General features: G+C 42.9%; 7 protein-coding genes across 7 annotated transcripts; 1 reads left to right on the top strand and 6 right to left on the bottom strand.

The window, feature by feature from the left end:
• Window positions 1-14846: 14846 nt before the first annotated feature.
• Window positions 14847-21476, bottom strand: LOC143149531 (uncharacterized). Its single transcript, XM_076316992.1, has 4 exons — window positions 21333-21476; window positions 20213-20385; window positions 16530-16646; window positions 14847-14979 (listed from the first exon to the last, which is right to left on the bottom strand). The coding sequence occupies exons 1-4, from the start codon at window positions 21474-21476 to the stop codon at window positions 14847-14849; spliced, it is 567 nt and encodes a 188-aa protein (XP_076173107.1).
• Window positions 21477-26235: 4759 nt separating this feature from the next.
• On the bottom strand, window positions 26236-36154 carry LOC143149568 (uncharacterized). Its single transcript, XM_076317083.1, has 4 exons — window positions 36044-36154; window positions 28144-28298; window positions 26409-26516; window positions 26236-26344 (listed from the first exon to the last, which is right to left on the bottom strand). The coding sequence occupies exons 1-4, from the start codon at window positions 36152-36154 to the stop codon at window positions 26236-26238; spliced, it is 483 nt and encodes a 160-aa protein (XP_076173198.1).
• A 3255-nt stretch (window positions 36155-39409) lies between these two features.
• LOC143149493 (uncharacterized) lies at window positions 39410-50688 on the bottom strand. Its single transcript, XM_076316907.1, has 5 exons — window positions 50566-50688; window positions 50334-50508; window positions 40746-40951; window positions 40155-40262; window positions 39410-39554 (listed from the first exon to the last, which is right to left on the bottom strand). The coding sequence occupies exons 2-5, from the start codon at window positions 50484-50486 to the stop codon at window positions 39410-39412; spliced, it is 612 nt and encodes a 203-aa protein (XP_076173022.1). The 5' UTR covers window positions 50487-50508; window positions 50566-50688.
• Window positions 50689-56127: 5439 nt separating this feature from the next.
• LOC143149676 (uncharacterized) lies at window positions 56128-70023 on the bottom strand. Its single transcript, XM_076317246.1, has 4 exons — window positions 69925-70023; window positions 64843-64928; window positions 60705-60824; window positions 56128-56331 (listed from the first exon to the last, which is right to left on the bottom strand). Exons 1-4 carry the CDS (start codon window positions 70021-70023, stop codon window positions 56166-56168), a joined length of 471 nt encoding a protein of 156 aa, XP_076173361.1. The 3' UTR covers window positions 56128-56165.
• Window positions 70024-89260: 19237 nt separating this feature from the next.
• Window positions 89261-97953, bottom strand: LOC143149675 (uncharacterized). Its single transcript, XM_076317245.1, has 5 exons — window positions 97929-97953; window positions 97810-97880; window positions 96269-96685; window positions 90750-91045; window positions 89261-89417 (listed from the first exon to the last, which is right to left on the bottom strand). Exons 1-5 carry the CDS (start codon window positions 97951-97953, stop codon window positions 89261-89263), a joined length of 966 nt encoding a protein of 321 aa, XP_076173360.1.
• Window positions 97954-103820: 5867 nt separating this feature from the next.
• Window positions 103821-108462, bottom strand: LOC143149674 (uncharacterized). The gene is made up of 4 exons (XM_076317244.1): window positions 108340-108462; window positions 107072-107258; window positions 104850-105018; window positions 103821-103974 (listed from the first exon to the last, which is right to left on the bottom strand). The coding sequence occupies exons 1-4, from the start codon at window positions 108460-108462 to the stop codon at window positions 103821-103823; spliced, it is 633 nt and encodes a 210-aa protein (XP_076173359.1).
• A 14919-nt stretch (window positions 108463-123381) lies between these two features.
• On the top strand, window positions 123382-133390 carry LOC143149673 (uncharacterized). Its single transcript, XM_076317243.1, has 5 exons — window positions 123382-123474; window positions 123684-123833; window positions 125066-125259; window positions 125629-125736; window positions 133255-133390. Exons 1-5 carry the CDS (start codon window positions 123382-123384, stop codon window positions 133388-133390), a joined length of 681 nt encoding a protein of 226 aa, XP_076173358.1.
• Window positions 133391-144179: the final 10789 nt, after the last annotated feature.

Below are 144179 nucleotides of genomic sequence, written 5' to 3'. Positions count from 1 at the left end.
GATGATTTGTGGCCCGAATCGACGAAGAGGGAATAAGACTCCCGCGAGACTTGACGGAAGAGTCGCGATCATCGTTTAAGCGGACAACGTTCCCACTCCGGTAAATCATCTTTCCTTTTATTAATCGACCTTCGATTAATCACCTTTTCCCACTTTAATTTTCTAACTCGGTGTCTCTCGTTCCCCGAACAATCTACCGGTTGGTTATTGTTTAGTCATTCGACGTTCCGTTCGTTTTTTTTCCTCTTGGACGAATTAACGGTTCGATTAATCAGTGTTCCCATTCGGAACATCGTTTCCTCGCGATTCAATTTTCCATTAATCCCTTTGCCGGTCACCGGTTGATTAATCCACTGGGAGAAGCGATTTCAGACAGCAATTATCACACACGAATATACTGTAAATGTTCTCGCGATGTAAAGTCTCTTTGCAATTCAATCGAAAACCAACAAGAAGATTGTACATTAATAAACAATCCGCGATCAGTTTCACCGCTGTTATTGAAATCGATCGAAGAATAATTTTCAATAAAACCCTTTAAATATCGTTAATAACTCGTATTTCGATGCGATACAATTTACATTTACCCGAGTGACGTCGCGATTTTATTTTTAAAGCTGTTCGAATAAAAGTTTCCAAAATTCAACCCATACCTCTTAAATTGAAAACCCCAGCGTGTTACTAACAAAACTCCAATCTCTCCCATCTTTAACAAATTAATAACAGCGATTCTCATCAGATCCATTCCTCAAGAATACCTACAAGTACTCGAACAATTACATACGTCCCACAGATTCCACGACACAGTACACAAAATAATCACCACACCAATTAAAGGTTAAAGTATCTCTTCCAATTGTGACTTTACAAAGCGCAAGTTCCTTCAGGCTCAGGAGTCAGGTCTCCTTAATTTATGCAATACTCACGTGAACACGACGTGCAGAATCTCCTCGAAGAAGCTGGCCCTGCCAATCTCCATTCGACTTCTCGCGGCAGCCCTGCAGATTGCCTTGAGAACGCAGGCCCTTCCGTCCTTGCCTTGACTTCGCAAGAGAATACGTTAGTTAGAGGGGGCGCGGGAGCATCTCGAGATCGTTTATCACTATCATCCTCGTTATCGTCGTCAGGCTATTCGTGAGTCGGCGGTCTATTCATTAAGTTCGCGATAATACCGTCGAGCGTTGATACCGGCGAGTGGTTCGGTGTAAACCGGCGAAGGTTTACAAGGACCCACTCCGCCCTTTCCAGCGAGCCCCGCCCAGACCCTGCCTGGATACCCGGCGAGCAAACACTGGCAATTATAGAGTACGATGCTCTGCTATTAGGATTGGAATAATGCAGTTGCCGTGTTTCATCGCGGAACATGAAATACCCCGTGCAATCATCAACGACGAGTTCAAAGGAAACTTCTTTTTTCGTCGTTTAGGGCAGGCAACCATCTTTCGGGGAGAATCGTCGCGATCTACGCGATGAAATGTGATCTTTTGTTACGGAGAGCTAAATAATCAATTTGTAAGCATTTGGTACGCATTTTGGATCAGCAGTGAAGACAAATTTTTGAGTAGAGAAAGGTGAAAATTGTACGTTAAGTTTCGTTAGCGAAAAGTCTTCGTGGGAAGTGTGTATTATTGCAGAAGATAGTTTCTTTGAGTTTTATAAGATTTTGACAGAGTTCTGTTGTTTGTATAACTTGTACGCATTTTGAATCAACAGTGAAGACAAATTTGAGTAGAGAAACTTACTTCTTTGATTCACTTGTGAGTTTTACGAATTTGTCGGCTTATCTCGCGTCCTTTACATTTTAATATGGAAATTGTGTGTATTACGAATTTGGAGGAAAAAGGTACAATTTTTTTGCATTTGTCAGGTATTATCTTCAGGTTTTTTTTTTTTTTGATAGTCTAGTCTTACTGATTTAAGACACTGAGATAAAGTGTAATTAATTAGGGATACGCAAAAATTGATACATCGTATTCTCTTGGTATTATCGAGGATTAAATCGAAACGATCAATGTAAACGTTAGATTATAATTGGAACAACGTTTAAACGCAATTTTCAGCACAGCTCGAGGACGAGATCCACCGCGAGCTTCGTGACGTCTAAATGCGATCTGATGCGTGTTTCGTGATGTCTAAATGTGATCCAATCTGTCCGGTATGGAATTGTGTTTCTCGTTAATTTTGACGTTCCCTACTGCGTTGTCATAATGGAAACGGTCCTCGATTTAGTCTCTTGAATACAAGACCACGGTCGAATACCACTGGAAGAACCCTACAAGTCCACGAATCACATTTTGGAGATACTTGGAAAAAAATTTCTTGTACTTTATATTAAACTCGAGAAACTACTTAAAACACAGGTACTCAGTACTCTCATCCACTTTTCGATCCCGAAAAGATACTTCTATTTCGCAAATAGTTTCCAAAATATTGAAGAGCCTGATGTCGAAACGGTAACACTTTTCGATCGATAAATTCCATTCGAAAAATCCCCAAGCGCGATTTTCTTTAATTCGAAGATCAGCAATGGTAAAGATTCGATTTTTCCGCAAATTCTTCCACGCTGTAATCTTCGTCCAGGTTCCTACGACACTGCGCCATCCGCGACAGTTGCACGGAGCGAAATGCGATCCATAATCTCCAGCAGAAATATCGAGGTCTCCGGTGTGTTGCGTAACCATTACCCCTGTATACTGCGAAGTCTCTCCGGCATTAGGAGTCTGAGCCGTCGATGTTGCTGCTTGCCAGCATTACCTCGCGGATCTTCGACCAAAACTTGGGAGCCACAGGAGGGGTGTACACCCTCTCCCTGCATCCAGTTAAGAAGCCGCAGACAGAACAATGGAGGACGATTAACGCGACGAAATAACTATTCTACTCACGGATACCATCGCGAGGCATCTATGGTGTCCTCGAAGCTTTCAACCCCGTGCAACCCCTTGTGATCTCGAGGAAAGACGTGGACGTTGCCAAAAGTAAATAAATCAATCATCTCTCCCAAAATATGAAGATTAATTTCGATTGCTATTTCGATTAATGTGATCAAGCGAGTATTTCCCTTACGGATATCGTCAAAGCTATCCATGGTGTCCTGTGCAACCCCTGTGATCTCGAGGAAAGACGATAGATCCACGTGGACGTTTCTAAACGTAAATAAATCAAGCACCCTTTTCAATATATGAAGATTAATTCCGATTGCTATTTTAATTAACGCGATCAAGTGAGTATTCCTTTATAGATATCTTCAAAGGCATCTATGGTGTTCTGTACAACCCCTGTGATCTCGAGGAAAGACGATAGATTCACGTGGACGTTTCCAAAAGTAAATAAATCAATCATCTCTCCCAAAATATGAAGATTAATTTCAATTGCTATTTCGATTAATGTGATCAAGTGAGTATTCCCTTACAGATATCTTCAAAGGCATTTATGGTGTCCTGTGCAACCCCTGTGATCTTGAGGAAACATGATAGATCCACGTGGACGTTTCCAAAAATAAATAAATAAACCATCTCTCCCAAAATATGAAGATTAAATTCGATTACTATTTCGATTAATGTGATCAAGTGACTATTCCTTTACAGATATCTTCAAAGGCATCTATGATGTCCTGTGGACGACAGATCCACGTGGACGTTACCAAAAGTAAATAAACCAAGCACCCTTCCCAAAATACAAAAATTAATTTCGATTGCTATTCCCATAAACGCGACCAAGTAACTACTCCCCTCACAGATAATATCGTGAAGCATCTACGGTGTCCTCGAAGCTGTCACCCCGTGGAATCCCCGTGACCTCGAGGAAAGACGACCGATCCACGTGGACGTTACCAAAAGTAAATAAACCGAGCACCCTCCCGAAAATATGAAGATTAATTCCGACTGCCATTTATAGGGCACTCCCCCCGAATCCCGATGCAGCAATCTGACAAATGGTTACCAATATCGGGTAATCGACGATATTTATGCAAGCAGTATGCAATCCCCACCCGCGCACGGGCGTCCAGAATGGCTGTTTTAATCGATCGATAATGCCTCCTTTCGAGTAATGCATTCGAGTAATGCACCCCTTCGGGCATCGAGAGAAATCTCTCTCGTTTGTCAATACTCGAGCGCTCCCGGATGCTTCTTGCACGGTTTAATGTTCCGTATACAGGGTGCTTCAAAACCCGAGGACAGCTTTCCTACCGGTTGTTAACCTACACGATGTCCAGGTCGGCGACGGACAACGATTCGACGATTTACGACGATGGATTTCACGACGATTGCATCCTTTCGCGCGCATTTTTCGTATAATACCGCCGTTTCGTTTAAATATTACCTTAATATCGATACACTGATAAATACACCAGCGAACGAATAAATCGTACGCGAAACTCCGTGTACGGGGTGCTGCGATTTAATCGGTTCGGGATCGTTTCGTTCGGAACGTTCAAGTCTGGTTGATACGGATCTACCGTAGGGTTGTTCCATCGGTGGAGAGTTTATATATGAATATTTGTTCGGAATTGTAATAATTTGAGTCACTGGACAGCAGCGTCGCGTTCAGTTTGAATAATATTCTTTTTAGCGACGTTAAGATTTATTCGAACCTCGTGTAACTTTTCATCCTCTCTTTCGGGGTGTATTGTATATTAAAAAATATTACATTCGACGATAATTCACTTCAGTCTCCATTTCCAGAGTATGGTTCTTTTATTAAGAAATATGTTTGTCGAGGCTGTACGTTACCGCTATTTATTGTTTCACTCCGTACGCTCTACAGGTGTCTATTTTATTAAAAATAATTATTTTCCTCGTTCGAAGAAAGAATACCAAATACTAATTTTCCAAACACAATAATTCGACGCTTCTGTGCAAGTAATTAAACGATAGCACTACACGAAGAGGTTAGAACCGAAGCTACCCGACGTGGCAAATTTTGTTCTCCAAGAAGAGAAGGGGGAACTATAAACCAATGTACGCTATCTCGCTTACCGTTACTTTTACACCGGAAACACACATAAAAGAAGTTGATGCAAAGTAAATTTAGAAACTTTTTTATACCGCACAAATTTCCGATAGGATCGGTACTAGCCGAGATATCGACCCCCCTTTAATACCAGTAACGTTACTCAAATGTACAACGGGTGTCTCGAAGTGTCTCCCATAGAATTTTACGAATCGACTCGGTAAAAGTGACAACGAACGCAAAAGAGAACAAAAGATTCTCCGAAGAAAAAATTCCACGAGATCGTCCGGAAAATCGACGCGCGAAAATGACAAGATTACCCCTCTCTTTCTCGTGCATCGCGCGACGCTCAAGGGGGTACGAGGTTCTCGGTTCTGAAATCGGGTAAGAAACCATTCCCGGAGGCCACGGAACAAAGCGGATGGTTCTCAAGAAGGTTCTCGTCTCTTCGAGGCGCCGAAATCTCGAAGCGACACTCGGAACGAGCGAGGGGGGCAGAAGGGGGGCGCCACTTTATCGTCGGAGTCGATTGAAACCCGTACAATCGGATTGGAAGCCCGTTGAAAAGGCGCTGCCTGTTAATCGTTCGTAGGTTAGGTATCGGTTTACGGGGTCCAAAGAACCGTGAGCACGGAGCGGAGGGGTGGGGTGGGGGGCCTTTTTGTTTCGTTCGGCAGCTTTGGTTTCGCGCGCGAAGAGGAGAAGACCGTAGAAAAGCGAGGCCGAGTGAAAGGGCGGGAAAACGATCTATCGGGCTCGTTCACGCTCATTCCGAACAGAGGTCGACGTTTTTGCGGGGCTCCACGTAGGGCGAAGGGCCACTTGACCCGCCGGGGGGCCCACTCGTTGTCGTTTTCGACGATTATATCCGGCGGCCGCGAATCGGACAAGTGGCCGATGGAGGACGGCTCTATCGGCGATAAAAATTCGAGATGGTTTCCCGGTTGTTTTGCATCGGGGAGAGCCCTCTTCACCCGCGCCCCCCTCCACGCCGAAAATCAAGAGACCCTCGGCCGATGGAACAATGCCGCGAGTCCCCCCCACTCTCCCCCTCCCCATCCATCTACCCGTTTCGAAGTGTACTCGACGCGGACTTTCTTTGCCCGTCGAGACAATACTCCGTGGCCGTGTAAACCGGTCTCGCGGAACCCTCGTCCGGAGAAATTGCTCGTCGAACGACTTTCGTACGGGAAACGAGGTAACCGGAAACGAGGAGAGCCCCCCACCCCCCTCCCTGCGAGAACTTGAACCCGATTCCGCGGTAAATACCGGTTCTTGTCTTTTCCTTTTTTCTACAAGTTTCTTCACGTGGAAGCACGTTTCAGCGTTTCGACGAAACGTCGAGTCTTTCGAGGCTTCTTTTTATACAGGGTGTCTGTTTCGATACGGTGAAGTATTTCAGGGAGCTGGGAAAATTAATTACAGTGTAGGTGGCACCCCCTCCTGGTGTGGAATTAATTTTTTGCGGATGTATTTTTCACTGTTTTGATCTTTGGATGTTTTATCGTGTGGAGATAGGACACCCTGTATGTAGGGTGAATTTTGGTACGAATGTGGATGAATGTAATTCTAAGTACAATTGAAGGGAGGGTTTGTAAGTACTTTTGAAAGTGGAAGGGCGAATACTTATGTGTATTTTAGTTTGCACTGTGGAGCATATACAGAGGGACGAATGAAGACTTATACGGAGGGCGTACAGTAGAAGTGTATGTATATCGATGATACAACCTGCTGGAATTTTTGTTATTCTATCTTTACCGAACTCTTGATTAATTTTTCCAGTGACATATAAATCACAATGTCGATAGATATCATAGGTCGATGTTAGTTAGAATTGTAGGTTAAGGTGACATTGAAGAAGTTTTGCTTTGACCTTCCATGGACTGTAAAACAGATCTTCTAGAAACCGTGCCATGCACGTTAAAAAACATTGGTTTAATTGTTCTCAAGTTGGCTCGAAAAATCTGACGAACGAGTCTCTCGTAAACTCAGCTTACACTTTTAATTCCGAATCCATTCTCCACCATTCTCGTTCCCCGGTTTCCAAACACCGAACGTTCAACCGCGATTTAGCCAGAAATGTAAACCTGCGTGTTCCCTAGAAAGATTACCGAAGAGTTTTATAGCCAGCCAGGGTGGTCCTTTGATCCCTTTAACCCAGTAATCGCGCAGAGGGTGGAAGACGATACGATTCTGTTCGAAAGGGCGCAATGAAACCGAGCGTTAAAGTTAACTGGGATTTTTGATTGCTGGAAAAACGAGCAGAGCGTGGAAAGGGCACGACGAAATGTACGAATTTACTACAGCGTCGTTAACGATTAGACACGTGTTTACGAGATATACGCTCGATCTCAATAATCTTGTTTCGAAACTCACGAATAAGGGCCTACTACTAAGGGCACTGGTGCTTCATAGTAACATTCAACATGGCTGCTATAATTCGTGCAACTTCCTACATTCTAAAACTGTCGTTTAAACGATCCTATTGTGTCTATAGGTTCATTACTATGCCAAGTCGAGTATAACTACTATGCCAAGTTGAGAAGATGACCTTCGGAAGAAACTGAGAATCCTATTGGCTGGAACGTTTCGGTCCCATTGCTCGAGACTGTCCATATTCCATTCACACGTGTCACTGCGTTCCTTTTCGTCCGGGAGTCATCTTTCCAGGTCTCGACTGTACATTGTTCTTTTATCGAGGTGTCGACGATACTCGAGTCTGTATCAGCTAGAACCACTTGGCCACCAGTTCAATACCTCGACACAGTACTCGGGATTTAACACGTATCGGTATTAACGAGTATGTCGTCCGATTGGTCCCTGTCGCCGACTGTCAGTTACTCACGTTCCCAGTAGCAATTCCAGCTTGCGATAGAGTTCCCTTCTGCTTCGACGATGATAAGCATCCGGACGGTCCCGCGACAACATACTCTCGCTGGGCAACTCCCATGCCTGGCCAGCGGTGATCCCAACGGTGAAGAATCCGGATGGTTTCGCGTAGGTGGTCATGGTCAGGCAGTACACCAACTGGAAAATTGAATTACATTAGAAAAAAGAAGAAGAAGAGAGAAACAGAACGGAGAAAGAATTCTTCTCGTCACGGTGACTGTGACACGCTGATGAAAGAGTGTCACGGTCAACGAGTGTAACGATAATTCTGTGGAAGTGACTTACGTTTAATAATTTTTTAAAGAACGAAAAATATTCATCGCTAAGGTAGAAGAGTAACCGTGCGCGCAACTGTGACAAGTTTCCGAACAAATTTACTACTTTCTCGTCGTCTTGATTAAACGTTGCCGGCGATAAAAGAAAATGGCTTCTCGATCGGTATTATTAAAACCGTAGAAGCGCGTTGAAATTGATCGCGCTGTAATTAGGTTCACCACGACAATCTACTGCGAGATTAATTTCGAAAAGTAAATACAACAACGAATACTTGTATCTTCCGTGGGACGAGAATCCATTAACAGGTTTACTTTGCGCGAGCACTATATTACGTCGTGCGAGGCACGGGGCACCGACTAATTACAAAACACCGCTGCGGCAACCGGCTACTTTCGCATTCAAATTTCCCGAACGGTTAATAATTAATTTTACCCAATTACCGACGTTCGTCGCGGTGTTCTCTCGACGTTTAAATTTTACATGGCGGCGTTTTCAATGACAAAGATGACACGTCCCCCGCGCGATACGACGCCGTTGCTTCGGGTCGTGTCGGTTATTAGAAATTATTAAGCCCTCGTTTACAACGCAAGTTTCCCGAACTTGCCACCGCGCGATCGTTCCGAGGATACGACGCGATCTTGTAACGTTGCGAACAAGTTTTTTACGATGTAAGTGGCGAGAGGTGGTCGGGTGTAGAGACAGGGAAAAGTCGAAGTGAACCAAGAGTCTTGTATATCGAGAACCTGACCGAACAAGGATATCTGTGTCGAGGAGGACACCCTGTAGAAGCCAAATGCGTTTCAGGTCTATTTCAAGAGAATTAATTTGATGGTTTCACCAAGGGCACTGTATTCGATTAGAAAATTGTTTTCATAACACGAAGAGAATCACACCGTGTTCTACTGGAAATAAAATATTAAATTCTATTTTTTTTCTAGATATAAACAAAAAATTTTCCACTCGAAAATTTCTTATATTTACACAGAAGTGGAATATTTACATGGAATAGAAAAGGAGATTTCTAACATCGTTGACTGAAAAGTTTCTTTGCTTTGTGTATTTATTTTTAATTCGGTGGTAAGTGGTGGCCGAGGACAAAGGGTAAAAAAATGTAGAGTTCAGAGAAGCTTTGGTGAATTCGATGAGGAAGTTACACTCACTTGAACGTTGCTTCCTTCGGGGAAGATCAGGTACTTGGCCTCGAATTCCCTTTTGGACCGGTCGATGGTTTCGTTGGTCGATTTCGTGGAAGTAATCGCGTTGGATATACAAAAGAATTTGATTATGAGAACGAGGTACAACGAATACGCTGCTGGCATCCCGTTAAACCACGGTGAATGCTTTGGTCAACAGGAGAGGATTTGCCGGAGCAGTTTATCCGACCGGAGACGCTAAGTGACACGAACTGGTGGATGATATAATAACAGGTAACGGTGCTTGAAACGTTTCGGATCGTTTAGCGAAGAGTTTACGGCCGAATCGTTAAACTGTCTTAAATTAGTCGTTAAACCGCGAACAAACGCGAATTGCACAACACAGTTCGTACGAAACAATCTTCGGTGAATTGAATCATTTATCGTGTCGGATTTCGACGAATATCGAGAACAGGTTTCGTTCTTTAATTTGTATCTCGTTAACGGTATCGTGAATCGAAATTACGTTACAACGGGATTGAAATATCGCGCTCGGACTTTTCACGCAACGGGATTAAATTTCTTTTTACCAACGGTGAACGAATTATTCGAAACATCGAAGCGGAGCTCGAACGTTTACAATCGTACGGGAGAATCACGGTATTTATCACGGTTACAACGGCACAGAAACTGGGATCCACTTAATGAAAGATTAATCTTTATCAACCGTTATCGTTCGCAGATCTAATCTCGCAAAAACAAGCAGCTGGTTGAAACTTTCATAAAATCGAGGAACCGGGAACTCCACTTAAAAGCGTGCTCCGAGGCTTCAATGAAACAACACCGTTGGAAGTATCATTAATTTTATCCGACTCGGTATCACAATTACATTCGTGTATCGTTCGTTCCGTGTGTAGTCGTTTAAAAATTTACAACGGAGCTTGTAATTTCTCTCTTCATTGCTGCGCACTTGTCTTACGTTTATTAGGTAGGTTCTTTCTGTGAAAACCTGGAAATAGAATAATTCAGTGCCCGAATAGTCCGTAAGTATTCGAATACTGCGAATACGTTTCGAATATTTGAGAATTCGGATATTACTCTCAAGAAGTATTTAGGTACTGGTACAGGAGCTACTTGTCGAATTTTCCTGTATTCGAATTATACGAATACACTACTTTCTCATTTGAATAATACTACTCGAATAATGGTACTCAAATATTCAACTATTCAAAGCTTATCCCCAGCATTCGAATACCGAAAAGTTCGACAACTAGTCCTACACAAGAGAAAGGACAAGTACACTACTTCCTCATTTGAATAATTCTACTCGAATAAAGGTATTGGAATACTGAACTATTCAAAGTTTACCTCCAGCATTCGAATACCGAAAAGTTCGACAAGTACACTACTTTTTCATTGAATAATTCTACTCGAATGAAGGTATTAGAATACTCAACTATTCAAAGTTTATCCCCAGCATTCGAATACCGAAAAGTTCGACAACTATTCCTACATAAGAGAAAGGACAAGTACACTACTTCCTCATTTGAATAATTCTACTTGAATAAAGGTATTGGACTACTCAACTATTCAAAGCTTATCCCCAGCATTCGAATACCGAAAAGTTCGACAACTAGTTCTACACAAGAGAAAGGACAAGTACACTACTTTCTCATTTGAATAATTCTACTCGAACAAAGGTATTCGAACACTCAACTATTCAAAGTTTACTCGTATCATTCGAATACGAAAAATTCGTCAATGCTGAACCATTCGTCAATGTTCGAACCTTCTCGTTCGAATAATTCGAAATCGATTCGCACTACTCGAGTACAGAAATAATTCGACGAGTAGTCTCAGGCCCGATACAACCCCCCTCCCCTTCCCCCTCTCCCACTCATTCGTTCGAAACGAATGGTCGTTGCTCAGGTGACGGTTCCTTGTGCCGTCGAGTCAAAGGGTCGCGCGACCTATTTTCCAGCTCGCTCCAAATTGGTCGTCGAAAAATTAGCGAGGCCACCGTTTCGCTCTTAAATATTAATCGACGGCCCTCCGTAAAACGCGGCCCGTCTGAATAAATGACCCGGGGTCGCAGTGTCAGCGAGCACCGACTGAATTATCGCGATATCGTCCGACGTGAGATTAATACGATAGAAAGAGGGACGCGGATCATTGTCCTCGGCTCGCCGAGTAATTAGAATGATGGGATCATCGGTCCCGTTCGCCGGGGATCGTGAAATTTTACGGCAGACCTCGTGGACCGTCGGGCGAAAATATAATTGGAACGTTCGCCGTTGTAAAAAACGGAATTGCGGATTTTTTAGCAGAGGCGATAAATTTCCTCTCGCGTTCCGCTCCCCGCCGCCACGTTCCGCCTCCGTTCGGCCGCCTATCTCCCGTCGCGATCGAAATTTAACACAGATCGGGTCGTCTTTAATTTTCCAGTAAAAATCCTAGCCCCGGTTCGCGTCTATTTGTTTTACTTTCTTTTTTTTTTTTCCTCTCCTTTCCCCTTTTTTCCTTTTCATTTCTATTAGTACAATTTCGCGCGTACGATTCCACGGTCCCAGTGAAATAAAAACCGACGTACCGGCAATTGACGATTTAATAAGAAGGGAGATCGAATTTCAGCATTTTTTTCACCCGGTCACGTGTACGGATTTTGTAGTGCGTATTTTTAAAAGTTCGCGGGATACAATTTTCTTCTTTTTTTCTTCTTAATTCTACGAATTAACTACGAATTAATTCTTCGACGGGGAACATCGAAGTGTTTTTCGGGGGAAATATCGAGAAACTTTTTCTCGAATTTTTGGAATCTTCTCTATCGAAATTTTGTATCGTACTTTTTTGTACGAATTTATAATATATAATGAATATCGATGCGCGCGTACTTACGGATCTGATGAATCGACTTTCGAACCTGGAGATACCTGTACGCGATATTCCACTGTCAATAATGTTACCTCTTCTTCTAAAATTTCACACAATAATTCGTCGACAAATAATGATCACACTGGTGTTCTCAGCCAAGTATTCCTCCGAATCTCACCGTCTTCTAACCACCATCTTTATTATCACCCCGCAAGAAAAACACAGCGAAATTGGCCATCGATTCTCTGCCATATTTCGGCAAAATTCGCGCACCGACGACGTTGACATTTTCGACGTCTTTTTTTTTAAATAAAATTTCTCGCGTGCTTCTCGTCGTTTTCGAATTATTTTTCCCTCCACCTCCTACCCTCCACCCTTCTCCCTGTTTCCCGAAAACAACGAGATTACGCTCTGTTCAAACTTCGTTCCGTTCCGGAGTTCACCGGACCGTGCGTTAATGTATTAATAAAACGTTGCGAGTGTGTTTAGCGTAATGCTCGTCGGTTAAATATTGGACATTTAAATAACGACGACGTCGAGGAATTTTTTTTCCCCACCCCTTATGACTCCTGGTTCCCCTACCTCGGTTTTTCCCCCTCTCGTCCCGTTTCACCCTGTTCCCGTTTACAAAAGGGCTCGAGGACCGCACTCGGGCCGCGGCACTCTGCCGAAATGAACTATAAATTCCCCGGCACTCGGTTGACCATTTTGTTAATGCAAAATGAATTACGCGCCGCCGCCGCCGCCGCCGCCACCGCCGCCGTCGCGGCCGTCGCGGTGCTGCGACAGCCAGTGAAATATATTCGTTGAAAAGTCGGTTCGCGGAATCTTTGAAATCGCCCTTTAAAACTGAATTAAAATTACAAGAGCGTCACGAAGATCTGAGAATTCGATTCGATTCGAAGGATAGAAAGTTATCAAAGATTCTGAACCCGATACGATTTTTATTCACGTTCTAATCGAGTCGAAATGAACTCGAAGAGGTCCGTTCTCGCGAGCTCTTCGTCTCGTTGTTCTTGAACCGAGCTCCATTCTTTCAGAAACAGTTTCGTTAGATACTAAACTCTTCTTTATAAAGACTTTTAATCGCAAAGGGTTGTTTTTTTCCTTTCCCCGCGAAAGGTGAACAATGAACACGCTCCGCGACATCGTGCAATTCGATTTTTACAACTGGGTACTGGTAAAAACTTACATAGAATTTTCCTAACCACGGATCACACGAGTTCTTAAACAGTCGTGAAATTACGGTTCGAGACATCGGTACTTTCCCTTGAGAAACGTCAGAACCTACTTCCCACCCCTGAGCTTGATTTACGGCCGCTAAAAGGAAACCTCACGTTCGTCTAGAAATTTTCAGAACCTAGTTTCACTCTCCGAACTTGAATCATCGTCTCCGGGGGAAAAACTAGCCCCTTTCCATTTCCCTTAAAAATCCCCAGAATCTTTCTTTCATTTTCCAAACTGAAATTATCGTCTCTGAAAGAAATTGAAAAACAACCTACTTTCGTTCCCCGTACTCATTGCTTCCAAAAGAAAAGAAACAAAAAATAATAGCTCTAGAAGCTCCTCAACGATACCAGAGTTTCCTTAAACTCGACTTCTCTAGAGGAAGACACGGGATAGGGACAATGGTCTCGAATGGTTCCTTATTAAATAATCGTCAGAACCTTTCTTCCGTTCTCCGGAGTGAAATCAAATCATCGTTTCTGAAAGAAATTGAAAAACAACCTACTTTCGTTCCCCGTACTCATTGCTTTCAAAATAAAAAAAAAATAATAGCTCTAGAAGCTCCCCAAAGATACCAGAGTTTCCTTAAAATCGACTTCTCTAGAGGAAGACACGGGATAGGGACAATGGTCTCGAATGGTTCCTTATTAAATAATCGTCAGAACCTTTCTTCCGTTCTCCGGAGTGAAATCAAATCATCGTCTCTGAAAGAAATTGAAAAACAACCTACTTTCGTTCCCCGTACTCATTGCTTCCAAAAAAAAAAAAACAAAAAATAATAGCTCTATAAGCTCCCCAACGATACCAGAGTTTCCTTAAAATCGACTTCTCTAGAGGAAGACACGGGATAGGGACAATGGTCTCGAATGGTTCCTTATTAAATAATCGTCAGAACCTTTCTTCCGTTCTCCGGAGTGAAATCAAATCATCGTCTCTGAAAGAAATTGAAAAACAACCTACTTTCGTTCCCCGTACTCATTGCTTCCAAAAAAAAAAAAACAAAAAATAATAGCTCTATAAGCTCCCCAACGATACCAGAATTTCCTTAAAATCGACTTCTCTGTAGGAAGACACAGGACACGGGATAGGGACAATGGTCTCGAATGGTTCCTTATTAAAGACTTTTGATACAGTGGGCCAAAGAACCGGTCCCCGAAGATTTATTCCGCAGCGAACAATCGCGAGTAGAACGCGCTACGTCCACGGTGGTTCGGTCTCCCGCTCGTAACAAATGTATCCGCGCGATGATCCCGCGCAACTTGGCAACGGTCGACCGCGCGTTCTCGCTGGACCAGAAGATTTTATGCGGGACGTTGCGGGGCTAGAGGGCAGGGGACCCAGGTTGAAAGATCGCCAGATTCGGGCGAACGGCCAGGGAAACTTCAGCGAGCGTTTCGTCGGGGCGCGGCGGCACGTCCGACGCGGTCGACGCTTGCATACGCATACGAATGCGTTGGATTCCAGGAGCGAGCTGGCGGGGGTTGTTCCTCTTGGCCAGGCTCAGAAGTCTACCTCGTAAATGGAGTGCTGGCAGGTCGGGTAGAGCTGTTCGCAATTTTCGGCGGTACGGTGCCCCCCGCGCTCGTAAGCCCCGTTCCTTGAACGATCAAAGGGCACGCCATCCTCGGGCAATCTGAGAGAGGAAAACAGAATTTTATCAATCGAGCGTGGCTTCATCCTGGCCTCGATTACATCTGTGTAACGATCGGTGGGTTGGGCGGGGAACGCTCGAGAGAATTCTTAATTGTAGGTGCATCGAGTCTCGTCGAGCGATTCGAAGAATCCTCAAGGGGATCGTTTATCGTGGCGGTATCGATCCTTGTACAGGAATTTTTCGTGTCTCGTTGATGTTGGAGTGGTCTGTGATATCACGGTGGTTAACAGGGATATGGTGTCGTTAGTCGATGTAGTTGAATGTACAGTACAAGGGAGAGGAGATTGCATTTGGAGTCGCGGTGGGTGTTGCACGTTCGGGAACCATTTCTCGTATTTAATAAATTATTTATGTGTTTTCGTAGAGTTTGAAGGTTTTGTGATTGTATCTTGGTCGATAATAAAATATAGTACAATAACAATCGATATTGCAGAGAGAAAGAAAGACCAGTTCTCTGGTTCGTGAAACGCAATACTGGGAATAAGTAGAATGTGGACAGTGTGACGTACATGGTCAGACACGAGTCTTACGAGACCGATTGAGATATCGATCCCGTTCTAATTGCAATCGTTCTAAATGAAACTTTCTTTCTCTCTACGGTACACGTTTTCGAATGTATACGTAACCTCGAATATATTTACTTCGAGTCTGTCTGAACGTCTCGGTTTGAACATTGGTCGTGTTTTGCTCGCGATGCTCGATCTTCAGTTGAAATTTACCACCGTGCTCATCGGTGGATTTCACGGTGGTAGATGTCGCGTGGAATCAACTTCGGATGCACCGGCACGTAATTAACGATCACCCTGTACGATACTGGGCGTTGTTCGTTCTACAGGGTGAAACGTTAAACTCCGTTACAGTCTGTTTACGCTTGCTCGGGAATTCCATGGAATTCGAAGACCTTGCACAGGGGAATCTAAGGTGTTGCCAGCATCGTGGCATCCGGCGAGCTTTTCGGGCGAATTCTCCTCGAAACTGGTGCTTCTGTTGCTTTTCACTTCGTTTCTATTGATTTTCCGCAGACGGAGAGGGCGAGAAAGTAATTCGTGGAAAGCTAAACCGAGGAAGGTGGCAGTTAAAGGGTTCCTCGTTTTTTTCTTACCCATTTTTTCTTTTCTTTTTTTCTTCAACGAATTCAGGTCTCGCTTTTTCTCGGGCTCTTTCGATCGTTAACGTTCCACGATGATCGCAACAACAAACGATCGTTCGACACACCGATTGCTCGAACGATTCATTCAAGGCAACTCGATCGGTTAACCAGGTGGCGGTTACACGAGTCTCTCGTTCGTAATTTAATTGTTTCGGTTGATTAATCCCTTTAATCGATTACACGTTGGTGCGCCAGACGTTTTAGTTTCACAGTCATTCTCACCGACTAATTGCTCGAATTAGTTAATGGAGTCTGTTTCATCTGGGGGGATGTATTTACTCGCGGTTCGTACGGAGTATTATGGGGTTGCACGGATAATATACACCGTTCGAGGCCACTCGTCGCGCCTCACGCTTTTTCAAAGTATCGCGATACTCACGTGAAGATCGCGTGCAGCAGCTCCTGAACCAGAGTCCCTTTACCGAGGTCCGAAGGGTCTCGATTAGCCGCCTCGCAGAGTGCTTTCATCACGCAGGCTCTGCCATCGAGGCCGGTGCTGATGGAATTCAATTCAAAATTGTTAATTTCGTACAATTCTTTCGGGTACATACATTAGATATGATTTATGTTTTTCAAATATCTTTCGGTAGATTGAAGCATGTAAACGTTATGTAAGAGTATTAAACCTTGGACTGTGTATCAAGTTACACGATTCTCTAGATATTATATTGATACTATATTGATGCTATATTGATGCTGTATTGATGCTACATTGATGCTGTATTGATGCTATATTGATGCTATATTGATGCTATATTGATGCTATATCGATGCTATATCGATGCTATATCGATGCTATATCGATGCTATATCGATGCTACATTGATGCTATATTGATGCTATATTGATGCTGTATACTAGGTTATTCAATAAGTCTTATCGTTCGATAAAACTTATCGAACAGTATAGTACTAGATAGTACAGTACACTATTAGATACTATATAAATACTATCTCTCTCTCTACAAGTTCACACTCTCGCACCCATTTTCAATCAAGCATAAAAATGTCCCCCACCCCATTTTTCTACACTTTTCACCACATTGATTTTAAACTTCGACACGTATGCTATTAAATAATACACAACTCTACATACAGTATCATACTACCCTCTCACACACATTTTTTCACTAAACCTACAATCTTACCCCCTTAACCAATGCCAATAATTCCTACACAGAAGATGAACAATTACAACAACGTGAAAACCAATAGAATGCATCCCAGAGTCGAACGTTTTCGACTCGAGTTGTTCTCGTACGACGTGGATCGTCTACGAGGAAATTTTTATGTTAATTTATAACAATATTCGGGGATTCTTCGCCCCGTTGAACCACGCCGCGTAGCTCAAACGAGCACTTCCTGTGGCCGAAACAATTACCGGCCGACACGGAGAGCGTTCCCTCGCGCAATCGCGTTTAACTTTAACCGCGGCGTCGGATGATGCGTGGAGCACGTTGTTCTTGGGCTGCTTCCGGGCCGGAAACTTTCGCAAAGGAACGAGAGAGACTTCGTCGGTCCCGGGGGTGACTACGTGACGGACGAGATCGACGCTTCCGGTGCGCGAAATAGAGCGACAAGAGTGTCTTGGGACCTTGAGCAGGCGCGCCTAAGAATGTCAATCGACTCGTCTGGCCGCGCGTGGATTGTTAATTAAATTCCACGCGCTACAGCGATAATGGCCCGCAAAAATTCGGTTCACTTGCTCCTCGAACCGGTGACAGTCTGCCGAAAGAATTTTTTCGGCGGTGGTTTCGTTTTTTCTTTTTTTTTTTTTAAACAACTTCGCTCTTACGAGAACGAAAGCATCCCCTGAAGTTTTACCGAGAAATTTTTAATTCAACGATAGTGTTATTACACACACGTAGGCGATACGAAAAGTGTACGTGTAAGTAAGTTTTAACTGGAATTTTCTACTGCTTTTTTTCTCTCGATAATCTCTTCGGGGTACGAGTAAAAATTTCGTGCCCCTTTTTTTTCAAACTTTTCGTTTCGACAGTGGTATTATTACACGTGTACGGGTCGCGTGAATACAGGTGCGAGTTTTAACTAGAATTTTCTACCGTTCGTTTTTTTTTTCGATAATCTTTCCGAACTACGAGTACAAATTTTGCGTGTCTTTTTTCCGACTTTTCATTCCAACGGTAATATTATTAAACATGTGTACGTCACGTGAAAATTGTACGGGAGTAAATTTTAATCAGAATTCTCGTACCGTTTTCACCCGATAGTTTTTTCTCCCTCGAACTTGGTGTCACTTTGAAAAATTTTCACGAAAATTGTCGACGCCCGCCGAACAATCCGAGAAAGTTATAAATGCGATAAAACGCTTCGGATCCTTTATCTGGTTTAACAGCGGGCGTTAATTCTCCGTACCCTCGTTCCTTTCTACGCGTTGAAATTTCTAAATGGTCCACTTCCTTCGAAATAATTCAACGTATTATCCGCGTCTTTATTTAATATCCTATGCGCCCGGACGTCTAATATATACCACAGATCGTGATGTAAATACAAATCGCGCGGTAGGGTTCTTTGAAAGAAAGGGAACGCGACGTATCGGGTGTCTCGATTAAAAACGGATACTTTCTTATTGGATTTCGTGAGTAATTTTACAGCGAAAATATTCTATGTAGGTTGTCACATGGCTGGAAGATTCGAAGATCAGTTAATTTTTATAGAAACCATTGAATCGTGGATGAGATGGAAGCTTTATCGTTTCTTCTCGTATCACCCTGTACAACACAGCGGAATCGAACGCGACGGTCTTCCTGTTTCGTTATTCTCACACGTTTCGCATGAAAATTCCTACGCCTGCCGTGCATTTGCATGTGCCAGCAGGGGGGTGAAAAAAAAGGGTTCCATTTGCATGTTACACCGCACGTTTCGGAACCGAATGAAAGCGAGCTTTCGCGGGGCGAAAACAAAAACCGGAGGGAACGGAAGTACCGGGAGGGAAAGAAATTGAAATTCTTGCGTCTTCTTTGCGGTTTGACACTCTATTTCCTACGTAATTTGTGCCCGTGAATAAGAGAGAGAGACAGAGAAACAGAGTATTACATTTCGTTCGGTATTTCGTTTGATCGTTTTACAAGAACGCCATTTTGTCGACACTCGTTGACGATTTCGTTGGAAAAAATCGAAACTTGTGAATCGATTCGAGGTCTGGATACGTTTCACGAAGCTTTGCATTCCGTTGGATTATTTTAATAAACGATTCTACCGGTGCAAGTAGCGCACACTTTGAATTCGGCTGAACAAGTAGTGCGAGTCAATGATACACGAGCCCAAGGTGTTGTAATTTATTTATTTCGGTGGTGATTGTACGCAGGATACTTACCAGAAACGAAAGAGAAGGATATAGAATTGAATAGGAACGAAGAATGTCGCGAGGAAGCTCGCAATGTGGGAATTTAGACGAAATCAGTAGTACAGGTCAATTGTAGACCGACGAGTCCCTTTAACCTCTCGCACTGGTAAGTCGTGCTATGCACGTCGCTCGTATGCTTCGTAAAGTACTTTGAAACATCGTAAATCTTACTTTCATTTGTCCAAATGATACTGTGTACATTTTTTATATACGACCTACTTACACACTTTGATAAAAATCGTTAGAAGTAGAAGCTCGCTCTCGACGTGTGAATTTCCAGTGCAAGAGGTTAGAGAAACGCGTAAACGTTGTACTTATAGAAAGATCAGGAGAGAAACGATCGTAGAATATTTTACGTGAAGTAAAATAATCGTGTGAAATGTATGTTTCGCGAATAAGATTTTAGAGGAACTAATCAAACGAGGTGAACAATAACGGAAGATTTTTCAAGATTCGCTTCGATGTAAGGATTAAGTGCCGAAGGAACGATAGGTTCCATGATTTTATAGCGGTTTACGTAACCGTGGTACGGATAAAAAGGAGCTGGAAGCGAACGGTTGAAATACAACCGGAAACACCGCGATCAGATTTTAACCGAACTCGAAACCAAGGGACGAGAAGGTACAATGGAATTGTTTCTGGAATCGGTGGAGGGATAAGATTTCAAGAGAGTTTGCGGGAAGCTGATTCACTTACGACTGCAGGAAAGCTTCTATTTTCGGGAAGACGATGCTCCTGCTCCTGCGATCGAGGAGTTTCGATATTTTGTCGTCGACTTTGCTCGGCAACTCCCATGCCAAAGCGGCCGTCATGCCCATCACCACGTCATTCTCGGCGGCGTACGTTCCAACCGTCAGGCAAAACACCAACTGACAAGGACAGAGAAATCGTTCGATGTTATTCCTTCGTGATCGTTGCTCGTGCCACGACGAAACGTACCAGACGAAAACCACGCTCCGTACACGTCCACGCTCACGTCGTGTAACAATCTGTACGGATTTTTCGTTCCCGACGAACGTACGAGGCGCGATCGTGTATCGTAGATTACTACGACCTTCTCGGTACAGCGTCGAGGTGTTATCGACAACTCGAACAATTTAGACACCGCGTTCCTAGTATTACTGTGCAAACTAACGTGCACTCAAAATAAACAATGATACATACGATTTATGGATTGGTTTTTTCCCCTCTTGACGTTCATGCTTTGTCTACACTCGAGAGTAAACTTTCTTTTCCCTAGAGTACATCGTACTTGTGCTATAGTTGTAGATTACAGAGAACTGTCATGGAGTGGGAAAATTGTAAAATAAAATTCTACTGCTTTAGTATGTATTGTGGAGTCGAAATAATTTTACATGTTTAGAATATTATCTACCAATCCTTCTTTTACTCTTGACGCTAATACATGTCTAAACTCGAGAGGGAACTTTCTTTTCTCTAGAGTACATCGTACTTGTGCTATAGTTGTAAATTACAAACAACTGTCAAGGTATGGAAAAATTATGAAACAAAATTCAACTACATTAGTAAGTATAATAGAGTCAAAATAATCTTACAAATTTACAATATTACCTTCCGCACCGACCAATCCTAAACTGGAAATAAATAACGATCTGTCTACAATATCTTCGCTCGTAGTATCAATATTCTCCACTCACGGAACAAACTTTCCGTCTCTCTAGAAAACATACTACCATCCTCACAGATCACTGTCAATGCCAAAAGCAACGCTTCCATATCGAAACAAAGGAGAAACTGTCAAACGACTCAACGACAATAAGAATCCCCAGCAGAGGAGATCTCTATGAAACGTTACCTGCACGTTGCTGCCCTCAGGGAAGATCAGGTACCTCTTGGGTCTGGAAAGTATTCTCGGAGCGTCGATCGGGCCCTGGGTCGCACAGATCGTCAAGGAAACGAGGCACACGAGTACCCGGCAGAGACATCGGACCCCTGACATCCCTTCGACGCGTACGCGGGAGGTTTTTCCGCGCACATGCGAACGCGTCGAGAGAGAAAGTGTCGTGGCGCCGCGAGACTCGCGGCTTTCTCGGCGGAAACGGAACTGGAGACGCGAATCTTACGGATCGTGAGTTGATTTTCGAACGCTCGGTACAACGCGCCACGACCAATGGGTCCTCTGGCGGGGGAGGGGGCCCCGCGTGGAGCACGGAGGGGGAGGGGGGAAGACAGTGGAATAGTTTACAGGGGCCGAGGTAACGGGAAACGAGAAACAGGCTCGTGTTTTTCCACGGGTCAGCCAGACGACTCCTCGACAATTCCTCTGGCAAACAACATCCAGACGATCTCGTCCCCTACCCCCCTCTTCTTCTTGTGATCACCTTGGACCTAGCATCGTGAACACCCGATCGACGTTTCGTCCCTTCTCTTGTCCCTGTTTGCCCAAACCGAGTCCAATGGAAAATTTACGCCCCCCTTTTTTCGAGAATCTTTGATCTTTGTGTATTTCTTACTCCCCCTAGGGCTACTCGATTACGTTTCTCGCGATGGTTCGGTACGATGGAAATTTTTCTACCGTGGAATTCGATGGTTTTTTGTGTCTTCTGGAAGATTCCTTGGTTCCTTGGGGAATCTTTTGCTTTTCGAGGAGTTTGTCAAGGAAAAGAGTAAGAGAAACGTTCGGTCGGATGGAAGGTGAAAGGAGCGTGGTTCTCGCGACTTCAGGGTACTTAGTTACATGGTGTACAATCTCGTGGCAAGTGTTCGTAGCAGCTTTCGTTCTGCAGCTTTTGAAAAAAAATCTTTCTTCTCACGTGTCGAAGAAACACTAGCGAGAGATACACTTCGCGTTTCGAAAGAACACGATTCAAGGCGATTTCAATTCGAGTGGCTTCGATGAAAAATTTCGGACACCCGAGATGAAATTTCAAGGATCGAGTTTACCGAATTTTAATTTTCGAAACGAATTGAAAAATTTCCAAGCAAGAATTCACCGATGGAAAGATCATCGTACAGAGTCCACGTTACGAATACAAATCTGTACTCACGACACGTAGACGTAATTAATACACAAAGTACGTTCTTTCGTAAACTTTCACGCAACATTGTGTAAGATTTGCATTTACAATCTTCCTCGTATTGTGTTCTTTGGGCTCGGCTCGTTCAAACTTCCCAAATAAGTTTCTCGTTGAAAATTGTTACTTTGTGCACGGTCCAAGTTGTGCAGTTCTTAACACCAGATTTACCAACCGGTTAAAATTACTGGTCTCAACTAGCTTTCATGATAAAATTTACTTTAAATACCACGGTATGTTTTCTAAAGAATTCTTCTATTCTACGCATGTGATCAATTGTATAAATTCTTCTTCTTCCTTTTCGATTGATTTTCTTTTATATATACTGTACCTTAATATTAAGATACTGTACCGTTTTCTTTTTATATAAACTGTACCTTAATATTGCGAAATCTGTCGGTAGTTCCACTGTTAAACCGGTAACAAAATGCACACGGTAACAAGCCTTTTCCTGGAAACGTGTCCTGCCCACAATAGAGTCGAGAAACGAAAATTCGCGAGCACAGAGTTCCTCCGTTATCACCGTATGGATATTATGCGCATGTTCGCCTCTGCGATATCAATGCGCATCTTATTTACTCTGTCGTTTAATTAGGTTCGAGGAGAAGATTTCTCGAGGTTTCGCGTAGACCCTGTTGTTGGAAACTGAGCCTCGATGTCATGAAATCGTTCGAGTTTTCCGTAGAAATGGTCCTAGTTCTATTAGAATTGACCGAGTTGGTTTCCCTTGCGACATGGACGTCCATTTTGGTGATTAGGCAAAAGATCCTCCGTGGAATTATGTGTTTGCACGCGTGGCGTTCTCCAGTAACACTTAACGAGTGTTTTGGAACGTGGTTCTTCGGTTTCGTAGGTACAAGAATAAGTAACGCGATAAAAATAAAAATAAACGCGGAGTTATATTTGTTATATGCGAGTTATATTTGTAATAAGAATTAAGCTTGCAAGCTCAACATATTGGAACGTGGTTCTTCGGTTTCGTAGATACAAGAATAAGTAACGCGATGAAAATAAAAAGAAGCGTGGAGATGACGAGTTGTATTTGTAATGAGAATTAAGCTTGCAAGCTCAACATATTTGAGCGCGGTTCTTCGGTTTCCTAGATACAAAAGAACAGACGAGATCGCCAATTGTCGATCAACTTGGAGAATCGAGGAGCGAAAGTATTGTCCGCGGGTTAAATCGTTCGATAGTTCTCCGTTTCTATCGGCAATTAAGCAACGCTGATTGGTCCGCGCCATTAAACTTCCCCCCGAGTTCGATAAACTTCCAACGGTGCCAAAACTATAAATATCGGAATCATCTTGACGGGAATAGGTGGACCGTGGAATGCAAATACCTCCTGACGATTCTTGGCAAGCCTCGAAATAATCATTAAGTTAATTACACCGAGGGGAATTAGAAAAATCCGCCCTCGAGCTCAATTTTTATCGCACCGTTTTGAACCGTGGTTCCTCGCTCGTTTGTTTACGAGGAACGGTCGTGTGAAATTGTAAAGAACTCCGAGATGACGATTTACGTCTGTAATTAAAATTAAGCTCGCGAGCTCAACGTTTTGGAGCGTGGTTCTTCGGTACTCCGGACGTGGGAATAAGTAACGCGAAAAGAATGAAAAGAAATCGCGGGGATGATAAGTTATATTTGTAGTAAGAATTAAGCTTGCAAGCTCAACATTTTCGAGCGCGGCTCTTCGGTTTTGTAGATACGAGAATAGGTAACGCGATAAAAATAAAAATAAACGCGGAGATGGTAAGTTATATTTGTAATCAAAATGAAGCTTGCAAGCTCAACATTTTAGAACGTGGTTCTTCGGTTCCATAGATACAAGAATAAGTAACGTAAGAAACTAAAAATAATCACGAAGATAAGTTATATTTGTAATAAAAATAAAGCTTTCAAGCTCAACATTTTAAAGCGTGTTTCTATTTGATAGATACAGGAATAAGTAACGCGAAAAGAATAAAAAGAAACGCGGAGACTCTAATTTACATTTCCAGTGAAAATGAAGCTTGCAGAAGAGTGCAGGAAATTTTTGTCTCAAAGTTCATCGGTGCATTATGCAACTCGGTGTTTAATTCACGGATGGGGTTTAATTGATCGTAGCTGGCTGTTGAAAATTTCAGTGGTCTCGAGTGTTCAGTGTCGAAGACCGTGCCACGAGGAAGGAAAAATAATCGATAAGTAGGTGGTGCGAAGTGTGACGCACTCGGAACACTCCTACGTTGCACCTGACTCTGGTGCATTTCGCGACATCGTTCGCTCCTTCGCTCGAAAAATGGAGCCACTCGGGGAAACCGGAGGAAGCTGTGAAGGTACCGAAACTCGATATCGAAACGGACCACACCCACGACGCACACTTTATTCGAGGGAAAGATCATTCGATCCCCGATCGAAATTTCGGACACGCTTTCACGATCACGGAGAATCGTACCGAGGCTGTAGGTCGCGTACAGGATTAAAAACTAAATGAACGCCGGTCGGATGAACCTTTATCGGTGGAACGAAACGCGCAGGACGTTTCGCTCATTGTACTTTTAAATGCTCGCTTATATTAATTCGTACTGTCTTCGTCCCGGTAGAACGTTATTCCGCTGGAAAAAATCTGGCTCGAAGGAAGACAGAATGAGAAGAGGGGGGTTGGAATACGAGGGAGAAAGATAGAGAGAGAGAGAGAGAGAGAGAGAGAGAGAGAACACTTTTTCAACCGTGGCGACACTTATTTCCTCATTTCGCAGCCCATAGCGGCGAAACGAGCGTCTGTTAATTGCATATGGGAGTTGCGCGCGAGCGCTCCCTGTCACCCCCTTGACCCCCCATTACCACCGTTTCCGCACAATGTCTGGGAAGAAAACCGCGGAACATTCTAAATTAATGCTTTTCGTTAACGCGTTGCCACCGTGGATGCAATTATAACCGTTCTGTCGCGGAATGTGACTGGGGTGTCGTCGTCGCTGGAAAATCCCCAGGGATAACTCGCGAGAGCGTCGTGCACTTCCGGCTTGGACGACCGGAAACCAGACGATCCCCTTTGCCGCGAAAAATTCGTCAGTGTGGGTAGTTTTGAATCGCATCGATTTTTATTTCTTTTTTTTCTTCATTCTTCTCAGTCTTGCAAGTATTCCAGACCGATTTTGGCGAAATTTGAAAAATTGTTTAAAATAGCGCAGTATACATTGCATTAGGTACGTGTCGATTGATTTTCAGTCTTGTACAATTAGTGGTTTACAGAGATAAACAATTAGAAAGAATCTGAAATAGTATATTCCCTTCTAGTCGAAGATCCTGAAAAAGGGCTTTCTTTTCGAATTTTTTACTCGAACCCTATCCACAGGAACCTTCTCAAACTTTGCAGGTTTGTTCTCGAGTATTTCAAGGTTAAGTATGTTTTTTTTTACGAGGAAATCTTAATTTGTCGAAGAACTGTGTCGTTCGAAGTGCAACGATAAAAATAAATTCACGGTGTTCTGAGTTTTGAACTTCTATCGTTCGGGATACAAAGGAACGGCATAGTTCCCCCGGTACGAGTATTGCTATGGTCGGGAACCACAAAGAGAAAGGAATATTGAAAATTGTTGAAACGTCTGGAGTTCCCCTGGAACTCCTGGAAGCGGAAGGATTCGTTTCGAGACGGGAGATTTTTGATTTCTTTATGGGGTGTTGTGTATCCGTGTACGTTCTTGGGGTTCATTGCTCTATAAAACTATCAATTTGTGTCAACTCGAGGGGACAATCCCTTGCGTGAACGTCGCAGTAAAGTGGGTCCTCGGACGTGCCGTTGCTGTTTCCGTGCGATCTGAAATTAGTGACAATTAACGAGACGTTCTCGCGCGATTAACGTTAATATTCCAGCTGCTCACCCGACGAGTATCTTCAGTATCTTCGCTATGACTCCGTCCCTCTGACTCGCGTACTCCATCGCCTGACATATGTCCTTCAGTAGACAAGATCGTCCGTTGAATCCGTGGCTGGAATAATTTTCGTGTATGAAGCAACTGTACGTATTTAAATCGGTTAATATTCACTGAGAAATATATGTAACATTTGAAGAGAAATACGCAGAAATTCGATGTAAGAAATATTTTCGATGGATAAACTTCTATAATTGCAGGGGTTGGAAATTCAATGTACCGTGTGCAAGATCGAAGATTCAAGAATAAATATTTAAGACTGAAGATGCAAAATTAAAGGATTCAACGTTCTCCAGACTTCAATGCTCGAGTTTCAATATACTCTGTGTGGGCAAAGTTTTTAATCAATTTCAGACTCCTCGTCAAAAGTTACTCGTTAATAAAAAATTTCTCTTCGAAGATTCTCTGAAAGTTTACAATTGAAAGCTTTCCCTTCGACAAATTTAAGAAACGCTCAAAGTCTATTAAAAGTTTCTCTCTTTAAACAATTCAAGAACAGGTTAAAGTATCTCAGAAGCTTCTCTCTTCAGAAAATTCGAGAGTAACTCAAAGTTGCTCAAAAGCTTCTCCCTCAAAAATTTAAGAACATCTCAAAGTCTCTCAAAAGGTTCTTCTATAAAAAATTCAAGCACATCTCAAAGTCTCTCAAAAGTTCCTCCCTCAAAAATTCAAGAACATCTCAAAATCTCTCAATAGTTCCTCCCTCAAAAATTCAAACACACATCAAAGTTTCTCAAAAGTTCCTCCCTCAAAAATTCAAGAACATCTCAAAATCTCTCAATAGTTCCTCCCTCAAAAATTCAAACACACATCAAAGTTTCTCAAAAGATCCTTCCTCAAAAATTCAAGAACACCTCAAAGTCTCTCAAAAGCTTCTCCCTCAAAAATTCAAGAACACCTCAAAGTCTCTCAAAAGCTTCTCCCTCAAAAATTCAAGAACACCTCAAAGTCTCTCAAAAGCTTCTCCCTCAAAAATTCAAGAACATTTCAAAGTCTCTCAAAAGCTTCCCACTCAAAAAATTCAAGAACACCTCAAAGCCTCTCAAAAGCTCCTCCTCAAAAAATTCAAAAACACCTCAAAGTCTCTCAGAAGCTCTCCCTCAAAAAATTGGAAACCAGTCCAAGAAGAAGTTAAAATCCCTTCGAAGTCTACCGTACAAATCCTCCTGTCTGAAAGGGAACCTTTAAGAGTACTTGGAAGTCCAGGAGAATGCAACTCGGCAACAAGAGATACCCCAAGTCCCATATTCGGTCGCTCAAACCTTTCGAAAGCACGTAAGATCGACAGAAAGAGAGATTTCAGTGGCATCTTGATCGTCTCGCGGCAAGATCAAGGAAACCCCATCGGATGCGCAGCTGGTGAGGGGTGAAAGGTGGCGGAGGGGGTTTGGGGTCGAAATAAAAGAAAAGAAATCACGAGGCAGAGGCCAGCTGCGGAAGCAGTCCGCGCTGCACCATTGGCCGATCCCGTGGCCGACGCCGGAAACCGTCTGCCAGCCGGCCAGAAATCCATCCGCCGGCCCTTTCTCGGCCGAGACCACCTCCTCTGCCCCTCGACTACTTCACCCCCCCTCGTCTACGGGCATTGGTCGGGATCGCTGGCGGTTAACGGCAATTTCCCAGGCACCGCAGCTCGGTGCCCATCCCCTGCATTATTCACGGTGGCTATTAAACTATTTATTACCTTTCGTACACGAGCTCCGCGGCCTCGTGAACGTCAGCGATGGACCTCCGGGCTCGCACAACCCCTGTAGGTAGCTCGTACACCATCTTGAAGCCGGTGGCCTGAGCGAAGATCGTCGTGTACGGAACCAAGGTGACCTTGTAATTCAACCTGTACTGAAAGCGACAACTTCCCGGTTAATAGTTGGGCCTAACTGATCGTACGAGGTGGAGGGACAACTTCGATGGGGATTCGAGGATTCTTGTCGAAGTTACGGTGATAGAATCGGTATAGTTTTTAGGTTAGGTGGCGAGAAGGGAGAGATTACAAGGGAGTTTCACGGGCAAAGTTATATTACAGAAGCTTCTTTTAAAGTGTAATAATTAAGAAAAGATTTTACGGTACCCGAGATTACGAGGTAGGAACAAGGCGAAGTGTGATGTCTTTTTCTTTTCTGGAAACGTTTTCGTGGATTCTTGAGGGTCTCGGGATGAATTGGGTGTTTACGAAAAGGATTTCTTAACCCTTGAGTAGGGTATGTAAGGGTCGGATAAGGGTCTACTTTGTTTAGTTTAATTACCAGTAACTATTGTTTTTGTTATCTTTGTGCTGGCTTCGAAAGTAGTCAATTTGTATCAGGCGTGTACTGTACCCCAGTAGGAGGGTTTATTAGACGTTTGAATTTATCAAAGACCAAAGGAACACAGAACAACAAAATGGAATGTGACAAAACCACATGAATGTTTCGTCGAAACGAATCTCGGATAATCGTCAATGGAAACAACTGTTTTGGAACGAGAGGTTAGGTTTCAAAGCAGCCTTTGTACCCCGTCACGTGCGTATGCTCTATGCGTGGAATAATGACGTATAACAATAATATGAACGCGTTTCGCGAATATTTCGTTTCCAGGAACGACACTCGTCGAACACAGAGAGACACCGTCCGCTTGGAAATTTCCCTCTCCCCCAAAAACCACCCCCGTGGGGTGGCCACGGATCGTTTCCAATATCGAATCGTCGAAGTAAAACAGGAGGTCGAAAACGGGGACGTGTATAGAAATAACCACGCCCTGCAAGCTGCCAGACCTCGGGCACGACCCTAAAATTTCAATTTCGAATCGACGTCCATCGTTTCCGTTGCCTTCTTCCTACGGCCGGAGAAGGAGGTGGCAAAGTGACGAAGCAGGCGTTACTTGCTTCACAGAATTCCACGTTAAACCGTGTATCGCGCAGGTACAGGCTCCAAGCGGCGCAGAAGGCTACGGGTTGGGGCTGGGTGTCACCTGGATCTGGCAAGTCGTTTATCAGACGAGTATCTCCGACTCCACCTTCCTGGCTCGAAATGGGAATGAAAACAACCCTAGCCATTCAGCTTGCCCTTTCTCCAACGACCATTGCATAATTTTTACGATACACCGTCTAGGATGTTTCGGAGAGGAGCTTTGGAAATTTACAACTCGCATGGATGAAACACGAAACATAGGGGGGCCCCCCTATTTTGTTTAGAGGACCAGGAGTTTTTGTAATTCTTGGAATGCAGAGTCCAGGATTTTTCAGAGCAATGTTTTGGAAACTTACGACTTACTTTGGGGGTAATATTGAACTTAGGGGGCCCCCCTATTTTTTTGAGAGGACTAGGAGTTTCCATAATTCTTGGAATTCAGAGTCCAGGATTTTTCAGAGCAGTATTTTGGAAACTTACGACTTACTTTGGGAGTAATATTGAACTTAGGGGGCCCCCCTATTTTTTTGAGAAGACTAGGAGTTTCCATAATTCTTGGAATTCAGAGTCCAGGATTTTTCAGAGCAGTATTTTGGAAACTTACGACTTACTTTGGGGGTAATATGGAACTTAGGGGGCCCCCCTATTTTTTTGAGAGGACTAGGAGTTTCCATAATTCTTGGAATTCAGAGTCCAGGATTTTTCAGAGCAGTATTTTGGAAACTTACGACTTACTTTGGGGGTAATATGGAACTTAGGGGGCCCCCCTATTTTTTTGAGAGGACTAGGAGTTTCCATAATTCTTGGAATTCAGAGTCCAGGATTTTTCAGAGCAGTATTTTGGAAACTTACGACTTACTTTGGGGGTAATATGGAACTTAGGGGGCCCCCCTATTTTTTTGAGAGGACTAGGAGTTTCCATAATTCTTGGAATGCAGAGTTCAGGATTTTTCAGAGCAATGTTTTGGAAACTTACGATTCACTTTGGACGTATTATTGAACTTAGGGGGCTCCCCTATCTTTTTACGACTACGAGGTTCCATAATTCTTGGAATACTGAAACTTTTTCGGTGCAGTGTTTTGGAAACTTGCAACTCACTACGAATACTGACCTTAGGGGGAATACTGAATTTAATGTGGGGCGAGAGGGCCATTTTTCTGCGAGGACTACGTGTCTGCATAATTCTTACAATATAGCGACCAGGACCTTTTGGAGCAGGGGTTCTCCAACTTACGACACACTTGAATGCAACCTGGTACACAGGGGACTCCCCTATTCCGTTCCATAACTCCCTTCTCTCTTTATCAATGTATACAATTTTTTCTCGTTTCCACCATTACTGTACTTCCAATAAAAAATCGACAATTTGCCAGTAAAGTATCAACTCGTTCCCGATCGTCCACCCTGTAATCCAAATACCATTAACGAATAAATCACGAACGATAGACACACCCAAGAACGAAAATCGATATCCATTAGGGTAGGGAATATTTACTCGCGAGAAAAAATCATTTTCGTCTGGTATTTTCCGGCTAATCCCTCGCACCGTCGAAAGAACAGGGCAAAAACTTCACGACGGATTTCCAATTCAGAGGGCCAGGAATAATAAAAATATCGCGCCACGTCTTTCCTTCCGCGTTGCATAACCACCCTACCCTCCACCCCTGTGCGGTGGATGTATGAATGCATTCAGGACTGTCTGAAAAGGAACGATGATAAATTGCAGGGATGTTTCGCCGCGATACACTTCGGTTCAATCTTTGGGGGCCATTCTTAAAGCCAACGAGAGCAGATCTTTCGCCTGTTTCGTATATTACCGCGAGTCGGGCGCAGTTTTCCATTCCATGGTACCACCATGGTTAAGGGGCATGCTTTTTTCTATCCCCTTTAAGAACGAATAATTCATCGTTCCACCGGAAGCACGCATTCGGCGAATCTCGTATCAGCGTGTCGACAAAGGACGACGCGAGGACCTGTTTACCAGTTACACGTGGGGTAAATTGAATAATCCTTCGCGCTCGTGCGCGGACTAATTAAGAGGGTAATTCGAGGATTTCGCAACCACGAGAATGGACTAACCTTTGTACAGGGGACAAGTTAGAGTTTAAAGCAAGGAAAACTCGCGGGAGACTGGCCAATTTTCCAAACGACGTTAGCGCGTTCGTGTGGCCACCTGCGAGGGGGATGTTTGTACTTCTTCGGGGCACGGATTTTTCAGAGCAATGTTTTGGAAGCTTACCACTCATTTTGGGGGTAATACGGAACTTAGGGGGCCCCCCTATTTTTTTTGAGAAGACTAGGAGTTTCCATAATTCTTGGAATTCAGAGTCCAGGATTTTTCAGAGCAGTATTTTGGAAACTTACGACTCACTTTGGAGGTAATATGAAACTTAGGGGGCCCCCTATTTTTTTGAGAGCACTAGGAGTTTCCATAATTCCGTACGATCGTACGGGACCTTGGTAAACTTTAAAGCGAAGCTAGAATCGATTCGATTTGGAAGATTTAGATTTAGAAATCTAGACTTTGGACAAATTTTCTGGGAGAGTGACATTCGAGATGTGTATCCGTGTTTACTCTTGAAATTAATCAGTCGTCTTTTTAGTTGATTATAATTAATTTTGGTACATTTTAAAAGAATTCTTGGACACTAGCTCCGCAGGTCCACCTATCGTTCAATCGGAGTATTAATTCACGAACGTACGAATAATCAAGAGATAATTTCTTCCTCGAGGGATAAAATAAAATTCCGCGAAACGGAGATTCGACGGGCAATAATATCGCGAGTATAATTAATCGACGTACAAATGGTTAATAAATAATTTCCTTCTCGAGAGGTAAAATAAAATTCGCGAAACAGAGATTCGACGGGCAATAACATCGCGCGTATAATTAACTAATCGGCTTACAAATGATCGATACATATTTTTTGTTACTCTCGCGCAAGGGCAAGGTCTCTCGTTTTCTAAAAAGGGGCACCGGGATGATATTCACTCACCCTGTACTATTAGGTTGTTCGTAAAGTCATTTCGTTTTTTTTTTGATGAAAATGAAACACGATTTTTTTAGAGTGTATAAATATTTTTATTAAATTATACATTCTCCGTTTTGGAAAACGAAATGACTTTCCAAACAACCCAATATTTAAAGTAACTAAATTTATTCCCATTTCGTGCTTCCATGTTACTCCGATCAAAGTAAATAAATAAATAAAAGATCGAAGGGATAATTATCCCCTTCGAAAGCAAGGTCTCCGGTTATTTAAAATTGGGGTACCGTTTCCTTCGTTCGTCGTCGGCTAAAACGTAACCTCACGAGCCTGTAGGGCCCCCTTTGGTCCTTCGTTATTCCGTGGCGCATATCGCGGCCAGGCAGGTCGTATCGATTTACCGGGCTGATCTGAAATTCCGTCGCTGTCTCGTACATTAGGATGGGCTGCATAGCGGTGCCGTGCAGGCGGCCGTATCGTCGATACTCGCCGGTGCACTTGCTCGTAAGTGCACTGGATCATCGCGAGTCGCGTAATTCTTCCGGTGCGGGTACGAACCGAGGCCGGAAGTGCAGCCTACTGTCACCGTTGGCCCCAGCTGGCGCGTCCCGTGGCCCCGAAAATCGTAAACAGTTACCAGGGAACGTCAAACTCCGTTTCTACGGTCCTACGAAAAATTTCTCGTAGCCACGAGGAACGTTTAGGTTAGCATTCTCCTCCCCCCTTCTCCTCCGCGGCTTAAGAAGGTTATCCCGACGACGACCAAGCAGGGGGTGTCTTTACGAATTTTTTACGACGATACGACACCGTCCGAGAGAAATGAAGCTTTTATTACAAACGAAGCGTATAACAAGCTGCAAAATGAAATTTTTTATGCGTACATTAGACAAGGGGGAAACAAAATGGCGTCGGTGTCGTTTGTGGCGCGCTCGGGCACGAAACGAGATGAATCGTTTGATAAAATTCCTTGCATTATCCACTTGGATGATGCTCGAATTATTTGGTCGATGTTTGTCATTGAAAGAATATCTTATCGTGTAATATTCGAGGGGGCCCCCCAAAAATAAGACACAACGCATCCAAATATACAGAACTCTACTTACATTATCTATTACTCAGTGGAATAATTTCCAAATTAGTTAATCGACACTTCTTATCGAACTTTGTCATCTAATATTCGAGGGGGGCCCCCCCAGACCTAACCCACAACGCTCGCGCTATACAGAACTCTGCTCGCGTTGCCTATTACTTACTCGAATAATTTCGAAATTATTTAGTCGACACTTGCCATTGAAAGAGCACCCCGTCGTGTAATATTCGAGGGGGCCCCCCCAAAATAAAACACAACGCATCCAAATATACAGAACTCTACTTACATTATCTATTACTCAGTGGAATAATTTCCAAATTAGTTAATCGACACTTCTTATCGAACTCTGTTGCATAATATTCGAGGGGGCCCCCTGGAAAGTAACCCACAGCGCTCGCGAAATACAGAACTCTGCTCTATTACTCGCTCGAATAATTTCGAAATTATTTAGTCGGCACTTGCCATCGAAAGAGCACCCCGTCGTGTAATATTCAAGGCTACCGATCGAGATAACACGGATAACGCGTTCGAGTTCGTAGTACGGGGTACGTCTCGGGTCGATCCGGGAGTTACGACGGGGTGACTCGATCGTGCATTACAGAGTGGCCTCGATCCGCGTTCGCCTCGCGCCGAAGAGGAGCGCCTTTTAAGGCGAAAATACGGGCCAACGATCGGTTTACATTAGTCCCAGCCCCCTGTACCCCACGGTGCATAAATTTCCACGGTGCGCGCACGCGTGACACGCGACCGATAAACAGACCGGATACCGTAAAGGGTGTACACGCCTTCCGACAACGAGCTCCGAGGCTAATTTCGACGCGGATCGAGCGGAAATTTCCAACGTCTTTGAATCGCGAATTCACGAACCGTACAACCAAAAGGCACCGACTCCTTGTTCGAGGTTCCATCGGGCCGAGACAGTTCCACTTTACTTCTGTTCGAAGGAGCAAGAAGAGAGGCTTGCCCTCGTGGAAAATGAATCCTAGAAGGTGGAGAAAGACGCCGAGGGGACAGCGACGATACAAAGAAGCGTGGACGAGTCTTAAACCGATGGGATAAAAACTCTTTCGACCGTTTAAGGACGAGTACTTTAAACGAGGGAAGAGGAGAACGAGTAACACACTTATGGGAATTAAACCGTACTCCGTTCTGTTTTACTTTTTTGTTTACGAGATCGTCGACTCGAGCGACTCCAATCTTGCATCGGGGATTGGAGAACGAGAAAGAGTATATCGAAGTAATAAAATTTCGTAAGAAACACTTCGAGATGGAAGACCTCGTTCAATTATTCGTATCGTGTTTATTGACACGAATAGAAATTAATGTTCGTCCACCTTTCTCACGATCTTAGAATGTTTCTTTGTAACATTGGAATATTATTTCTTAGATCGTACGGTGGTTACCCTGTTAATTGGAATTCTTTCCAAGATGGAGGCGAACCCTGTACACGTGTCGCGGGAAACTGTTCACAATAGAGACCCCGGTGAGTTCATTGCCCCCGAAATGCAATAACATCGCGTATTTCAAATCCCCCGGTGTATTCCTCGAGACCCTGTTCCTATTATTCGCGTTGAAGTGTAAATATTCCAAATAAATCGCATCATCGATCACACGCGCGTCCACTCACGATTCACAACTAAATTTGAGCATTTTCCCGTGATATATCGCGCGCGGTGCGAGTCGCTGGCAGTTGGACGCCGAATTTGCAAGTCCCCCTTCGTAATTCGATCGCGGGGCGTGTTAACACGTTGGCTGCCATGCCAGTTTTCCACGTGCAGAGAGGCCCTCGATATTTCCACGAATTACAACGCGCGACAAATAGAAATATTCGGTACCGCGGTTGGTATTTCATAACGTACGATTACCGAGGTTTCTTCGCTGAAAAAGAAAAATGGAGGGTACAGGCCCCGCGTGGAAACTCGCGGGAATCTTTGTTCCGTTTCGAACGAACAGAAGTCGCTTTAATTAAAAGTATTTCTAATTCGCAACGTCCATCCATCTTCCGACGATATCCTGTTCCATTATTCAGAAATTTAATTATGAATATTCACTCGCAACTTTGGCGGTTGCTTCCATATTGTGTCGTATTATCGAGAAATTTGATAATGAATATTCACTCGCGAATTTAGCCGTTGCTTCTATATCACGATATTTAAAACAAATGTATCGATATCCTTCTAGAGGTTGCTAACCCTTGTTTACAACTCTTGGTTACTTCTATGTTACGATAGTTTAAGTAAATAAATGTCTACATCCTCGAGAAGGTTAATGTCAGCAGACTACGATAGAGTAGATACGTTTTGTATGGTATTATAAAGAAATTTAATAATATTTATTTACAATTTTAGTTACTTCTAGAAAATGAATAAATATATCAATACCCTTTAGTTAAAATTTTTGGTCACTTCTCTGTTACGATAGCTAAAATAACTAAAAGTGTCTACAACCTCGAGAAGGTAAATGTCTTCAGCAGACTACTATATTCGTAATTTTGGTTACTTCTGTGCGGTACATTCGAGAAATTCAACAATATTTACCGACAATTTTAGTCAGTTTCAAAATAACTAAATACGTAAATACCCAGGAAAAGATTAATAGTCCCAGCAGCTTTGCATACTCACGAAAAAGGAGCTTCCTTTTCTGAACGCCAGCGACCTGGTGGCTCTGTTCGCGTCCACGACCTTCGCCGTAATGACGAGCTCGAAGCAGAGCAAGCACCAGAACAGTCGCATAATCAGCGAATACCGAGCCAAGGTGTATCCCTACGATGTCAACAGCGCAAACTGATATCACCCGTGAAACGTCCTCGTTCGACGAGGTCCAAACAGTTTCGAGCTACTGCGTCGTCTTCGAGTATCGATAACGGTGCTTTCGTCCCCACCGTTTCGAGATTCTTTCGCTCCACTTCGAACGAACGTTCGTATCACCTCCCCCCACTCAGCGATTAGTGGTATCACTTAGCGTCGACTCGGTTAACATTTGTTTCGGAGGATTCGATTCGTCGTACGAGACGAAAGTGAGAGACGGTATTAGATCTAACCACGAGTGTAAACTGGGAACATGGGCCAGGAATTTTTAAGCAATTAATATCGCGTAGATAATTCTCACGATCAAACATCCTTACTGTAATCTGGTCCAACGCGTTAGAAAATAGAAGAATTCTATTACGTTAAACGAGAGAGAGAAAGAGAAAATGGATTATCAGGACCGAGATAACATTCAGAACCGAAAGGATTGAAGACATTAGCTCGCGAAGACCCTGCAATTAATATTAATCGTCGAGAAACAGGACACATTGGCAGTCTCTGTCTCGAACGCGAGACACTACGAATTTCCTTCCCCGAAACATCAGGTTTAACAGTACCCCTTTGTTTGAAATATGGAACATGCCAGTACCTCTCGCGCGGAGCCTGAATTTCTCTCGGTAAACTCCTAAACTGCCTGGAACACGAAACGATCTTGTGCTCCACCCCCGCACCGTTTCACCACCGAGAACACCCTGCCCGAAGTGTCGGATGAGTCAGTACATCGCGTACCCTAAGAGTGATTTGTTTATTGATACACGTCGCGGATAGAGACTGACCGAATCCATCAAATATCACGGACAACACTTGTAGCTCTGTCAATGGAAAATAGGGACTGTCGATACGGAAGTTTGTACAAATTGCATCGTTCTGTTCGAAACGAACGAATACAGTGACAGTCACAGTGATCTTGAAGTTCGTACTCAATTGGACAAAAGTTAATTTCTTTTCTAGTCGTGTCTGACAACAAACAGGGTGATTTCTTTTTTTCGTAAAGAAGGTAAAAAAAATTGACTTTCTTCGGATGCTCGAGGTCGCTCGTGTATCTAACCAGAAGCAACTGGAGACCTTTATGAAATTCCAGTTTATAGACTTCTTTACGACGCATCTAGGTAAGACGTCTCGATTTGGTTCTGTCGATAATTTTTTATCTCATAACCAAAGAATTCACTTCTATCCTGTACCCAAGGTCACGTATATCCGCCGAGAAGCAATTGAGATAGATATTCGTTTACGAGAGATCTAGATAAGACTTCTCGATTTAGGTCTAGACATCATTTTCGCTCTCGTAACCAAAGAATATACTTCTTTCTTACACTCAAGGTTATGTATACTCCACGAGAGTTCCAAGTAAGAAGACTACTTCTTCCCTAATTTCAAAGGAATTACTTCTCTCGCGTACTCAAGGTCTTGCATTTGAGACACCCGTGACTCTATTGGGTAAACGGAGTCTTCCAGGTAAGAAGATTTCTTCTTCCCTAATTTCAAAGAAATTACTTCTTTTGCATTTGAGACACCCGTGACTCTATTGGGTAAACGGAGTCTTCCAGGTAAGAAGACTTCTTCTTCCCCAATTTCAAAGAAATTACTTCTTTCGCGTACTCAAAGTCTTGCAACTGAGACACACGTGACTCTGTTGGACGAACAGAATCTTCCAGGTAAAAAGACTACTTCTTCCCTAGTTTCAAAGAAATTATTTCTTTCGCGTACTCAAGATCTTCCAACTGAGACACACGTGACTCTGTTGGACGAACGAAGTCTTCCAGGTAAGAAGACTTCTTCTTCCCCAATTTCAAAAAAATTACTTCTCTCGCGTACTCAAGGTCCTGAGACACCCGTGACTCCGTTGGACGAACCACCGGTCCACAGATTCCCCTAGAAGACTCCCGTGAAGACGTCTGGATGTTCGGCCGTGAACTCGTCCGATCCTAGCGCGTTTGGCACGGTCTTCGATTTTAAAAGATCGTTTCCTGCGTCACAGCCGGCCCGCGTACCGTGTAACTGTGTACTTATCGAACAAGGCAGTTCATTAAACTCGGCGAAACTCACTTAACCCCACTTTGTGCGCAGCGACACGCTCGCGCGGAATTGGTGGCGGAAAATCGACGAAATAACTCCCAAGAGTCGGGACCGACTTGTCACACGGCAATTGGAGCCTTTGCAGTTAACTACCTTCGATTAAAGTGACTTCGCTCAACTATTAAACCGGCATGCGCCACGGACTGTTTTGAACGGTACCGTGCAGCCGGAACGACCGTAAAACTGCCGTTTAATAATCAATTATTTCGCGCTCCCTTCCATCGTCCCACTACCCACCCTCAGAAACGCTATTTACGAACCTAATCTCGAGACTGAATAAAATCACCACGCACCGCTGTGCTTCTTCGTCCACGGTTTCTTCTCTCGTCGAAACATCGCGAAACGGAGACGAACAACCGACGAGGAGTTCAAGAGAACGAGGTATCAAAGAATCGACAATTCCGTTACACCGGGTAGACACCAACGATCGGATCATATTGATTTATTGGAATTACACAACATGGCATACACCTATAGATTCCTGATGGCGCATTAAGTGAATAATATACGTAATTAGAGACCGTTGATGCTTCGAAATTGAATACACGCGAGAGCAACTCGGTCGATTTCGGATCAGTTATTATACATACATACATACATACATGTGCAATGAAATATTCTTCGGTAGTGTTGTCCTTGCACGTGAATTTTCTTTCGAAGGTATCGTTCAACCTCGCTCGCAGTAATTGCACGTTTCTCGTCGCTGTGTACGAAGAAATTGTGTATTTTGGAAAAATAGAAACAAAACGGTCACGTAAGGATATTTAACGGCAACAGTTGCGCGATATTTATTAAGCGACGGTTGCCGAGTCTCTTATTGGTACGGAATTCGAAATCTTTCGCGGGTGTTGTTCCTCTGGCACGAAACTTACGAGAAAGTGTTACGAACAGACTCGTCCTTTTATCGCATCGGCAACGTAAATAGGATTTGACGCGAGCTTAACAGCGTGAAACATAAGGTAGAAAGAGATTTATTCCCGTCTAAAGGAAGAGTGACGTAAGGCGAGGGCGAGGCGTGTAACTGGGTCGGGAAAGAAAATGAAGAGAAAACGCAATAAAGCGTGGGACGAAGGAACCTAATAATAGAACATGGCGCATCCTTAATTAATGAACGCTGGAAATTCGGTCTAAAATCCCTAGGCCTGCCGGACACGCGGAATAAATCAACGAACAATTTCCGTGTCTTCTCCCGATCGCTTCCGCTTCCAAATACTCTTCGTCCATCGTCGTGAAATCCCCCTGATTTGGCCTGGAATCGAGAATAAAAAAAAAAAAGAAATATTGAAAGATTTGTTAATACGTTCTTCGCGGTAGAAATATTTCGTAACCGGAGTGAACAGCAACAAGTAGCTGTAAAATTAACTTCGTACACGGTGTGGTTAATCGGCAGTAATTTGTCGCCATCTGGTTTACAATGTTGAAATTTCTGGTTTAGGTTCAAAGTTCTCTTTTCTCTTTCTTTGTCAAAGGGACCATAGTACTATCGAAACGTTCAAGTATACTGTACAGATGTAAATAAATGTTAGTATATAGTACTATATACTAACTAGTACTATAGTAATTTGTCGCCATCTGGTTTACAATGTTGAAATTTCTGGTTTAGGTTCAAAGTTCTCTTTTTTCTTTCTTTGTCAAAGGGACCATAGTATTATCGAAACGTTCAAGTATACTGTACAGATGTAAATAAATGTTAGTGTATAGTACTATATAGTAACATTTATTACGAAAGATAATTATTAAAGGAAAAAGAATTGGTTTTTCTCTCGAAGCACGATACAAGTTATGGAAACGAGCGTGTGCAATATTGTGCATCGCGAGTAGGGAGGTATACTTATTTCAAGTATCTTACGTCAGCAGTAAATGCAACAATTCTCCGACCAATCCCTCGTCTTTCATCGGGGATACAGCAACCTCGCAAATGTCCTTCTTCAAGCAACTCCTACCGTCGATATTTCGTCTGAAAATGCATCGTTAACAATCCTTCTGGTACCGATCGCGCGAATATTAAACGATACAACACGACACGTTTGCTATAATTAAATTGTAACGTCGCGGGTCGATCGAACGTTAAAATAATTAATTGCAACGATACAGGTACAATTTTCGTTGCACATCCGGGTGAAAAGTTCTCGATTATAAACTGTCCAAGAATATGTAACGATCGACGGCCAATCGTATTTACCAATTATCCGTCGATTGTTTAACGATAAACGACGAGTCTCCCGAATATTCCTACAAATATTCGTTAATTATTCCCGTGTATATTTACAGTCGGTAGATTCGACGCCGAGTACCGATTGATTCGCGATTGCAAATTCCCAGGTGCCGCGGGTGACGTTAATTAATATTATCGATGACCCTAATTTCGCGCGTTAAAAAATTTCTTGGAACAACGATTATTTTCAGGCGATGCCGGATAACTGGAATGGAGATCGTTCACCTGTCGAGTTCTCGTTCGAGGATATCGTAGATGGGCATCCTCTCGTCCCAGCTCGTGCTTCTACGACGTCGTCCAGACGTTGAGTCCTGGAAGAACTTCGTGAAGAAGGTCGCGTTGTCTGGCAACGCGTATTGGAACTGAAAGTTCTGGCCAAAGACCAAAATCTTGCCAGAGAGTTGCACCGGGACCGCGAGGCCTATGATCAGCTTCACAGACGAACGACGCATGAGTATGAACACGGTTCGATGCGAACCAAGATGTCGTAGAGATTGGAGTTTCGTGGAAAACGTAGAATCGTAAATTGGGAGTACCAAAATATTGGGAACGAGATTATAATTTTGTGTACTTTGGGTACTTGGAGAGATTTATCGTCTTTATTCGATGCCAAGATTTGCAACAACCGAGGAAAACAATTGTGTGGATTGTACGTATTTGTATACGATTGTGTATATTGTACGATTGACTACCTTGTAGTGCTCGTTCTAACTTGGATTTTCTTTTTGGGTTACCTGATCCTTTTTGAAACTTGGATTAAAGAAATTGTTCGTATTATACTTGTTATATTTATCTATACCGTATGGTTTATGTATCATTATCAAAGGTTAGTAATAATTGTAGGTCAAGTGTTTTCTTTTTGGAGTAATAGAACACTCTTTGAACAGGTGATTGCAGGGGAGTGCAAAAGACAATCACCAAGGTTGAAATTGTACTTCGTGATGGCTCTGACGGCCCGATAATTGATCTTCTCCAGAGCCCTCTTTAATTAAGCTTCTCTTGAACTACGAATAATTGAGTCTTCCTGGGACCTCCATTAATTAAGCTTCTCTTGAACTTCTGATAATTGAACCTCCATGGGACCCAAGCTAACTCAACCTTTCTCGAACTCCCAATAATCAAGCTTTTCTGGGACGTTCGATGATTGAGCTTTCCTTGAATTGACAATAGTTAAAGCTTCCTAGGAACCCTACCAATTAAACTTCTCTTGAATTCCTAATAATCGAGGCTTCTTGGTATCCCCAATGATCGAGCTTTTCTCGAACTCCAAATAATTAAAGCTCCCTTGAACCTCAACTAATTAAACTTCTCTTGAACTCCTAATAATCGAAGCTCCCTGGTATCCCCAATGATCGAGCTTTCCTCGAACTCCCAATAATTAAAGCTCTCTCGAACCTCGACTAATTAAACTTCTCTTGAACTCCTAATAATCGAAGTTCCTTATAATCCCTAATGATCGAGCTTTTCTCGAACTCCCAATAATTAAGGCCTCCTAAAATCTCAACTAATTAAACTTCTCTTGAACTCCTAATAACAAAGGCTCCCTGGAATCCCCAAAGCTGAGCTTTTCTTGAATTACCAACAATCGATCCTCCCTAGGATCCCCGACGATCGAGCTTTTCTCAAACTCCCGATAATCAATCCTCTCTGGGACCTAGGCTAACTGAACTTCCATCGAACTCATTGTCATCGCGCAATTATCAATCGAGTCTCACCATATCCCACGATGATCGAATTACTTTAAAATCCCTGTAAATTGAGCTTCCCTCGAGCTCCCAACAATCGAGCTTCCCCGTGCCCTTCGATGGTTAAGCTTCTCTGGAAAAGAACTCCCCTAACGATGGATCGTGATGTTCGTGTTTGAATCGCGGAAACTTTTGCTCGATGTTCTCGAACGATCGACGAACGGGGTGAGATCGATACGAAAGAATGAAACAATGTTCTCGAACGATCGATGAAGGGGATGAGATCGATACGAAGGGGTGAAACAATGTTCTCGAACGATCGATGAACGGGGTAAGATATTCTGTTCGATACGAAAGGGTGAAACAATGTTCTCGAACGATCGACGAACGGGGTGAGATCGATACGAAAGAATGAAACAATGTTCTCGAACGATCGACGAACGGGGTGAGATCGATACGAAAGAATGAAACAATGTTCTCGAACGATCGACGAACGGGGTGAGATCGATACGAAAGAATGAAACAATGTTCTCGAACGATCGACGAACGGGGTGAGATCGATACGAAAGAATGAAACAATGTTCTCGAACGATCGACGAACGAGGTGAGATATTCTGTTCGATACGAAAGGGTGAAACAAACCGACCACCAACGGTTTCAGCCACTTTCAGCCCTGTTCATTTTCATACGCGATGGAGCAATTTGTCCGAGACGGGGCTGATCCGGCGTTTGAAAGGGAGGCCGGGCGAAAAAAAAATTCATCACCGAAAGTACGTAAGCGTGTAAAACAGCCGGAGAATAAAAGCAGACGTAATCTCGGTTTCTTTGGAACGGCGGAAGGCGGATCGTCGGGAAGTTTGACGAAGACGTTTCGGTTTTTCTCGGCATCTGCAACCCCCGGGAAGAACGAACAGGCGTCAAAGAAACCCAACGTTGGGTGGAGGGTGGAGGGTGGAGGGGGTGGAGCGGCTCGGGGGACGGGGTGTGGCGAAAAAGAGGAACGCAATAATGCTCATGACTCGTTTCTCGCTTTGTGGACGAAAGAAACGGCCTCGGAATAGAAAACTGGACGCGAATCGAACGATACGAAACGAAGTCGTTGATTGAAACTAACCATCGGACTTTTTTTTGCCATTCGAGTCGAAGAAAATTACGCTCACTGCGGCGACGATCCACCGTTCAAACACAGTAATTACATTCCTGTTCGGAAGTCGCGTTCACGGTGCATTTGTCGAAGTTTTCATCGTGCGTTTTACAGAGGTTTCACAATCTCGCGAAGGATACTTTACGAAATACTCGATGTGAAGTATCTGGCTACTTAAAAAGAAACATCGTGTGTAAACAGAGTGGACGTTTCACTTTTGATACGACATTCTACCTACTCGATGCTTCAACGATGGTGTTAATATTCTGGATAAATTTCTTACCCCTTACACGAGTCACTTATACTTCTTACTTCGGATTTAGCGAGATATTGTTACTCGAATCATCTCGAGAGGGTTTTAAAATTCACCTGGAAACGTTTTTTCGCTAAACTTTCCTCGCTTGGGCTACCTCGGACTTAATTACATCGAGATTCTGGAAAATACCATCGAAACACGATGTACAATCTACGCAGACTATGTTTTTTTCAACGTTTTGACGAATACGTTAAATTATGTGTTTCAAATTATATGTAAACGGTCGATGACTATTCTTTCTTAACGTTCCGACGAATACGTTAAATTATATGTTTTAAATTACATGTAAACGGTCGACGACTATTTTTTCTTAACGTTTCAAAGAATACGTTAAATTACATGTAAACGGTCGACGACTATTTTTTCTTAACGTTCCAAAGAATACGTTAAATTATATGTAAACGGTCGACGACTATTCTTTCCTAATGTTCCGACGAATACGTTAAATTATATGTTTCAATTATATGTAAACGGTCAACGACTATTCTTCCCTAACGTTCCGACGAATACGTTAAATTATACGTTTTAAATTATATGTAAACGGTCAACGACTATTCTTTCCTAACGTTCCGACAAATACGTTAAATTATATGTTTCAAATTATATAAAACGGTATATGGTAACAGAGTTACCATATTTATACTTATTTATAAATATACTCCGTTATATTTAACGAGTGATCGAGGTATCGTCCATATTAAATATAACTGGTTGCTGTCGGCCTCCTCTCGTTGCGAAAGCAATTGCAAGAAGAAGATCCGCGAGGAGAGAGTTCTCTCGGCCGCGACTTCGCGGAATTGTTAACGTGGAACTTCTGCTAGCCGGTGTAAAGAATTCCAGCAACGGGAGAAAACGGGGAAGGTGAAAGTCGTGGAGAAACTGAATCGAGAGTTTACCACGGGATGATTCGCCTCGTCTTTGAACCGTGGCCGTGGAAGGATAAACGCGCCGGACGTAATGAGATGAAAAGTCTGAGGGGAAATGGAATCAAACGAACAGCGAAAATGGCCCTGTTCGCGTTCACCTGGAGAAAGAAATCGTGCTTACACCGTGAACCAGCGCCGTATTTACGTGCCTCGAGGCACGGCGGGGAATAAAAATGTGGCGCGGTTAAACGCGCGAACGGAGTGCCGTTTCAGAACGATTATCGTCGCTCGTTCAATTAAATCGCAGCATCGCGTCCAACGGAGAATCGATAAATAATTATTAGCCGCGATCGTGGAAGAATTCTTTCGCCACGGTGGTGGAACATTGGACGATCGACGAAACGTTACGAAATGTTACGAGTTACGAAAATACGTTCCTTTTGCGATGAAATATTTTAAATGCACGAAAGGGAAGAATTTTTGGTAAAATATTAAACGTGGAACTCTGCGAGAGTTTCTGATAGGGACTTGTTCACTCTTGATCTCTCCGACTGTTCGTTTGCTTGTTTGAAATTCTGGAAGCGTTTGTAGAATTTATTCACACTTTTATATCACAGGGTAGACTATAAACATTTACTCGATACGTACGTCTGGAACGTTTTTCATTATACTCAGTTATATGGATATTTATAGCGTATTTACAGGAATATATCTACGAGAACTGTTCGCAAGTGGAATCGGCCCGCGCTGACCAGACACGACCGAGGGAGTAGTATATGTCGGTATATGGTCAGCCACCTCGTTGATCGACTCTGGAATGCTTGTGATTGTTTCGCGAACGAGATCGGAGCACCACGAGGCTCGGGAACGACTTTTTTTTATCGTGTTTGTATTAAGAAGACCGATTGGATAGTTATTTAACCATTTTGCACTACGTGGGAAAATCAACAAAGTGTGTACGTGTATATAAACTATAGAAATGGGGACAATCAACGTATTTAAATATTGTATCTAGAAACTAAATATTCTATCTTTTCTACTCTGACCAAAGTTCAGATGGAATTAACAGGAAGTGTATACCCACAATTTATTTATTTAGTAGAATAATTGGTGGAGCATGCAACTATGAGAAACTTTGGCACATCTCTCGATATAAGTACCGTTTCCATTATCTGTGCAGAAAAATTGTAAAAAAATAATATACATGTCGATAAAAATCTACTCTAACCTAAGTTCAGATAGAATTAACAGAAAGTGTATACCCACAATTTATTTATTTAGTAGAATAATTGGAGGAGCATGCAACTATGAGAAACTTTGGCACATCTCTCGATCTAAGTACCGTTTCCATTATCTATGCAGAAAAATTGTAAGAAATAATATACATGTCGATAAAAATCTACTCTAACCTAAGTTCAGATAGAATTAACAGAAAGTGTATACTCACAATTTATTTATTTAGTACAATAATTAGAGTAGCATGCAAGTATGAGAAACTTTGGCACATCTCTCGATCTAAGTACCGTTTCCATTATCTATGCAGAAAAATTGTAAGAAATAATATACATGTGGATAAAAATCTACTCTAACCCAAGTTCAAGTAGAATTAACAGAAAGTGTATACACTCAATTTGTTTAGACAATAATCAGAGTAGTGTGCGACTATCCTAGAAAAACTTTGGCACACTTCTCGATCTAAGTATGATTCCCATTCTCTGTGCAGAAAAATTGTGAAGAAATAATATAAATATGGATAAAAAAGATTGTTTATCGACTCAACGATAATTTGCATCGAAACCTGTTTCCAACACCTCGCCACGATATTTAAAACTTCGAAATCGCGATCTGGTCCCCGTCTCGAATTTTTCTCTCCCCTAATTGTAGCTCAATTCCCCCCTGCCTTCATGGTGGTCCGTACGGAGTAATTTTTGAGCAAAGTTCCCGGTCGAAACTCCTCCATCGGAGGTAACTCCCGCGTCCACAATTTATCCGCGTTCAGAGCGGTCCGGCACTTTAAGTTTGGCCAACGTCCATCGCACAAAAGCGACTTGACGCGCGCTCAAACTTTTAATTGTCCTGTACCGAGGAGAACCGTGGAAGGTGTCCGTCCACGGGACACGTGCTCGTTCAAGCGAAGACACGGAAGTAATTGAAAGTCGTCGCACTTCTTTGCAGGTCTCTTCAGCGGGTTTCCTCGCGCGTTCCTTCTCACTTTGAAGCTGCGCTTTTGACGCAGTGCAGCTCCGCGTGTTTAGATACACACTGACCCAGAAACGATGAATTTTATTTCGCCTCGACTTGTCCAATCCTCTCCCCCTGACACCCCTTTCAAACGTTCGAGCATCGAAATATTTGCCATCGTCGTTCTCCCCCTTAACCATCCGCTCCGAAAATCTGATAATCAAACACACCGTCACGGTAGAAACGAACGACGATCAGACGTCGTCGATTTTCTAGCCCTTTTGGCGCACGACAAATTGTAATGACGTGCCGCTGCTCTCCAAGCTTCTGTCTGTGCATCGACCCGAACACGTCCCACAACCTCCTTCACCAAAGTTTTCCTCGCTTCTCTTCGTTCGACTTCACCGCCCCGACCTCGTATGCGCGACTGTTTGGTCTACGTTGCCTCTCTTAAACAACATCTGCGATTTTCTTTCTATTTGCTCGGGCTTTCTTCGTCCTCTTGATAAGTGTCGGGAAGAAACGTCCCCTTGGATCGGTCTTCGGCTCTCACGGCAGTGCTTTCAACCGTTCAACCTCCCAACAATATTATTCTCGATGTTCGAGGGGAACACCGGGTAGATAAACATGTTTTTTCTTTTATTAAAAAATCACCCGAGATTCTCCGTTCCTTTATCCTTCATTCTTCGTTTTTGTTTGCTTTTCGAGCGAGAATTTTCCCTCGTAATTTATTAGTTTTAATCCCGACACCGTGATGCAACGTCTCTCGATATTTCCAAATCGACCACCTACTTCGAATGCAATAAGACGCTCAATAATTCAACAAATGGAAATTAAAAAAAAAATCTTCGTTCCTTTCGCGAATCATTGGATATTGTTCCCTCGTAATTTATTATTTTTAATCCCGACACCGTGAAGCAACGTCTCTAATTGACTACCTACTTCGAATGCAATAAGACGCTCAATAAATTCTTCGAATGGAAATTAAAAAAAATTGTCTAAGCTCTCACGAATTACTGGATATTGTTCCCTCGTAATTTATTATTTGTAATCCCGACACCGTGATGCAACGTCTCTCGATTTTTCCAAATTGACCACCTACTTCGAATGCAATAAGACGCTCAATAATTCAACAAATGGAAATTAAAAAAAAAATCTTCGTTCCTTTCGCGAATCATTGGATATTGTCCCTCGTAATTTATTATTTTTAATCCCGACACCGTGAAGCAACGTCTCTAATTGACTACCTACTTCGAATGCAATAAGACGTTCAATAAATTCTTCGAATGGAAATTAAAAAAAATTGTCTAAGCTCTCACGAATTACTGGATATTGTTCCCTCGTAATTTATTATTTGTAATCCCGACACCGTGATGCAACGTCTCTCGATTTTTCCAAATTGACCACCTACTTCGAATGCAATAAGACGCTCAATAATTCAACAAATGGAAATTAAAAAAAAAATCTTCGTTCCTTTCGCGAATCATTGGATATTGTCCCTCGTAATTTATTATTTTTAATCCCGACACCGTGAAGCAACGTCTCTCGATATTTCCAAATTGACTACCTACTTCGAATGCAATAAAAATTCAAAAAAAAATTTTCTAAGCTTTCACGAATTACTGGATATTGTTCTCTAATCTCGCCTAACCATTATCGAACAATTACCGGATCGTTTCAGGTATAGCTCGATAATCGATGTCGTAAAATTAGCAACGTTTCGAAATTCCCGAAGGAGTGGTCCCCCTCTTGGCAAACCTTCGTTTTCACCTTGAGGGTCGCGCGAAACAGGCCGTGGAGGTGCTCTCTGTATCGATTCGTTGTCCCCCCCTCTCCTCGTTGTTCCCCCTCGGTTACCTTTAAACTCGAAGTTACCGTTCGTTACCGAGGGGGGCCCCCCGAGTAATTGAGAGAGCCCGGGCCAACGGCAGAAGCCAAGGCAAACAGTCCATCAGGACGCTTTACTCGACGGAAGGAAGAGTGAAAACTACAGAAAGAGTTTCGCGATTTAATTAGAAAATTTGAGAGGAGACCGTAGATAAGGCTCCAGTTAATTATCAGCCGCGGACCGAGCCGTTGGAACGAGACTGGGAAGACGTTCATCTCGGTTTAAAGTTCCTGCTACTTTTACCAACGAGGACGAACACGATTCAAGTCTTGTTGCATCACGGAGCAACGTCGAACACCGACCAGGATCCGTGTTCCTTTTCCGGTTGGTGACTTCCGCCCATTCCTCGAATCAAGTTGCATCCGGTATCGCGTTCAACGACCGACTAATTAATTCGCGAAACGCGAACTCGTGACTTTCCTCGCACAATGGAAAATAAGTTTTGTTCTTTCTAGGTTTATGTTCTGTCGAACGATCGGTGTGTAGTATTGGGTGTTTGTAAATTGATCGATTAACAATTGTTTTGCGGTGTAATAGGTTGCTCGATAAGAAATAGAGTTGTTGGGTTAGTTGTTTTATTTTTTGAAAGACGAAGTTAGTGTTTGACGAACGTGTGCGAAGTTTCGCGTAGATCTGTCGATTAGTTTGTGTATTTACGGTTGTTCAAACGTTGAAGTGTTCAATGTTGAAGAAACGAGAAATTTATTGAACAATTTAGTGTTTAGGAGGGGAATTCCTGAATAATTGTGGTCAGACTTTGGGGCACTTTTGAACGAAAATGTAATCGTGTGTTTGAATGAAAATGTGGTTTTGTATTTTAAGGAATATGTGTTTGTTGTATCTTCCTACAAAGCTTTCAGGAAAGTGTACGAATATAGTAATCGTAGAATTTGATAAAAGTGGAAGAAATTAATTCTTAAAAAGAAGAAACATCGTAAAAGAATGTATTTGGAAGAAACTCGAAGAGAGATGAAAATCCAAGTAACGATATTAATCGTACATTCGAAATATTTGTTTTACCGGTGTTGTCCTTTTTGGAGAATTTAATTAATTCTCCCATTTTCGTCCTGTACCGTAGCCATATTGCCGTATTCATATCCAATCGAGAAGCAATTGCTTTTAAAACTATCATACCGCGGTTTGATTACATTGAGTACTTGCTCCACCGAATTGTAATTCGCGATATCGATCGAGATTTATTTTTACACACCGATGTTACCCCGTTCGAGCGTACATTTTTCCCCCCGCCAGAAAAAAAGAAAAGAAGAAAGAAAACCAATTGTTTAATTCGAACGTTAATTAATTCACGGGCGCGCGAGTAATCGAGAAACATTTTTCGTCGTTTTTTTTAAAAACGGGACACAGTCCGCGCAACGAACGAGTTAAAAATAATTTCCCCCGAGGATCGAGTGGACACCGCGTAGTAAAATGTCGCAGAAGTTTCATTTAAACGATGAAGCTAATTTCCTGTCGGCTGGCAAACGGGACAGTGCGAGGGTTCCCAGGTGTATCCCGATCGGTTGTTAAATTAATTTCGATATAAGATATCCTACTTGGCGGTGTTCGGTGAATCCGGAACACCTGTTTACCGGGAACAATTATTATCGCGATGCAAACTAACCGACAAACGTCGAATGCGATTTCCTAACGGTAAAATTAATAATCCTGAGAGCCGTTCGATGCTATCCGGGCGAATCTCTCGTCGATTTCTCCGCTGAGATGTGAATAAATACCTTGAAATTGCCGCCGAAAGGATAAACAAGAGGCGGTGGATACAGATCCCTCTCATCTCGGTGTTGCTCGCTTTCACCGCTCGGAATCAGCCCACTCGCGAGAAGGCACAACAGAGACACCGTCCATTCCACTTTCATCCGAACAAACACCATCTCTTGTTGTTTACGTCTCAATCTGCGATCGATTCATTTACGGAGTACAAACGCAAACCACTCTTTTAACGGTACACACCTTCGAGGAATGGTACTTCAACGAAGCGACTCAACGACCCAGCATTCTTCACCTGAAGAGAGCTCGATGTTTTGGAAAATTTCACTCGTGCAGAGGTTCTGGATACAGAGATTTTGGACGCAGACACTGTAATCTTCATATTAAAATTACCAGATGAGTTAATTTTGTTATTCAAATTTAAGATACGCACCTTTTTATGGAGCTTCGATGACTTAGCAATACTTGTAGATAGTGGTTTGGAAAACTCACTTGGTGTATAGGTTTTGGGTGTTCTCAGCAGACAAGTAGACACTGTAATCTTAACATTAAAATTACGAAACAAAGATTCAATTTTATTATTCCAATTTAAGATACACACCTTTCGATTATGGAGCTTCGATGACTTAGCAATACTTGTAGATAGTGGTTTGAAAAACTCACTTGGTGTATAGATTTTGGATGTTCTCAGCAGACAAGTAGATACTGTAATCTTGATATTAAAATTACGAGACAATAATTCAATTTTATTATTCCAATTTAAGATACACACCTTTCGATTATGGAGCTTCGATGACTTAACAATACTTGTAGATCTTGGTTTGGAAAACTCACTTGGTGTATAGGTTTTGGATGTTCTCAGCAGACAAGTAGACACTGTAATCTTGATATTAAAATTACGAGACAACGATTCAATTTTATTATTCCAATTTAAGATACACACCTTTCGGTTATAAAGCTTCTACGACTTAACAACACCTGGAGACCGGATGTTTCAGAAAACTCAGCTCGTAAGTAAACTTTGAACACTCTGTATTCTCAGCATACACTGAAATTTCAATATTAGAATCACGAGACTATAAAACCATGTAATGTAGCGTACTATTTTTCAAGATACATACCTTTGAGTAAATGATAGTTCAACCAGTTGACTCAATCCATTATTCTTCACCTGGTGATCACTCAAAGTTTCTGGAAACACTGGTAGACCTTTGAGCATTTGATATTCTCAGCAGACACTGCAATATCGTTATTAAAACCATCAGACACTGATCTAATTTTAACATTCTCCATTGGTTAAGTCTTCGACGTTTCTAGACTCCGATGCTGTACCGATCGTTCTAATTTTAACGTTCAGCGCCCCGATCGTTCTAATTTTAACACCACTCTTTCGTTTAATCTTCAACGTTCCTGCACCCGGATGGTTCCAATTTTACCATTCCTCTTTCGTTTAATCTTCAACGTTCCTACACCCGAATCTTTCCAATTTTCCAACATCCTCCCGCTTACCCTGAACGTCTATCTTCCAGACCTAACCCGACCGTTCTAATTTTCCCATCCTTCTATCTGGCATCCGTAGCCTGCGTACCCGGACTCCAAACAATCGAGGTTTGAAATTCCAGCGAGGAGCTTTTCCAAAATTGCTGGTAAAACTCTGGAAACGCGCGTTACCCACCTGAAAGCTAATTTTGTCCTCTCGGTTCGCGCACAAAGGCACGCAGCTAACGCCGAACTCGCAACTCTCGGTGTCTGTCGTCCCCGGGCTGCTTGAACTTCCACTTCCTCGACGAAATTAACGTGTCATTCGTCAACTCGTAGCGTAGTTACACTCGAGGCCTCCGTGGCCGACTGTACCCGACCAAACGAGCTTGAATTTCCACCAGTTGGAAGATTCAACGACGAACACACGCCTACCTGTCGTCGGCTCGTCGATCCCCGTGAACCGTTTCGTCATCGGTCGCTCCGTAACCAGCAAGGAAAACAACGATATTTGTCCAACCGGGCATCGAACCTGTCGGTGGCCTCGAGCGTCCGTTAGACCTGTCCTCATAATCACAGCGACGCGGAAGTTGTCGAGGGAACGTCTAACTCGGGCTCGGGTGACTGGGAACGCGACAACTTCCGAATAAGTAGCGGTGCACGGGACAAGTTTCGGGAACATGGAGATCGCAGCTTGAAACTTGCCGCTTCTGGGATGACAAAGGGACTGAAATGCATATATAAACAAACGGACGGAGCGAACGAGAGAGAGAGAGAGATAGAGAGAGAGAGAGGGAAGGGAGACTACTTTCCAGGATCTAGGATGATAGATGCGCTCCTCGAGTGTACGATTATAGGTTGGAAAGGGTCGGTGAGCTCGATATCTGAGAATTTCAGGATCGCTATTGAAATTTTCGGGATCTGAGATCACAAAGGAAACTCTAATGTAGAGATAAACAAAAGGGTGTGACACAAGAGATAGACGATGTTTACTTTCGAACCGGAGGATCCTGGGATGGAGAGAGTGACGTAACGATCTCAATTGTTCGGAACTTGGGGATTGCCGATTGCCGCGTTTAGGGTTTGGCTTCGCGAAGGGAGCCAAGAATTGAATAGGGTGTCGGAGAGGGGTCAGAAAATGACCCTGATGTGCATTTTAATCTCGTTCGGTGGGGAAAGATACCGATCGTTGGGAAACTCGAGGAGTCGGTGGTTGAGAGTTAAGGGCTTTGGGGTCACCGAGGACCCGGGGCTGCGGAAATTGAACTCGAAGGGAGAGTTTAATCGGAAAGATTGCACCAAGAGCAATGTACCGAACTCACTCGGAGGAAACTTGGGAATTGTCGGACGAAAATTGGAGGATTTGAGGTAACAAAGGGCCTGAGACGTAGACATTGAACTCGAAGGGACAATCCAGGGGTAAACTTGTTTTCAAGATGTGCACTCTGATCGGAAAGATTGCAAGATGCAACGTGCGATGTACCAAGCTCACTTGTTGGGAACTTGAGGATCGTTGGTTGGAGATTTTACGGTTTGAGATCACAAAGGGACCAAGGTGTCTAAGAATTGAATATTGGAGGGACTAATTCGGTAGTAAAATGATCACGATGCGCGTTTCTAAGATTACAATCGTCCAGATGATTGCAGAATGGAGAGAGTGATCTATCAGAGTCAATTGTTAGGAACTTGGGGATAGCTTGAGATATTTGAGATCGAAAAGAGTCTGGACTGTAAGAATTGAATAGAAGCTGGGGTGTGGGTAGCTGGTAACAAAATGGTTACCACGATGTGCATTTATAATCTGGACGTTCGCCGAATAGAGATACATCGATCTCGATTTTTAGAAATTGAAGGCTATTGAAATTCTCGAGATCTGATATCACAAGGGATTCTCCGAAACGTGAAGAACGAACATGAGAGAGGGAGGGCAGATATCCAGCGTTGTTCGATTTCAAATTGAACATTTGGATAGATGGACACAGTCCATCGGGAATATCGATTTCTGGAAATATTAAAACTATCGTTTCGAATTCCTGAGATCGCTCAAAGGATGAATAAGAATCACTGTTTTCCACTGGCCACGATGTGATCTTACTTACACTTTTGTTAACGTAAAAATGAACAAGAGGGGAGCACATATCTGGTGTTATTCGCTCCAATTTGAATAGATGGATAGATGTTTCGATTGTGATAACATCACAAGGGAGCTTCGATTGTTCGAAACATCGCATCTGAGCTTTTATTCTTCGAAACATCACAAGCGAGCTTTATATTGGTCGAATTGTTCCAAACACTACAAGTGAGCTTGAATTGTTCAAAACATCACAAATGAGCTTCGATTGTTCGAAACATCACAAGCGAGCCTCGATTGTTCGAAACATCACAAGTGAGCTTCGAATGTTCGAAACATCACAAGTGAGCTTCGAATGTTCGAAACATCACAAGTGAGCTTCGATTTCCCGAAACATCGCGAGTGAGCTTCAATTATTCGAAACATCACAAGCGAGCTTCAATTGTTCGAAACATCACAAGTGAGCTTCAATTGTTCGAAACATCACAAGTGAGCTTCAAATGTTCGAAACATCACAAGTGAGCTTCGATTTCCCGAAACATAGCGAGTGAGCTTCAATTATTCGAAACATCACAAGCGAGCTTCAATTGTTCGAAACATCACAAGCGAGCTTTTATTCTTCGAAACATCACAAGTGAGCTTCGATTGTTCGAAACATCGAGATTATCGATTCGATCTCTCGAGAAAACCTAAACGACGAAAAGAAATCTCTATTTTCCTCCAAGCACGTATGTACATAATAACCGGTTACACTCGAAAGTTACAGCGTCATTTCCGTTACCTTCATCGCGAAGAAAGTTCCGACCGAAACGTCACGAGGATCGTTCGAGCAATGCACATCGACCAAAAGCGCGAAAAATATCGAAAAGCAAACGGATATCTCTCACGGACGGTTTCAAGTGGAAAACGAAAGCGCAAACACAGGAAACGCGATTGAAAAATCGTGACAAACAGCCGTTCGGAAAAGGGAGCTTCGCGAGCAGCCTTGGAAAAAAGATGTCTTATATCGCGTTTCCGGCCATTTTATGGCGAGTCTCGACAGTGAAATTTACTTAGGACTTCTCCCGTTCCACTTTCCACGGACGAGACACATCGTTGGTTCTTCGATCGGGGCTAAAATCGAACCGACTTATGGCTGCACGGTCCGAAAGCTATCATAAAAGACGTCTGAAGGGGTTGGAGTTGGACTTTCTGCTCTCATCGATCGAATTCACTCGTATTTTATTATCATCAGTTTTTACACCGTAAAGTACTATTTCACGACCAATTTTTAAATTTAACACTCTTCTTATAACGTGCGATCATTTTTCAAATAAAACTGTACCAAACTTGTACCTACTCCGTTCAAAAGATGTCACAAGAGTCAACTAAAGGGATTGACAGGAGTGTTTCTTTTCTAATCCACGAATTTACTTCTATTTAATTATCTTTAATTTTCGCACCTCAATGTATCTCAATCTTCTCGAATTACCGACATATTTCAACTTCTGTTGCTCACCGATAATTTTTATATATAAATACTTGAAACCGACTTACATCCGTAAAATACACCTGAAATCTCTCGCAGAGATGCACTCGGTTAATTTTCAATCGGTGAATCGTCGACGTGTCGATCTCCCGTTCGATCTTTCTCCCGAACACCCCTATTCGATCGTTGTTTCCCACTTCCTTGTTACTCGAAACCGGGGTGATTGTTCCGTAGCAACCGAAACGGGGACGGCTGGGTATCGTCGCGACGACGCGTAAGCAGGATTTACGAGCTCGCGGAAATTCGTTTAAATTGCCGGTGGTACGGGACAGTGATCGATACCCCGTGGAAAATCCTTCTAATACCCGTAGAATTTCCACGGTTAAGTATTTCGTGGCCACGTCTGTGTCCCGTGGTAATATAAAGCACACGGTGGACCAGCACGGCCGTAATTATAAAAAGAAAACTTCCTTTATTCCTTATTATTCGCAAAGAGACAGTGAAAACGGAATACAGAGTCTTGAGGAGGTGTAGCTCGAGCTACAACGAAATTTACTTAGGCACTCCTCTCCGTGGTCGTAGCTACGTTTCGACCTCGGTGTCGAAAACTCTCCGCCGCGTTAAATTCTATTATGATAAAACCGGCGGGGGCGCGCATGAAAATGTAACATCTTCGTCGAAAAATTCCAATGAAAGATTCATCTCGAGAACGGAGGGAGTGGTGTCGATCGTCCCGTTGCACGAACGATACCGGTTGTCCCCACGTGGTGGATGTTCGGCTCCCGGTGAGCCGCTGGCACGGGGTTGTTCAAATCCAACGTTCCCTCAAGGGAACGCGATCTCCGTGAATGATTCCAAGGGCGATTCGATGCAATCGGGATAGGCCAGGATGCAGTCACCGCCAGATCCTCCCAATCGTTCCGCTTCCTGATACAATTCGTCGACGCTCTGGTGAGTGGAATTAGCTGTCCCCGGCAAGTCCTCCGTAGGCCTGAATGGAAAAATTCGAGTACCCATTTCAGCCAGAATTACAGCGTGCAACGGTTCGTTAAATAGACAATAATTGTCTTGTGGTGATATTCCTCGCGCGATTGATCTCCTAATTGAGATGAAGAAGATCGAGGGTTGCGTCTACGAGACGAAAGATCGAGAAAGGTTTACCAGGCTTGGCTTTGTGGAAATATTCGAATTGTGTAGCTTTGTGAATCGAAACGATTAGTTTCTAATTGAAGTATTTTGTTTCTCGATGCAACACACTGGGAGTTTTCCAAGTAATATTTTTAGTGTGGGGTATAGTGTGTTGTCTGGTGGTGATATTCCTCGCGCGATTGATCTCCTAATTGAGATGAAGAAGATCGAGGGTTGCGTCTACGAGACGAAAGATCGAGAAAGTTTTACCAGGCTTGGCTTTGTGGAAACATTCGAAATGTGTAGCTTTGTGAATCGAAACGATTAGTTTCTAATTGAAGTATTTTGTTTTTCGATGCAACACACTGGGAGTATTCCAAGTAATATTTTTAGTGTGGGTTATAGTGTGTTGTCTGGTGGTGATATTCCTCGCGCGATTGATCTCCTAATTGAGATGAAGAAGATCGAGGGTTGTGTCTACGAGACGAAAGATCGAGAAAGTTTTACCAGGCTTGGCTTTGTGGAAATATTCGAATTGTGTAGCTTTGTGAATCGAAACGATTAGTTTCTAATTGAAGTATTTTGTTTCTCGATGCAACACACTGGGAGTATTCGAAGTAATATTTTTAGTGCGGGGTATAGTGTGCTTTGGTTAGAAAAGTGTGAGAAAATGTTTCTTATGGGGAGCTTTTGTGGATGGTTTGTAATGCACATGGTGCTTCAACTGATTTGAAAGAATGTTAGAGGCAAATATGATTTTTCGAGATTCTCTCGGTGTTTGTTTTTTCAATAGAATATATATTTATACATCGTAATGGTTTATGAGACCTTGGGTACAGAAAATGTAGTAACTCGCTAATTTCAGTGATTTCGAAATGTATGGAAGACGATGAGTGCTATTCTAAGCATTTGTTAGCGTAGAAAATTCTTTCTCGTTCACCGATTACAAAGTTATATTTGTCGACCGATGTTAGGTTTGCGTTAGGTTCCATTAGAGTATTAAACGAACCGGTAGTGGGGGCTATTAACACCTTTCTCCCATTGGGACGTGTGCTTACGCAATTATTTGGCGGAGGGGGCCACCAGAAGTTATATCCCTGGAGATTCCAGGTGCCCCTACGATCGTGCACGAGTCTTTGACCTCGTGCTATTCACATAAAAAAGAAGAGAGAAATTCTATCGGAGTAACTCCACCGTTACAAAAATTCCATCTCGTAAAATTTAAATCCCGGTCTGCTAAAATATTGCAATTCCCCGTTACAATTTCACGAACCGAAGGACTATATTCAAAATTGACAAAAGGCAGTTGCAACGCGGAGATAAAATTCCATATCGCGAAATTTCGAATCTGCTAAAATATTGCAACTTGTTGAAATTCCGCTAGCTATTGGAACGAAGGTGTTCAGAATCGAATAAACGATGGTGGCGAAAAAATTCCGAAGTTCAATATTTTTATCACGGAGTTTGCTAAACTGTTACAAGTTGTGAAAATTCCACGCGCTGCTGGAACAGAGTTATTCGAAATCAACGTGGAAAAAAAATTCCATGTTGCAAAATTTGGGTCTCAGAGTCTGCTGAAGTGTATTGTAACTTACGAGAACTCCAGAATCTGTTGGAGCAAGATTGTCCAGAATCGAGTGAATATGAAACAAACTTTCATGTTGCACAATTTTTATCTCAAAGTTCGCGAAAATTCCACGAGTTACTGGAATGGAGGTATTTAAAATCAACATAGAGAAAAAAAATTCCACGTTGCAAAATTTGGGTCCCAGAGTCTGTTGAAGTGTATTGTAACTTATGAGAACTCCAGAATCTATTGGAGCAAGATTGTACAGAATCGAGTGAATATGAAACAAACTTTCATGTTGCACAATTTTTATCTCAAAGTTCGCGAAAATTCCACGAGTTACTGGAATGGAGGTATTTAAAATCAACATAGAGAAAAAAATTCCATGTTGCAAAATTTGGATCCCAAAGTCAACCGAAGGATCGTGACCTACGAGAATTCTAGAATTTACTGGAACGAGGCTGTCCAGAATCGAATGAACGATAATTGCAACGTGAAAAAAAAAATGGTCACGTTGCAAAATTACGATTCCAGAATCGGCTACAGAATTATAACTTACTGGAGTCCCAGAAGCTAGCGGAACAGAGGTGTCCAAAATGGAGCAAGAGGCAGTTGCAGCACGGAGAATGCACGCAACGAATGCATTCGGTATTATCGACATTCGGCGTGAGTTAGACGCCGATTGTTCCCGCGGATGTCGCGGCTGGATTACGTCGATATAAATTCGATGGCGGAGCGTGTGCACGGTGGTACACTACAAAGTGAAAACCTGCGCGAAACACCTTCCATTAGAAGCTTAATGCACGCGCCTAACTTCGTTGCAATTAGAACGCCGCCACTGGCTCGGTTGCAATTTCCTTTCGAGTACACGCGGTCGCATTTCGAATAGCAAATACGTGCTCGGGGTTTGCAACCGACTAGACTCGATCGTCCAACGTATACTTCAACGCTTGTAAAGTATACGCACTGATCGAGCACTAATTAGATCGCTTCTCCTTCGTTCGAGCACCGACGAGACCTTGATTGTCGCTCGATCCCGATCCGACCTACTCCTCGAACGATCGAGGGCGTTCAAATCGAACATTTCGTTGGAGAGATCTTCTATAATTTTATCGGTTCTTGCAGGAAGGTCTTAGTATTGTCATCGTGGCGTGAAAATATTATTCAAGGTTTCTTTCATAAAATAATTCGCGGCTGAAAAGTATATATAGTAAAAAGACAGATCGACTCTATATCAAATTAACCTATATTGAATTAAACTCTATATTCATAACCCGATAAAATTAAATTTTTCGTTCATAAAGTGATAATTCGAGCCTCTAGAAATTAGGCAGAGAAACTATCGTCAATTTCCAAGTCACGTATTCCAACACTACGCAATTCTGTAATTTTTTGTACCAAAAGAATCTTTATTTCCCAAACTCGTTCGGTTCGTCTCGATACTAGCCAACAGACGATAAGAATGAATAGAGTTACGCGTAAGAAAAATTACTCGAAATATAAAAAACTTACACGAAAGAAGAATACAGTAAGTAAAACTATCACCCCAAAGATCCTCCAAAATTCTATCACTACTAACGAATAAAATTTTCCTCCCTCCGTAGATTGCGGAAAAAAATCGAGATGCGTCGATGCGGGTGCATCACCTCGCGCGTTGTTATTATAAACCAGTATTCCCTCGAACGCTCGGCATTCCTGCCCGATATTCGCTGAAATGTAATCCGGAATGGCGTTATTCGAGGACTCGAGTTATTCAATCGTCGAAAGCTGCGTGTATCGTTCCGAAACGATCGCGAACCAAGAGGGAAGAAACTGTACCTCGACCGAGAATACTATATAACAACGTTGTTTCCAGGCAGGTAGATGTACCGTAACCGTACGGTTCTAACGATTGTAGCGGGTAGCCTTGACGAAACGTCTGGCGTGCAAGCAGCTAGCATGGTTTATGGCTCGCGCGTCAACGAAAGCTATTCGCGAGGAAGCATATTTTTTGGAACTTTCACCAGGCATGTTTCACGTAGCTTTCCCGACGCTGTGTCAATAGCTAATTGCAGGAGTCGTAAACCAAGGGCACGTGAGGATCAGGGAGCTGCACACGGTTAGTCACGAGTAGCAGGCCGGAAGGAAGTCACCAAAATTTCTCGCTCCCCACTTGAGCTGGTCTTTCCGAAAAATTGCGAAAAGCAGCGCTAGGAATAGGGTGAGGGAAACCAGGCGCGATATAAAAAGGAGAAACGAATCTCCAAAAGGGCTTTTCGTGACGAGTCTCTATCAAGTACAGTTCAGAAGCTACGTCATCTGTATACAAGTCCGACCGAATAAAACACCGTGATAATAAAACGATACCGAACACGCAGTTATTCGTGGTAACCTATAACAACTACCAGATCCTTCACGATCTTGTTCAACGTTCCTGGACGAGGTCTCCTCGCGCCACGTCGATTTACTAAATTCCGTCAGTCTACTCGTCCGACATCACGCGCGAACGTCGCGACGTCCCAGTTTATCGCGAGCGAGCAGGACAGCCGTTAAGGGCTTCCAACGGAATTCATTAACCGGAAGCTCCTCAAGAAATGAATTTCGTTCGAAGGGGTCGGTGTTGGCGGAGGAAGCACACGTAGGCGTTCCGCGGGTCGAGCGATGGGCGCGATTCGTCGCGAGGAACTTACGTTAAAATTAAGTGGATCACCTCCTGGAGGACGTCCTGGTCCCGTGTCCTGCCAAATGGTGTCTCAGCGAGCTCGCAAATGGTCCTTAAAAGACACTCCCTGCCGTCCCGCCAGCCGTACCTGCGCAACCGAAACACGTTTAATATTAATTTCCACCGGCCAGGGTGGTTCTTCGCACCCTCCTCGTACCCTCGTTCTCGAGTACAGTTCGACTATTTATTTCCTCCTTTTCTACCGTTTCGCTCCGCCTCGTTTCCCGCTTCTCGTGCGTAGTTTCTTTTTTTTTTTACCCCCATTCTTCTTCACCCTTCTTTTTTTTCCTTATTTTTTGTTTCTTCTTCTCAGCTTCCCCCTTGTATCCCCGATCGCGGCGCAGAAGTAATTTTATTAGAAAGTTGCACGGTGGCGAGCTCCTCGGCGAACCGTGCCGCCGCGAGACGATATTGGTTTTATGAAACGGGTAAAAGAGAATCCTTAAACGCGTCCCGTATTTCTTCCCGGCCAGTCCCGGGTCCAGGAATTCATTATCCGGACCGGTCCGTTCGACCGAGAATCCCTCGCGTCGCTCGAATTTTTACGAGTACACAGCCGTTTGTCCCGTGTTTGAGTTTCGCGATTAATACATCCGTACGACGGGAGGAATTTCGAATTTTATACGAACGAGAGAACGATCGTGATTAAATAATACTTCGACTCGTGCACGGCTCGAATCTTCTCTTCTCGCTTGTACATCGGTGGGAAACTCTCGCCTCGGAACAGCTATCCAGTGTACGATGTTTTTAAAATTCAAATTTCGAGATTCGTTTTTGTAACTTTCAGATTCGTGTTTGGAATATTTTGTGGATTTTAATGTCTACGTTGTAATATGAATATTTTAGATACAGTGTATGTTTAATATGTATAGTAATACAGATGTTGCACCAGTTACTTAAATAAATACAAATAAACAGAGTTATCTTCGAATAATCTTCGAGAATAGAAAATAGTACGAATACTTCTAGAAGAGTTCTTTAAGAATTTATGTAAAAACAGATGTAACCTTCGTCCCTGAAAAAATGTAAAAAATAATTAAAAATCCAGTTCGGTCGTTCGTTGGCCCAAGTTCGAAGCAACAGTTCACTCGAATCGTTTCTAGGCTACCATAGTGCAGGTATTGCGTCTGGAGTTAAACGAAACGCACAAATATGTACCTACGGCGTTCAATGTGTCGTGACGCGTAATTTCGTTAAAAAATCGCCACGAATGTCGTCCCAAGGGATTAACTAACTCGTTCCACGCGACACCGCGTCCCCCTCCCCGTTCTCGAATCAGTCCCGACACTTCCTTAACTTTCAAAGCACCTTTCCAAAGCGTACTTGCCCGCTTGTTATGTACGCTTTACGTTCCCTCCACCTCCAACGGCGAAGTAATTGCCTTATGTCCCAATTAATTTATGTTCGAGTTTCCTCCTTTACCTGTGCCCGGCCCCCCAACCCATCGAGCCCTTTGATCTTAGGTGTTCGCGATGCTCGCTTAGTCCCGCGCCAAGATTTCCCTTTGTTACATCCGAGGCAATCGTTCTCGAAAATAATGTCGCGGACCGATGCGACTCGAGACTGTTTTCCTTACGGGTGATCGAACTCGCGCGAACGACGAGGAAAAGATCGCTACAGGACGCCATTTTTGCGAATCTTCGACGCTTTTACACTACGAACGAAGAAATCTTTCGTCAAAGACACTCGTTTTATTTCTGACTTACTGTATTCTTAAATTCTAAGAGATATTTGTCTGGAATAAAAATACTACTGTTTTTAGAGATCTGTAAATTATTATAGTAGAAAATAATTTTGCAAAGAAGCTCTACAATCTTGACAATAATATCCCAAACACTTGCCCAAGAAGTAGCAAGTTCCACTTGATTCGTACCTTGTAAGATTACCCATTTATACCTGTTTTACTTTCAAATTGCAAAAGATGTCAAACTATGCTTGAAATAAAAATATAGTTTCCAGAGATCTGTAAATTATTATAGTAGAAAATAATTTTGCAAAGAAGCTCTACAACCTTGACAACAATGCCCCAAACACTTACCCAAGAAGTAGCAAGTTCCACTTGATTCTTCCCTTGTAAGATTACCCATTTATACCTATTTTACTTTCAAATTGCAAAAGATGTCGAACTAAACTTGAAATAAAAATACTGTTTCCAGGGGTCTGTAAATTATTGTATAAAAGAAGTATTCTTTTAAAAACTCTACAACTATGTTTAATTTTTTCTATGTTTGAAATGAAAGTACTGTTTCCAGGGGTCTGTAAATTATTGTATAAAAAAAGTATTCTTTTAAAAACTCTACAACTATGTTTGATTTTTTCTATGTTCGAAATGAAAATACTGTTTCCAAGGGTCTGTAAATTATTACATAAAGAAAGTACTTTTTAGAAAAACAACCTTGACAAGAGTGCACCCCTTGAGCCACGCGTTCTCAGTAATAGCACTCGCTTCGAAAACTTCCAAAACTGCTTTCCAGGCCGATAGAAGTGTCTCTGGAAATCGAAATGAACGTGTCACCGTTTTCGTTGGACGTATATACCCCGTGTGCGAAAAATCTCCGTTGAAATCCTTGAGCCGCGAAGAGTCGAGTCGAGCCGATAGTGACACCGAGGTCGTTAAAATAACGAGTAATCGTGTCAGAGCTCGGTGCTAATCGTTCGTCAACGATCGAGGGATATTAATACCAACGGTCGGTGTAAATCCTCCGGGCCGAAATCATTCCTCCCCCAATCCCCCCTTGAAATCCCTATCCAGCCCAGAGTACAACATTCGTCCGCGCGCGCGCGCGCGCAATTTCCGCCATTATGGGCATCGGTTTCAAGAACCAGTCGCTTGTCCCACGGTTAATAAAACGTGTTTTCGAGTGCCGGTACCGCGCATGCGATAAACTCCCCCCCACTCCCCCGTTCCCCTCCCCACATGGATACCTCCGTTTGTTTCGCGTAATCAGCGACCCATTGTACGGCCTATCGACGATAAACACGAATTGCGGCGAGCCAGTCTGGATGATACTCTGCTAGAAAATGGAGTTTCATTAAGCGGGGGGAGGGGGAGGGCCCGGTCACGGCCAATTCCGGCCTCGAGTTAATTACGAATTTATTCGTTCGCTTCTGGCGGTGTTTGCGATTTATCGGGCAATTATCCTTCCGATTCGAGATTCGAAATCGAACATTGTCCTCCCCCCCCCCTCCCCCCCCCCCCGAAAGACGAGTTTACTGTGGACGAGATGTACTTTTGTTGACGCGAAAGAAAAAAAAAGAAAAAAAAAATTCGTAGATGGTATGTAATGCGAGGCTCGGTTGCGCCTGACGAGCCTCGCACTACCGAGGTATTTTTGCAAGGCGATATGGACTCTACCAAAGGGTGTTACTTTGTGCCCCAGTTTGAGATACGATTCATCTATAAATCTTTACTAATAAATCATGCTTTCATACTGTATTATTTTTCTACGTTATTATTATAACAAATGCATACTTCTGTATTATAAAATTGAACACCTTGAGCTTATGCAGTCGAATAATAATAGATTGAATAATAACAGAATTATATTTCTAATTTAAGGGGTTGTCCTATTCTCGAGTCAAAAACCCAATGTTTGGCCACTTTCTATATGCTAATTAACACACTTACAAAGACACACTTACAAGATGACACGAGATGTTGCAAGGATGAAACAAGGCACTTTGCAAGACTACGGTACAGAGTATCCACCTCGTAATAGTACCAGTATTAAGTGGGGTATCCTCGTGTTTCAGGTAAACAAATATCCATGTTCCTTTCGCGTACTAATTATCATACTTACTAAGACGCCGCGTAACACGTTGGATAAACCAGATGAGCTTGTTTCAAGAACCACGAGTCACTGTGACAGGTTACAATTCAAACTGGATAGAGGAGAGACACCGTAGTACTTCTCCATCAGCGTCTACCGAGTGTCGCGATTATCGAAAAGGATCTGTGGATCGAATCGACGATCGACGAGAGCCAAAGAAGAGTGGAGAACAACCGAAAGTGGAGAAATTCCAAAAAGGTTTGGACGAACGATAGAGACGAGAGGTGTCCCCTCGGCTCTTACTTCTGTCCTTAACGCGACTCTCGACGAACTCACCGGTCCAATATGTTCTCGATGGTCCCGTAAGTGTCCTGGAGATTCAAATCCCTCATCTGCCTGGCCGGTATTATTGTAGGCTCGAGCTCCGACAGGTTCCACGGAAGTTTATAATTGAATTGGAACGCGGACGAGAACACCACACCGCCCCTTTTGCTCATGGTAACCGGAACCGAGACGCCTAGCGTGAGCTGGAAAATGGAACGAGGAGACGCGGATGAGAAGGAACGATCCGTTTTCGCGAAAACTAGTTTCCGAGCTGCGTGAAAGAATTTTCTTCGAGAGAGGAGGGAGAGAGTTCTTGGGGGAGAGGTGGACTTTGAATGTTGGGACCAAAGTCTTCGCGGAAGTTTGACGCGCGACCATGAGGATCGCGACGAAGCTTTACGAACAACTGTGTTCTTCTCGATGGTACCGTTGTTTATTTTCCGACCGGTTGGAAAAGAAAATATCTGAACAGAGTGGTAATTGGGAACTTGAACCTTGGAACCACCGTGAAGCGTTGCATCGGTGCATCTCGATGCACATTTAGATTGTGCACCGAGTCTACGTTTCTTTCGGAAGTATTATTATCGAGGATTTTAACAAATATTAGGCAGAGTAGTTGGTGATTGGGTCGAAAGAAACGTTTCTTTGTCGATCCATGTTTCTACGATTGTTGTTAAAATTTCAGCTACATCTGAGAATAGTATAAATATAGAGTCAAGTTTCATTTCTTTCGTATTTGGTTCGAATATACTTTTCCATCGTTCGATCTCTTTGGTACGATTTTAACTGTGAGTCGAATGGAAAAAATTTCGTCGAGATACAGATTGTTACGTATGCAAAATTTTCTAAATTTCCACGAGACGACGATTAAATATTTAATCTAGCGAATCTGTACGAGCGAACGATGAAATTGAAGCTACGATCGATAGGAGATTGGAAATCATTTCGAGAATTGTTCTCTAAATTCAATTAAAACTTCTGTCCATATTATTGCACAATGATTCCATTTTCTAACAATAACCAGTTCGATTGTCCAATACTCAATACACGATGGATTCGAGGTAGAAAAGTATTCGGGAGAAGTAACAACCGGTAAACCTCGATGACGAAGCGTATACAGTGTAGCTGACTATAACAAACTACGTCTTGGGTTCGAATTCGAAAGCAGGTGAATTTTTCCCCGATTTTCCAGAGGGGAACGCCACAATGCTGCATCGAGTACGCTTTCCATGGAAATGGCGCGGCCCTGAGGGAAAAGTATCCAGAATCCACAACGAAGTAACGATGACGAAGCGAGCACCTCGAAGTCAAGATCGACTTCGAGCGTTCGAATAGTTTCTTGAAAATGTCGCTCGTCGCTCTTCGGAATTAAAGAAAAACAAAAAAAAAGAAACAAGGAATTCGACGATTTGCAGGCAATAGGAAGTTCGCGTGGAACGTACGCGACTCGAAGATTACAAACGTATCCGAGAGAAACTATCAACGAAAAGTTTTCTCGGGGGAAGGCGGGACGCGTGAAATTGGAAAACGCAGAAACGAAAGAAAGATTAAAGAGCGTGGTACACGATTCACGATTCGCGATTCGCTCGGCTCCGCAATTAACAACGATCGTAAACTACGGAGGGAAAAAAGAACCGCGAGGATAATCCGATTAACAAACCGTAGAAGAGGACCAGCTCGCTGAAAAATAAACGCGAAGGCGGGAATTACGTTATCAAAATAAACGCGTATCGTGTTTGAGACAAGTATGGCGCGTACGGTCCCACCGGGGACTGTTTATTCCATGTGAACTTTTCCATTGTTAATTCGAGTCTTCTGTACGCGAAAGTCGACTAGTATTTAGAAATAATATAAGTGGAATAAATTGTTTGGGTCCTCTTCGATACGCAAAGTTGAGCAGTAGAAATATAAATACAAATATCTTTTCTATCTCTTCGATCGATTACTAATTCACTATTGACTCTTTTTTACATTTCGTTAATCAGTGACACGAATTTTTGCTACAAAATTGACGAGAGAAAGTAATTCTGAAGATACGATATCGAAGTTAATAAATCTCGCTAGAATTCACCAGTTTAGAAATTTTGGAAAAGGAAATTTCATCTCGAATCTTCACACATATTAATTTCACACTTAACGCGATCTTCTCTATTGTTTGTTCACTCAAGACCTGTTCCTTGTCAAATCACTTTTCCAAGTCGAGTTCATGGAAGTATTTTATAAATACCAGACCTCGAACTTTGCATTTTATATACATTTTATATTTTTTTAGTCATTAAACAGGTTATTGGCTATTGTTTCGAACTTCTCTTCGGTATCTTAGAGACTCGATCTGCTTCTTTGATTGTTCCTTTCTTTTGAGCGCTAATAGGAGCTCTTTACAGTTAACAATATTATATTTTCAACACTTACCACCTCTAATTTATCTACCGTTGAAGTGACATTGAGAGGACTCTGGTTCAGATAAATACACTATCTGTTTGTCCCACAATATTTTTTCACAGTGTAATTTCACGTGACCAGCACTACGAATGCACACACACATTAAGAATAAAGTACTCCTATAATTGATTCTTGACACAAGTAACTTGCGTAATTTTGGAAAATCATTCGCGAATTTACAGGACGTAGTACCGCACCGTACGAAAGTTTCACGAAGACTGAAATACAATCAGTTATGCTTGGCAATGTATAGGGATCAACAGGTATATTGCCATTTGGACAAAAGGTCGAGTAAAACCCCAACAGTCGTTTGATTTATTACTCTTGTGTCGAAAATTCTAGGTGAATGGAAGGACGATACAATAGAGACAGAATGTTTTTACTTCGAAGAGATTTCTTATTGCCAAATCGTTAATTTCTAGTAGATTGTTTAATTAATACAAGCCTCGAGAGCTTGAGATTTCGATATTTTTCCAGACCTCGACAAAGCAATGTAACGCGAGAACGATACGGTCGTGGCCGAGCTAGTGGATCGGTTACCTGAAACGAGCATGTAACTATAGTAATCCAGTATCTAGCCTCGGACTAGATTCATTTTATCTCTACTCTTCGGATGCTTTTACCGAGCTGTTACTGAGCTTCTCAAGAAACAATCCATTTATTCTAACCTATTCGTTACCTCGGTGACCTCGATCGATAATATCAGTGTGTTAGTCGACGAGTAAACAAACTATACGATTACACCATAAAACAGAAAAATACTTGCATTGAAAAAATTTATTTTTTAAATATCTCATCCTCTTGATGATCCATCGTAACGAAAGAAAATTTCGATCTGTTCATTGACTGCAAATAAAATCGAGTCGAGTCTGATGGTCCACTCTGATTAACGATCAACTTCCGTGCATCGTAGAGTCAAATTAAGGGTCGAAACGTCCACGTTGAATAAACTATGCCCGTTCGGGTTATGTATATAACATTTGCATCGTCAAACGTTGAACAACAAACAGCATCGTACCAACTGCTAAACTACTTTCGAGGGAACTGTTGAAAAGAGATTTTTCGTCTAACCTTGTGCCAGACTCGTTGGATTCGTTTATTTAAAAGCGGCCGGCGTTCCGCTTCCGCGACCGAGCTGCGAATACGTCTTTAAGCTCCTTCTTCGAGATTGCTTATTCAAACGTTTCGCGAGAGCCCCTTATTAAGAACGAATCGCCTCCACCTACCCACGGTTGGTTCGTTGCAACGAGTCATCGACGAGCTTCTTCTTCGTCGTCGACGTCGTCGTCGTCTTCGGTCGTCTTAGAGGCAGAAAACATTAAGAATTCAATGCAAACAGAGGCGCAATCTAATTAGAGGAAAACTCGCGAAGGAGTACTCGTTATCCCGGCAACTGGCTTAATAAGTTTCGCGGCCTGTCCATGGAGATAAGAGGCCCAATTGCAGCTCGGTTTATCCTGAATCGTCGCCTGGACAAATGTTTGAGAAATCGAGGACGATGGTTTGACGAAGTCCAGGGATGAGTTCCGAGTTCTACTCACGGAAGTAGGTTGATTATCCCGTTTCGTGATAACAATGGAAATAAAAGTGTAAATAATATGGTAATTCTTCGGTGATTCAATTTGCCTATGGTTACTCGCCGTGGAGCTTTAATTAAGAATAAACGAAATTGTAGAAATTAAAGACAAGGATGGTGGTTGGATCGAGCTGGGGTGGTACTCGGTGGGAAAATGAATGGAAAGTGTGGAAGAAAATTCTTCGACGAGAGGCTTCGTTTTCGAGGTAATCGATTTCGAAAAGGATCAGTTGGGTGCAGTGTCTGACCATGACTGGCTGTTTCTACTCGTCGAGGGGGAATTGTGTGCTACGGTATCGACTGGAAGACTGAGACGGTGCGAATGCGTGGAGAATTGTTTGGGAGGCTATTGTGAGTGCGACACGTGAGAGGGTAAAAGTTTATATTCTGTTGAAAACGAAGGATCGAATATTAATTTTTACAGATCGAAGACTATGTATACTGAGTTCTGCACACCAAAGATTATGTAGATTGAGTTCTACAAAGCAAAGACTATGTATACTGAGTTCTACACATCAGAGATTATGTAGATTGAGTTCTACAAACCAGAGACTATGTATAGTGAGTTCTACACAACATAGATTATGTATATTGAGTTCTATACACCAAAGATTATGTATAGTGAGTTCTACATAACACAGACTATGTATATTGAGTTCTGTACACCAAAGATTATATATATTGAGTTCTACGAACCAAAGACTCTGTATACTGATTTCTACAAACCAAAAACTATGTATATAGAGTTCTACGAACCGAAAACTCTAATTTTATGTTCATTAAATTTTACATATACTCTCCCAAATAAATCGCATAAACACCACTACCTACACGTGCATTCGATAAATATTAAACTAGTGTACTATTCGTTATCATTAAAATTACACGAATATCACCATCGATATCCCCAAAAAATAATAACGCAAAGTAGAAACAGTGGGCACAGATCAGACACTTTCCAACTTTCTTTCCTCGCGGAAACTCCCGGCACGAGGAAACTTCGTTCCACTTTCTCGATTAATTTTTCCCCGCGGAATCGGTCGCGCGTGATAATGAAATTTCCACTCCATGGTTACCTGAAACAGCGTCTTCTGCGGGTAGAGGAGGATACCATCACCGCGCCACGATACCAAGAAGAAAATCGCAGCTAACCGGCACACCGTTCGTAGTAACATGCTGTCAACGAGTGCTTCGAGAACCACGATACTTAAACGACACGGTTTACAGGGTCGTTCGAGGCCCCGGTTTTAGATCACTGGTCAACGAACTGGCCGCGAATGGCCGTTGATTCCACGTCGAGTTTACGGCGACGCGATAATCAGCGCTGGAATTTGCGGTCGGGGGACCGGGCTCCAGAGGCGACGTTTGCGCTGGACAAACAGGGTTTTCGGTAACTGGAAACTACGCTACTGTGGAAAAATTCTGATACGGATCATCGAACCATCTACGAGTTTTTCCAAAAATTTTCCACACCGTACCTCGCGTTCCCTGTTTACGATTATACCGAGACTTAACCCAGATCCATAGATCGAACCCAGACCTAACATACACGGGGTTTTCGGTAACTGGAAAACTTCTGATCCGAATCATCGAACCATCTACGAATTTTTCCAAAATTTTCCAGGCCGTACGTCGTGGTAAACTTACATCTAATATCTAACACAAATCGGATTTTTTGGTAATTAGAAATTATAGTACGGTGAAAAATTCTGATCCGGATCATCGAACCATCTACGAGTTTTTCCAAAAATTTTCCACACCTTACCTCGCGTTCTCCGTTTACGATTGTACTTACACTTAACCCAGATCCATGGATCGAACCCAGACCTAACCTACACGGGGTTTTCGGTAGCTGGAAAACTTCTGATCCGGATCATCGAACCATCTACGAATTTTTCAAAAATTTTCCAGGCCGTACGTCGTGGTAAACTTACATCTAATATCTGACACAAATCGGATTTTTTGGTAATTAGAAATTATAGTACGGTGAAAAATTCTGATCCGGATCATCGAACCATCTACGAGTTTTTCCAAAAATTTTCCACACCTTACCTCGCGTTCTCCGTTTACGATTGTACTTACACTTAACCCAGATCCATAGATCGAACCCAGACCTAACCTACACGGGGTTTTCGGTAACTGGAAAACTTCTGATCCGGATCATCGAACCATCTACGAATTTTTCAAAAATTTTCCAGGCCGTACGTCGTGGTAAACTTACATCTAATATCTAACACAAATCGGATTTTTTGGTAATTAGAAATTATAGTACGGTGAAAAATTCTGATCCGGATCATCGAACCATCTACGAGTTTTTCCAAAAATTTTCCACACCTTACCTCGCGTTCTCCGTTTACGATTGTACTTACACTTAACCCAGATCCATGGATCGAACCCAGACCTAACCTACACGGGGTTTTCGGTTACTGGAAAACTTCTGATCCGGATCATCGAACCATCTACGAATTTTTCAAAAATTTTCCAGGCCGTACGTCGTGGTAAACTTACATCTAATATCTAACACAAATCGGATTTTTTGGTAATTAGAAATTATAGTACGGTGAAAAATTCTGATCCGGATCATCGAACCATCTACGAGTTTTTCCAAAAATTTTCCACACCTTACCTCGCGTTCTCCGTTTACGATTGTACTTACACTTAACCCAGATCCATGGATCGAACCCAGACCTAACCTACACGGGGTTTTCGGTAGCTGGAAAACTTCTGATCCGGATCATCGAACCATCTACGAATTTTTCAAAAATTTTCCAGGCCGTACGTCGTGGTAAACTTACATCTAATATCTGACACAAATCGGATTTTTTGGTAATTAGAAATTATAGTACGGTGAAAAATTCTGATCCGGATCATCGAACCATCTACGAGTTTTTCCAAAAATTTTCCACACCTTACCTCGCGTTCTCCGTTTACGATTGTACTTACACTTAACCCAGATCCATAGATCGAACCCAGACCTAACCTACACGGGGTTTTCGGTAGCTGGAAAACTTCTGATCCGGATCATCGAACCATCTACGAATTTTTCAAAAATTTTCCAGGCCGTACGTCGTGGTAAACTTACATCTAATATCTAACACAAATCGGATTTTTTGGTAATTAGAAATTATAGTACGGTAAAAAATTCTGATCCGGATCATCGAACCATCTACGAGTTTTTCCAAAAATTTTCCACACCTTACCTCGCGTTCTCCGTTTACGATTGTACTTACACTTAACCCAGATCCATAGATCGAACCCAGACCTAACCTACACGGGGTTTTCGGTAACTGGAAAACTTCTGATCTGGATCATCGAACCAGCTACGAATTTTCCAAAAATTTTCCAGGTTGTAAGTCACTACCTCAGCTCGCAATTATACTTACAACACACCTCACTCAAACCGAGTTTTTGGTAATTAGAAATTACAGTACGGTGAAAAATTCTGATCTAGATTAAAATTCATCGAACCATCTCGGAATTTTCCAAAAATTTTCCAGGCCGTGCGTCGCGTTCCCCGTTTACGATTATACCTACACTTAACCCAGATCCATGGATCGAACCCAGATCTATCCTACACGGGGTTTTCCGTAACTGGAAAACTTCTGATCCGGATCATCTACTATCTACGAATTTTTCCAAAATTTTCCAGGCTATACGTCGCGGTACACTTACATCTAATACCTAAGACAAATCGGGTTTTTTGGTAATTAGAAATTATAGTACGGTGAAAAATTCTGATCTGGATCATCGAATCATCTACGAATTTTCCAAAAATTTTCCAGGTTGTATGTCACTACCTTAGCTGGCAATTATACTTACAACAGACCTTACTCAAACCAAGTTGTTGGTAATTAGAAATTATAATGCGGTGAAAAATTCTGATCTGGATCATCGAATCATCTACGAATTTTCCAAAAATTTTCCAGGTTGTACGTCGCTATCTCAGCTCGCAATTATACTTACAACACACCTTACTCAAACCGAGTTTTTGGTAATTACAAATTACAGTACAGTGAAAAATTCTGATCTGGATCATCGAACCATCTCCAAATTTTCCAAAAATTTTCCAGGTTGTAAGTCACTATCTCAGCTCACAATTATACTTACAACACACCTAACTCAAACCGAGTTTTTAGTAATTACAAATTACAGTACGGTGAAAAATTCTGATCTACATTAAAATTCCTCGAACCATCTCGGAATTTTCCAAAAATTTTCCAGGCCGTACGTCGCGTTCCCCGCTCACGATTATACCTACACCTAACCTGGATCCGCAGACCTAACCCAGACCTAACCCACCCAAAGTTTCCGGTAACTGGAAATTACGGTACTGTGGAAAAATTCTGATCCGGATGATCGAACGATCTCGGAATTTTTGAAAAATTTTCCAGGCCGTGCGTCGCCGCGTTCCCCGTTTCGCGATTATGCAAATGCGCTCGGAATGTTGCGCGCGTTGTACGAATTTCTAGTATTTCTGGTCGGATAGCTCGTTGGTTCGCGAGCTCGTATCACGCGTAAATAGAACCAGGCGGGCTTGGCGAAGCGATCGACGTTTAAAAGCCGATCGAGAGAATCGTACGCGAAACGCTCAGAGAGAGAGAGAGAGAGAGAGAGAGAGAGAGAGAGAGAGAGAGAGAGAGCTCGTTCCTCGCGAATATCTCGACCGATTCCAGCGACCTGGCTTAGCAATCTACGAAGGAAGTTTGTTTGATACGCCCGGCCCAATTGACCTAATTTCTACCAGGCTACTTGGCCCGTTTCGGAACCTCATTTATGCTAATCGGTGTCCTCCCTTGTTAATAAATTACCAATTTTCCGGCTCGGTTTTACGAGGACCTCCGAAATAGCTAGCCTATTCAGATCCGAGTCCCTTTACCACCGAGTTTCACAACGTTATAATTATTATACCAGCAATTAACCCCGTAGATACAGTTTAACCCTCTCTCGGAGACATCCCGCGATCTTCGAAGACACGTATCTGTTATTTTCGCTAATAAACTTCTTTCTGCTTAGAACAGTGTTAGGCTGGGTTATTTGTATTCTACTTTTGAATTATCGCGGTACGACATTGTGATCGACGAATGAGAAGTATTGACAAGGGAAATCAAAAGCTTCGATATCTTCCTACTCGATGCCTTTCCTCGAGTAAATTTGCTTACAAATTACCAGCAAGTAGAAAACACAAGATAAAATATCTATAGGTATCTTTACTGAGTACCTGTCGATATAATAATTAAAATTGTAAAAATAATCCAACACTGTCGCTTTGAGTATTTCCTTCTTGTAACATCGGTCGTAGTATCGTTCCTTTTTTCCCTACTCGGTAAAAACTGTTCTCGAGCTATAAAGTACAAAAATGCAAACAAAAAAAAGAATTATTTTCGATCGAAATATATACAACGCGTCGAACGAAAATAATATAGATAGAAAATCCTCGGGAGAGAAGTAAAAATTAGACCGAGGGTCGATAACAGAATTAAATCGGAATCGGTCAAAGGTTGAAAACAAATTAAAAAACAAAAAAAGAAAGAAAACGAAACCGAACGACGTTGAATTATTTATTCACCCTGGTATATTTTTTTTCCATAAAGAGAAGTCACCAATTTCTCTGGTTTCTATCGGCGGTAACGAGCCCACTCTGTGTAATGCTGCTTGATTGTTAACAAACGACGCGTCGAACGAAAATAACAAAATCCTCGGGTGAGAAGTAAAAAGTAGACCGAGGCTCGATAACAGAATTAAACCCCGGAATCGGTCAAAGGTTGAAAAGAAATTAAAAAAAAAAAAAAAAAAGAAAAAGAAAGAAAGAAAGAAAACGAAACGGCACGACGTTGAATTATTTATTCAATCCGGTATATATATATTTTTTTCTCTATAAAGAGAAGTCACCCATTTCACCGGTTTGTATCGCCGGTAACGAGCCCACCCTGTGTAATGCTGCTTGATTGTTAACAAACGACGCGTCGATTCGAGCGGAATTTCTGTTTCATCGGACGCTTAAGCGTCGAATCGCGAGGGTCCGACCAATACGAGCGCGTTTTATCAGAGTGTTCAGCGGCTGCTTGGAAAACCGGCGCGCGATTCATCGGCGCATCAGCTTAACCCCCGCCAGCGATAGCGTTGTAAATCCAATAATTGCCCGGGCCAGGCCGTTAAGCAGCTTTAATTAATTCCGTTTCCAGCGTGCCACGATTAACGACCGAAGTTGAATTAAAATCTCATTCGGTGGACGGTCTCGCTGCGAAAGTTTTCGTTACGCCTCGGCCGGAGCCATCGGTCCGTGTTGCATCAACGCGTCTCTTTCTTAACGCGGGACAATTTTGACGCGAACCTGATTTATTTATCGCCCTTACCCAAAGCGATTCGATCGAGGGAACGATTAAATTTATGCGTTAACCGTTTTCTCGAACCGAGGGTGGACGTTAAATCAACGTCGTTCTCGCGCGAGGATCACCTGACGCGAGGAATTGCATCGGTGCATCGGTGCATCTTACTGGGGGGAAAGAGATTTCTTGAATTATTTATTTTAGGCGTTGTTCTCTTCTTCGGGGTTTTCTTCACGCGAGGAAAGTCTTCCAAAGAATACTCTGAGCTTGAGATTAATTCTGTGTGTTAGATGTAATAAATATGTTTTTTTTTTTGTAGACTTTAGTGTACTGCACTTCGACAGAGTGATTTCTGAAGAGTTTCGGAGAGGAATTGCATCGGTGCATCTTACTGGGGGGAATAAGATTTTTTTTTGATTCTCTTGGATTATTTATTTTACGCGTCGTTCTCTTCTTCGGGGTTTTCTTTATTCGAGGGAAGTCTTCCAAAGAATACTCTGAGCTTGAGATTAATTCTGTGTGTTAGATGAAGTAAATATTTTTCTTTTTGGAAAATTTGGTGTATTGCACTTCGACAGAGTGATTTCTGAAGAGTTTCGGAGAGGAATTGCATCGGTGCATCTTACTGGGGGGAATAAGATTTTTTTTTGATCCTCTTGGATTATTTATTTTACGCATCGTTCTCTTCTTCGAGTTATTCTTTACACGAGGGAAGTCTTCCAAAGAATACTCTGATCTTGAGATTAATTCTGTATGTTAGATGAAATAAATATCTTTCTTTTTGTAAACTTTAGTGTATTGCACTTCGACAGAGTGATTTCTGAAGAGTTTCGGAGAGATTGCAAACAATAGTGATTGAGAGAGGATTTGATTGTCGATACAGGGGAATATCGAATAATGTGTAATTTCTAAATCGGATGAAATCCTCATGAAAAATTACTATCGAAATATTTCACGCCTATACACCAGTTTCCAAACTTTCTACCATTTCGGTAGATACACGTCGAGTAGAAATTGTACGGAAACTCACAGCGAAGAGTAGAACTCATACAGAACTTACGACAAACGATACAACTCAACCGGCTAAGAACTCGTTTGCAAACCAGGCTACTGTAATTTGTACCTACTGTAAATATACACGAACACGAGTTACGGTAATATTCCAACCGAAAATTAGATACATTCGCGACGAATTACAAGTCGATAAGAACGCAACGGTTTATCAATTATGTACACGTATCTGTTTCGATAAATCAAACTTAAGCATTCTTTTCAATTAAATCAAGTTTCTTGCACTCGAACATTACAATTAATTGTAACTAATTTTTTTTCTTCTCACGATCAAGCTGGGCGAATATTCGAAGAAACGGAGCCACTATTATTTTATATATATACACATGAATTAAAGTATCAATAAGTAGATCGAATTAACGTCACCTTTTTCACGAATTTCTCAACTTCAACGACAGTGGCGTCGAACGACGACTATTGGCCACGAACAACGAGCATCCAGATGGCTTTGATTCGTTTTATCTCGTCTTCTCGAGCTGCACGGAAATTTACCGGGAAATGCAGCCAGAGAGCCCAGCTCTCGATTCTTGGACATTCGAAAGCGACCTCGCGACCCTTTGCGGAGAATCAATTTCGAGGAAACGAGTTAAGGTATCGAGGTAACGCGCGCACACATACACACGTGTACAACGTTTCCACTCGTTCCCATTCCGATGCAAAGGGCATAAGTAACACAGAAACGAGCGGTCCACGACTTGTGTCCTATGTTACTCTTCCCCTCGATTCAGCTTCTCAGAAATCGCCTCTCTCCGATATAATCCCGATTGTATCCGAAACGAAGCACGATTCAATGTTAACCTCGACCGCATCGTTCATTTAATACTTACAGAATTAAAATTTTTTTTTTATTACCAAGAAGTGTAGATTTCTTTGCTATTCGATATCGATCTATCTTTAATTTCCTGGTCAACGAGGCAATATCATAGGTAAGTTTATCATAGTTTGTTTATTACTACCGTGTTTTGAATCTCCTTGGAGAATAGAGTTTGAATCGAATTATGAACAATGTATGGAAATATACACTTCGATGGATATGTAGAAAAAAGAACTATAAAATAGAACTTTTTGGGTCGGTATTTCCATACGGTTATCTTGATTAAAAATCATAATTCCGTACGAGCAAAAAGAATGATGCATTAACGACGATACACTACGAAGTGTCGTGATTCGAAACTCGCGCAATTCGCGACCAATACCGAATGAATGCAATCGAGGATGCGACTCGTACCGAGAATTTTTCATTCAGAAGTTTCTCTTTCTCGGGAGGTGCGTTCCTTCCGCGAAGAATAATAAAGGCGTTACCAGAAGTTATGTTAGCAAGCTCGTTTCGCGCGATAAAGAAAATTCTGCGAGAGTGGAAACGAGGGTGGCGTGGAACCACGGAAAAACGAGGATGGTAGTCGAACAGAGGGCAGGGTAATAACGCAAGAAAGAAACGAACAGAATTACGTTCGTAAGCTTCGATGCTGTTCGGTTGGATACCTTTTGTCGTGAAAGAAAAAAAAAAGAAAACACAGATTGCCCTTTCGTACATTCGTCGACGGGATTAAATCCGGCCGCGTCGCTCGCAGAATTTCAATTTACCTTTCAAAATTCCGACAGCCGCCGCGAATCGAGTGTGTCCGCCACAACGATGCGTGCGATCGGTGGTGTACAGCGCGATGACGGCTGAAGCAATCGGACATAGGATGATTCATTATGCAAAAATAAATCGAAAACGTGGAACGAAATGTTTTGCTACCGGGCCGCGCGTTTTCCAGCGAAACGATTTTGAAAATTCCACGGGTTAGCGACCGATTGAACGCGATGATTTTTTATCGCGCGTGATCGTTACTTACTTCCGCTGGTGTTTTATAGTAACGAAATTTTGGAACTTTGTGATCGAGATGAAGATTCCTATGACGGAAGCTTTGCAAAGATTTCTAAAATAATGGTTTCTCGACGTGAGAATTATGTACGAGATTTTTAAAATATATTTGAGTATACATAGATGTTGGATCAATTCTTAGAAAAAATTTAACAATTGTAACTGCGAACTATCTTGTAGATTATTTTCAGTACTAGATACAATGAAATGTTTTGCACGCGAAACAGTGATCGCTTTTAAGGCTACTGAGAGACAAATTATTAAACTGCACAGCCAATGCATATTCCAGCGTAAGTGGAATATCCGTACGTGGTCAGACACGCGTTTAAATCTTGTAGATTAATTCCCTCGAAAAACGAGGTCTCGTATGGAAAAAGTTTATCGCACGTTTCGGCTTTATTTTTGCACGAGGAATCGTGTTCTGTGACCGGTTACCGTAGCCCGTGTAAAGAGGAAAGTAAAGAGAGAAATGAAAAGAGCGACGCGGTGGGATGCCAAGAAAAACAATGGTCGGCTGGTAGAAATTGAAAAGGCGGAATTTTTAGGCAAACTTCCTTCCGGAAGGATCGACACGGTCTGTCGTGGTTGACATGTTTCTTGAAAGCACGCATCCGAACGCGGTATGGTTCCACCGGGACGCGACGAGCACACCTAACCCCTACGCCTTATTTTACGTTTACGTGGCTCGTAAAGGCCGTAATGGCGGCGCAATAAAAGCGATACCTATGCCGGAAGTAATAATACGTCGATGTCAGGGAAAAATAGTAGAAACGGTGCCATTTATCTTTATTCCGCGACGACACACTTGTTTGCTCGTTCTTTGCGTTATACCCCCACCCTCCGCTCGGAGGGAAACGACCCTCGAGCAACTGTTGCTCGGTGTCCAAATATTTTTCGAGCAACGGCTAGCACGCGGCTTGGAATACTTGAAACGGGAGAATCGAACATCTGGACATTTTTATATATTTCAACGTATTCGTATGCTTCGAGCAACCTCTTATTTATCATCGAAAACGACATCCTGCTGACCGAACAAAAAGCTAAAGTAGGTCGACTATTGTCTACGCGTTCTTTGCGCGATGAACTCACTCGTGAAGGATATAGGGTGTAAAGGATATTAATATCGTGCGAGAGAAGTTTTTTTTTACAAGTTTCAGCACTGAGAATATTTCTTTCAGAATTTTCAGGGTTAAGAATATTTCTTTTAAAATTTTCAAGGTTGAGAATATTTCTTTTAAAATTTTCAAGGTTGAGAATATTTCTTGTAGAATTTTCAGGGTTAAGAATATTTCTTGTAGAATTTTCAGGGTTAAGAATATTTCTTTCAGAATTTTCAGGGTTGAGAATATTTATTTTAGAATTTTCAGAGTTAAGAATATTTCTTTTAAAATTTTTAGGGTTAAGAATATTTTTTGTAGAATTTTCAGGGTTAAGAATATTTGTTGTAGAATTTTTTAGATTAAGAATATTTCTTGTAGAATTTTCAAGGTTGAGAATATTTCTTGTAGAATTTTCAGGGTTAAGAATATTTCTTTCAGAATTTTCAGGGTTGAGAATATTTCCTGTAGAATTTTCAGGGTTAAGAATATCTCTTTCAGGAATTTTCAGGGTTAAGAATATTTCTTTTACAATTTTCAGAGTTAAGAATATTTCTTTTAAATTTTCAGGGTTAAGAATATTTCTTTTAAAAATTTCAGGGTTGAGAATATTTATTTTAGAATTTTCAGAGTTAAGAATATTTCTTTTAAAATGTTCAGGGTTAAGAATATTTTTTGTAGAATTTTCAGGGTTAAGAATATTTTCTTCAGAAATTTTCAGGGTCAAGAATATTTCTTTCAGAACATTCAGGGCACAGAATAATTCTTTACACTGCGAATCTTTCCCCCTTGTTTCTCGCGGTAGATTACCGATCATCTCGAACGAACGTTGAACTCCAAAATTTCTAAATACACTATCAACCTCTCAAAAATAATAAACACACTGTGGTTCAGTTGCTCCACCTTACAAAATTATAGACTCCCTATCAGAATAAATATTTCGCGACTCGAAAAATATGTCGAACGTCGAAATAACGTTTTGTATTCCGGTGGTCCCTAAATTTTAACGATCTCCTCGATTCCCTTCAATCTTCGTAAGTTGAAGGGAATGTAATGCCCTCGTAACTCGCGGCAACGTGATCCTATCGTGGGCCAAGTTGCGGTTAGAAACGTCTCCGTGTTCAAGACGGAGACAGTATTTCGTCCCAACACTTCCAAGGCAGTTTCGAGATGGTATGCAAAGAGGGTCGACCGAAAAACTGAAAATGTCCCTGGATGGTAATTGGGAGGGAAGAAAAAGACATTCCGAAGGTCTTGAATTTTAGAAGCTCACCACGACGTGATCCGATTACGTTGCACCCGGTAGAAGACAGTTCCTTCAGGGTCTCGTTGTAAATTACGATAGCTTGCTGGCTGGAGGGCCGTTCCACTGGACCGTTGTTCGATCGAAGGGCACAGCTTTCTCGGTGCTCGTACAGTTTCTCGTTGGCGAGCTGCATTTGTTGAATATTTCAGCTCGGATAATAGTTTCCGCGAGATTGCTTGATTCGCTGGTCGAGGTTTGCTCGCTCCGGGCCACGGAAAAGAGATTTCTGAAGGTTGGAACATTCGCAGCCATTGTTTCAATTTATTTGTTTCGTAATTAATAAATTGATAACCGGTACAAATTCAATTATAAACACGTAGGAACGAACGACGACTGCTCGTACTATCGTCGCAATAAATGTTTCTTAGCGAGTGAATCGATTTAATTTAAGCTCGTTTCACGTGGGGAGAATATCTTTGCGAATGACTCGATCGTGTTGCACGATTATCTTCGTACAATCCAAAGTTATTCTATATCGTTCAAGAATTGTAACATCAAGTTTTGGTATTTCTATTTTGATTAAAAGAGTCTCTTTTTATTCGGTCTGTAAAGTAATCGTGTCCATTGTATTTAAAACAAAATAAAAGTATTACCTCGCTGGATTATCTACCCATGATCCAGAATTACTTTGTACCCTTCAAGAACTGTAACATACATATTTAGTATCCCTTTTACTTTCATCGAAAAATATCCACTGCATTAAAAACAATTATATTGAAGTGTGAGAAAAGTTTCTTACATTTTCGCGAGACAATAACAAAAAAAAAAAAAAGAAAAAGAACCCAGGGAGGTTCTCCTGGAGTGGTGTGGAACTCGAATTTTTCACGCGTAAAATCGAACTTACAAAGAGCGCGCGCGAGGACCAGATTTTCGGATCAGAAATTTATGAAGAGATGACCGAAAAAACGGCGCACCGAGCTTGGGGAAATACGTTCATTCTTATGCCGCGTGATCCGTGAACCGGATTTGACTTGAATAAAGAAAAACGGCCGAAAGAAGAACGTATCTTTCCTCGCGGGCGAAAAGATATCTCCCAGTCTGCCGGAGAATCCAAAGCGCCCTTCGCGAAGGGTTGGCCATTTTATCCGACCACCTCCCCCCTCCACCATGGGCTTCATTCTTCGGTCGTTACTTTCCGCCAGCGCTCTTGTAGAACTCGAATGAAAATACAGTAGAAGAAGCACGTCTCGCGGAATCGTTCGCACTATCGCGGCTTCCTAGCAGACCAGAATAGTAATGAAGAAACTAGATCCGTCGGGGACAGACTGATTTTCAGTCGTTCCCATTGCTCACCGACACGACCACCGTGTCGTTTCGTTTATTTATTTACACACGACCGAAAAATTCGAGATGAAAGCGTTACCTCGAGAAACAAATCGTCGAGAATAGAAAGGAATCTTTGGGAATTTTTCACGGTGAAAGTATAAGCTCGAAGTTTCCGGAATTTTTACACACAGGTGTGGTGGATGTTTAACAAGCTTTTGGAATTTTTATAACTGGAAAATTGGAGTACAGTGTCTGCACGAGACAGAATGCTTTTGTACGAGTTACGAACTCTTCGAATCGAAAGGGTTACCTCGAGAAAAGAATCTTTGGGAATTTTTTGGGGTGAAAGTACAACCTCGAAGCTTTCGAATTGTTTACACACAGGTGTGGTGGATGTTTAACAAGCTTTTGGAATTTTTATAGCTGGAAAATTCGAGTACAGTGTCTGCACGAGACAGAATGCTTTTGTACGAGTTACGAACTCTTCGAATCGAAAGGGTTACCTCGAGAAAAGAATCTTTGAGAATTTTTTGGGGTGAAAGTACAACCTCGAAGCTTTCGGATTGTTTACACACAGGTGTGGTGGATGTTTAACAAGCTTTTGGAATTTTTATAAATGGAAAATTGGAGTACAGTGTCTGCACGAGACAGAATGCTTTTGTACGAGTTACGAACTCTTCGAGTCGAAAGGGTTACCTCGAGAAAAGAATCTTTGAGAATTTTTTGGGGTGAAAGTACAACCTCGAAGCTTTCGGATTGTTTACACACAGGTGTGGTGGATGTTTAACAAGCTTTTGGAATTTTTATAGCTGGAAAATTCGAGTACAGTGTCTGCACGAGACAGAATGCTTTCGTACGAGTGACGAACTCTTCGTGTCGAAAGGGTTACCTCGAGAAAAGTATCTTTGGCAATTTTTTTGGGGTGAAAGTACAAGCTTTAGGCTTCTGGAAATTTTATACACAATTCTAATAATTGTTTAACAAGGTTTTAAAATTTTTATAGCGGAAAAATTAATGCATACTGCTGTCTATACGAGACTACGAGTATATCTTTACGAGGAGAATCAAGAAAAAATGATTCTTGGAGCTGCTTGTAAACTACGAAGAAAATTTAATCAATGTATAAGGTTTATTTAAAATAAAAATTTAACATTTCGCGCGTAACATCACGGGGTTAAATCGGAATACCGGTGGATCGAAACTGAGCAATCTGTCGCTCAGTTTTATCTTCTACTTTCTTCAACGTAAATCGATGTAACAATTTCCTTTTTCGCTGTACCCACTGATAGATACAAAATGATAATCGATAAGTATTTTCGATCGAATTTCGGCTACCTTATCCCAATGTTTCCACGTCGATGAAATTCCTCGATGGTTTGCCCGGCGTGACCCAGCTCGTTGCTTCTTTTCATGGTAGACAGCATGCGTGATTGATAGTACACGGCGACTCCTTTCGACCTGTAGATCGTTGGACCGTAATTGAATTTATTTATTAACGAACGGGGATTTTGATTGCGCCAACCTTGAGTAATAATAAACAGGCGAATCCTCCGCCCTCCGATGGGATCTGGCGAACGTCGTCTCGCTTTCGATCCCCTCGAAATGTAATTTTTATTCAAATGTTTCATCAACGCGTCTAATGGCTTCCTCTCGGTCAAAAAACAAGGGCACGGGACTCGTGGTTGCACGGGAATCGATCTCAAAAGGGCGTGGTGTGTCGGCGGAGTTCGTAAACTCGTAAATGTGGGCTTCCTGTATATATGAGTGAACACTGTGTGTATGTTTAATTAAATTAGAGTGGATCGTAGAAGCGTGGAAGTGTTCTTGCGGACTGAGTGCTTCTGCTACAATCTTGCGGTGTTCTTGCGGTGTCCCGATAATTCGATGATTCCTGCGTTCAATTATAAATAAAAATTCTCAACACTTCCAACGAGTGGTGGTCATTTCTAATTTCATTTCTAATTTAATTTCTAATTTAATTTCTAATTTAATTTCTAATTTGCGGGAGAAGAAAAGGAGTTGGTGATTCGTTCTCCGGGTTGTAGGATCTTTATCTCTATCCTTGGAGAGGGTAGGAAAATAAAAACGTCTCGTTAAAAATGTCCTCGATTAGCGACAGATGTCCCTCCCTCGTTTACGATTTAATTGCTGTCGTAAACGGTTCGATAAGGAGCCGATTGACGAGTCATCCAATTCTCCCCTTTACTTCGAATTAGCGTAATAAAGAATCACCTTTTATCGTAACGATGGTAACGTAACGATGGCGGACCATTTCGTCGCAGAACGTACGTCGTGTGCGGAAGACCTTCTCGCGTATTGAGTTTTCACAGATATCGAACGCCTATGGGCGTTTACCGTACACTACTGACCGATCTTCGACTTCAGACTTCAAAGTTTCTATAGAAGGTTAAAGAGTCGAATTCAAGACACACTGGTACAGTATAAGAAGCGAGTACAGATAAAATAACCAAATTACAATCTGATTACAAAGTTCGTCTTATTCGAGCTCGAGCTCAAACTCAGATCCAATAGTTCGTGTAATCGCAATCTGATCTATTTGTTGCGAAATTGTATTTTTTTTTTCGTAATATTTAACGTTTGTTATTACCCTGTAAACGATCGTCGTTTAATTTTTCTCTCCATGTGCGATGTGTTTGATAAAATTCTTGGAAGAGAAAATGCAAACTTTCTCCTTCTCTCTCGAGATTTCAAGACGAACTTTTATTACAACGATACTCTAGATCTCGAGATTGAAAGATCGATATTTCTCTCTTTCTTCGTAGACAGTTTCGAATCTTTGTAAATCAACACCACGAGGTTCTCGTTTGTATTAATTTCTATCTTCTAAATTCTCAGTCGCGATACATTTCCATTCAACCTGTTTTCACGAGTCTCTACTCGACTCGTGCATTAACAACGATAACGAGATGTATTAAGGACGCGGGATCAAGGCGCGCGTGGAATTCGAACGAGAAAGAAATTTGGAAAAAAGTTTTGCGCAAACAAGATGAAACGGAGCGTCGAGGTAAAAATAGTGGGCTCGCAAAATATTCAGCATTTTCACGCGCGGTAGTACGAAGTGTCGGATTACAAGGCGATCCTTTTTCTATTTTCAGCGATATATTTCGCGCGGCTATGCCACACGGTTATCCAGCGGCCTGTACGCGCATTCCGACGCGGAAAACTTTCCGCGACATTCTATTAAAATTATACGCGAAACGACGCGAAATTTCCGCTACCCCCCAACCCCTCGTTGGAGTTTGCATCCCGGATGACAAAACACCCCTCGCGTCGCAATCGGATACTTTTATCCCATCGCCAGCCCTAACCGAAACCGACTTTAATTTCGATTCAACCCCGAACTAACTCCGACCATAATTGGTACTAATATAGACTTAACCCACATCCAACCTGGGATTCAAGTCGAACCTAAATCGGGTATAATCTAGGTACAGCTTCCGAGTCAACGTACTCCGAATTCTAATGCAACTCGTGTTCAACGGGTTGTGCTCTGGGGACGTTTAGGTGGTTACGGGGATAAAAAATTGTTAGGTTCTTTATGGATTAAGGAATTTAGTATTTTTCCAAGAGAGGACAGTGTAATATTTGTGCACTTGTGTTTACTATTTTATTTCAAAGAGATCGGTTGAACTTGCGTTTAAGATATGGAAGCTATTTCGAACGGTGCACTTCGATAAGTAATAGTAAATATAAGTGCATCGAAATGACACTGCACTCTCTCGAAATATATTCTTGGAAAATAATAAATTCCTCAACCGATTGAGAAACCGATGAACGTTTATTTCACGAGAGAACCGTCCCTTAATCGAAACTCAACGACCCTTGAAAATCTGCATCGCGAGTGCAATTTTTTGTCTCGTTTCCTTTTTTCTTTGGCCGATTCGTAATTTTCTTTCGTTGAATTACTCAATTTCTAAGAATCACTCGGAAACGGTACACTCGCGCGTCGTGGTTCAGGTTCGGAAGAGTTAATTGTATCCTAATCCGTGCTTAGTGTAAATCTAACAGAGGCCACGTAGTCGTAGGAAGACGTATTGCGGGGGGACTAAATTAACTCGTTCATTAATTACAGCACCCCCATTACCCATGGTAGTCTGAACCGTGAAGAAAAGCCTCTTATCGTCGAATTAGGAACTCGTTCACTGATTAATAAACCGGTCGGTGAAAACAAGACCTTTATTGCGGGGTAAATAAATTCATGAGAAAATTACAGCCATTAAATTCCCGTATCCTGAGGCAAACGTTCTGCTCCACCGAGGATATAATCTTGTTCCTGTTTTTCTCTTCTATATTATATACACACGCTGTATAGACGCTGATCCCTCTCTATTTCTCTCTCTCTCTCTCTCTCTCTCTCTCTCTTCCCCTGACATACTTTCCTTCGAGCTTTTAAGCGTTACGCTACTTGGCTCACCCTGCGCGATAATGGACTATGCTTTTTAAAGTGCTATAACACCGGCTATTATCGTTTTGCAACCGGTTCCAGCCGGGTCCGGCACGGTGGAGCTTCCCGTGGCCAGGTTTCCATCGATTCACCTGAACCACGATCGATGAAAATCGTTCAACGACCACGGAAGCGATTTCCAGCGCCGAAAAGTTTCCACGTTGCGGCTCTAATCCTGATTCACGTTGTAATCGCAGGTGCACCAACCGAGATACTTACCGAGATCTTTAATCCTGCAGACACAGTGTAATTTGTCTTTAAACGAATTGAGATCTCTCGTGGAATCACCCTAATTTTTCAGCTAATTCGTGGACGCTCCTCGAGATTCTGTGAACTCAATGTTTCGGTTTTTGGTATTGTGCAATTCTTTGGAGTTTGAGTTTCTCGAGAAATTTCACTACGAGAAATCAATTTGTTCTCTTTCGAAGACTCGAAGTGCCTGAGGAGGAACACTGTGAGTAAATACTGTAAAAATGTCCAACGAAATTAATGGAAAATTATCCGTGGCTATAAACACACTATCAGGGTAGATTGTCCAAGCTGAGAATCGGATCGTTTCGTCGATGAAACTTTATCGCCGAGATATTTAACGCGTTGAGCGGCGAGTCTACTCTGTTTACCTTTTCGCGCGATACTGTCGGCTCGAGTGACTCGAACGTTACATCACAGATTGGTGAGAGAAGAGTATCCAAAGTCGGGGAATTATATAAGAAACGTTACCAAGACGATGGGAAACAATCTTTGAAGGATCGGTGCTAGAAATTGCATCGTCGATCATCTCTGTTCGACACTCTTTCAATAAACTCCACTCAACGTGTCTGTTAATTAAAATCTAACTCGATACGAAAAAAAAAAAAGAAAAAAAACTTTTCTTACGTTATTCTTCTCGAAGTATCGTAAAGCACACTCGGTGAACTTGCAGTCTGTAAATTTTCAACGTCTGTCCCGTCGTTTTGCCAACCGAACCCTTCAAATGTTTCGAACACACGATAATAAGGAAAGAAGAATATTTCTAGCGCGTTAATAGGTTTCGATTAAAAGTTTCTCGTGATCATCGCGGCGTTTAAAATAGTGCGTCGGTGCGATGAATCTCTCAACGAGAAGGGGAGAGTTCTCCGAAAGTTCGATTCGATGTCCGGATGGTAATAGAGGTCGCCTCGTGGATGGTTACTTCGGTTCGGTCTGGATCGGGACAGGTGGTCACCCCTTTAAACAGACCCGGAGTTTTTCTTCTTATTTAGGAAGACGCGACTCGAAGTTCCGCCGTATTCGGGAATTCTAATGGGACCACTCGCGAGTAACTCGGTTCGTTTGAAGCGAACCAAGCTCGCGAGCGGCGAGGATTCTTTAATTTCAGATTCCAACGAGAGCCCGCCGGGCGGAACTCGACGATTGCTGCGGGTACTTTTAGGGAAATGAAACTCGGGCCGGGAAGCTCGCGGCGGAATGCTCGCGGAAGCCAGCGGAGTTAAGAAATGCTTTCACGGCTTCGTCCCCTCCTATCCCCCCACCGACACCTTGAGAAACGGCCGACGGGTTCGAAGAGATGAATTTTAGGCATCGTTTGAAGACAATCGAGCGTTGAACCGCCGAATGGAGGGTTCAACCTGTTGGAAGAACCGTGTTCCATCGGAATGCCAAAGTTATTAGAGAATATTTCACCGGGACAACGTTTCGTAAGTCTCCGTGTGGGGGGAGACCAACATTCCGTGAGTTCATCGTACGATAGTTTACAGTTGCTCCGGGATTGCCCGCGAACGAGAGGTTTGTCAACTTGTAGAAATATCGGGCAACAGTTTCGATCATCGTGGCATGCTACTCTGGAACGAGGAAACTTTACGGTGGATCTCTTTTCTGGTAGAGAATGTAGATTTTCATTGTAGATTTACACTCTAGGTATCTCTTCCTTAAGAGGTGTGTTTGGTCTGTGGTAGCTTGTTAACACTTCGAAACCTCTGAACTTATCAAAGTATCACATTAGAATTTTCGAAGCTAGAAGCTTTATTTGAATGGTTACTCCTACGATATCAATTGTTCAAAACTAAAAAATATATTTACTATGTTTGAGACCGATCCAGTAGTTCTCCGTCTCTGAAAAATCTCCCAAACACGCCTCACTCTTTGTAGTCTCAAACCTAGGTAGACTTCATCAAGATTGGTCGTTAAAATTCACTCGAAAGTTTATTGCAACCATATTACTCCTCCAAAATCAATTACTCTACCTAAAAAAAAGTATACAAATCTTAAAATCGATCCAATAGTTCTCCCCCTCTAATATACCCCACTCTTTACAGTCCCAAACCCAGATGGACCTCACTCGAAAGTTTATTTATACTCGAAGAATGTGCAACCATACTACTCTAAAATCAATTACTCTAGCTATTCCTCTACTGCTCTAAAATATTCCACTCTGTACAGTCCCAAACCCAGATGTACCTCACTCGAAAGTTTATTTACACCCCAAGAATGTGCAACCATACTACTCCTCTAAAATCAATTACTCTAGCTAAGAAAAAGTATACAAATCTTAAAATCGATCCAATAGTTCTCCCAACAATAGTTCTTCCAACATACCCCACTCTTTACAGTCCCAAACCAAGTGAACTTCACTGGAAAGTTTATTCATACCCGAAGAATACGCAACCATGTTACTCCTCTAAAATTAATCTCTAACACTTTAATTTATCATTCTTCGCACGAACCCTCTTGAAACAAGTCTCGCGAAGATACAAGTCCGTTTCTCCCTCCCTCCAAAAAAGAACACACATCCCCTACTGGCTCAAAAGCGGGAAAAAAATCTTCCAAGCTGTTTACAATCGTCGTAACCGTCAACCCCCGTGAACCAGCTCGACTTTTCCCCATCGATCGAACGATGGAATTCATCGGTGCGAAACAAAGCGCGCGTGTAGGAGAAGGTGGTTCCGTTACTCGCGGCTCTAACGAGCGAGATTTCAGGCGTGGCTGGCTGCACGTCTTCGAGGTGGAATCCGGATTTCTCGAACCGGGGTGCGAGCTCATGTGATCACCGTGGAAAACACGTCGAGAACACTTCTGCGGCATTCCGGATAAAGGGCGTGGCAGCTCTCCCCCGACACCTGCTCGCCGAAACGCTCGGCCGCGTGGTACTCCCTGTCTCCGTACTCGTCGTACTCCTCCACGGTGCTGGATGGCCTGGAATCCCATGGAATGTTCACGTTCGAGTGGTACACCACCGTGAAAAATTACGATTCGTCGACGGTGCGAGAGATCGTCGGAGACTCGCGGTGGAAGGGGTAGAGACCGGGTTGGAAAAGAATTCGGGGGAGGTTGGTCGTGGTGGTGGATGAAGCCGGGGAGGGGGAGGGAGCCGCCGTGGCGTTCGCGGGATCAATAATGCGAGCGGATAGGCGAGAAACCCGCCAAGTTATTTCGCACCCCCTCTCGTTAATTGGCGTCGCGTTGTGCGGACATCGTTTAATCCTACGGGTAGACGCCCGCCGCGCTATTGTAATCCACTGGTTATTTATTATGTCATCGGGACACCACTCGCGAATTTTCCCGCTGATTTTAGAGCACAGAGGGGAGGAACAGGGGACGATCGAGAACTCGCGGGACATTGGGCTCTCCCCCTGTGACCATCTACGATTATGGGACACGGGTTTGGTTTTTGCCACAATTCACCGTACACTCGGTGAAAGATTCGTGGATCTTGGTACAGTGCTTGCACGAAAAGAGAATTTAAAGGAGTTTGCTTTTTTAAAAAGTTCAGATTTTCTATTTGGTAAGTTTCGGCGGATTTTCGGGCAGCGTCGGTCGATAGTGTAAAAATTGGACAGGGTTTGGGGAGCAGCGTGGCTTTGAGTTTTGAATAAGTCGAGTGTCCGTTCGGGAATTTTCTTTGGATTTTGGGCACGCGATATCGCAAAGATTCGATACCCTGGAGAGGAGCGTGGCTTTGATTTTTGAGAAGATGGAAAGTTTCTTTGGGATTGAAAATATCTCCAATTTATGGAACTCTTACTTTTTAATGAAGTGAGGACTGATGACATTTTAGGACTATTTAGATTGTATCTAACCGACACGGCTTCAATTGTGGAAAAATAATACAGTGTAAAATATAAATGCACCGAGACTGAGGAATTCTTACGTTTCTCTATTCGATTCTACACTTGGTGGGATCAGAATAGTCCCAAGTGTACGTGCTTTCGACTTTATACAATACAAGTGGACCGAAGCAATACAACGATATCCATTTGCGTCTTCTTACAAACTATCTTTCACGATATTTCCATAATTGAAGGAACCTCTCGGTATTTAGGTCGGTTTGGGACAATTGGGACACCCTGTATTATCTTCCAGCGAGTATGGGTCTCCGTTACAAGTCAACTTGACACCGAGATCCCGTCAAGCTGTGTTCCGTCGCGTTAGGCTACGTTATGTCCTCTGTTACACCCAGGTTAGATTGGATTAAGCGTTGGTAAGCCTGGATTTGCGTTGCTCGAACGCCCGTTGTACTTTACTTACTTAAAGAAGACTTGCAACAACTGTCCCAGCAAGCCGTGTTTGCCATCGAATGGCGCGGACGCAGTTTCGCAGATTGCCTTCATCACGCAGGCCTTTCCACCGAATCCGTACAATCCCGCCATTTTCTCCAGCATCTTGTAGATACTCCACCTGCTTTTCTGTGTACGGGAATAGTACACACCAGGAAGTGTGTAATCCGTGGAATTGATCGGCATGTTGTACACGATCTTGGTGAAGACACCGACGATTATGCTCTCGCTGTCCAGTTGCAATGGCGTACCCAGCCCGAAGATCAGCTGCGGACACGAGAAAACGATCGATCAACAACATCCGTGATCGCTTTCGGGATGTTTCGATATTGCTTCCTCTTTTTGGAAAAGATTCCAACGACTATGATTTTTTATTTATTTTTGTATCGTAGAGGTGGACGTGCAAGATGGACGAGATAGGATAAAGCTACAGGTGCTGTCACTACCTTATGATCATCGTAAAAGATCACTCGATATTGTAATCGATACATCCCTCGAGTGCAAATGCTTGTAAAGGATCAGTCGGTAAGAACTATCTGAAATATCTTCTCATTTATTGATTCGATCAAAAAACATACATTGCAATCAGGAAGGTTCGTAAACTAAATGTCTTTTTAATTTTCTGTGTCTTATACTTTCGGAGACATCGAGGTGACCCTAAGCGTTATTACAAATTTCTCTAAGGTCGATTCAAGATCACCTTTCGTCCTTTTACTGTAAACAAATATATCCAAGATCATTTCTAAATTCAACGTCGCCTCGATATCACTGAAACCATCAAGATCACTTTGACATCTTCGAAAATATGAAAGTCACCTTGGTATCTACGACATAAAAAAAATTGAAAATACATTCCTTTCGTTAAACATTCTTCGATCGAATCGAAGGTCAATTAAGATACTTCGGATAGCGATTTCGGTCTCCTCGTTCTCTATACTCTCCCCCCATAGACTCGTCACTCTCCTCCGAAAGCAAAAGTGCAAAGAACAATTCCGAAGCCCCGAGTCGCTCACGAAGCGTTTTCGATCGCGGGAACCGTTCGAACGAATAATAAGAAGCTTTGGAACATTTATTCCCTTTCGTATCTTGGTCTCGGCAGGTGTACGATTCCCTTAAACTCCGCTCCGGAACGTTTCCGCGAAATCCGTCGCTGAGGGGACCGTGAGGATATCGGAGACGGGGAGAGCGAGGGTAGCGTCGCGATTCGATCAGGAAAGTCGCGGTTATGGCCGTTATTCATAGGAGGGCGACGGATCCAAGGAGGAAATTGAACGAACTTGGACCAGATAGGGTTAAAGTCCAACGATGTCCGCGCGTCCGAATGTTCTGGAGCTGGAAACGAATCCGAGGAGCCCACTTGTTCGCGTATCTGCGTCGAGAATCATCGCTTCGGGAGAGTTCGGGTAGCCAGAGTGGAGGACGAAATATAACCAGAAAGGACCACAGGCACGAATCGAGATCTCGCTAACTCGTGGAAATCGTTTCTCGAGGATCGAAGATCGTCCAGAGTCCGTCAAAGATCGGAGAATCGTTCCTCCGGTTTCCACCGGGCTCGAATCGAGATCTCGCTAACTCGTGGAAATCGTTTCTCGAGGATCGAAGATCGTCCAGAGTCCGTCAAAGATCGGAGAATCGTTCCTCCGGTTTCCCACCGGTCTCGAAATCGACCTTACGACGTCTTGGACGTTGCGAGACACCGGAACATCGATAATAGGACATCCACGAAGGACGTCTCGTCTTCGTGGAAACGCACAGGGTGGTCCGAGCACGTACGGGGCCCTTTCGCGAATAAATGTACCCGTTTACCGAGATCGTTGACGCGTCTGACATTGTTCTCGCAATGGGAGATCACACGCACGATCGTGAAGTTTCGTTGATCGTTCGTTGCCACGAGTGCGCAACAAGTATCGAGAGTTCGAGCGTGCGATGCGTCATCGTTAAATTCTTGCGCGGGGAAGGCGATATCGAAGTCTCGAGTATGCAAATGGCACGAATTCGTTCGCCATCGGGACCGTGACGAAGTGCACGATCCAACACGGCCTCGTTGATCACGGAACGGCATAACTGGCTGAGTTTTCCACGGAGTTTTCGGATTCGGATAAAGTGTTGATTTTATCCGAGCTCGAACGATGTATCGACACGGTATCGATATGGGAAATATTACTCGTTGATACTTAAGGGCCAACCGAGGAAACAGGGTAGAGAAATTCTTTCGTTTTTTCTCTTAGGGTTAGAATTATCCCAAAGTGACTCTAAATGTAATTTCTCGCGCACTTGAAATTTCTAACTTTAAGAGAACTTTGTATTCGATCTTGTATCTACGATACTTTGCACGTAATTCGTACCAAAAGGGCTTCTAAGGGCTTTGGAATCATTTTTGGATAATTTGAACTCAACGAAACGAAAGTGTCGCTACAATTTATAAATTTAAGACATCATTGCACCTGATATTGTACTTACCCTACTTTTCGCGTAATTTTCTTTACACTCAAGATGTTTCTAAGTTGCACAATAATAAATAATGTTTGTATATACATACACATATTGCTTCACTTTGTTCTTCTCATCACCCGTATTACATTTTCTAAAATCAATCGATTACACGTGATCTGGTGTGAGTTTACGCTCGGGTCAAAATTGACCCGCCATCCAGTTACCTGTTCATTATTCGAGTTCGATACGATTGTCTAAGGAATATTTCCCCGCGATACGGACACCGAACGATTAGCAGGGCTCTACGTGTGTGTGTGTGTGTTTATATATGTGTGTGTCTGCACGTGTGTATCGATCTCGATTGGCAACGGGCCGGCGTTCGATGCAAAAACGCTTTACGCCCTTCCACCGTGCCCTCCCGCGAATCTCGTTAAACTGTCCTCCCCAGACGCGCGGCCCGAAACGATTCTCCGTGGAAATTCGCGGTTTTATCGAAAATTCATACCGGGCCATGATGCCGCGTGTACGTGCGCATGAATATGTATAGGGGAGGCAGCACGCAGCCGTGGCGCACGTGTGCAGAGGATAGGTATCCACCTGGCGCAGAAATTGGATGAACCCCGAAAGGTCAGGTGGAATATGTGTTAGCCGCGATATCGGCACGGGAAGATGGGAATCGAAATACGTTATACGCGAGTCCCTCCCACCCAAAGTCTTCCGGGACAGGTTATTACTCGCGGGGGTAATTACCCAGCCGATAATTGCGATCTTAATTGAGGGGACAGATTTTTCGGCGAACCGGTAGCATCGATCTTGGATAGAAAGTTGATTGAATTTTTGTTTCGATGTTTTGGGTAGCTTTGAGGAAAGATAGTGAGGTTAGTTTTGGGAAAGTTTAGAGTCCGGTTGAGATCATACTCGGTCATGTTTCGATCTTGTGACACGCGAGTCGAGAGAGGATCGATCTTGGATAGAAAGTTGATTGAATTTTTGTTTCAATGTCCTGAGTAGCTTTGAGGAAAAATAGTGAGGTTAGTTTTGGGAACTTTGGAGTCCGGTTGAGATCATACTCGGTCATGTTTCGATCTTGTGACGCGAGTCGAGAGAGGATCGAGACTCGAGGTCTTAATTTTTGGTGAATTTTTTTTTCTCCAAGTGATATTTCAATTTTCGTTAGAATCTGGAAACTGGATTTGTTTACGTACAACAGGTGCGTTCTAGATCACTTGCTCCGGTTACGCAAAGGACGACGATGATGTTATTTATATATACATATACAAAACTTCCAAGTCGTCACTTGAGTATTAGGTAATAAACACAGAAAACCGAGGCTTGTCTCGATTTACAATTGTTTCTTGAAACATTACACAAAATTACTCACATTTCAATAAGTAATCTATATCCACGTACTTCTCTGATTCCAATCGCAACTCGATGAAAGCTCAGATTTATTTCCAAACAAGTGACGCCTCGATCGATTGCAACTGACGCAAATCGATGGTTCTCGGTCTCCAGAATCTACGAGGATCGAAAACAAGGATCGAAAGTTTCTCTGGACGATTAATCGAAGTTTTGGCGACACTTGGGGAGCCGGACCACTCGACTCGACCGCAGAAAGAGAAATCGAGCGGTCCAAGTGGCAGATTGAACTGCAGGTTCGCGAACACGTTCGGTCAGGAGCTCGTTGGTCCCGTCGAGCTGCACGCGGTTGTAATCCGAACGAGGACCGTTTCCAAACACAGAACGGAAAATTGGATGAGCCCTGGACGTGTGGCGCGGGCAGGAATTATTCAAGAAGCGGCTGGACCGTAAACGGTGGACGGTTTCGCGCGAAACCGTTTCTCTTTCGGAATAATTGAGCGAATCGATAATAATCAGAGCGCGGAATCCGCCGCGGGTGCCGACAAAGCACCCGCTGCCCGACATCCGTGGGAGCTTTTCAGCTTCCTGGCCGCTTAACGGTCGACAGTCGATGTTAATAGGCACTCGTCCTCGGGGTTGGATCGCTCGTTATCGTTCCCGCTCCTGGGGCTGTCGCGAAAACGCGATCGTGTCCTCCTTCCCTGTTCTTTTCGCGAAAATTGATTCGTCCTCGACTCTCGTGACAGTGAGAGAGCACCGCGCGGAAAAAGAAATAAAAGACTCGAGCGAGTAGCCGGAGGGGAAATCGAAGCGATTGGGAGCGCTCAAAGTGAGCGATTAAAGAAAGAATCTAAACTTTAAACCGAACCGTAACCGAGATTCTAATCCGAGTAAACTTGTCCCCGATTGCACCGCGTTTCGCTCCAAAAAAGTAACATTGAAATTTTCGGTGCTCCGAAAAGAGACTAGGCGCGATATCTCGTTCAGCGTTGCGTTTACAAGAGAAACGTGTATTACAAAAGTTGTCGAGAATTGAATTTAGAAACACTTTTGTCATTAACTAATTTTCGATAGAGTTCATAATAAACAAGATATATGGGAACTGGATTTCATCTTACGCGGAGCGCCAAGAAAACAATCACGCGTCGTATCTCGCTCACTGTAGCTTCTACAGGATAAACGTCTGTAACGAAACTTATCTAGAATTATGTTTAGAAACTTTTTTATCATACACATCTTTCCGATAGAAGTCGTCCTAACCGAGATACACTAGCTCTCTTGAGTTCATTCTCGCGTATCTTAAAAACAACACGAATCTGTCCTAGATCGTTCGATCGTTCCAAAGTTACTTAGGAAGATTAACTCAACGAGACGCTCCATGATTGGCAGTAATCGCTAAAGTCACCAAAATTTCCCGTTGAATCGTGCGCGCGCGATTCGTATCCTGTTCGATTCGACGCGCGTTGTCTAAAATTTCTCTTCGATCTCTTCCCCGCGATCTCCGTGAGAATCCGAAGAATCCGAGCGGTAACCGTGCTCTCCAGGTTTCTTTCCGATAGCTTCGGTTTAGCGAGTTCCCTGCTCGTAAGTAGGAACCGGAAGCAATCGCGGGCCGCCACTTGATCGTACGCGCGACTGGGTCCTCGATTGGCCGCGGAGACGGTTCGTTAGCCTCGTGGAGCACAATCTACGTACCAGAAGCTGCGCCGGATCGGGATAAACGAGAGATCTTGATCGCCGGGAGGGAGTTTCGATCGTTGGTGTCTCGGCGTGATCGTAGCTGTCGTTCTCCAGGGTCTGCGTCGGACACGGTGTTACGCAAACGAGCAACAGCGTCAGGTAGAGGCTGGTTCGACTCATTGGTGCTGCTGTACAGAGCCCCGGAGCGATTCGAATCGAGCAACTCGCGAAGATAACGGTGACGACGCGACTCGAGGTGTTCGTTCGACTGAACCCACGTCCATCCCCGAGACAACAACCGACCGAAGATCGACCGTTTCGGTGTCCTGGTTGCGTTCCGTGAAATAACGGACGTAAATATTTAAACGACGGGGATCCATTCGTAGCAGTTTGCTCGTTCAATTGGCCGATTCGCGCCGATGAGACCGTTAACTAGGTACGAGAACACTGTGGTAACGGGACGCCTCGTTAACGCGGCGCCGAGAGAACTGGACATCGGTCTTTGATTAGTCTGTGGCGGCACTACCCACGCTTGCCACCAGAGGGAAACTCACCACCAACCGTTTCCCGCAAGTTCCCGTACCTGCTCCGATCGCTATATATACGACCTCTTACCGATCTTCCAATGTCCCGGCGTATAAGGCAGGGCCTGCTAGGATGCCTTACTGACGAGTCCACTAGCAGGCCCGGGATGAAACGCTTATCCCCACTTCCTTATATTTCCGTTTTCCCTTCCTCTAACATACTTTAATTTAGCGCCGCCAAAGTGGTGACCCCGTCTAAGAACCAACGCAACCTTCTGGACAACAGCACAGCAGCAGTACAGGTGCAGCACAAGACGATGGAAGGAACGCAACGTAAAGGCCGATTTTTCGTAAATCCCCCTCTCCGAGGGTTGACTCCTCGACCTGCCAGCGACGACACGAACGCTATACTCCCGGCTAACCATCAGGATCAACCCCAGGAGGACAGCAGGCAGCTTGTCGACATTATTCACCGACCACACCGATGCGTTTCATAAATACTGGTACGCGCACGCATCAACGTCGGACAACAAGCGAAAAACGCGGCTTGAGCAAACGATGCTCGCCACGCGTATTCCGCAATCGACAGCAGCTGGGCCTTACTACGAAAAAGAAGCATTCTTCTCTTCCACCGCTCTGGACAACCTCCTCCTGTGCCTGTTGTGCCAAACCGAACTACGGAACAAATACCTACGCCACTGGGACATCAGGACGGAACTTCAAAGTATCGTTTACCACTGGCAAGGGGGTTATGTGGCGGCACTACCCACGCTTGCCACCAGAGGGAAACTCACCACCAACCGTTTCCCGCAAGTTCCCGTACCTGCTCCGATCGCTATATATACGACCTCTTACCGATCTTCCAATGTCCCGGCGTATAAGGCAGGGCCTGCTAGGATGCCTTACTGACGAGTCCACTAGCAGGCCCGGGATGAAACGCTTATCCCCACTTCCTTATATTTCCGTTTTCCCTTCCTCTAACATACTTTAATTTAGCGCCGCCAAAAGTCTTTGTTTGGCTTTCGAATTTGCCCGGCCCCCCGTGAGAACATCCCGGTGTCTTTGATTCTTGCTGCCGAGTGTTATCAGCGGAGATTGAACAGCTGGAGTCGTCGATGCGGGGCGTTCGCCCGCGAGGAGACTTTAATTGCCGGCTACCGGCAAATTAACGGGCATGGAGAGGATATTGCAAATGGAAATAACATTTTCTTGGGGACTGGTGCTAGTTTTCGGTATGTTCTATTTTGGAGATCTTCTCGATCGGTTGGAAGCTCGTTCGATAAGTTTGCGAGGAATTTTTATTTTTTAAATATTTAGTGGTATCTATCGTGTCGACGTCTATCGATCTCTAGTGAATAGCTTCTGATCGTTTCTGTGATCCACGAGCGAATTCCATGGTTTTCGATCGGAACTAATTTCAGACTACTTGTGTATTTTCACAGCGGAGGAAAATTCCGTTGAAAGTGTTTCAAAGAGAATGGAAGAAGTGCTAATCAAGTGGCTCGTCGTTCGGAGAAAAATTGCCCTCTTTAAACCGTGCAAACCATTTTTGTACCGTTCTCGTAACAACATATCCTTCACTATGGACACCACGTGTCGGAAATGTTCGTTTTTATCCACTCGAGACTCAGCCGTTTTTAACCCCGGAGCTTTATTGTTGCTAACGCGAGATGAAAAGTTCCAGAACAGGTGCGATAGAGGAAAACAAGAGTTATCGACAGCCAATTGCTATCGGGAGAAATTTATTATGAAATGACGACCGCACGAATTTATCGGACAACCTAACGTATCCATTTCTTTCCACCTTTTCGTATTGTTTTTTCATTTATACCCTTCAGCTGGATCCTCACTCGACAAACATTTCTCCCCTTTGAGATTTCGATTTATTATTCAAACTGAACAATTTCCGTTCCTCGTCTTTATCGCGTTTCTCTGGATACTCCGTTAATCGCTCTACTTCGAAGTATTTATTATACAAAACCCATTATAACTTCCTCAACCGAAAGTACAATACCAATATCATTATATGACTAATAATACTATTACGAATTACGTTGTTTCTACGAGTGACGTTCTCGATAATTATTCAAACGATTAAATTCCCAATCACGAATCTCACGTTTAGAACAGTACGTTTGTATTTATTTTATCGTATTATTGAGAATACCGCGTCACTGGTAGAAACAATGTAAATTGGGTGTTACTGTAACGAGGAAATAAAGCATTTTTTCGCACGTTTTGGAAAGGATCGCACAGTAGTTGTTTCGCGACTCGTAATTTCGGAAGAGGGTAAAATCTTCGCGAATCGTCCAACAGTCTACGATCCTGACATTAAATTGTATTACTACCCCCGAACGCCAGTCGTAAAACTCGCCCTCGTTATGTACACGAATCTTTCTCCCCGCAGGTTAACCGCGAGAACACAGACACGCGTACTCGCTTTTATCTATCTGGGTTAAACGATGTCCATTTGTCGTTCCTTATCCGCCTGGTCGAGACGTCCGACTCGGAAATCGAAAGCTCGTCCCGCGGTTCGGTCAGGGTGGATGGTTTGGGTGAATCGATGCCTGGATCCTGGGAATCGTTGTCGAGATTGCTGGGAAATTTCTATAAATTATTACACGATTTCCATGGTCTTCCCTCCATTTTTGAGAAGACTCCTATTCGCGATACAAGTGAGCTTCAAAAGGGCAAATTAATTTCCTTTTTTGTAATTACGAAATTGTACCGTTCGCGACGATGGTCTTTTCTTCATTTTTGAGGAGACCTATATTTGTAATACTAGTGAGATTTCGAATGTTCAATTAATTTTTTTTTTTGTAATTACGAAACTATACGTTCATGACGATGGTCTTTACTCCACTTTTGAGGAGACCTATATTTGTAATACAAGTGAGATTTCGATGTCCAATTAATTTTTTTTTTTTGTAATTACGAAACTATACCACTCACGACGATGGTTTTTTCTCCATTTTTAAGAAGACTCTTATTCGCGATACAAGTGAGCTTTCAAAGGTCAAATTAATTTTCTTTTTTGTAATTACGAAACTGTACTGCTAATGACGATGGTATTTACTCCACTTTTGAGGAGACCTATATTTGTAATACAAGTGAGATTTCGATGTCCAATTAATTTTTTTTTTTTGTAATTACGAAACTATACCACTCACGACGATGGTTTTTTCTCCATTTTTAAGAAGACTCTTATTCGCGATACAAGTGAACTTTCAAAGGTCAAATTAATTTTCTTTTTTGTAATTACGAAACTGTACTGCTAATGACGATGGTATTTACTCCACTTTTGAGGAGACCTATATTTGTAATACAAGTGAGACTTCGAATGTCCAATTAATATTTGTTGTTGTAATTACGAAACTATACCGTTCACGATGATGGTTTTTACTCCACTTTTGAGGAGACCTATATTTGTAATACAAGTGAGCTTTCCAATTCATAATTTCTTTTTCTTTGTAATTATGAATCGATGCCATTTTTTTAAAGAGTATTTTCTATCATTTTTTTTCTAGCACGTAGCAATTTTCCAAACTCCAAATTTACTTTTTCTGTCTAATTACGAATCAATAGAACCTTTGTTCTTTGTAATTATGAATCGATGCTATTTTTTAAACTGTTTTCTATAATTTTCTTTTCTAGCACGTAGGAATTTTCCAAACTCCAAATTTACTTTTTCTGTCTAATTACGAATCAATAGAACTTCCCCATTTTTTAGTTCAAGTTCGAGTAGTAAAACTAACGTATATCGAAATAATTCTCGTAATTGTATACTCGATGAAGGATCTCTTTAACAGAGTGTAATAAAAATACACCAAAATTTGTATTCGTGCATTTCGTGCAATATTCATCGAGTACAATGTATTATAAAGTCTTGGTAGAAATTCTTTGCGAATCGATAAACGACGTAACGTTTCATTACAGCGTTCAGGTTTGTTAATTTAATTACCACGTTTCGCACAAGACGACTGGTATCGAATGGCGAGAAATTTGGTAATTATATTACGAAATTCGAGCAACTCGCGAATTATGGATCCGTGCGTGCAACACGGACGCCTCCTGGCTTTATCGAGATTCGAAACGTCGAGGTTTTCGAAACTCCTCGACGCACCGAGTTACCAAGTGTCGAACAGTTTCAAAAAGTCCGTCTCAGTGGTAATTAATTTTCAGACTATTAACCCGTGGTTACGTATCGCGTCACGGGGGCTGGTTTACGAAGCGAGGTGAAAAAAAACCATCGTTTGAAAATCGGGAAATCTCCGTTGATACGTGGCAAAGAAGGACTCGTCGACTCGCAGTTTCGAGGCGGGGTTAATGTTCAACCGGAGTTTGGAATATTTTGGTTTTGTGTCAAATGTACGCGACGCGAACTCTGTTTTTTTTATTTTTTTTTCCCTACTCTCAGCCCCGTCATCCTCAACGAAATTTACGACCCTGCATTTGACGGTTTGAAATACGCGCGGTGCAATCATAATTTTCGAAAAATACAAAACGCTGTATCGGTCGCGCAAAGTGGAACGAGTGTCCAGCTCGGTGCGTTTCCTTTTCGTTCGATTCCCCCGACTTGAATATTCAAATCAGCGAACGAGAGGGAAAACGAGGAACTTGGTCCCGATTGTTGCACGATGTCGTACGAAATGTAATCGAACGAACAATTCTGCTTCGTTCGTTGCTGAAAAAAGAACAAACGATGGAGTGAACTCCCGGGCAGTGTGAAAATTCAAATCAATCCTTAAATTGTATCAACGATCACGTCTGGGTCCGAGTAGACCCGTAATCTGACCTTGACAAAAATACCTCGAATAAAAATTCTATCGCACCTTTATTTCTTAATTTCTAAAAAAAGGTACTCACCCCGGGTCCAGGAAGACCCATACGAGGGACCAAACCCAGACCTAATCCAGACCTAACCCAGACCTAACTCAGACCAAACCCAAGATCGATACTTTGTAAATTCGATAAAAGATTCTATTGTATTGATAAAAATACATTTGTAAATGAAAATCGCACCCCCTTGCGCCTGATAATTTCGCGCTACTGGAATCGAGGGGCGTACAGAATATTTTCGTACACCGTCCACGTACAAAACCTTTTCATCGGACCAGTCTCCGCGAAATAGCCCTTCGTATCGAATCTGTGTATCGAATCAACGGAAGCGCGAGGAACAATAGTGAAAATTCTCAACAAATCGGGTTACACGCGGCTGGCACGAACAATGTGCTCATTAACCTGTCGGTTGTCGAAGTCGTCATTCGTCATTTTCGTGCGTCGGAGAATCATCGACAATTAACTACCCTGGCGAGAGGAAGGCTACGAGAGGGTGTTGTTGGGCCAGAGAGAGAGAGAGAGAAAGACACAGAGAGAGAGAGCTCGCGAAGCTCAAAGGTTTCGGCCTCGGTGGCGTTGTAACGACGCGGAAGCAAAATCGTATATTGTCGGGCCGTGTTAATTACCAGGAATGGCTTTGCCCTGGAAAACCATTCTCCCTGTCGGCCCCTACCCGTCCCCCGGCGCTCACCGTCGGTTTCTCTCGGTCACCGGCGTCACGGGCCATTTTTTTCCCCTGCTCCGGCTCGCTTCTACACCCTCTATAAATTTCAACCGGAGTATTTTCTCTTTTACGTGTACCTGTTATTGAACGAGAGAACTGCCAATAACGCCGGATAACTGCGTCACGTTTCGCCGCGAGGTCCCCTTCACCCTCGCCACTTTCATCCCCACGGCCACCCAATCGCCCCCCACCGACCCGTTTCCCATCCTCCAAGCGACTCCTTTCTTCCCTTGATATTTCTAATATCGTACGACATCGGGACACATAAATTACCCCACCACCCCACCGAGTGTTTCGATACGGTTTTCGTTTCAGCCGCAGCTTCCCGCGGGACCTTTCTCTCCTCCTCCTCCTTCATCTTCTTTTTTTATATTTTTCCTTTTCTTCGTTTTCAACGCGACCGGTGGTGTTTCCTCGGTGCTACGACAGAAGGTTCGTTAACGTGGGTCGAGACACACGGTGGGAACGAGTGTTGTCTATTTCGCTGCGGGAATAACGTGGTCCGCTGGACGTTTAATTATTGAAGTATTCGGGGAATCATAGGAAGAAATTGAGAAGAATTCGTAGGTGATTTTTACAACGTGGAACACGTATATTTGCGGTAAGATCGAGAGAGACGACGGTTTCGATTTTCGATTTCGAGGAAAATAATAAGATTCTGAAGCCTATGTTTCTTTTCTCGTAGTGGTATCTTTTGAAAAGGATCGTAACGCGAAGGTTGGACGATGAAACTAGTGTAAGTAAAGTTCTTCAGAAGTTAAAAATACCGTTGTACTATTTCTAATACTCCTTTTGGAAAAAATAGTAACGTAGAAATTAAATAGAAGAGTAGATGTAGGTGAAGTTTTCAAAAGTTAAATTAGTTGTTTGAAAAAAATAGCAATGTAAAGATCAAACGAAGAGACGAGTGTAGGTAACTTTCTCTAACTTTCTTGAAAATTTAAAAATACCGCTATATATTTTCTAATACTCATTTTGGAAAGAATAGCAACGTAAAGATCAAACGAAGAGGAAAGTCCATGTATCTTTCTTCAAAATTTAAAGATCCAACTATATATTTTCTAATATCACTTTTGAAAAAAATAGAAACATAAAGATCGAACTTAGTAATGCTAGGTCAATTTGCTGAAAATTTAAAAAAATAATCCTTGAGACCTTCGTCTTGTAAAACAGTTAGCACCGGGGCTCCAGAATCACTTGGTACTTCGTTGTTATTTATACGCGTCGACTGGAACAACTCTGTTCCACCCTGTTCGTTACGCGCAACGAGGTCTCGGAGTTTATTTAATTGAAACGCCAAACAGAATATCGTCTAATTATCGCGCGAAATTCTCGCTCGGCGATTAAGATCGTCAGTGTACAATTGTTAACCGGAGAAGCAAACGTAGTAACTGACGACCAGTGACGACGAATATCAGCACTGTTTCCCTCGATGGAACACCAGGTAGTTCCCAAGAAACGGATAGAGCGAAGCAAATGATCATTCACGGACCTCTGTGAAGTACTCCAAGAAGCTCTCCGTGCATTCCGGAAATAAACTGTCGCAGCTCCTGGCTGCCTGTCGCCCCATGATTTCAGCGGCGCGATATACTCGATCAAAGTCAGTTCTGAAAGGCTCAGAAGTGGTCGACGGCCTGAAACGAGAACGAAATTAGCCATGGTAACCTGTAGAATTTAAATTCTCGTTAATAACGTGACGCGAAGTCAACGAGACCGGGCCTCGACGTTCTGACCATCCCCAACGAAGCCACTTTCGTCGAGGATAACTCGAATTCCATCGAAAACGAACTTAGGATTCCCTTCGATTTCGGAAATGTGCTACCGGTCGATCATTGAGGGAACAATCAGTGTTTTATCCGAACAGAATCTTCTATCGATTCGTCTTAACGAAGTCTTCCACTCTAGAACACTGGAGAAGAGTTTCTTCTTGAATATCTTGCTCAAATATCTTGCTTCTCGAAATTTTGTCTATTTTTCCGTACATATTCGAAGAAACTATATTCCATCGATCGCAACCGAGCTCACGTGTATCTTTATTCTCAATTATATCAAGCTAGAATCCTTTCTAGCCGAGTCTTTGGCCCATCATCGGTGCAAAGAGTACCTAAAATGTTTATCGGTAGTAATCGCGTTACGTTTAGAATTACAACGCGCGCATAACTGAACGAATTTCAATTTCAAATTAATTCGACAGTTATTTCTACGGTACCTTCGTGAAAATTGTAAAATTGAATACTTTCTAAGCAAAGTTCCTTCAAAAAGAAGCGTCTCGTCCAAACTACAAAAATACAAAAATTACTTCGACTTCGTTTCAATTCGATCGATCCCCAAGAGAAACTAGCACAATATTAGGAGAATCGTTTCGTAGAATGCAAATGTAACCGAATTTCCAAGAAAAGTGTAAACTTTTGTGTGAAATTAAGCTCGATTCGATGTCGTCGTCGCGAAACAACTCCGTTGGGGAACGACAATCGTCGAGAAACAACCGTGTCTCGTGATCTATACTCACGCGAGTAGTAGACGAACTAGCTGAGAGCTGAGACCGTGAACTCGAGTGAAAGGGGCCGCGGACGCCTCGCAGATCGCTCTCAGAAGGCAAGCTTTGCCCGATCGTGAATCGCCGAGAACCGATTCGAGGATTTCGTAAATTTCCCATCTGGAAATGAGACGCGCCTCTCCTTCGGGTGGAAAATACTGGTGAGAAGGTGGCCGAGACGTTGGTGTAGGAACGGGTAAGGAAAAACGATTAACAGGGTTGAAACGAACGAGAGAGAATCAATGGATAAAGGAGCGCCCGCTTTCGGGCATTGTGCTCTCTCGGCTACGGGCGTTATAAGGCACGCAACAAAAGTAGCCTTGTTAATATGTAAAGGAAGAGGATTTCCTTCTTATCCTGGCAGTGAGCTTCGTTCCCTGGCCCTCGAAGCCGGTAGATACTCGCGCGGATTTAGAAGAATCGGGTTGTTACACCCGTGATCCGTCCCTCGAGTCGTTTACTCCGTTTCGTGACTAAAAAGAAAACTCGTTTCCACACTTACGGGGCGGCCGGGACGCAATGATTAATAGAACCGAGGAAACGATTCGTGAAGTGGGAATAAATCGAAAACGTGAGGGTGTGATTCTTTTATTTTGCGCGGAGACGTTGTTGTTGCGTTTGTTACACTGTGAATGACGGTAGAACCGAGGAAATGATAGTGGAAGCGAGAAGATAAGTCGAAAGTATGGAATTTTAAATTGTTTTTTGGTTGAGCAGCTTTTGTTCTCAAGAAGATTGATTTTAAGGGGTGCTTGGTAATCTACGAGTTTGTCGATCGTGTAAAAATATAAGTTACTATTTTTTGTTAGAAATTGCTACGTTTACTAAGTTTTGTATCATAAATAGAGAAACTCGCCGAACTAAATTTTAGTAAAACGCGCGCGTGCTTCAAGTAGTTTGGAAATCGATTTTCTGGAAAATGAAGACCCGTACGAAAAAGTTTCCTTTCACGTTTTCGATTTATTTTCCCACGTAGAATCGCCGCTCTCGGTTGTGTATACATAGAACGTTAAATCTGTAGAACGACCGAGTGCAAATAGAACGAGTAAAAGTAATCGAAAGCAATCGAATATTTCAAAAGTATAAGAACCGATAGAATCTCGAATTTTTTTGGTAAGGTGTTAGAGTACATATGTGTATAATTAGAAATAGTTTTCTATACTATTGGGATGGATAGAATACACAATATTTAATCATAGACGTCACCACTATTTTAAAATCTTCGTTTTTCGTTTAATTTCCATCTATTCTTGAAAAAACTGACGACGAGAAAAAAAAATTAATTAAGTCTAGGTAAATAGATTAGAGTGAATATAATCGAAACTATTTTTGCACACTATCGAAATAGTATGCCCAATACATGATCATAGACGTCGCGATTATTTCGAAATCTTCGTTCTTTTAATTTCCATCTATTCTCGAAATAGCTGACGACATGAAAAAAAATAATGAAGTCCAGGTAAATATATTAGAATAAATACAATGGAAACTATTTTTGCATACTATCGAGATAGAATGCCCAATATTTGATAATAGACGTCGCAATTATTTTGAAATCTTCGTTCTTTTAATTTCCATCTATTCTCGAAATAGCTGACGACATGAAAAAAAAATAATGGAGTCCAGGTAAATATATTAGAATAAATACAATCGAAACTATTTTTGCATACTATCGAGATAGAATGCTCAATACTTCATCATAAACGTCGCGATTATTTTGAAATCTCCATTCTTTTAATTTCCATCTATTCTCGAAATAGCTGACGACAAGAAAAAAAATAATGGAGTCCAGGCAAACATATTAAAATAAATATAATCGAAACTATTTTTGCATACTATCGAGATAGAATGCCCAATACTTGATCATAAACGTCGCGATTATTTCGAAATCTCCATTCTTTTAATTTCCATCTATTCTCGAAATAGCTGACGACATGAAAAAAACTAATGGAGTCCAGGTAAACATATTAGAATAAATATAATCCAAACTATTTTTGCATACTATCGAGATAGAATGCCCAATACTTCATCATAGACGTCGTAATTATTTCGAAATCTTCGTTTTTCTTTCAATTTCCATCCCATCTCGAGATGACAGACCACAAGAAAGAAACTAATCAAGTCCAGGCGATCGAACCGTTGGTTCGAAAAAAATGCCGGAAGCGTATCACCGTGAATTAAAGGGGGTCGCGTACCTTCGTGATCCGGCGAGGGTTCGTCATCCCCATCGACTTCGACGCCGCGGTTGATCGATCTGTCATAACGAACGTATGAATCCGTCAAGTAGGATGCGTTGTAGGGCAGGACGTAATTAAATTTCATCACATATCCGATAATCAGGCTGACGTCGACTTCCATGGGTAAACCGAGGCCGAGGATTAACTGGAACGGTTTTCAAATACACGAAGGTGTCATCGATCGTTTATAATAACCCCCAATCGAATCCCCCGGCTGCCAGGATCGTTCGCGACTGACATTCAGCTAGGGTCGAATTAGATCTGGAAACGTAGGCGTGGCGAAATTTGAATCGCGCGTGGCTGTTCGCGCGACAATCGCACGCTGGTTCTAAGTTGCGCAATTCGCTCTCCGACAATCGAGGGTTTCGATTCTGGAACGTTCCCGTGAGAGCTGCTGATGGAATCTCTGGAATTCTCGAAAAGAATTTTAATAGCAAGGGGTTAGTTAGAGACAGCAACCTTTTACGTGTAATTCTCGTGATTCCAATAATACGTTCGAGAGGTACACACGTGTACAGAATGGTGAAAATGTTAGATTATTCGTACACGAAATGTGCAGTGTACAATATAAAAATCACACTATTTGTAAGATATTGTGTAACAAGTTAATTGTATGTATCAGTCTTCATGGGAACTCATCTTCCAGTTGCAGTCTGTGTGAAGCTCTGAGCAGCTCTATTGCAATAATTTGAATAATTCTTTCGTAATGTTAGAAATGTACGCTACTTGTGAAAAGGTGTACTTATTTAACTAGTTATTTGCAAAGCTCTATGAAGAAATCTTCTTTTTAGATAGCAGTCTTTGCGAAACACAACTCTAAACGGAGCAACTCGAGCGCAATAATGTAAATGATTAGTTCGAAATGAACGAAAGTGCACGCAAGGTTAAAAAATGATACCCAAGAATGTACACCTATCTGGTTATTTACGAGGCTCTATTGAAAACCCATCGTCCTCTCGGATAGCAGTCTCCGCGAGACCGGCTCTAAACGGAGCAACTCACGTGGAATGATATACAAACGCAGTAATACACTTTAAACAAAGAAACATCCACAACATTAAAAATTCACCAAAACTAAAACAAAATTGCTTTAGAATAACTTCTTACTTAAGAATACCCGTGTAACTCGTTTCCAAATTATTATCGTATTTACGACAGTCTTTACACTTTCGTCCTCAGTTGCACTCTCCGTGAAACAATCTATAAACACAGCATTTCAAGAATACCTGAACTTTCGTTCCAGCTCCTTCCGTTGGTGGCGGGTACACCAGGTACCTCTTGTCTCGTTCGTGGCCCAAACCTGTCGAAATATCGTGAAACGCCAACAGAACAATGATCGCGAGCCGCATGTCGAGAGCTTCGGGTCAGTCGAATGTAGACGTTCGTCGAACTTTTCGAGGCTACTGACGAGCGTAGATAGACGCAGGTAAACACCGGGAGTCGTTAATAGCCAGCAATTAGTTCGTTATCGCGAGTTAAGGGAATAATGAACCCGCTTCGATCGCGGTTCCCGTTGAACAGCGGGTAGCCGTGTGCAGGAGACGGACAGGTTGCATTGAAACTGCAGCCAACGCAGACTGGACTGCTCTCGGTGAAATTAATGCTGCGATCAATTTCTATTCACGAACACTGGCAGCTTGCGATCCTCTGGACGTAAATTTTTAGAACGCGGTTCCACATCCGGCCAATTAATGGCTTGGAAGACTTTTATCTCCCGGAAGACCGTGGCTGGAAGTTACAGGGAGGAAGGGTGATCGAAGGTACGATTAACGGGGCAAAGGGCGCTCGAAGGTACGAGGAACAAGGGAAAGACCGATCGAAAGTATTTACGACGAGGAACGGGGCAAAGGATGACTGAAGGTACGATTAACAGGGCAAAGGGTGTTCGAAGGCACGAGGAACAAGGTAAAGAGCGATCGAAAGTATTTACGACGAGGAACGGGGCAAAGGATGACTGAAGGTACGATTAACAGGGCAAAGGGTGTTGGAAGACACGAGGAACAAGGGAAAGAGCGATCGAAAGTATTTACGACGAGGAACGGGGCAAAGGATGAGTGAAGGTATGATTAACAGGGCGATGGATGATCGAAAGTACGATCAACAGGGCAAACTGTGTTTCGAAAGTGCGTGGAAGAGGGCAAAGAGTGCTCAGAGGTATCAGGAACGGTGCAGAAGGTGATCGAAGTATGATCAACAGGACAAAGGTTTCGAGAGGGTACGAGGAAGAGGGCAAATGGTAATCGAAGGTCCGAGGTGGAATAGAATCAAGGGTGATGAAGCATAATCGAGATGCAAACCTGCGGGGAGCAATGGGAAGTTTGAAATTATCATAAGACTGTAGAAACTTGTGTTCTTGGAAATAGAAAGATGCGATCGAAGTCCTCTCTGCTTGAATTTCCAGAAAATTGGCAAGGAAGGAGTTTGAACGAGTCGGAGACTGGTTGGTGGTTCGTCGATTGAATTTAATTTAATAATGGTCTTTGTTAAGTAGAATAAGAGTGGTGTTTGATGGATAGAGTAAAGGTAGATTGTTGAATGGAAGAAAGATTCGAGCGACTTAGGGGAGGGTTACATCTTGTTCTTCGATTAGAATGGTATCGTCATGGAATGGAATGTGTTCGCAGCGCGACATAGTAATTTCATTCGGATGAACGAAAACCGATCGAAACCTAACAAACGTCTATAAGAAGCGATATCCAAGTGCTTGGAAGTCCTCGTCAGTTACCCACGACCATAAACTCGCTACGCAGGGACAGTTTAAAGCGAATCGGATAACACCGCGAAACAATGGAATAGATCAGTGTAGAGCGGTTCGAGTACACCGCGTCTCGAAATCTGTCGTCCGAACTCCAGACCTTGGAATGTAATAAACGTTCTAAGAAGCGACAACCATATTATTCCACTGGACCAAAGGGTAGTGAACATGCATCAAAGTCGTAGCTAACCACCCCACGATCCTAAACTCGGTACACAGAACGTCTCAAAGTGAATCCAAGTCTCGGCTGAACCCGAAACAAGAAAATAGATGGCGGTCTGGTGGTTCCAGGACTCGGTGTCTAGACTCCACAGACCTCCGCGTGCAATGAACTTTCGAAGAAGCGACCATAATTATTCCCACGAGACTCGAGAACAATCGAAACGTATCAAATCTCTCGTCGAGTTACCATACGATCTTCAAACTCTCTCGTGTGCAATAATTAAGAAAGAATTGAAACGTTACGTCGCGAAGAGACAGATCGAGTTAGAGATGTTGGAGGATTCTGTGTTTGAAAATTCATCGTCAGAATTCTAGGAGATTCGGAAACGATCGAAACTTCACCAGCACTCGGGCCACCGAACCGCCACAGATAAGACGTGTCGTTCGGAGGTTCCACGGTTCCGATACAATCCAAACCACGATCTCGAGATTCCTGTTCACGATCCTCCGGGTTGATTCGCACACGGTTAACGCGCAGACATCGCGGGTACTAGTCTCTGGCATCCCCCAATCGTATCGTCGCGTTCGCGCGACATTTGCATTATTTTCGTATTACGGTTGGCCTCGCGCGTTCCAGACCGGCCGGTGCGACCATAAATCTTCTTAACAACGGCCCGCAGAGACATAGTGGAGAAATATACATATATATATATATATATATATATATATATATATTGCGCGTCAGAGTACCCTGGAGGATTGATTCGAACGTAGGACCGATATCGCAGGGAGTTTCCGCGAGTAATCGGTTCGAGGGGAACGAAGGTTCCAAGGAGAGGTCGGGGGTGGTGGTAAAAAAACGCGAAAGTTGATTATCGTGAAATTCGTCGCGCGATCGAGGACCTCCGGCACCCTTCGATGATCGTCTCCGAGCCAGCCCTCCGGATATCGGCTGACAGCCCTCGAGAAACCGGGAGGAAGCATCTTCGAAGGAATGAATCCGACCGTGAAGGATTTGTTTCGCGTCCCAGGGACCATTGCGCCCTCGTGACCTCTGGGATCCATCTGGAGGACCATACGGAATTGTAATCTGCACGGTGGATAATCGAGAGTATTTTGAAATTAAGGAGGATCAAGTCCGATGGGGTTTTTTTCTCGGATGTAGTTTTAGATCGAAGTTACAGATATGGGGGTGTTGTTAGAAGTTTCTTCGGATCGAAGTTAATGGAATGAAAGTATTTTTAGGTGGAAGGTACCGAAAAGGGGGTATTTGTAGGTGAAAGTTATCGAAAAGGGATATCTGTATGTGGGAGTCATCGAAATGGGGGTATTTGTAGGTGAAAGTTAGCGAAAAAGGGTATTTGTAGATCGAAGTTACTGAAAAGGGGGTATTTGTAGGTGAAAGTTATCGAAAAGGAGTATTTGTAGGTGAAAGTAGCGACAAGGGGTATTTGTAGATCGAAGTCACCGAAAAGGGGGTATTTGTAGGTGAAAGTTATCGAAAAAGGGTATTTGTAGATCGAAGTCACCGAAAAGGGGGTATTTGTAGGTGAAAGTTAGCAAAAAGGGGTATTTGTAGATCGAAGTCACCGAAATTGGAGTGTCTATACATCAAAGTCACCAAACTTGGGTATCTGTACATCGAAGTCACCGTAACGGAGGTATTTGTAACTCGAAGTCACCATAAACGAGGGTACCTGTAGAAGTACCTCTAGCTAGAGATCAGCGAAACGAGAATACTTTCAGAAGTATTTCTAGATCGAAGTTATCGAAACACAGACTCGATCGTGAAGGTAGAACGGACAAGGATTCGTTTCGAGAGCTCTGGAATATTCTGGTCCGAACAAGGGAGAAATTTGATATTTTAAAAATTTTACAGAATGGAAAGCACTAGAGATATCGGCTTGAAACTTTTCAGCGTCGTTTATGAATATCTTACCGAGTTATGTAAATTTATTCATATTGAAGTACTTAATAGTTTTAAAGATATGGGCCGGCTCGGTGGTAAGGTGCTCTCTACTTTTTGGAGCGCTCGACCGCGTTAAAGACTGTGTTAAGACGTACGTAGTAAAAATATTTTAACGCTTGTTAAATTCCTCGAATAAAAAGAGAAACTTTAAAACTTTACCTATAAGTGATACTCAATGAACCGATGTCATTTACGAAAGAAACACACCGACCCCCACTACCGTGAATTGTGTCATTTTTATCACTCGAGTACTTCCTGTCGCAAAACTCGTAATTAATTCATCGAGAGCTTCAGCTTCCAATAAATGTAATTAATAACGAGCAAAAATTACTCCACGCTGTCCACGTATCTTTCACACACGATATTACGTTTCCCTTAATCGAGGAGACATCCTTCCAGCTCCCAGGTATACTTATACTTATTTGGGTCAAGGTTCGGATAAGAAATTGTGATGATAATTCAGAAAATGTTACCGCTGTCCGTGAATGTCTTCCTTCCAGCTCCATCGCCAACATTTCCAGCCGAGTTACCGATTTATTTCGCAATTAGAGGAACTTCATTTCTTTCGGGGGAGCACGAACATCGGTGGACCCTTTTCGCACCTCGGCCACATTTCGTCCGCCATTTCCTGCGGTTCATTCATCTTTCCTCAGTCCGATGAACGCTTTCACAGCCCCAGCTGCGGGTCCGGTTCGTTTCAGTGACAATTTATTCCCATCTGGACGAGAAGGCCAAAAAATGGCGCGTTACTTTCCCTCCCTCGGTAATAGTTCTTCTCGTTGAATCCCGTCACGCGAGAAAAGGGGCGAAAATTGTGTGTTCCGTTGATCCGCGAACAGGTTTAAACCGCTCGAGTTGGAGGATAAGTTGTCACCCTATCGGAGATTTACTGGAATCCCTTTTCGAACGAGAAACATTGGGTTTGGCGAAAATATTACACAAATATTTGTCAGACGCAAGGAAATAAAGTAACTTTAAGGAAATCTAAGTAAAAAATGGTGTTGGGGGATGAAAGATCCAGCGGTGTGTTCGAGAGCAGTGAATTTTGAAAGATCGAGAATTTCTGACGGTTGTGACAATGAGTCGAAAGTTGAGACCTGGAATTTAGAGATATTTCAAAGTGGATAGTTGAAGAAAAAGTTACTTTTATTTATTCCATTGCGTAGAATGAAATTGAGAGACTCTCTTGTGAGTCGTAGAAGATTCAAAACAGGTCAATGTGTTTAATAAAAATATTAAATTTCTATTTGGATCGATCTTTCCTTAAACCTACTATTACACGCTGCGAGTTTAGGGTGTTTATGTATCGCAGGACTGCTGCAAAGAGAACGATAGAAACTTTGAAAATTCGAACCAGGAAGGATTCCATCGCTGTTCGGAGGTAATATTTGAATCGAGTATTTAATTAGAAAAAATTGTAATAGATCCGAGAACGTTGAGCTTCCATTCGGCACGCGGAGCGTAATTTCGAGCCGGCGGGGACGCGCTTTGGAACAGATTTTCCACTACCCCCGTGGATGGACCCAGAGAAACGAGCGCGTCTCTATCATTAAAATTAGAATGGTCCGTGCTTGGAGGAAATTACAGACCACGGTAGGACGAGAGACCTAACGACGCGCCAGACGCGAGTTTTCCGAAAATTTCGGCCGAGCGTGATCGCGCGTGTGCTTTCTGTACTTTTCTTTCGATTCGAGTAAACAGACTCCCCTCTGAAGTTGGTTGCATTCACTCGTTGACGATTGCAAGGGAACTGGTACGCTCTCTTGTGACGACTATGATCTTCTGTCATGGCCACCAAGGATTTCAGTGTATTAATACGCTTTCTCATAAGTAGGAAATTAACGTGTAGGTGTGGTCTTCAAAGAAAGTTAACCAGTAGAGTTCAGAATCTCCAGAGCAAGTCAACGTGTAGGTGTAGTCTTCAAAGGAAGTCAACGAGTACATAGTGTTCATAATCTTCGGAGCAAGTCTACGAGTAGTGTTCATAATCTCCAGAGCAAGTCAACGTGTAGGTGTAGTCTCCAAAGCAAGTCAACGTAGTGTTCACAATCTCCAGAAGAAGTCAGTGTGTAACTGTAGTCTTCAAACTAAGTCGAGTAGTGTTCATAATCTCCGGAGCAAGTCAATGTGTAGGTGTAGTCTCCAAAGCAAGTCAACGTAGTGTTCACAATCTCCAGAAGAAGTCAGTGTGTAAACGTAGTCTTCAAACCAAGTCGAGTAGTGTTCATAATCTTCAGATCAAGTTAATGCGTTATTGAAGTCTTCGAAGCAAGTCAAAGAGTAGTGTTCACAACCTCCACAGCAAGTCAGCGTGTTGTGGTAGTTTCTAAAACAAATTGAGTAGTGTTCATAATCTCCAGAGCAAGTCAACGTGTCATTGAAGTCGTCGAAGCAAGTCAACGAGTAGTGTTCACAATCTCCAGAGCAAGTCAGTGTGTAACCGTAGTCTTCAAATCAAGTCGAATAGTGTTTATAATCTCCAGAGCAAGTCAATGTGTTATTGAAGTTGTCGAAGCAAGTCAACGAGTAGTGTTCACAATCTCCACAGCAAGTCATCGTGCACGTGTAATCTCCAAAGTCGACCTGTAGTGTATTCAGTCTCTAGAACAAGTCACCGCACAATGTTTATAATCTTCTAAGCAAGTCAACGTGTGCTCGTAATCTCCGGAACAAGTCACGCATAATGTTCACAGTCCCCGGAGCAAGTCGAAGCTCAGTGTTCACAATTTCCGCAGCGAGTGTACCGTGCTCGTGAAACCCTCGAAAAGGAAAACTCTCGAGAGATCGCGCACCTGCGAAAAAATGTCGCGACAGAAACCCGTCGAAGAACACGATCGGTTCTTCGTGGAAACAGTGGCGTGAAAAGTTTCGGCAATTTCGCTCTCTCCCCTTCTGCACGCTTGGCGATTTTGCAACGCCACCTTTCGCGCCAAGTTTTCCTTGTAAATTTCTGCACAAGGACCGCCCGCATTTTTGCCCGGCCTGGTCACGAGTTTTTCGCGAGTCGCAGCGTTTTACGAACAGCGTGTTAAAGCTTTCCAAGTTCCAGCGTTGGGGTGTTCGGGGAAACTAACGGAAAATAGATATACTTTTCTTTATATAAAATGGTACTTCGAATCTTTGAAAAAATTATTCTTCTCAATCACAATAACCGACCGTACGACACGTTATTCTTCCCCTTGAAATTAATTCGAAAAATGTAATGGAAGAATATCTACTTCGTTCGAATTCTACAATCTCCACAATTCTTACAATTTAAAAATTTCTTATATCGCGTAACGGAGAGTAGATTAAAAAACAATAATCGAATTTGAATTTTCAAACGCTATCGGAGCCGAGATCACTCACGTCAGGGTATCGCGTTTCCGGACCGTTGGAATCACCGCGGTTATGTTCGCTCGGCTCTAATGTGCGCGTAAAAATCGTATTTTAAAGCTCATTGTACGTTTCATCGATGGTAAAAGTTTGATTTCGATCGGTGGGTGTAGAAGGTTGTTAGGAAAAATGCATAAAAATAGCGTATGTTCCGAGGTGACGTAACGTGTTAAACGTTTCGGAGATTTTCTGGCCGCAAATGGGTAAATGTATAGAGGACCCTCGATCTTTAAAGCGACGACGAAGTCACGTCCCTATCGTAAACTCGGAACGCGTTACCGCCCTTAACGGAGCGCGTGGGTCCTCGTTTTGGGGAACGTTATCGAGCAGGGTCGCTCGGAACACTGATGTCGTAATAAATCCACCTGGAAATTCATCGACACGTAACGAGCGTCGAATTCAATTATTCTCGCGGGACGAAGGGACCGAGGCAGATATTGATGGAACTTTTTACACGGATTATGCAACTTGGATTTCTTTCCAACGCTCCTACGGTGCGCCGAATGCAACCGAGAGCTCAGAAATCGGTATAAAATGGAAGGAACAATTAGCGGAGAAGTTGAGAAAAACAATCGAGAACGACTACGCGGATTTGGAAGATCGGTGAAATAATTTGCGACCCGATATAAATTTCTTTCGGCCGTTTGGAAAGTTTCGCGCCCCACTTTCGATAGTTCTGAGCATCGAATGCGATCGAGAGCTCGGAAATCGATGCGAAATTGAACGAAACGATTATCAGGGAAACGAAGAAACATTTGAAAATAATTTTCGACTCGATGTAAATTTTCTTCGGCTATTCGAACACTGTCACATTTCACTATGGATGGTTCTTATCGCCAAGTGCAATCGAGAGGTCAGAAATCGGTGTAGAATTGAAACGATTATCAGGGAAGCGAAGAAATATTTAAAAATAATTTTCGACTCGATGTAAATTTTCTTCGGCTATTCGAGAACAGTCACATTTTACTATGGATGGTTCTTATCGCCAAGTGCAATCGAGAGGTCAGAAATCGGTGTAGAATTGAAACGATTATCAGAAAAGTGAAGAAACATTTCAAAATAATTTTCGACTCGATGTAAATTTTCTTCGGCTATTCGAGAACAGTCACATTCCACTATCGATGGTTCTTATCGCCAAGTGCAATCGAGAGGTCAGAAATCGGTGTAGAATTGAAACGATTATCAGAAAAGTGAAGAAATATTTCAAAATAATTTTCAACTCGATGTAAATTTTCTTTGGAAATTGTCACGTTTCACTCTCCGTAGTTGGACGATCGAATTGAAGTTTTTCTGCGGAACGAAACGACGCTACAAAGGAAAAATCGAGAAGGAGGATAAGATCGTTAACGGTGCTCGCTGTGATAGATATCAAAGATACTGGAAATTGATGAATGTCTCTCGCCACGATGGAAGACAATTTCGAAGAGCAGCGAGTACACCGAGCGATTTTTCCACCGATGGATGCAACGACGCATATTCCGTTTGGAAATTACGACACATAATCGCTTTTATAGATCGGAAGCGGACGGTTTTTATCTGTAGGTCGATTCGTTATTCATGCGTTCGCGGGTCTAACAAAGGGGCTCGTGAAACGATTTCGAATTCAAGGGAAGAGATACCAGCGTTTCTCGACCGTGTTTCTACCGATTTCCAGGATATCGGTTTTTGGATCGACTCGGAATGAATTCTTCGAGAAACCCTTGGGAGTATCCCAAAGAACATTTGAATAAGCTTAATACGCGAACAATATACGAAGCGTAACCTTAGAAAAATAATAATTAAAAATAAAGTATATTTAAACAAAAAAAAAATGAAACTTTCGTAATTCTAACAGAGAATTTTCATCGAGACACTATTATTACTTCTGTGATACACTGTAATGTATTTTTCTTATACTTATACTCGACAAATAATTACTCGAGTTATTTCTAACGGTAGAAATAATATTAATAGAATCTTTATCCTTTTCGAGAATTTTCACCGACTACCTAGTCGACTACCTAGAATTTATAGCTGCAATCTGTACAATTATCTTGGCCAAAGATTGTCGTCACGGGGTAAAATAAACAAAGTTTCCCAAGTGTTTCAGATGGAAGTCTGTAAAATAATTGAACAGTGTAAATTTCCAGCAAAGTCGATAGCATTCGACCGATTTAAGAGCTCGAAGTGTGCCCCTCGTTAGAAGCAGACGATCTTCGCGCGAAATGTATCGTCGATAGACGTATCGGCTTCGAGGGACGTGCAACAGTTCATAAAAAAGAAGTTTGTTACAGTACGGTGGTTCCACGGGATGACGGATATTATAACCGTTTCGTGCGACTCGTCAGAAATAGTGAAACAGTTGCTGAACGTTGTGGAACTCGAGCGGGGGAAGAGAAGAAAGAGGAACGACACCACGACGACGACGACGACGACGACGACGACGACGACGACGACGATGTTCTGTCCCCGTAAAAAGTAACTGACGCGTCTGTGGAAAATAGGCACTTCGTTCTTGGTAGGAAAAATCATCCCCGACCCGTTTCGAGAGCACGAGAATGTGTCGTACACTGCACGGCCGGTTGGGATGCGTTGGGAATAGAAAGAAGTTAGTGAAAAATCAACGAGCAATAGTATATATTAGAATGTATATAAAAAGTGTCCGATAGCTTGCAACATAACCGGTAATATGATTATTCTAAAAGGTAAATCGAAAACTCGTAAGAAGATTTTTTTTATCATAGGAGACTTCCATTTTGAGAAAATCAAATTTCGAAAATTCGATCGTGTGCACGATTTGTTGTTTGTTATTTTTATGTGTTCTTAAACATTGCTTATAGCACGGTATTATAGTCTTTCGTCGATCTTCTGGTCATTCGAAGGATAATAAAAATTATTTCAAAAGAATAGGATAGTGTTGGGTATGTGGCGGCACTACCCACGCTTGCCACCAGAGGGAAACTCACCACCAACCGTTTCCCGCAAGTTCCCGTACCTGCTCCGATCGCTATATATACGACCTCTTACCGATCTTCCAATGTCCCGGCGTATAAGGCAGGGCCTGCTAGGATGCCTTACTGACGAGTCCACTAGCAGGCCCGGGATGAAACGCTTATCCCCACTCCTTTTCCTATTTCCGTTCTCTCCTATCTTAAACATCTTCAAACCGCCGCCAAAGTGGTGACCCCGTCTAGTAACACGCAACCTTCTGGACAACAGCACAGCAGCAGTAGAGGTGCAGCACAAGACGATGGATGGAACGCAACGTGTAAAGGCCGATTTTTCGTAAATCCCCCTCTCCGAGGGTTGACTCCTTTACCTGCCAGCGACGATATGACGCTATACTTCCGGCTAACCATCAGGATCAACCCCAGGAGGACAGCAGGCAGCTTTAGTCGACATTATTCACCGACCACAGGGATGCGTTTCATAAGTACCGGTACGCTCACGCATCAACGTCGGACAACAAGTAAAATCGCGGCTTGAGCATACAAGGCTCGCCATGCGTAATTCGTAATCGACAGCAGCTGGGCCTTACTACGAAAAAGAACCATTCCTCTCGTCCACTACTCTAGACAACCTCCTCCTGTGCCTTGTTGTGCCACCGAACAACGGAACAAAAATACCTACGCCACTGGGACATCAGGACGGAACTTCAAAGTATCGTTTACCACTGGCAAGGGGGTTATGTGGCGGCACTACCCACGCTTGCCACCAGAGGGAAACTCACCACCAACCGTTTCCCGCAAGTTCCCGTACCTGCTCCGATCGCTATATATACGACCTCTTACCGATCTTCCAATGTCCCGGCGTATAAGGCAGGGCCTGCTAGGATGCCTTACTGACGAGTCCACTAGCAGGCCCGGGATGAAACGCTTATCCCCACTCCTTTTCCTATTTCCGTTCTCTCCTATCTTAAACATCTTCAAACCGCCGCCAAAGGTAAACACTCCAAGTATAATAGAATAGGACAGCAGTGGTCAGACAAGCCAGACAAGTATTTTGATTATTTGTCTCGTAAACTTGGGACTCGAACGAACAAATGTTATTCCATATTTTCGAGTAATTTTCCCGCGTTGAATATCGTGCCATCAGTTACGGTACACTGTATGTAATGTATATATATATATAGAACGAAATGGATAGAAATCGGAAACGCTCCACGAAGAAAGTAATTCTACCACGAAGAAGTAGAGACAGTGAAACACTGCACCGAAAAGACCTAATTGGCGTAGTGGATAGTAAGCTTGGCTGCCGCCAGAAATAGCCGTGTTCGAATCCCCGAAAGCCGGAATCCAATTTTTCCCCTTTCGATTTTCCACGGCTTTCACGGGATGGGGCGAGTCTCGTTACCGGTGCATTTTCCAACCATCCTGACGTTGTTTTTAAATTTCTTACGACCATTCGCCGCGCGTATACTTAACGTTTCTTCTTTGCCTCTTATAATATTATAAATAAAGAACATTGTTAGAATAATTGTACGACACATTTCGCTGCGCGCGAATGCGAGCGGAGAAAAAGAATAGTTTACAAGTAAAATCTGTTGTACACTAAAGAATGATAAAAACCACCGAGACTAAAAGGCGCGTTGCAATGGATTCCATCGCATGGTGGGACATTATCGGGAACACGAAATAGCGGGGAAAACAAAGCTTTTATATATAAAGAGGACTCCACGCCAATCGGTGCTTTACCATCTCTCGTTTTCCTGTCGTAGTGTAATAAAGTCACGCTTAATAAAGTTTTCCGAGGGCTCCGGAGTCCGAAACATTAATTGTCGGAGTTATTCGAAGTAGCCAACTCTCCCTATTTACCTGCTGTAAATTACAAACCTGAAACCAGGGAAAATACCCTAATAGAGGAATCGAATAAAACCGACGGTTGAACATTGAAAAAATTCAATCTCTCCAAGATTTCTAAAAACAAAAATTCTTTCTTTTTCTGTCGCGGTGTAATAAAGCCGCGAATGATACAGTTTCCAGAGGACTCTCGGTCGGAAACATTAATATTCGAAGTAGCCAACTCTCTATTTAGCCATTGCATATTATAATCCTAGAAACAGAATCCTCTAATATACCGACGAAGTGCACAAAATTCTCTCTCTCGTGGATTCTGAAAGTAAAATATTCACATTTTTAAACATTCCGCACAAAGGTGCACGAATACGGGGTTATTCACATTTTTAAACAAACTACGAAACGTTCCCCGGCACTCTGGTCACTCATCCAAACTTATTCAGAATTTTTTGTACCATAAATACTCTCTCTCGTGGATTGTATCCAGAATTTTTTACACTCTAAAATAGTATATCCACTCGTGGATCACAAGAACAAAATATTCACATTTTCGAACATTCTAACTACGAAAGGTTCCTCAGCGTTCTGGTCACACCCGTGCAAACTTAACCAGAATTTTTCGATATTTTCCCTATCGATTCATCGTCTTTAATCTACCATCATCCGCGCTCCGCGTCGACTCGTTCTTTCCTCCCGCGTGTATCGCGAGAACCGAATGCACTCCATCGAATCGCAACGAGGACGGAAGTTAATGGGCCCTTTTCGACGCTGACGCCACAAACCAACACCCCTTTTCTGAACCCATTCTACCGATCCTCCCCTTCCGTGACACCCTATCGGCGACGTTCGCGTAACCCGCGCGCGAAGTTTCTTCGGGGGCTCGTTTCGCGCGTTGCAGTTTATTATCGTGTTCCAGTCGTTAAGCGGACTCGTTCGTGGAGAACAGCTCGTTGCAGCGGCGTGTATTGATGTAAACGAGAAAGGGAATTAAAAACGGGAATAATCCCGGCAAAGTGGGCTCATTTACGTATGCATGGTTTAACCGCGACCCAGCGTTTCAACCGCGACCCTCACCGCCCTCCCGCGCCCCTCACCCACGCCCTCTTCCTCCCTCTCTCTTGCTCTTTCTCTCTCTTTCGTTTTTCCTACGCGAGGTAGCGTAAAATCGGTGAAGTTTTTTAATCACCGCCACCGGCCTCCGTGATATCTGACGCGCTGGATTTGTAATTGCATTTCGAAACCATAGAGCAAGTTCCCCCTCCTTGAAATTTGTGGAAACTTTTCCTTTTTTTTTCGTTCTTTCTTTTTCTTTTTTTTTTTTTTTTTACCCCGATTTCGGGCACTTCGACACCGCGATCCGCGGCGAATATCGGGGATTAAATCCCGTCGACAGCAACGCCAACAAATCCTCCGCGACCGGAATGAACAAAATATTTTCCATCGAAACACGCAAGGTGAACGCCGATACCCTCTCGCGAAGACTCCTTCGCATTTTCCTCGTGTTTCGACGAGCTCTCGCCTAACGCGTCTCCCGCGACCCGAGCGGAAAATCACGACGGAGAGGAGCCGCGGGGAATGGCCTTGAATGGGATTTCCATTCAGCGATCGAGATTATCGGAGAAGGTTATTTCGACGTTGGAATTTACCTAACACCGTGAATACACCGCGAAAGAAGCCCGAGAGATATTCCGAATTATCGACTGCGACCGAATTAATAACATTACCTACAGAGAAGACAATGGTAATCGAAGAATCGTGGAAGGTTACACTGCTCGATATTATATCCATGGAGTGTCTACTCTTTGTAATTAATTTCGACAAAATTTACTGTTTACACATAGAGAAGAAAATAATCGGGAAATTATCTCGAAAACTTCTACTCTGTATTACATCGATAGATTGCCTACTGTGTAACTAAATTAAAGAAAATTCAATGCTCTGTTCACGTTCAGAGAACAAAACGATGAATTTTCTTGGAAGGTTCTACTGCTCGTCATTACATCGACAGATTGTCTGCCTTGTATTTTAAACAATTATTATATAAATTCCAAGATAAATTATCTTGGAAGGTTCTACTGCTCGTCATTACATCGACAGATTGTCTGCCTTGTATTTAAAAAAATTATTATATAAATTCCAAGATAAATTATCTTGGAAGGTTCTACTGCTCGTCATTACATCGACAGATTGTCTGCCTTGTATTTTAAAAAATTATTATATAAATTCCAAGATAAATTATCTTTCAAGATTCTACCGCTCGTCATTACATCGACAGATTGCTTTGTATTTTAAAATATTCAATACCCTACTTACAAAATAAGAAACTCAAGACTCTCAACGTGCGTAAAGTATTACAAATATAGTCTACTTAAGGGTCAACGTAAAACGGTCTTCGACTCATCTCTTATTCTTCCGTTCGCCGATTAATACACCTTTCGTGGCGCTAATCTTCAAGTTACACGCAAACCAGCCTCAAAGCGGTTCAATTAGCGATGGAATCGTTCTAAACACTTTCCAATTAACGTTCTCCGATATTTATTCTCTCGTTCTGGAACCTGTAGAATCGTCCAACGATTAGCACCGGTTACCTCGCTGTTGCTCGACATTCTCGAACTGCAAACATCGCTGTCGAACCGGTTTCCACGTCGAAGACAAGCTCGAAGTCGCTCTCCGTGCATCGGGCCAGTCTCTCACCGTTGTAAGTTTACAATTCACGTGTTCAGGGATGTCGAGCCATTGGAAAAAACTTTCGTACGTTCCACGATTAACCCTCCGACCGTTCTGGTTCCGAGTTCCGTGCCAGAGTCATTTCCGACACTCGTCGACACTTCGTTAATCGCGTTCACGGTTCGCGAGTACTTTGTTTCGTCGCTTTTCGTGTATTTATTGCAGTGTGGTGCACAGTAGATCGTTAATCGATTATTTACGATCACTGTACGCAAAATTCTCTCACCTTGCGCGTTATAGTTCTCTAGACCACCAGTGTTTCCATCACAGTACACGGAAAGTTAAATTTAAACTGATCGATCTTCGTACCTGGGTCTTTTCTGACCCATAGAGACCATTTGTCCTCTTTACAAATGGCATACTTGTTCGATAATACCATTAGTACTTTTTAGAAATTGGAAAAAGTGCGACGAAGTGACAAAATTTCTGTTTGAAATATTTATGCAAGGTCAATGGATCACGGGTCCGTTTCGACCCAGGGATAGTTTCTCCCACGGTGATCTAAATGTCAGTTCGTTTCAATGATACGATTCGCGAGAGTAGTCAGTACACGATTCTACAGAAAATTAGTTTCAATTACGAACAATTCGGTAGACTCGTCGGTTAATTTACAACGTCGATTAAAACACACCCGACGTATCTCGGGGATGTTGAAGAGCGAGTTAGGTGATTTGCAACGTTTTCGCTCGAGGCACGGTTTATTTACGCCTTCTCCGCGCGTTCGTTCGGTTCGCGCGCGCCAACTTTTACGCGGTGTTTTATTGAATCCCTTTTACGACGAACGTGTGTGGTTTACTGTTCTTGGAGGAAAGTGAACTCTTTCTTTATAGGCTTTTGACGTTCAATCTGGCGCTGATACTCGGCCCAGTCGGTTCGAGAACCCCGAATTCGGAGCTGGCTGAGATTCTTCATCGACCAATCAGAGCCCTCACGTTCCCCGAGGAGAGCGCCCTGGGTGTAAGTGCGAACGCGAGAATAGTTGAACCTCTGTCCGATCTATCGAACTCGATTTCAAAGCGATTCTAACCTCGTGTCTTTATTCGGAGAACCATTCATGGATCGAGGTCCTTTTGTCGCTTTCGAAGATCACGATCGATCATTCCAAGAAGAATTCCAGCTAACCGTTACAGAACACTAACCCTTTCACGGATCTAGCAATTTGGTGGACACACTAAGTCTTCCAGAATTGGTGTACTTTTTTGAACCGGTGTTTCAAAAGTGTCGAATCGTTCGAAAGATTCTCGAGATTCTTCAGATTCCATTTCTGAGTAGTCTTCGATATTGAGATATCCGCAGTCATCGGTCCTTGAGCTCCTCAGGGAATTCAATAACGAAAACTTCAATAACTAATTCGATACCAAAAATTGACTGTTGATTTGGAAAGTCTAGTGTGTATATTAAGTGTAATTTGGGTAACACTGTAGGTTTCTTAGAATCGGTGTATTTTTAGTTTTAGAGATTTATATCGTGGATAAATTTCTCGAGATTCGTGTAGTAGTAAATTTTTGTCCACGTAGAATCTCCACTTTTGCGATATCCATGGCTATCGGAGAATTCAATAACGAAAACTTCAATAACAAATTCAATACCAAAAATTGACTGTTGATTTGGAAAGTCTAGTGTGTCTATTAAGTGTAATTTGGATAACACTCTAGGTTTCTTAGAATCGGTGTATTTTTAGTTTTAGAGATTTATATCGTAGACAAATTTATGTCCTAGTAAATTTCTGTTCACGTAGTCTCCACTTTTGCGATATCCATGGCTATCGGAGAATTCAATAACGAAAACTTGTTCGTTGGAAGACCCAGTGTGTCTATCGAGTGTGATTTGGCTGACGCGCTAGGTTTCTAAGGGTCGGTGTATTTTTGATTTTCGAGATTTATATCGTGGACAAATTGCTGGAGATTTATGTCCTGGTAAATTTTTGTCCACGTAGAGTCTTCACTTTTGTGATATCCATGGCTATCGGAGAATTCAATAACGAAAAACTGTTCCTCGGAAGAGGCAGTGTGTCCATCAAGAGCTAAGGAAACGAGGGCGTTGGAAATCACCCCTCGAGGTTCAAGTTTATAGCCCCTGGACCACTGTAACCTATTCTTGAACTCCTCGCAGGCAGTCCATCGATTTCCAACAGCTTCGAGATATTAAATTATCGGGAGGAGAACGACGAGACTGTATCCTTCTTTCAGTTGTTCCTCGCGCTGGCTGTACCCCTGGAAGACCCCTACAAATCGGTATCCATAGCGAATTTTTTCGAGGCCTCGTACACTCTACCGACCAACACATCCACGGAGAATTTCGTGCTGGAAACTGGGCAAACAAGAAGGAGGAGAAGCTTGGACAGAGCAACGGTTTATCAGGCGTTGGAGAACAAGTTCGACAAGTGAGTTTCGATGCTACACCGAGCCAGCTGTTGCTTTCGTCGGCCATTTTGGATCTTCGGTGGTCGTGGGATCTTCGACTTCGATTCTCGTACCAGCATCGTTTCTTTATCGTCGATGGCCAAGCTGCTTCGAGAGCTTCCCCATCGTTTTCTCGATAGTTGCGTTCCTCGGCTCGCGATAGTCGTTCTCTCTGCTCTTTTAATTGCGACTACGTTGCTCGGTGTTCGCGCGCGCAAAAAGAAGGTTGGATAAACGAAACTGTTACACGCGGAGGCAGATATAGATACACAGCGGCTGACCTAGAAGTCATAGTGGGTCAGAGACGGTCTTATTTTATTTTTCACTTTGCTCCCCGACTTTCTGCGCAGCTACGGATATCAGGGTCACGAGTGTCTGCTGAGGGCAATTTGCGAAACTTCGGAGCATTCCTTGAGACATAACGGGCTCATCGGTGACATTCTGCACGTGATCTTCACGTAAGTTTCTTCGTTGACTCTTCCTATTACCTCGATCCTTGTCCGATAATAACCCACCGTCGGTGGTAACTCCGGTACGTTGTTCTCTAATTGGTCGATATTGCTACCGACGATCAAACGCACGAGAAATACATAAACGGTAAGTAGAACATAATGCATACACCGACTGTGGAATAGGAGTAAGGACGTAATCTTGTTGCCACGAATCGGATTAAGCAACGAGTAGATACGCGAAAGGAAGATAGCTATGGAAAGGGTTCTGGAATGTCTGCCTTTGCAATTTCACGGTAATACAATTTACATGCACTTGTAAAGTGAACCAGACTCGTCGATGTACAGCTCGACGAGTTGAATATGCTCCTCGAGGGAGTGGTTTCAACGTGGTGGGGCGAGTGGTGGGGGTATGGTAGATAAGACAAGTTCTATAGCCTCGAGTTGTCACCTGACACTGTACTTCATCAGGGATGCATTATTTAACGATCTTGCGACAATGTTGCCGTACGGTGCACTTTGTTATGAATATATTATTCATAATTTTAGCGGTCATTTTTGCGTTGCAATGCTTAAGAGAATTTACAAAGGAACAGGACGTATACGTCCCTGAGTAGTTCAGAGAAACAAGACTGTAGAAGAATGATATATTACTTTTAGGAAATTGATAGTTTGATACTAACAGCGTTTAGTTTTTTCAAATAGAAAGAAAAGAGAGAAAGAGAAAAAAATGATAAGATTCGAGGAAGTAGAATGACTCAGTCGGACAAGAGGTAGGTTCAGCACCCTTTATTCCTACTGAAATTGTCATAGACCTAAATAATTTCCAAATTATCGATTTACACTTTTCTAAATTAGTTTTGAGTTATGGATCTACACTCTTCCAAATAATTCCTAAGTTATGGATCTATACTCTTCCAAATCATTCCAAGCTCTCGATGTACACTCTTCCAAATCATTTCAAGCTCTCGATCTACACTGATCCAAATCATTTCAAGCTCTCGATCTACACTCTACTAAACCATTTCAAGCTCTCGATCTACACTCTTTCGAATTATTTCAAGCTCTCGATCTACACTCTTTCGAATCATTTCAAGCTCTCGATCTACACTCTTCCAAATCATTTCAAGCTCTCGATGTACACTCTTCCAAATAATTTCAAGCTCTCGATCTACACTCTTCCAAATAATTTCCAAGCTCTCGATGTACACTCTTCCAAATCATTTCAAGCTCTCGATCTACATTCTTCCAAATCATTTCAAGCTCTCGATCTACACTCTTCCAAATCATTTCAAGCTCTCGATGTACACTCTTTCGAATCATTTCCAAGCTCTCGATCTACACTCTTTCAAATAATTTTCAAGCTCTTGATCTACACTCTACCAAATTGTTTCCAAGCTCTCGATCTACATTCTTCCAAATCATTTCAAGCTCTCGATCTACACTCTTCCAAATCATTTCAAGCTCTCGATGTACACTCTTCCAAATCATTTCCAAGCTCTCCATCTACACTTTACCAAATAATTTCCAAGCTCTCGATCAACACTCTTCCAAATCAATTCCAGGTAATCCTCGCGAGTGTTTCTTCGTCCTTCAACTTCAAGAGCAAGTCTCCGAGTCACGCGTTCCTCGTTTCTTAAGAACGTTAAAAACATCCCGTAACGAAGTCGGTGCACGGTTACGCATTAAATTTCGCCGCCATAAGCCTACCGGCGTGCGACTGGATCCAAAAAGTATCCAGAGTTCTCGTTCGTATCCGGTCACGGTGGTCTCTGCGCGAACGAGCCGGGCATTGTTCGCGCGGAGCGTAACGCGCTAAAGGACTCCGGGTGGAAATTTCGTCGGCGCGACCTCCTTTCCGCGCGGACGAAGGAAAAAAGAAAAAAGAAAAAACCAAGAGCCAGGCCTTTTTTCGGCCGGTCCAAGGCGGCGCAAATTGGAGTAGATACACAGACCGTGTAGAAAAGCAAATTTGGTTTAGCTTTCTCGCTTCTCCACCGGCCTGCCGGGTCCTCCTACGCGCGCGTGTGTGCACTCGTCTCACCGTGTGTATACGTGTATCTCTCCGTGAGTGTGTACGGTTGTGTGCGCACGTAGTCGTCTCACCGTGTGTGTGTACGTGTGTATACGCGTAACACGCGTGTACTTGTCCATAAGTGTGCACGACTGTGCGCGCGGCCCACCGTCTGCGCGTATACGTGCAACACGCGTGTACTTGTTCACAATTGTGCACGATTACGTGTGTGTACACGTTTCAACGTGCGTGTATACGTGTAACACGCGTGCACTTCTCCGTAAGTGTGGCACGGAGGTGTGTGTATAGGTGTATGTGTACTCGCGCGATCTCGTGGGTGGATAAACTCTCGAGCCAGGGACGTATGAATAAAAAAAGAGGGCCCGCGGGCGGCCCGTGACGGCGCATTGTCGTCGTCCTCGCCGTCGACGACGTCCTATATCCCCGTCGTCGGGGAATTTCCGAGCGGTTTCCCAGCTACGAGGCAGAAAATAGACCGACAAGGTAGAGAGAGAATGTGTATTAGGACTAGGAGCGCGTCGAGCCCGTTCTTTCTTAGGGTTTTCGGAGTTTCGTGGTTCGGTGTGGGACGGTTACAGTGTCGGTCACGCGAGACCACGTACGCCACTCTGGTATAAAGGGTGGCCGAATTAAATGGGAACCGTGAGCGTTACTACGGACGTCGAAAATCGTCCAAATCGCGCTTTCTCAATTTCTTTTTCTTTTTTTTTCTCCTCGAGGAACATTTTTCATCTCCCGATGTATTTACTGAAGGTATTCTCCTATGACTGTACGAGGCTTCGGTTAAAAATCTTGGAGAATTATTTAGAGAAAATTATTCGAATTAATGTTTTTCAATTTCTTCTCTCGTAGAATATTTTTTATCTTGTGTGTTTACAGAAGGTATTCTCCTATGACTGTACGAGGCTTCTGTTAAAAATCTTGGAGTATTATTTAGAGAGTTGAAAATTATTCGAATTAACGTTTTCCAATTTCTTCTCTGGTATTCTTCTCTCAATATTTTTTATCTTGCGACGTATTTATAGAAGGTATTCTCCTGTGATTGTACGAGGCTTCGGTTAAAAATCTTGGAGAATTATTTAGAGAAAATTATTCGAATTAACGTTTTTCAATTTCTTCTCTCGTAGAATATTTTTTATCTTGCGTGTTTACAGAAGGTATTCTCCTGTGATCGTACGAGGCTTCTGTTAAAAATCTTGGAGAATTATTTAGAGAGTTGATAATTATTCGAATTAACGTTTTTCAATTTCTTCTCTACTATTCTTCTCTCAATATTTTTCTATTTTGCGACGTATTTACAGAAGGTATTCTCCTGTGATTGTACGAGGCTTCTGTTAAAAATCTTGGAGAATTATTTAGAGAGTTGAAAATTATTCGAATTAACGTTTTCCAATTTCTTCTCTGGTATTCTTCTCTCAATATTTTTTTATTTTGCGACCTATTTACAGAAAGTATTCTCCTGTGATTGTACGAGGCTTCTGTTAAAAATCTTGGAGAATTATTTAGAGAGTTGAAAATTATTCGAATTAACGTTTTCCAATTTCTTCTCTCGTAGAATATTTTTTATCCTGCGACGTATTTACAGAAGGTATTCTCCTGTGATTGTACGAGACTTCTGTTAAAAATCTTGGAGACTTATTTACAGAGTTGAAAATTATTCGAATTAACGTTTTTCAATTTCTTCTCTCGTAGAATATTTTTTATCTTGCGTGTTTACAGAAGGTATTTTCCTGTGATTGTACGAGGCTTCTGTTAAAATCTTGGAGAATTATTTAGAGTTAATCCTCAGGAATTACTTCGCGAGTTGAAAATTATTCGAATTAGCGTTTTTAAATTTCTTTCCTCGTAGAATATTTTTCTACGTCTCGGGATGTGTTTACAGAAGGAATTCTCCCGCGACTGTGCGTAGCTTCGGTTAAAAATCTCCAAGAATTATTCACCGAAAGATAATCCTCGAAACGAAGTGTCAAGCTTCTCTTTTCTTCTTCAAGAATAATTTCGTAAGTTCGTATTATTCGAATCATCGTTTCCAAATTTTTTTTCTCACCTTACACTTTTCATCACCCCATACGTTTACAGAAGTTATTCTCCCAGACTACGCGCAGCTTCTGTTAAAAATCTCCAAGAATTTTTCAGCGAGAGATCCTCGAACTTTAATTTCCACCGCGAAGTAGTCGTTTCTGGTAAATGTCCTTTTGGAAAATAATTTTTCCCCAAAAGTAAAAATTTCCTCTGAATTGTACCAGTCCAAACGAACCACTTGAGGCTTCCCGATATCGAGAGACTCGGTCCGGTGTAAAACAACGTAAAAAAAACGAAGCCAAGAATCCACGTCTTTGCTTAGACCTCCCGCAAGTCTCTGTACAGAGCCAGCTTCCCATTTGGAGAAATTAAGATCCCCGGGTGACTCAACGTTTACATCAGTTGTACGTTTGAGGCCGTGGAAAACGTCGCACAAAAGAGACCACGGTTTAAATTATTATTCCGCGCTTTAGAAGGAACTTCTTCAAACTTTTCCTGACGGAAGCGAACTTGGTGGGTGATTCATGAAAGGAAAACTGCGCTTCAACCGACTCCGCGGCGAAGAAAACGCTCAAAGGGAGGGGTATGGGGGAGGCAAAGAGAGGGAGAAACAGCGGGACGCGTTGCCAGGACGGATAAAAATTGCAAATGAGCTTTTGTTTTGCCGTTGAAGTTGTTATCGCGGCGAGAAGCGCGCAGGATGTATTGTCCTTTCCCAAGGATCCGTTCGTTTGGGCGCGAGGGTCTCGCGGTTAATTCGAGGGAATGGAAACGGTCGGTCGGTGGCTAGCTATGAAAAAATCATGGATGATTATTCCCCTTCTTCTCGTCTTCTTATTCAATTCGCGTGGTTTAACCCGTTGATGTACTTCCACGAGTTTCACTTCAATGTTTTGGACCAAACGCGAGTGTCACGAGTCAAATTTGTGGAATTAAAGACAGATGAAACGCCAACATTGCAAATTTTACTCTTGGAACGAAGTACCATTTCATCGGACCATATGTACTAAAAATAGTGAAATATTTTGTATTTAAGCTCCTATGAAAATAATTCTCGAGAATCTCTCGTTCGGTGCGCGTGGTTTCTTACCGGTTGATTTCGTCGAGCTAAATGGTACGACAAGGTATTAACAAACGCAGCGAGTAAACGATAGATGGATAGATATAACTGAAAGTTTCGCGATCCTTCGATGCAATGTGTTCCTCCGTCTCGAGCGTACGCCACGATCCCGTGTTGTTGCGTTGGAAACGGCATCTCGAAATTGTTTCGAGGAAAAAGTTCACCGCTGAAGGATCATCGTCCCCTTTCGAATCGAAGCGGAAACGGGCAAGGGAATACGAAAGAAACCGTAGGGAACACGCTCGCGCGTTCACGGGTCAGGTGTTTTCGAGGAACGCGGCACGCTCTGATAACGAAATTGCATTGTTTTTCACCGCCCGTATCTCCGAAGCGGAACTCGCAATAAAGCAGAAAGGACGAAGAAACGTTGAAACACACAGTCGCTATCTACCCGGAGGAGTCTCCTCGATTCGAAATAAGGGCGGGCAAGAGTCGACGTAAAAGCGCAACGAAAGCACCACCTACTCCAACCCCCACCCCCTCTAACTCTTCACCCCTCACTTTTCTCATTCCTGAGTTTTTACGATCGCGAGAGATATGCAAGACATATCGTCATGTTTGTCGACCCGTTGCGTGTAATCTCCGGTGAAACGGAGAAACGGTCAGGGTGGGGGTAGAGGGCGACGATGAAAAAAAAAGAAACAAACAAAAGGCACTGGAAAAGAGTTCGGAAGGGATCCACTGTTTATTTCTATTCAATTTTCCCGCGAATACTCAATTACGTTCTCTCTTCTAAATGGAACTAGTAACATTGAATTTCGAACGGGCTTCGAACTCGTCGACTGAGCTTACAAGTATTTAAATTCAATTCTCGGATCAACCGAATGGGGGAACGACTGATGAAAATTTGTGGATTTTGAGGTGACGGAGAGATCTTTGGTTCGATTGTAATTCTTTTTTAGACGGGGCTCGCTTTCGAGTAAATAGGAGCGTTCGAAGGAATCGAAATTGCAATCGGAGAACGAGGAGAAAGACGAGGATAATTGTCGCGTCGTACGAAGCGCGAGTGTGCCAGGTAGAGGAGAGAATGCGCGAGGCAAGAATGTTTTGGCCGCTCAAGGTCACCGAACGGCTACCCCCACCACGAAGCGTTGATTTCGTTCTACCTCAAAGTTCTAAAAACGCAAAGCTCTTCCCTGCGTTCGTTTCCATTCCTTCCATTATACAACGTCAAGATAGAAACAATCGATCACTGGACAATCTAGAACGAAACACCGGATATCTAGAATTCCAACTGAGCGTAGAAATCTAGACTGGATCTAGGTTGAGCTTCCACACGCGTTCAAGTTAATAAACGCGTGCACCGTGAAGCAACAACCACGTGTTTCACTCCATCCCAACCCCCATAAGTTACTCCTTTGCGCTAAACGCTCACGAAAAATGCATCACCACCGACGAGTACATAGAACGACTGTCAAAAGACAGGAATAGGAATCTTGTAATCTTTTTTCATCCCTCAAGAACACACTATTGCGCAAAGCCGTGAGTAAACTCGGTTCGAAGTAAAAAAAGTGGGGAAACCCCATCAGTTACTCCTTTGCGCTAAATGCTAACCAAAAATGCATCACCATCGACGAGTGCATAGAACGACGATCAAAAGACAGGAATAGGAACCTTGCAATTTTTTTTCACCCCGCAAGAACACACTATTGAGTAAACTCGGTTCGAAGTAAAAAAGAGGGGGAAAACACGGTCGGATTAAATTAGTAGCGTGGAAGAAAGAACCGGGGTATCGCACGAAGTGGAAGGTGGGAAGAAACAGTTACTCCTTTGCGCTAAATGCTCACGAAAAATGCATCACCACCGACGAGTGCATAGAACGACGGTCAAAAGACAGGAATAGGAACCTTCCGATCTTTTTTCACTCCTTAAGAACACACTATTGCGCAAAGCCGTGAGCAAACTCGGTTCGAAGTAAAAAAAGTGGGAAAAACACGGTCGGATTAAATTAGTAGCATGGAAGAAAGAACCGGGTATCGCACGAAGTGGAAGGTGGGAAGAAACAGATGGGGTTAACCGTGGTGGATTGCCAACGATTCGGAAATTTCTCCGCGAGCGTGAGCCGAAAGAAGACCGGTAAATAATAATCCTTTCTCTTGGCAGTAGTGGTGGCTGTCGCGTCACGTGACACGCCACTCGTCCGTGTTCCCGACCGATGGCCGCAAACACTCGTACGGTATTAAATTGGTCGTAAGAAAGCATCGCATGACGGCAATTTAATGGCCGTTCGTTAACGAGTTGGCCGACGTTGCGTCGTGCTCGTTACCTCGGCCGTATCACGGGAAGAAAAAGCTCCTTATTATCGTCCCGGTGTACGGTATGTATGTTACCGTGAGCGCGTTGTTTTCAGACCGACGAGCTCGCGACACGAAGAACTGCCGCAGGACATTCTTCAAGCTGAAGCGGTCGGACGTAATGGAGGCTGCTCGAAGTACCAACCGCAATGCCCCGTGGGACTCTTCGACTTGATTGGAGTCCTCGCTTGAGCCCTGAAAAACCACCGCGGTTCACCCGCCGCGTTTCGATCGGATAAACAGTTCGATTTTATGCCGCCGTGACCACCACGGCTACCACGTTACCTCAACGGTCCTGGTGCTCCGATGTAATCAATAAACGAACGACAGTTTAGTAGTAGCTCTTCACCGAACTCTCCGCCAGAACCGTGGATTCGGTTCGTATTATTTTATACCCTTCTTCACTCCGTTAAATTAACCGGATCGTGTTTTTTCTTCCCTCAGCAAAGAACTTTTTTCAATTGAGATAGAGGAACAGAGATTTTCAGAACGATCAAGTTACGCGTCTCGTTCTATAAGGGAATTCTAAGGGTTGGGCTCGTCGATGTAATCGATGAAGAAACGAGGATTTAGTAACTCTTAAACGAACTCGGGGAACTTTCTTTCAATCGTGAAACAGGAACACAGATTTCTGGAGCCACGTGTCTAACTCTTCCACACAAGAACAATTCAATCCTCTGTTAATGGTTCAACTTAGCAATCTAATCGATAAAGAAACGACAATTCACTCGGTCTTACCCAAACTCTGTTAAAGAGAGAAGTGTCTATATTATTTTATATCTTCTTTCGCTTTGTTAAATTACCAATGTACGATCCTTCGATTATTTCTTCCCTTGGAACAAGTTTCTCCCGAGACGTCCTTTCTCCATACAAGAAGAATCCTTGGATCGTAAAGAGCCAACGCCTCTCTTGTACACTCAAAAAAATCATCAATTGACGAGAAGTGTTCGAAAAATGTACTCTACGCGAGGCACAAAGTTCACGAAAGGTTTACACCGGAAGTTCGCGAAACCTGCTTGAATTTTACAATCGCTGTGGATGTTCAGTGCGCGAGAATTTCGACACCTCTGTGAGTAAAGTCGGATAGTTTACAACGGTAAGTTTGCAAGTTTCGCGAACTTTCATTAGAGATTCAAAGACGAGAGTGCTTAAGTGTACGCGTGCGCTCGCTAGCTTCGATCCGGTCGATCTCTCGACTGCAGCATCGAGTCGATTCGTCGCGAGATCGTCTCAAGTTTTCGACAAATCTCACCTCGTCTTCTTCACTTTCGTTCGTGTTTCGTTTCCTCGAGACAATTCGGCAGAGATCAGCGTTACCCGTGAGCGAGATGGGGTTCGATTGCTGGAATTCTCGCGTCTCGAAGATTTCGAGGCTCGGGGCTGGATCGAACGTACGATGACACAGCCCTGGAATTAACTGAGAAAACAATTGCACCACCGCACTTTGTTACGTGACTTGCGTGACGCGGCACTGATTAACGGAGAAACTGCGTGGGAGGCTTGTAGATGAGGTTGTGGCGGCACTACCCACGCTTGCCACCAGAGGGAAACTCACCACCAACCGTTTCCCGCAAGTTCCCGTACCTGCTCCGATCGCTATATATACGACCTCTTACCGATCTTCCAATGTCCCGGCGTATAAGGCAGGGCCTGCTAGGATGCCTTACTGACGAGTCCACTAGCAGGCCCGGGATGAAACGCTTATCCCCACTTCCTTATATATTCCGTTCGCTCCTTCCTCACATACTTTAATTTAGCGCCGCCAAAGTGGTGACCCCGTCTAAGAACCAACGCAACCTTCTGGACAACAGCACAGCAGCAGTAGAGGTGCAGCACAAGACGATGGATGGAACGCAACGTGTAAAGGCCGATTTTTCGTAAATCCCCCTCTCCGAGGGTTGACTCCTTTACCTGCCAGCGACGATATGACGCTATACTTCCGGCTAACCATCAGGATCAACCCCAGGAGGACAGCAGGCAGCTTTAGTCGACATTATTCACCGACCACACGGATGCGTTTCATAAGTACCGGTACGCGCTCACGCATCAACGTCGGACAACAAGCAAAAATCGCGGCTTGAGCATACAAGGCTCGCCATGCGTAGTTCGTAATCGACAGCAGCTGGGCCTTACTACGAAAAAGAACCATTCCTCTCGTCCACTACTCTAGACAACCTCCTCCTGTGCCTTGTTGTGCCACCGAACAACGGAACAAATACCTACGCCACTGGGACATCAGGACGGAACTTCAAAGTATCGTTTACCACTGGCAAGGGGGTTATGTGGCGGCACTACCCACGCTTGCCACCAGAGGGAAACTCACCACCAACCGTTTCCCGCAAGTTCCCGTACCTGCTCCGATCGCTATATATACGACCTCTTACCGATCTTCCAATGTCCCGGCGTATAAGGCAGGGCCTGCTAGGATGCCTTACTGACGAGTCCACTAGCAGGCCCGGGATGAAACGCTTATCCCCACTTCCTTATATATTCCGTTCGCTCCTTCCTCACATACTTTAATTTAGCGCCGCCAAAAGGTTCACTGACCCTCTTCCGTTAATCTTGATGCGGGAGGGTTTGGAGTTACGGTTCGGATTGCGCAAATACTAGATTTCTATGCTGGATAATTTCTTTGCGTATACAATTACTTCTACAATGTATTCACTACTTTCGAAGGAAACAAAATAAAATTTCTACGGTAAGAACAAACATTTTTTCATCGTAACTCATGATTCATTTATCGCGAGTTTTTTTAAAGTCAAGCTTTTCGACAAAAAGAAGACACTACATTCAAACTAAATACATTAGAAAATTCTAACTAGTCAACGAACAATATGTCCCAATCCAGGTCATATCTTCTAAAATAATTCCATTAAATTAAATACCTTAAAATAATCGTGATTATTGTAAAAGATACATCGATATATCCCAAAACGACTACAATACATTCGATACTCTAAAATAATTGTAACACACAACCAGTGCAATCTTCGTGCAACGAGAAAGGTATGTACAAAGACGATTACAAATTTTCGATCAGTGTTCAAGTATCCCGACTGTACCCCTTCCTTGACAATTATCGATAAAAATAATCGCGAGTATCCTGCAGCGACCGCTAAAATTGATATGCAAGGACCAAACGGTGCACCAAACGCGTTGCACCGTCCAAGCCAGTGCATCGTGCGGTGCACTACTTTGCACAGCGGTGCGCGATGCAACGCTCGATACGGAGCGGGCCTAATCCGCGGCAGGTGTCGTCGACGCGTTGAAAGTTCGCCGCGGAGTTCCGATTAATCAGCTCGTTGGCATGCAGCAACTCCGCGGCGATATTCAGGGCCGATCGACTAATGAATTTCGAAATTGGCCTGTTAATCGATTTCCTTTACGCGCCGCCCTCTGCGGCGTGCATTATGCATAACGATCAGGCCAGACAAGACTTCGCGCGACGCGCCACGAATTTACGAGCGGAGCGGAAACTTGGCCGCGACGACCCACCTCGCCACCTCTACTCACCTCACGGAGGTTACCGCGAACCGCGAGGACCTGTCGCGGAACTATCGAACATCTCGAAAAGGTCGCGAAACTCCGCGCGCGGTTTTCAACGTTTGGCGGCGCTAAGAAGATGTTTAAGAGGAGGTAAGAACGGAAATAGGAAAAGGAGTGGGGATAAGCGTTTTATCCCGGGCCTGCTAGTGGACTCGTCAGTAAGGCATCCTAGCAGGCCCTGCCTTATACGCCGGGACATTGGAAGATCGGTAAGAGGTCGTATATATAGCGATCGGAGCAGGTACGGGAACTTGCGGGAAACGGTTGGTGGTGAGTTTCCCTCTGGTGGCAAGCGTGGGTAGTGCCGCCACAAACGTATCGGGAAATTCAAACGTTTACGAGCGGTCGCTGCAACGTTAAGACGCTCGGGCAACTTTGCAGCTTTTCAGTCGACGACATTGGGACTCGACCGAAACTTTTCGCGAGCTTTGCTCGATTAAAACCCGCGGAAGGTTGCTACGGTACTGGTACACTTGGAGAGTTATTGTTAATATGTTTGCACCAATGGATGGTTCGCGATTTTCTGGGCACTGTTACTGAAGTGTACAGAGCTTGGAAGAAGGAGGTTCGAAAATTCATGGGTTTGTATTATGATGTTTATCAAGGGGGATAAAGTGAGGATGGAGATACTAGAATGGAGTCCTTTGGAGTGAAATTAACTTTTGTTATTTAAAAATGTTCAACATTATCAATCTCTTTCTAAACGATTGAATACAAATGGAATTGCTTTGGAAGTAGAGATTGAAAGTTGCCAAATACGTGATTAATAATATCTATTTAGTATTTAGCGCGATACAGGTTACTCGCGGATTATTGGTACAGTTTATTGTTTCAACGTGAGAACTGTTTCTCTCGTATTTTTATTCTTCGAAATGTAACATTCGAAATGTTTGTAGTTGGATTGGAGAAAAGAAGAATTTGGTAACGGGAGTATGTTTTTCTTTCCATATTTCTTTTTAAGATGGTAACTCGAGTTCGTAGGACGAAGCTTCTAAAGTTTCGAACCCTAATGCTACCTTGAAAACTATTGCGAACACGAGGAAGTTTTTTTTCCAAAAACATTTCGTACCTCTAGAAGGAAAATAATCCCGGTTGAAAAGTCGATTAATGGAAAAGTTGAGAAATGATTTTCAACATTAATGGAACTGATCAATCTATCCATCGGTGATCCGTCAATGTTTAAACGTTCCACGATGCAACATCGAATCACACTTCCCCTCGTAAGTCACCCTTGTTGTCTACTTTGACCTGATTGTTAAAGAAAAAAATCAAGAAACGACACGGTACGTTTCAATTTCCATTGTAATTTTCCTACTCCCTCTCTAGCTTCTATATCCACCCTTAACAATCACAAAAGAAAGAAACTGACCCGAGAGAACACGCTATACAATCCTACAACGTTCGTTCCTTTTTTTCCTATGGATCAAGACTGGTAATAAATCGCATAGAAAATTGCAAGTATTATTTTTCCAGCAGTTGTGACATCGAAAAAACATACATTCGTATCCTCGAGAGACGAAGTCTCGATAAGGGTAGGTGGAAGTGGGAAAAATAATTAAATAAAATTCGTCGGTTTCTCGAATCCCAGCCGAGTGATCGATCTGTGTCAGGGACGATCCGTCAGAGGAAAATCTCTGTGAACGAACGATGACAAATGTTTGGTCGACGAAAGACACCGGAAGAACGAGTTCCACCCGGTGTCTCGGATGCGTGATGTCCTCCATCCTGTTTATCAGCCGAATGGACACGCGTTACACGCTTCCGGGAGCCGAGGTTCGTGAAAGAGGACGAAGTGACGAACGACGGGGAAATTGGATTGAATTTGCCGGTAGGACGGTGTCAGGTGTCGACGCCGATAGTCTCCGCTAAGAGACTTCAAGGCGACGCGCGTGTACGTCTTCTCGTATGAAACGAAGGGTCGAAGGCGAGGCTGGGAATCGAATTACCCTGACGGAAACTCGGATCGTCGGAAATCGCCGATCATTGGGACGTTCCGCCTAGCCCAAGACTAGGGATTTATTAGAGCGAAAAAAGAAAATTGTTATTAGAGCGACGGGGTGAACCGAACACTGGGAATTTGGTAGAGAAGAAAAGAAAATTCTTATTAGAGAGAGAGAGAGTGGAGGAGAGAGATGAAGGGTAGGGATTCGTTAGGGAAAAGAATAAAATTGTTATTGGAGAGAGTGTGGGGTGAACCGAAGACTAGGAATTTATTAGAGAAAAAAAGAAGATTGTTATTGGAGAGAGAGTGGAAGAGAGGGATGAAGAGTAGGGATTTATTAGGGAAAAAAATAAAATTGTTATTGGAGAGAGTGTGGAGTGAACCGAAGACTAGGAATTTATTAGAGAAAAAAAGAAAATTCTTATTAGAGAGAGAGATGAAGAGTAGGGGTTTATTAGGGAAAAAATAAAATTGTTATTAGAGAAAGAGTGGAGGAGAGAGATGAAGAGTAGAGATTCATTAGGGAAAAAATAAAATTATTATTGGAGAGAGTGTGGGCGTGAACCACAGACTAGGAATTTATTAGAGAAAAAAAGAAAATTCTTATTAGAGAGAGTGGAGGAGAGAGATGAAGAGTAGGTATTTATTAGGGAAAAAATAAAATTGTTATTAGAGAAAGAGTGGGGGAGAAAGATGAAGAGTAGGGATTCATTAGGAAAAAAATAAAATTGTTATTGGAGAGAGTGCGGGGTCAACCAAAGACTAGGAATTTATTAGAGAAGAAAATAAAATTGTTATTGGAGAGAGTGAGGGGGTGAGCTGAAAACTAGGGATTTGTTGGAGAAAAAAAATTGTTATTGGAGTGGAGGGGTGAGCTACAGATCAAGGATATACCAGAGAAAAAAAGAAAATTGTTATTAGAGAGAGTGAAGTGGCGAGCCGAAGACCAGAGATTTATTACAGGAAGAATGAGTGACATTATCAGGGAGAGTGAAGAGAAGACAATAAATGCAACCCCTATAGTCAAATATTCAATCGAATTTCCATCTCGCGAAATGCTGCGAAATATAATACGTCGAATTGTCCATTATTGTAAATAAAGAAACCTATACACCTAAGCTACGAGGAATCTAAGGTCGTGAAAAATTAGAATATTGAAAATTTAGCGAGAGAAACGTTTGGACGAAGCATCGAGAGTTACAAACACTCGATAACGGGAGAGCTATAGACACCGATTCGATCGCAGACGATACGATCCTTAATTAATCGCCACGCTCAAGGCTGTCCCCCGGTGCAATTCATCTTATCGGTCGCGGAGATTGATTAACGTTTCGGTTTCGGCGACCCTGGCCCCTCAACGATCTCCCCTCGGTTCGAACCCAATTTCTGAACGCCCCTCGATCCGTGCAATATTCGAGGAAACGCGGAATCTCGATTTCTTTCCGTCGAACTTTCGGACTGAAACCCTTTCAAAGTAGTCGGTCGAGTTGCAAATGAATTTTCAGTTAAATACTCGGCAAGTTTACCGGCAAAGTGTCGTCGCGGGGCCCCTTTGATGTATCCGTGAACCCGACTCGCCAAAGGAAGAGCTCAGGAGTGTCTTGAGATGTTCTCGGGGAACCTTTTTATTTCGATCGACCTTTGGCTCCGAGCTTTCCATCAACCTAGGTAGATTCACCTTTGAAGCGACCATGTACACCGCTCTCGTGCCCTGTTCCCTACCCGTAAACTCTGCCCTTTTGTTATTGCTCTTGCACAGCGCACATTTTCAGTCGTCATTTACATTTTCCATCGAGGAACCTTCAATTTCCCTGTACGGTCTACTTAAGAACGTAACTCGTTTCTCACCCGAGGAACGAATTCCTCTTTGCTCGAAATTATTTCACAACGGTCCACGATATTCCAGAGACCTTGATGAGAAAAACAAAATGGCCACATTAAGACCTACGTTGAAAAGTACAGAGACTGTGTGCAAATGCAATCGTGCAAAACCGTTGCTAGATATTAATCGCAGAATTTGTTGTACGTTGCACTCGAAGTAAACGAAAGAACTGGAAGAACTATTTTACATATATTTATATCAGTGGAAATTCCATTTGAACAATTTGATCAGCTATATGTAATTTTACGAACTTTCTACCGTATACAGTTCGGCGCGAAAATAGGTCGACCGTAATTAATGTTAGTTTTGGAGTAATCCGACGCGATGGGTGTTGATACCGCGCGAGAGTTGAATTTTTGCAGAAAAAAGAACGTAAGGAGGTGAAAAATGTAACGGATCGAGTCTCGTGAGTACGAAACACGCGCGACTCAATTTACGGAACGCGTAAAGTTCTCTCGACGCGTGAAAAGCTCGCTGGTGGATCGCGGGCGAAAATTAGAACGCTTCGTTGTTCCCCGTCGTCCATTCACCGAACATTTCCAACGCGTTAAAGGAACACGTACAGCGTTTCAAGGGAGACCATCACGCACCGCGTGACTCGAAGAAAGAATGTGGAAAACATACAGACGGATTCCTGACGAGAGCGATCCTACTCGCGAGCAGCTCCGTTTGCACGGCGAGGTTTATTAGCAGAGGAATTTACTTCTCTATCCACGTTAAAGAGACCATTCTTCGAGGAGACTCGCGAAAGTCTGTAACGAAATTAAAAAAAAAAAAATATATATATATATACACCGAGAGACGAGATAAAGAGAAACGAGACGATAAGAAATCATGCAGGACGATAAATCTCCAAGTCCGAATGTTCCTTCGGCGAAGAAAAATCCGCGATGAATTCTTCGACGTCTCGCGAACTTTCCCGTGAAACTTCACCGACCAGTTTCCCTAAAAACAAATTTACTTTCGCGCGAAGACTGGCTCCCTTCTATTAAAAATTGCTCCCCCACGCTCGGTCAACTTACGACCGATCGACATCGAGTATCGATGCGATTCAAACCTTGGAAAAATATTTCTAATCAAGAAAGACCAAGCCTCGATTCTACAAAGATTAGTAAATTTTCTTTGAATTTCTCTCTTCTAAAAATCGTATTATTCATTCTCATTGTCTACTTTGTTCCTTCTACTGCACTCTTACACCGTTCTCAAGACTAGGTCAATAACTACGTTAATACTTAATTCTACATTCTCTTCTTGATACTTTCTAATCTCTTTCCTTTGTTAATACATCGATATTTTTATCAGACACAAGTGGCTCGAGGAGGTTTCTCCCTTAAAAGCGCGACACTCGAGCGGAATGTTGGTTCTTTCAGGGTTAGAGCATTTCGCGAGAGCTTTGCGATCGAGCCAGGTGCGCGTGGAATACCGAAACAAAGACGACTCGTGTCGGATGATAAGAAGAAAATTCTACGGTATCGCAACGATAACGACCAGTATCGTTCCAAGGGTTTCGAAACTTTCCCGAGGCTTTCGAGACAGTCGAGACTTCCAAAAGTTTCAAGGTTTTCGAGCCTACTTCGGTCCGAGACGTTTTCAAAGCTTTCCTCCGGCCACCTCCCGCCCCGCCACCGGTTTCTCTGCAACGAGTTTCGTATTCTTGACCCGTTTGAATATTCTCCAGCGTGTTCGATGTCTAGATGGGTCTTCGTCGAGTTCGATAGCGATTCTTGTCGGGTCGATCGCGACGGAAGTTCGTTAACCGACGATTGCAATATTTATACGAGCGAATTGAATCCCCCGACAGCCGGCATTAATTACTTTCCGCGAATTTCCCGGAATAATCCGAGCCCGTAATGGCTTCCATTGATTCGCTTCCCCGACGACTGTGCGCCGCGGTGAAATTTGCATAGACGCCCCGGAAAGGTTCGCGTGCACGCCTTCGAACCCGCTGCGAGAAGGATTCTCCGAAGGGTGACCGACGAGGAACCTCTCGTAGGAACAAATTCCGTCGCGAGATTGCGGAAATGTTCATTTCAAACGCGTAGAAAAAATTCTTTAAACAATCGCGAGCTGTTTGGAATTTTTCCATTTTCTCTTCCGACCGTTTTTACTATTTTAATTTTTTTTCTACCGTAAGAGGATTTTCAGGGGAATTCAATTCAGAGGTACGAAAGTACAGGGTTCGAGCTTTAAAATCACCCCGCGAAGATTGTCGTACGGTTATTTTTCACCAAGTTACAGCAGTTGAAAGATTGATAGAGCTTCGGTCAAGTGTTCGGAAACTTTTCCGACCTGGTGTATACAGGGTGTCCGATAACAGGTGGTACAGGGGATGGTGTTTTATACGAGAGAACGAATCGAAAATTTAGAACGGTGTTTGTCCGTTTGTGGTCTGGTTTAGGGGAAAATTACGAGAAAAATGTAGGCGCGCGATTTCTTATCTGGTGTGTCTGATCATTGTTTGCTGATTGTACTTACGTACGAGGTAAGCATTAACAAACATGCGGTATCATTCGTTTAAACTTGTTCCATTTTAATTAAAAGACAAGGAAAAGTAGATCATATCGTACTAGAATTAATATCTAAGAACATCGATACAAGTAGTATTAACGAGTAATGGTCAGACGTGTTAAATTTGCAAAATTGATTCTCTAGAAAATGAATTCTTGTACGAAAGAAATTTATTTTACGCTTTCGATGTATTTTCTCACGTGCAATAACTATATTGTCGTTTCTACCACCGATTACCAGACACCCTGTAATTTCGAAATTATTCGAAAGTATTTAATTTTAGACCCGTTCTTCGATTCGTCGATTCGATCATCGAACTTAATGGGTTTCCAGCCGAATAAATATCCAGGTTCGTTTTCGAACGATACTTTTCGAGTCGTTTCCAGGAACGATCGAAAGTTTATTAAAAACGAAATCAAGTTATAAGAATTTTGTTCGCTGAATATCGAGAACAGGTGGGCAAGCGATTGCTCGAATCGACCGGAATACCAGATTAATACTTCCGTTCCACGAGAAACGCTCGATTTGAATAGCTCAGATTTTGTTTAAAACTGTTCTCCGTTGGGTCCAGATTGATTAATTTATCGTGCCGTATCCCCGAGCGATATCTCCCGGTGGATGTAAAATAATACTACTCTGGTAAATATTTTTCACTTAAATTATTAGGAACGGTGCTCGTTGCGATAAAATCGATAACGTTCGTAGCGATCCCAACCAGCTATTTATTATTTACAAAAGAGAACGGAACAAGATTAAACGGAAATAATAAATGGCTCTGTTGCACCTACCATTGACGTTATTGTTTTCGTTTAAACGGTCGGTGCGCGCGATACTTAACAAATACAAGATAAAAATCCCGATTTATCGGGGAAACGATCGTTGTTGGGATAACGGTGCGATCGAAGACATAATTCTTCGGTTCGTCGAGGATATTTGTTTGAAACTTGAAAATAATTCCAACCATCGATTATTTATTACAGTAGATGCTTTTTATCGAAATGAAACATTGATTCAATTTGTACCACGAATTTTGGCTCATGGTGAATTTTTCTAAACATTCAACTCTACTCCGATTACTCTCAATTTTGTTCTCATTGAACCTG

The sequence above is a fragment of the Ptiloglossa arizonensis genome, chromosome 7, assembly GCF_051014685.1.
Source record: "Ptiloglossa arizonensis isolate GNS036 chromosome 7, iyPtiAriz1_principal, whole genome shotgun sequence".
Classification (NCBI taxonomy): Eukaryota; Metazoa; Arthropoda; class Insecta; order Hymenoptera; family Colletidae; genus Ptiloglossa; species Ptiloglossa arizonensis.
The sequence above is the reverse complement of the archived record's forward strand: the minus strand, read 5'-3'. Positions and strand labels throughout refer to the sequence as shown.

Excerpts from the sequence above, each read along its gene's own strand:
- LOC143149676 (XM_076317246.1), bottom strand. The coding sequence starts at position 70,023 with ATGTTACTACGAACGGTGTGCCGGTTAGCTGCGATTTTCTTCTTGGTA. Across the intron at positions 64,929-69,924 it reads CGCAGAAGACGCTGTTTCAG|CTCGAGCCTACAATAATACC; the intron begins GTAACCATGGAG and ends AACCTGTCGGAG. Across the intron at positions 60,825-64,842 it reads ATCGAGAACATATTGGACCG|GTACGGCTGGCGGGACGGCA; the intron begins GTGAGTTCGTCG and ends TCGGTTGCGCAG.
- LOC143149568 (XM_076317083.1), bottom strand. The coding sequence starts at position 36,154 with ATGCGACTGTTCTGGTGCTTGCTCTGCTTCGAGCTCGTCATTACGGCG. Across the intron at positions 28,299-36,043 it reads GAAAAGGAAGCTCCTTTTTC|TACAGGTTGAATTACAAGGT; the intron begins GTGAGTATGCAA and ends TGTCGCTTTCAG. Across the intron at positions 26,345-26,408 it reads ATACTGAAGATACTCGTCGG|ATCGCACGGAAACAGCAACG; the intron begins GTGAGCAGCTGG and ends CACTAATTTCAG.
- LOC143149675 (XM_076317245.1), bottom strand. The coding sequence starts at position 97,953 with ATGCCCGTTAATTTGCCGGTAGCCG. Across the intron at positions 97,881-97,928 it reads CGTTAATTTGCCGGTAGCCG|CTGTTCAATCTCCGCTGATA; the intron begins GCAATTAAAGTC and ends CGACGACTCCAG. Across the intron at positions 96,686-97,809 it reads ATGTTCTCACGGGGGGCCGG|TTAACGGTCTCATCGGCGCG; the intron begins GCAAATTCGAAA and ends TCTCGTACCTAG.
- LOC143149531 (XM_076316992.1), bottom strand. The coding sequence starts at position 21,476 with ATGTCAGGGGTCCGATGTCTCTGCCGGGTACTCGTGTGCCTCGTTTCC. Across the intron at positions 20,386-21,332 it reads CTGAGGGCAGCAACGTGCAG|TTGGTGTTTTGCCTGACGGT; the intron begins GTAACGTTTCAT and ends TGTCCTTGTCAG. Across the intron at positions 14,980-16,529 it reads CTGCTGCACGCGATCTTCAC|ATTGCCCGAGGATGGCGTGC; the intron begins GTGAGTATCGCG and ends TTCCTCTCTCAG.
- LOC143149673 (XM_076317243.1), top strand. The coding sequence starts at position 123,382 with ATGTCAGTTCGTTTCAATGATACGATTCGCGAGAGTAGTCAGTACACG. Across the intron at positions 125,260-125,628 it reads TTGGAGAACAAGTTCGACAA|CTACGGATATCAGGGTCACG; the intron begins GTGAGTTTCGAT and ends CTTTCTGCGCAG. Across the intron at positions 125,737-133,254 it reads ATTCTGCACGTGATCTTCAC|ACCGACGAGCTCGCGACACG; the intron begins GTAAGTTTCTTC and ends CGTTGTTTTCAG.
- LOC143149674 (XM_076317244.1), bottom strand. The coding sequence starts at position 108,462 with ATGCGGCTCGCGATCATTGTTCTGTTGGCGTTTCACGATATTTCGACA. Across the intron at positions 107,259-108,339 it reads GAGCTGGAACGAAAGTTCAG|TTAATCCTCGGCCTCGGTTT; the intron begins GTATTCTTGAAA and ends AAACCGTTCCAG. Across the intron at positions 105,019-107,071 it reads ACCCTCGCCGGATCACGAAG|GAGAGGCGCGTCTCATTTCC; the intron begins GTACGCGACCCC and ends TTCCACCCGAAG.
- LOC143149493 (XM_076316907.1), bottom strand. The coding sequence starts at position 50,486 with ATGGTGTTTGTTCGGATGAAAGTGGAATGGACGGTGTCTCTGTTGTGC. Across the intron at positions 40,263-40,745 it reads CTCGAACGAGAACTCGACAG|ACGAAATATCGACGGTAGGA; the intron begins GTGAACGATCTC and ends ATGCATTTTCAG. Across the intron at positions 39,555-40,154 it reads TTGTTGCATTTACTGCTGAC|GCCAAATCAGGGGGATTTCA; the intron begins GTAAGATACTTG and ends TCTCGATTCCAG.